This window comes from Ictalurus punctatus, chromosome 25 (genome assembly GCF_001660625.3).
Source record: "Ictalurus punctatus breed USDA103 chromosome 25, Coco_2.0, whole genome shotgun sequence".
Classification (NCBI taxonomy): domain Eukaryota; kingdom Metazoa; phylum Chordata; class Actinopteri; order Siluriformes; family Ictaluridae; genus Ictalurus; species Ictalurus punctatus.
This window is the reverse complement of record NC_030440.2, coordinates 4,262,891-4,407,069: the sequence shown is the minus strand read 5'-3', so window position 1 is coordinate 4,407,069 and position 144,179 is coordinate 4,262,891. Positions and strand designations below refer to the sequence as shown.

Sequence of the window (144,179 nt, the reverse complement as noted above, 5' to 3'; positions counted from 1 at the left end):
GAAATAAATGCTAAAACAATTAAAATCTGAGTTCGCCTAAACACACACTTATGCGTGGAAGTTGACATTTATTGAAAAATTAATTATGGATTTGCTAAATGAGATTTTAAGTGTCTGAGATAGCAGCCTCTGTTTTTAAGCCAATTTGTAAAGGAATGTAATCTTAATAATCCGGTTAATTTAGTCTTTTTGAGTGTGGCCTTTCTGTTACAAAACAAACAACCAAAAAATACACATTTTCTATTCAAAATGGTTATTAACTAAATTTTAATTTTTCAATTAAATATATTCAGCCCAAAACATTTCTTCCAAGATTCCTGTGGTTCCTATCTAAATGCAAAAACAACAACAAACAAACAAACAAACAAAAAACTGAGGAAAAACTGGGGTTGCGTATTAGTATTTAGAAAAAAAAATTCCGAATAAACTAAATGACCCTACTGTAAATGATGTAAAAGACGTGATTAAAAATTGGTTGCTATTTTTATTATTATTATTATTATTATTATTTTTTAGCTGTGCAACGGTCCTTTTGTATCGCCAATTCTGAGACAAAAATATTTTCAGAAATTTGAGACCAATATCTATGGCAACATTGCATTAACTGATTAAGCCAGTATTATGTTCTTTTTCAATCAATCGCTCGGTATCTCACTATGGAAGATGCCTCAGACGCCAGTTGCACCACGTCTCTCTGAAGGACGGACCAATCACAGCTCATGACAAGGAGCCCACCCCCTGCCTATATATAAATGACTGTGATCCCCGAAACGGCATTCTCGTTCTCTTCCCCATGAAGACTTTCCTTAAACCTAGGCTGTGCTGCTTCAATTCACAAACGTACCGTCAAGGTTGACGTTGCCGAACGCAGTGCAGTTAAAATCTGTTGTGGATTCTCTGCTAGTTATTGAGCTTCTTGACTTCGCTTTCATTAGCAGTGTCTCCTATCCCAGCTAACGTGTTAAGGCAAGCCAAGTTTACTTGATTGTCTGACTCACCATGTCTGTGTTAAAGGTCACTGTAGAGAAAGGGAAAGATGCCCCTTCATGCTCATATCCGGTGGCATGTGCATTCATGATCTTGGGTAGGGATCCGCATCTGATGTGTATTGAATGCATGGGTGTCAAGCATGCTCAGGCTGCACTGGTGGATGCGGCAAGTTGCGGATTTTGGAAAGAAGGCTTTGGGTGGCTGCATCTTCTAAAGATGATCCATGTGTCTCTACCATCCCTCCTTTGGCTAAGGAGGTTTATGGGACCGCTCCCCCATGGGAACTTTCTTCATGGGGGGATATTATGGATCCAGAGTCCCCTGAGTTTACTTCACTTTTCGACCTGCAGCTACTTGCAGAAGGCAATGAGGTGGAGGGATATGAGGAGGATGAAATTGTTAGCTCGCCTCCTCCAAGATGAGGTGGATGATGAGGAGGATGACACTATCCTGTCTGCAGCCCAAGCGTCCAGTCACGTGAGTGCTTAAAGTGGAAAATTAGCGTTGATGCTGGTGGGTTGTGACCTAGTGGAGGTTTGTAAGCGTGCGGCAGCTAAGCTCTGCATTGCTTGGCCTGTAACTCCTGGGGATCCAGGAGTTATTAAATGGGATATCCACGAAGGGAAAAGCCTCCCTTTTTGCCTTCCCCCAGAGAAACAACTGCTTCCCACTTTGCTGGCGTGTGTAGCAGAAATGAAACAATCATGGGAAAACCCTTTTCTCATCGTGTGCCCGTCAAAGGCTACTAGTCGCTTGATGTGAGCAAGATGGAGGGACTTGGGCTCTATAACCCTCCCATGGTTGAACAATCAGTGGCTCACCACCTGCATCCAAACAAGTGGACGACTCTCTGCCAGTCACTCCCTCCCTGGGTAACTGGAACGCTTCACCGCTTCCATGTACCAGAAAATGTATAAATCATCAGCATTGTCGATGCGGGCACTTAGGCCATCAACAATGAAGTGACATTATCAAGCAGAGTTATTGGAGGAGCTGGGCACTCAGCTGGGCGCTGACAATCCAATCCCGGTGGTCTGGGAGGAGATCTCTAACATAATAGACCTCAATCTACGCACCACACATGGTGCGGTGCAAAGCTGTGACCGTGCTAAGGCTCCGTTACGGGCAAGAGGTTGCTTTGGCTTAATCTCTCGAGCATCAGGGACAGGGAGAAATTAGATTTTCCTGGTGCTCATGTACATTCGAGTGGGTTGTTCGGCCTTCAGAAAAAGGAAGGCGGGGCATTTGACAATTGTAATCTCTGCATGGGGATGGAAGAAAAGAGCTATAAGAGGGATTCCGGTGGGGGAAACTCAGAAGGGCTATTACTCTCATTATTTTCTAATTCCAAAGAAAGATTGGGGTTTGTGCCCAATAATGGACCTACATGCTCTAAACAAGCACTTAAGGAAGTACAAATTCAAGATGTTCACAGTTGGGGCTCTCACTCGTTCGGTCCGCCGGGGCGATTGGTTCGCCGTGGTCGATCTAAAGGATGCTTACTTTAACATAAGCATCTATCCTGCTCACAGGAAATATCTCAGGTTTTTCTTTTGGAGCGACGTGTATGAATTTGTTACTCTTCCATTCAGCCTCAACCTAGCTCCGCACGTTCTGCAGGTGCATAGAGACAGCGTTATCGCCTATGAGACACAAGGGTCTCAGAATATTTGCTCATTGCGGGAAAGTGCGGAATGGAACACAGAGATGCTCACGTCTCATCTCACGAATCTGGGATTCAGAATCAACTATACCAAAAGCCAGCTGATTCCATCTCAGGAGATAGAGTATGCTCTCGGAGAGGAGTATATTGGCATTTTATCAGTGCCTAGCATAAACCTGGTATTGGTCAGGACCTGTCTCCATCTGTCTGTGGTCCCTCTAGGCTTGGTCAAAATGAAAGACTTCCAACTATAGGTAGCTGTGAGACGTCTGTGTCCTTTTCGGCACCTCACGCACAGAGTGAGAATAATCGTGTGTGATGGCTCTTCATCAGTGGAGAAACCTCTGTGTATTCCAGGCAGGGGTTCTGCTGGGGAGCGTGTCTCTGAGAAAAGTAGTGACAACAGATGCATCCCTGACTGGCGGGGGGGCTGTTTGTCAGGGCAGATTGGTAAATGGTCGCTGGATGCCGCAGCTTTGTAAACTTCACATAAATCTTTGAGTTGATTCTGGCCCTGAAACATTTTCTCCCATTCTTGAAATTGTTTTATGTTCTGGTCAAGACAGACAACACAATGGTGGTGGCATATCTCAATTGCCAAGGGGGAATGCATTTTTTTGTAACTGCACAATCTTGCCCACAAACCGATTGTCTGGGGCACTGCACACTTGAGCTCACTGTGTGTGATGCAAATTCCAAGGAGTCCTGAATGTAGGTTTGGATATCCTTTCAAGGGACCCCCACCCCAAGTCAGTCTTTGGGTCTGGCCCGTGAAGGGTTGAATTTAAGTATACTCTGGTTTCCCCAGGAAGTTCTAAACATTGTCCAGAGCACTAGAGCCCCATCAATGCACTCGCTGTATGATCTTAAACGGCGTATGTTTGAGGATTGGTCTACTTGTATAGGAGTTTTTAGTGTGTGGTGAGTGATATACTTTGCTTTTTGCAAAGCTTAATAAACAATGTGAGGGCATTTTCTTCTATTAAAGTTTACTTGGCTGCTATTTCGGCTCGTCACGTAGGTTTCAAAGAAGTTTCAGTGGGACAGAATCGTCTTCTATGCCATTTTATGAAGGGACTGAAGCGTTTGAGACCAGTGTTGAAGTGGCTGGTCCCGTCAAGAACCTCTGCATAGTGTTCATATTAAGCTCCTCTCTCTGCTTTAGTCTCAGCTAAATGAGTGGGTGAGTTACATGTCTTTTCGGTTCATCAAGCATGTCTGAATTTCAGTCCAGATGACAGCAAGGTTATGCTGCTGCCTAACCCAGCTTTCATTCCCAAAGTCAGTGATTCAGCTTATAACTGCTCTGCTTTGGAGTTGCATGACTTTTACCCCCTCCTTTTTCTTCAAAGGAGGAGCAGAAATTGCACTTTGTGTCCTGTAAAAGTGTTACACTATTACATAAACGGGACACGATCGTTCAGGAGGAATGATCAGTTATTTGTTTCATGGGCCACTCAATGTTAGGGTAAGCCGATCTCCTCGCAGCGCCTTTTCCATTGGATGGTGGAGGAAATTCAATTGGTCTATACATCTAGGGGTCTTCATTCCCTGGTGGGTTTAAGGGCTCATTCTACAAGGGGTATGGCTACCTAATGGGCATTGTTCATGGTAATTTTGGTGGGAGATATTTGTGTGGGCAAGCTTAGCTTCCCCTCATACATGTATCAGATTTTACTGTCTCTGTCACTGCACCGTCTATGGCTCATGCAATTCTTAAAGTTGGCTCTTTGGAGAATTGAAAGGTTATCTTACTTTCGTGCCGGCTCTGTTCGGCGGCTTCAGGAAGCGTGCGTTACAGGAATTGGCTATATCATTCCCATAGTGAGATACTGAGTGATTGTTTGAAAGAGAAGGTTGGGTCCAAGAAGCCCTGCTAATAAAGCATTCACAGTGTGTTCTGTAGGAAATTTTTATTAATGTATGTGATACTAGCAAAGCAGTCACTCTGTAAAATGCTAGTGGTGCAAATCACTCAGTTATAATAGTGTATGCGCTTGTGAGTGAACGGAGCTCAATTTTATAAGTTGTGTACTTGTGCTCTTTTTAGATGGCTATGAGATTGGCGGGATTTGAAATCAAGGTATCTTGACAGCAGCACAACTTTTTTGACAGCTGCACCAGTTGGAACTGCCAGTGTTGGATCAGAGTCCTTTATTGCTTCGTTGTTCATGTAGGATCTGTTATTGAGGTGTGTTTGTGTACGTACGTGTGTGTGTTTAGAGGGCTGCATGAACAAGACAAAATGGCTGATCTCATGGCCTCTGCTGCTTCTGCTGTTCTTCACCATCCCAAACTGTGCCAGACCTCGCTGGGAGAAGTACTTCATGCTGTCCTTCATCCTCTCGACTGTCTGGATCGCAGTCTTCTCCTACTTTATGGTGTGGATGGTAAGTGTGGAATAGACGCCTTTTCAATTTCGTCTTTTATCATAGTCCCTTGTTTTGTTGACCTCTTAGCTTACGTGCTGTTTTAGGTGACCATCATCGGGTACACGCTCGGCATTCCAGATGTTATCATGGGCATCACGTTTCTGGCAGCTGGCACTAGTGTTCCGGATTGCATTGCCAGCCTGATTGTTGCTCGCCAAGGTTCGTCTCAGCTATTCAAATATCACGTTTACTGTTTTTTGGAGAGGTTTTTGTTATGATTCCCAACTTGTGAACAAGTTCCCGAGCTCTGGCAAATTATAGGTTTATATGATACATACAATTCTAATACAATATCAGTTCTATAGTAACAAGTCATTCACAGGGACTTGCATGGTGGTACTCTACATAATCTAAGCCTATTATTCAACAGATTAGCCTATATATGAACTCAGACATGCTATTCAAACCTTATTAAGCAGTGCCCAATCCTCAAAATTAAACCCTCTCAGAAATCCTTTCAGATTAGCCCTTGTTACTTAGCTTGAATTGAGCATTCTGTACAGCAGTCTGTATGGCTTAAAATCAGCTGAGGCTTTGTCAATTTAGCTCAGTTTAGTACGTAAATATGACTTAAAAATCCTTGTGTAACCAGACTCCTGTTCGATTAGCTCATGTTAGGGAGATAGTACTAGCCGAAGAGATTGTCAGCATTATTAAACAAAACTCCTTGAATTCTGCCTACTTTGCTCATGCTAGCTGGCTGGCTAGCATTAGCTGTGAAGATTTGTGAATTCCTGAATAGTGCTCGAAATCCTCTCAGAATTGCTGTCAGCTTAGCTCATGTTGGCTAACAAAACATATAAAAATGTACACGGCAATGACTTTCATTCTGCTAACTGAAGACATTTGAGTCGTTGCTTCATTTCTATTTTGTATAAAGCTAGACTTTAAAGGAAGAACTTCTCGCTGCTCTGTCATATGTGGAACTGACTTCCCTGCTGAAATAAAAACAATAGAAATTCTGATGGTTTCTACTACAAATACCATTACAAACCTTCAGCTAACCATTGAAACCATTACCATTATTGGTCCTTAATGGTATCCATTAGACATAACATGCCACCAATAGAAGGCAACAAATTACCAGTAGAGACCTTCAGGGACTATTACAGTTTCCATTAAACCCAATGCAATTCCCATTATAACCAATACAACCATTACAAATTCTGTGAGGGTTTCTATTGATTTTATTCAACAGGGTTGACCAAAAAAACAGCACAACTCGCATTAAATACAATATAAATAAAAAAGGACAAACGTATAGGATTTACTATGTGGGTATCTGTTGTTATTTTTCACTTACCTTTTTTTTTTTTTTTTAATGATTTTGTATGAGTTTCAGTCACATTTATTTATGTAAGCACTATGTCCCTGACTATGGCTGTGCGGACTGGTTGTGTGACGTGTGTGTGTGTGTGTGTGTGTGTGTGTGTGCGCGCTGCAGGTCTGGGCGACATGGCTGTGTCTAACAGCATCGGCAGTAACGTGTTTGACATCCTGGTGGGGCTCGGATTGCCGTGGGCTCTGCAGACGATGGCCATCAACTACGGCTCAGTGGTAAAATCATCCACTTTGTGATCGCTTAAACTGGTCTCGGGTCATTAACTGTAATGTGGCACAGCTTTTGGGCTGATATTGGAATATAGTGTTTTTATAGAGGCTTTATGCTCAATGCTTAGCAATGTTCTGTCCCACTGAGTTAGGATGTGTCTTCACATTTGTTTAAAAGCCCTCAATATATTCATCTCAGTGATCAACATAAACAATGCTGAGCACTGCCTATGCTCTGGGATCTTCCTGATATGGCAGGGATATGAAATGAGATGTGGAGGAAATGGGACATGACTAACATCACTTTTGTTTTTTAAAAACACTGATTTCATCTTGTTTCTTAAATAGTACTGTGGTTCACTAAAAATCTGCAAACCACCAGGAGCCCGTGATTTAATGTTAGTTTTATTTATTTATTTATTTATTTTATTTTATTTTAAATAAGCATAACGATGTTGACCAGTATTAAGTAGAGTCAGAGTTATTGTTTTATTTATAGTTATTATAATAGTGGGGGTGCACGGTGGCTTAGTGGTTAGAATTTTTGCTTGCACCTCTGGGGTTGGGGTTCGAATCCCACCTTCGCCATGGGTGTGAACTTTGCATGTTCTTCAGGGGTTTCCTCCGGGTACTCTGGTTTCCTCCCCCAGTCCAAAGACTTGCGTTGTAGGGATTACCAAATGGTGTGTGAAAAGGTGCGTGTGTAATTGTGCCCTGCGATGGGCTGGCACCTCGTCCATAGTGTCCCCTGGCTTGTCCCTGGGATACGCTCCAGGCTCCATGTGTAGGATAAAAGGTTCAGAAAATGGATGAATGGATAATTATAATCCTACCAGGTTTGAATACTGTCTGTGTGCAGTTTCTGTGCATGTTCTCCGCGTGTATTTCCACTGGGTTCTCCGGTTTCTTCCAACATCTCAAAAAAAGGCGTTAAGTGGACTGGCTAAGATAAATTCCCCCTAGATGTGACTGAGTATATGAGATCCAGTGGGTATTCCTGTGGCGTGTATCCCAATGTTCCTAGGATAGACTCCAAATCCACCATGACCCTGACCAGGATAAAATGCTTACTGACAATGAATGTATAAATGAAGTCTTGGTGTGATTGTTATAAAGTGGGGTTTGATTAAATTTTAAATTTTAAACTGCTAGGAGGTCTTTGGCTGCAAACATTTTGCATAAAATAAACTGAGCTTTTTGCATAAACACCATTTACACTCACATGAGGAATGTTTGGCGTGGTTCCTCTCGGGGAAGTGTCTTAACCTGGTCTTTTCTGCTCTCTCATTCAGGTGATGATAAACAGTCGAGGGTTAGTGTACTCTGTTGTGCTGCTGCTTGGCTCCGTCGCTCTCACTGTGGGTGTGATTTTACACACACACACACACACACACACACACCAAAACAAAGTTGCTTTTGCTGACTTGGTTAAAAAGATGCTTTATTGAAGCTTGAAGTTGTCTTAGTGTCCACAAATGAACATGTAAACAGACTTTATTAGCTCTCATAAGACACTGCTGCAGTTGTCAAGTGCAATCAATCTCTGGCTGAAAGAACAGTATGCTTAGTACTTACTCTTCAAATAGGTGTGTAGCTGCTATTATATGAACACCCCAGGGAATACAGTTTATAGCGCAAACCCGAGTGTTCTATTAAACATTCAGGAAAGCTTGAATGAGGGGGAAAAAAGTTAGAAATATGATCAAATGCAGAGTTTCCAGATCAGAGTTCTGAAGTCTAATCACCATGCTTGATTAACAGTCTGTGATTGATGAGGGCGACACTTACTCTGCTTATGTTAGCTTAGCAATGTCAACCATACAATGTGAACCCTTTAGAATTTTCTATATTTCTGCATAAATATGACCTGTAATATCATTATATTTTCACACAAGTACTAAAAGTAGATAAAGAGAACTCAATTAAACAAATGAGACAAAAATATTATACTTGGTCATTTATTTATTGAGGAAAATGATCCAATATTACACTATTATTGCTCCAATATACTATTAATACTCCAATATTATTGCTGCACAAGGGGGTCACACCAGATACTGAAAGCACTGAGAGGTTCACATACTTTTGCCACTCACATATGTGAACCTCTCAGTGCTTTCAGTATCTGGTGTGACCCCCTTGTGCAGCAATAACTACAACTAAACACGTCCAGTAATTGTTGATCAGTCCTGCACATCGGCTTGGAGGAATTTTAACCCGTTCCTCAGTACAGAACTCTGGGATGTTCATGTGTTTCCTCACATGAACTGCTTGCTTCAGGTCCTTCCACAACATTTCTATTGGTTTACGGAGGTGGCCATTGCAGTCTGATGATCGTTTAGGTTTTATTTATGCAGAAATGTAGAAAATTCTAAAGGGTTCACAAGCATTCAAGCAACACTATACACAGCATATTTCTTTATTGTAAAATATATTTTGCTTGTACTTGTATGGCTTGTATTTTGTATATTATCTCCATTAGCAAAGGCTTATAATCAATGGATAAAAAGCCATGTTGATATTTTACAAAGGAAAACATCATTATTGACAGGGTGACGCTTTAACATTTATGGAAGGAGTCTCCAGTGTCAGAGCTTTGTAACGGCCAGTAAGTTTGCTGCCATGGGAACATCTTCAGGACATAGGAATTTGTGCTTTCCAGATTCTCGATAAACATGATGAGCTGCTTTTTTTTTTTTTTTTTTTTTTTTTTTTTTTTTTTTTTTTTTTTTTTTTTTGGGTCATATTCAAGAGAGAAAGAAAAACAAAGATGTTGATGAGGGATTTACTGTAATCACCTTTGTGGTGGTAACAGTCTTATAATTTGCATCAGGCCTCATCACACCATCTCATCATGTGTTCTTTTTTTGTAACAGCATTTCCAGGAGTGTTTTATTCATTGTTCTTTATATTGACACATTAAAACGACAGTTTTTGTATCTGCACATTGTCCTCAGTGGTTTGTTTATCTATGTATTTATTTATTTATTTATTTATTTATTTATTATCTTGCTTGCCTCCTAGTTTGAGTCCTGATTGGTCCTCGGCTAAAAAAAATAAAACCCTTCTCTAACTCAGTGTTTTTTTTCATTAAAGTGTGAAAGTAGCCTAGACCCATTTTAATTAAGAACGTTGAGTTTAACTATCTGTCTTTTATGTGACTGTTTGTGTTTAGATCTTGGGCATCCACATCAACAAGTGGAAGTTGGACTTTAAGCTGGGTGTGTACGTGCTGGTCCTGTACGCCATCTTCCTCTGCTTCTCCATCATGATAGAGTACAACGTGTTCACCTTCGTCAACCTGCCCATGTGTCAGGAAGACCATTAGAACCCACGCAATCCTCCATATCTTGCTAATGTTCACCTCCATCCTGTTGTCATTCTTGATATTCCTTTCTCAACCCTTATCCAAACACACTCTCTCTCTCGCTCTCTCTCCCTCTCTCCTGCTGGTCTTCCACTGTAGTGTCAAAACCACCATTACCTCAAAGTGGACTCGGATGTCATTCTTTATCTTGCAGTAAGTTAGAGATGTTCTCTCAATGGCAGCAGTCCACAGTGTTTGGTGTTTCTCTGGTGACCAGGAGCTTGTCAAACAATTCCCCAAGCCCTCAATCATGAAAAAATTCTCTCCATGATCCAAGAGGAGGATCTTCTTGTTGGCAGCTCTTCTTTAAAAAGAAAAAAAGAGAGGAAAGGACACTTTTCATGTTGCAGAGTGGATCTGTCAGATACGGATTGTGTGGGCTTTGTCCTACATAAACTCACCTTTTTTCTGCTCTACATTGCTTTTTTTCATGTTATTTATTGTTTATTATTTATTAGTTATTAATTTATTGGCACTATTTAATATTTTTTTAACGAACGTCACTCATTGGACTATGTGCATGTTTTTCTATTTTGCAGCACTATGTGAAAATAGTTTTGTTTAAATTTTTTGTAATACAAATGCAAAATGAGAGAGAGAGAGAGAGAGGAAAATCGGACAGATAAGATCCGGACCACTCTTGGGTTATGTGTTGTCCTTTTTAAAAATGAAAATGCTCCCTATTGAATCTAGGGAACTGCAGGAATGTGGAAATGCTTTCTCAGTTAAGTGTCATCTCATCTAACAGATTTTTTTTTGTCAGTCACAGAAGTTTCTGGACGGTCATATTGTGAGATCTGTGCATAACTGGTGTGAGTATGTGTGTTCAGTTTTGAGTAGGAGGTGGAGGATCCTAGGTTGGATCTTGACCTTTATTTGATCTCCTAGCAGATATGGGCTTGCGCTACTCTGAAGCCCGGAAGTGGCGGATGATTGCGTTCTTTTAACAACTTTCCATGTAGATACTTGCACTTTAAAAGAAGCGTCTAAGCAAGTCCTCTCTCATCAGTGTATCTTGCTTCCTTCTGTGAGTGTTAAAAAGACTGTAGAAAGATTATGCGATGTTTTTAGGAACGATGACTCTCTTTGAGCACAGATGCCGAAAGCACATCCCGTCTCCATCCGCAGTGCATGATGGGACAACTCGGTGACCCTCAACCAAACCCAGACCAGCAGCAGTGAACAAAAACGGATGACTTCCCCCCCCTACCCCTCATATTGCAAAAACACAACACAACACAAAACCGAGCACCACTTTTGAAAAGCATGTCTAATTTTTGTGTGATGGTTGCTGAACAATATGCAATCTCAACATGAGCATCGCTTTCATGTCTTAGCATGAAGGATAAACATGAAACACTTTTCATCAGGATGCTCGATTTAGTAGCTGTTTAGGATTGAGAAGGAAGTGCTGGGTGGAGGCACTATGCAAGGAGGACGGGCATTATAGTTCCCATCTTTCCCATTCGTGAAAGACTTGAATTGTTGTCCCTCCACTTCTCCAACATGAGACATGATGAGACTGTAAGACGTGTTTTTTTTTTTTGTTTGTTTGTTTGTTTTTGTTTTTTTGTAGTTCTGAAGCTGCTATCTATGAATGGGAGGACATGACCTCACTCACACTGTTGTAATACATGTACTCTTCCTTCCCAGAGACTCAGATTCTTTAATGTTTGAATGGCAGCTTGCATGGGGTTTAATTTCATGGGCAGGGAAAAATTTCTCTAGTGCCATTTTCTACGCCTAGATAATGATGATGCTGAATTCTCAGCTGTCTCGGACTTTTCTTTGACTCTTTGTTTTGAATGAAAATCTCTTTTCTCTTAAGAAAACATGTTTGAGAGCAAAGAATTTAGTTGATCTGTTGAGACTGAAAATGGAAATGTACCAGTTTTTTGGTGTGGTTGGATCTGTAAGTGTCCATAATCACATGTCCTTTTGATGTTCTCTTGTACTGTTACACACAAATATACACATGCATACTTATACACAAGGCATACTTAATACATTTTTCAAAAAGTAGATTGTGTTGTGAGTGCATATTAAAGATTGTGTATAAAGAAGCACACAACACATTTCATATGATTCATATGATCATATGGAACATTGAGGGGGATTTAATTGCAGTTCAGAATAACTGAACGTGACCCTATGCACTGTGAGCTCAACATGATGTGGGATTTTGTGTCTCAATTCTGAAAATGATCATTAAAAAGAAATGAATATGTATAAATTTAATGTAGACTTAGACACCATTAACATCTGTTTAACTTCAATGAATGTATTGTCTTGTTATAATTGACATTATGCATTTTACTGTAAAGCAATAACATTAAAAAAAAAATTGAAATGAATAATGTACATTTGTCATATTTCAACGATTTCAAATGGGAAGTTGTTCAGATTAAATTCTGCTGTTTATACCCATGTCAGAGTGATGTGATGTGATGTGATGTTTTAAGCGTCTCAACTTGTGATGTCACTGAGCGCACATCCTGTATCTGTATGCAGTGCATTATGGGACCTCTCTTTTTCTTAAGGTTTAGAGCTGAAACCGTGATTTCTCATTAGAAAGTATTTTTCCTTCATCTCGGATCTGGTGAGTGGTTCCTCCTGAGGACCAAAGCTTTAATCAGCTCCTCTCTCAGTACCCTACTGCTTTTCACTCGGTTGTGAACCTGATTTTTGATTTTTATCCGACCACTGAGGTGTTCAACTTTTTTTGGTCCGCCTTAGGTTTTGTTGATGCAGGGCAATAGTTAAGTCAATATTAATACATTGAGTCTATCCTGAAATGTTTTTATACTGCATCTTAACTATAAAAATAAAATGTGCTTTTAAAAAATTACTGAAATTAATTAGTGTGCAGTAAGGATGTGTGATATGTAAGGAGGAACACATTACAAGAACAATGCATTTTAAGAAAATCATCCAAGATTTTGTTTGTGTGATGCTGACTGACACAAAGCAGTTATGTTACAACATATTACAACATTTACCTATAACAGCACAAATTCAAGTGTTTTATATCTCTAATACCACAGCAGTCAATTTATAGTTTACTCTTAAAGAACATCTGCAAAATGTTAGTCTGTTATCATTTACTTTATAGCAGCTGAGGGAACAACAACTGGGCAGAAGGCTACTTCTTACCATGAGTGACAATGGATTGGCCAATAAAACCAGAGTATTGATGGTACTGATGCATTAAAAAAAACAAAAAAAACAAAACAAAACAAAAAAACAGTTACAGAGTGAAAAAGAATGAAAAATTGACTTACTATTAAATTTATGACAGGAAAAACTTATTTATTGCATCATAAAATCTAAGAGCCAATGAGGTTCCACAAGCCATTTTTCTTGTATAATGACATAATATTTGGGGAACTACTACTTCAATCAATTTATTATTTAATATGACAGTGTTATAATCTTCAAATCAAGTGACTTTTTAGGTGACATTTAGGAAGTCTACTGAATAGCTGGTAAGACTAAGAACGTGAGAATCTAAAATATTTAGTGAGGGAGGATGATAGATATAAATGACTGATTTGTAATATATATATATATATATATATATATATATATGGGCTATACTGAAGTATTTTTATGCTGATTATTAAGAATTTCAATACATACAACAGAAAGTAGATAACAAAACTTGGGAACACGTGAATCTTCATTGCTGCTCATCCTAAGAAAGAAAAACATATGCCTCTTATCCCTTGTAGTGCTTTCTTCAAGCATGTTCACAGTTCAATGATTTATCTCAAAGCCAGGTAAACTCTTATGCTATTTCTTTTCTCACCTTGCAGAAGATTAGCCAGGACAAATGGAGCGATATATAGCTGGGTGTGAAATAACTGGGCCAAATTGTGACAGCAATAAATCAAAAAGAATGTACAGTACAAATCAGGAAAATTCAAGAAACAATCACTAATCTTTCAAAAAAGACAAAAGACAGGGTGCATCTCTAATACGCTAATTTGATCATCATACTGTTAGTATTAGGTGCTTTATGAATGCAGCACATGTGTAATTGGTTTTAATGTACAGTTCAACAGGCAAGTAAACAGCACATAAACTGTGTCTTCTCAGTAATTCATTGTGTTTGTTATATGGGTTGATTTGTTCAGTTTCACTGCTTTTAAAGCATCAACAGTCACAGAGTTGATCTCAAACTGTATTTGAATGCAAATTACAAAGTACATTTTGACCAGCAGGTGGTACTATGTGCTAAATATTTGATGAAACAACTCATCCCCAACGGTCACATCACAAAGGTTATGTCCATTCCATATTTTAGCCGAGATGCCGTGAATAAATGTGTATTAAAGCAAAGAGATTATTATCTGTGAAAATGGGGTTTCCATTCCTTTCCAGGACCAGAGTTATAATAAGCTATATTCCACACACAGAGTTCTACATTCAAATTGGGTAGTGACATATTTATGACAAGCGTCCATATACAACCCCAATTCCGAAAAACATGTATGGAAAATGCAAAAAAAAACCCCAAATAAACAAAAAGAGTCATCTGAAAATTCAGTTCACTCTGTACTATATTGAAAACACATTATTAACACATTATTAGATGTTTTACTTTGTGAATTTCATTTATTTTTGAAAATATTCACTCATTTCAAATCTGATGACTGCAACACACTCCAAAAAAGTTGGGACAGTCGACTGTTTACCGCTGTGTAACATCAACTTTTCTATTAATAACACTTATTAAGCATTTTGGACGCTGAGTGAAGGCACCAGTTTGTTACGTTTAGCAAGCGGAATTTTCCCCCATTCATCCATTATGCATTTCTTCAGCTGGGCAACTGTACAGGGTTTTCGTTGCCTTATTTTGCACTTCATAATGTGCCACACATTCTCAATCAGAGACAGGTCAGGACTGCAGGCAGGCCATGTTATCACCCGCACTCTCTGTTTATGCAACCATGCGCTTATAATCTGGGCAGGATGTGGTTTGGTGATGTCCTGCTCTGGATGGCAGCATATGTTGCTCCACAATGGTTACATATCTTTCTGCATTAATGATGCCCTCACAGATGTGCAAGTTACCCATGCCATGGGCAATGACACACCCCCATACCATAACAGACGCTGGCTTTTGGACCTGATGCTGATAACAGCTTGGATGGTCCTTTTCCTCTTTGGCCCGGAGAACATGACGGCTGTTTTGTCCAAAAACTATTTAAAATGTTGACTCATCTGACCACAAAACACAATTACACTGTCCATCTTAGATGTGATCGAGCTCAGAGAAGTGGGCAGAGCTTCTGGCCAGTGTTGATGTATGACTTCTGCTTTGCATAGTAAAGCGTTAACATGAATGGCGAATGGTGTCGATTGACAAATATTTACCCGTATAAGTATTCCCGAGCCCATTTTAAGAAATCAGGATATTACAGAATAATTACAATTTTTTAAGACAGTGACGTCTGAGGGATTGAAGATCATGAGCATTCAGAAGCAGTTTTCGGCCTTGCCCTGTACACACTGAGATTTGACTGGATTCCTTGAATATTTTAAATTTACTGAGGAAAACGAGGAAATCTGAGGAAAATTTTCATATTCATGAGGATTTTGGCACCTTTCCTCTGTCATTGTACCTATAAAACTGCCCATATAAAATACTTCATGGTTACATGTTAGCTACCTAAAACACTGGCCTTTTCATGTGTTTTCATATTTCCCAGTTGAGGAGCAACAGTTTTCTCAAAGCGTTAACCACTTGAACAGTAAACATATACAGCATGTTTGACTTATGTTGAATGCACACATTCAGAAAGTTTAGAAATATGAACACAACACATGTTCTCAATTATGACATTTTCACCACATTGGTCTACAACTGTACTAAACTTGTGAAATTCTTCAAAAAGAGCTATAATGGTATGTAAAGGTGAAATAATTTCATATATGTACGAGTCATGATGTTCATTTTCCTGATTTTGCCTCAGGTTCCACTAATGAGTTTCACTGAAATATTTATTAAAGGAACATTTTGGCTAAAAAAATACAATTTACACAATGTTCCCATTATACTTCAACACATGACTGATGCATAAATTTACTTCTTTAGTTTTTTTTATTGGCCCTAAAAGGCTAATATAGTTAAGTAAATCAGTTTAGCACTGTGATTGCACAAATGATCATACATTCACTTCAAAGCTACGTTGAGCCGATTAAGCTCAAATGGCTTTGCTTATGTGATATCTGACACTGTATGACATCTATAAAAAAATAAACAAAAGACATCACAGAGATAAAAAGAATTGTAGGTACATCTTGATGCTAGAATCACCTTCTTCATAGTTTGGTATTACTTAGCGACAGCCACCGGAATTATTATTCGGATGATAATAATATATCCATTTATTTATTTTACATTATTTTATATGGACTCACTCTGCCGTTTAATGAAACTGTTCATGTACAAGCAATTCAAACATAATTTTGTTGACAATATAGCTCATAGCTAAATACAAAGCCTCATAGCTAAATAGCATGTTGAATAGAATGCCAATGGTCTGTGAATCCAACTGAGTGAGAGGATAAATAATGCCTAATAAATGTCAGGAATGTCATAAAATTAAATCAGATGTTGTGTATTGAGGTGGTGGAAATAGTGCAAAACATACTGATGAGTAAAAGTAAGACGTCTGGTAAAAAGTAATAACATATACATTTTTTGTGCATGTGGAACTGGTCTATATTTAAGGAATCCAATTTTGAACAAATTAAAAAATCACTTGTGTTGAAGTAAATACTATCTCAAATAAAGTAAATACTATCTCAAATAAAGAAAGTTAACATTACCAGGCTAGCTAGCTCATGTTAATTCATACAAGTTTCCAGCTATATTGTTAGTTATTTAACAAAGATTCTCCTTGCATGTTATCCTGAATGTTACCTGGTTGTAACAGCACTTATATTCTAGATTTAACTCAACATCGAAGTGATATCTTAAGTTTAATACAACGCTTTCATTCTGTAAAGCATTAAAAGATCTAGCTAGCTAGTCTAGCTCACTCAGCTAACTAATGGCTCACCTGTATATGTTCCTTCAGGTTTGGTGTTGGTTGTAAAATGTTGATATCTCCATGGGTTTTGGCTTTTAAGCATTTAAAACTTAAGATAGCTGATAACTTATGTCCCCACTGTCTCCAACATTGCTGCTGCTAAGCATCTGGCATAGGAAGTGTACATGAAGTTCAGTTTCATGATCTGCTTTGCATAGATGCCTAAGGTAGACTACTGCTGCCAATTTTGTGTGAAAAACAGTTTGCAAAAGTCAATCAATGATTCCCCCCCTAATCAGCAGTATTGCTTATTCATATTGTTCAGTCACCATATCCACTGGTGCTGTAGGCTTTGCTGTTATTTGATTTCTATCACCTCCACGATTCGAGTGTTTCTTAATATGGCAGAAGCTAAAAAATGTAGGTTTGTGGTTGACTAACTACAATTACAGCATAATTCTAGGAGTCTTTTTCAGGTAATTTACCAAATAATCTAAGGTAAATGTTCAGATTATTTCTGCTGTCACTGTACCATTAAAACTGCCTGTATAAAATAATTCATACTTACAAGCTAGCTACACAAATTATTAGCCTCAGTCATTAGCTAGCTTGTGCAGTGTGTTCATACAGTATTTCCCATTTATGAGTGACCGGCTTCTTTGTTTCACATGATTTCTGCCACATTCAGGGACTGAATTGTGCAATGTGAGCAGTAGTAAGATCACTTCACATACAGTGTTTGCTAAACAGGTGGCTATAAACTTGCTAGCTAGTGTACATTAGCCTCGTAGCTTCAGAGCCAACCTAAACATGCAAACGGAGGACACCAAAAATGTACTGGTTGACTAAATTTGGAGCCAAGGTAAATTGTGTACATGTCCTTTTAGTTTGAACTGTCCCTATGTGTATTTTAGAAAACATGGTTCAAGGACAATAGTTTTTTTTTCTTCTAATATAAAAGGAAAACAGCTTTATAATGGAATGATTAATGACGGACCATTTTAACCTCAGTGATATGCTGTTGTACAGCAGAGAATGAATTATATGAAATTTCACATTAGCAAGAATGGACATCATTACCATGTGTTCCTAATATTCAGTGTTTTTTTGTTTGGGTTCGACTGGTTTTCTCTAATGAGCTTTGCCTAAGGCTATGGTTCACATATTTCATGGCCTTGTGAATGTGCTGTCCTGCCCTCTGATGAGCCCAAAGCCTCTAATGACATGTATGCACATGCCCTCTGCCTTTTTTCTGCAGTCTTAATTATCAGGAAGTGTCTGATGAGATCTTTACTCTCAGCATGACTTTCTGACAATCCACAGTTGCTCCTAATATCCTAGACAAAAATATCTGATATTCCAATAGATTTAGAAGGGATTCACACTTTTGTTTCATTCAAGTATCAACTTTGTCACAAATGCTTCTCCAAGAAAATTTATAGAACTAGGAGAAATAGACCGGGACACTGGAATTGGATTGTCTGCAAATACAAATGTAAATACTTGATATGTACATTTATTATGGAATATTATGGTGTTCGTAACATCGTTGTATAACATTAAATCTTGCTCTTGTAAAATTTACAGTTATAATTTAGTGAGGACAATTAAACAAAAAGTACACCTGAGAAGTTAGTATACACAAATACTTTTTTATTTTTTATTTTTATGTAACCAGTATTACTTCATCTATAACTTTGAATATAGAATAGTTTAGTTCCCTACTTACACATGCTAGCATATAAAAAAGTACTAAAGTGTACTTTTTAATCCAAGCACTTTATCTAGCATCTAAAAAATACACTAGTATACTTCTCTTTAAACTGGGTAATATATTTGAATGGGCTTGACACATCAAGCAAACAGCTCCCTTTTAATTCAATTTCTCATTGCTAGAAGAAACTATAGAGATAACAAGGAGATCTCTTTTTTAGACTTTTTCCCATTAGATATGCTGATCTGAAGACTTCTTTCTGCACAAGTTTGTTTCCTGCAAACTGGATTAATTCTATTAATTAACCAGTCAACTTATTTTTATAGTTGGAAAAAAAAAAGTATTTATGCTGTAGCAACATTAAAACATAGTGATTTACATGTTGACAGTGGTCCGATGTGTTAGCGATACATAAAAATCCAATTAGCATTTTTGTCATTTGTACCTGCAGAGATGATGGATCACAGCATAGCTAGCCACTCCTACAATACTGCGCAGACTTGTTAAAATGGAAGTCATACTGAGCTTTTCTTGCCTGAAGACCCATAAATATTTTGGGGACAAAATTATGGGATGGTAATGCACCATAAGGCCCTCCCAGCAAAGCCATTTATTTCTATCCTTGGCAGGGAGAGATCTATTTCTCCTGGGCAGACACATTTTTAAATCACTGTCCTGGCAGTCAAGCCCACACACTGATGCCTTTTACTTTCAGGTGTGAAGATGTGGAGAGTTTTTTTTATATTTTATTTAAATAACAGCTTTCATGATGAAGAGCATTGAGGGTTTGTCCTTATCACCATAATTGTGAACTTGATTGTTTGTCTGATCATGAAATGGCAACAAAGATGCTGTTTGCCTCCTATAATAGAACATTAACTGTAATGGCTATAATGGAAGGTTCTAGATAGAAGGACGACATGGATATGGATGGATGAATACTGTACATGTGAATACATATGAGTGATTTATGTACAAGAGGCAAAGATTCAGTGCTGAATTGCAGGGTTTGCGTTGGAAGTGGCCCAAGAAGTACATTTGTGTCACAAAATATAAATTAATGGGAACTGATATGTAGAAACTGATCTTTCATACAGTGAAAACATGACCTGAAATGAACTACACAGAGACTAAATTGTGTTAATTCAACACTCTGTTGTTCTACAATCCATGCTTATTATGCTTGATATTAGCCTTTGCATAAATCTTAAATAAAAACCAAAAACAACAACAACAAAAAAACTTTATTCCAAATCAACCAAGACATGATATTTATGTCTTGGGTTTTTGTACTCATTTATAAGTAATCAGAATGTCATCAAAGACAACCAGAATGATTTTTTTTCCTTCGCACAATTTGGCATCACTCTAGAGTTGTAAACAGAATTTAATCCATCAACTGAAAATCATGCAGATAAAATAGTTCCACTTTAAATTTAATAATACAGACTAAACTGAGACTATACATATATGAACATGTGTTTATAATGTGTTTACATTATGCAAGTGCATTTGACCAAAACAGTCAATAACTGCGTTTACATGGACAACAATAATCCACTCTTAATCCGATTAAGACCATACTCTAATTAAGAAACTAGCATGTAAACAGCAATTTTTACTTACCTTAATCTAATTAAGGTCATAATTGAAGTAAGCAATAATCTAATTAAGACAGGTGGAGTACTCCTGTTTTAGTCGCATTATGCACATGTATTACAGACATGTAAACACCGTAATCAAATTATGAACGTCGTGTGGGAGTTTTCACCGCATTTTGCGACAGGACACGATCACACACGGCAGTTTTACGTTTTACGGCGAACAAGAGAGTTCGGCTGTGTCTCAAATCGCATACTTTCCTACTATAGGCCTGTCATGGGGAAAAATACATCTATCTCGGCTACTATATAGACGGTAACTACGCAGTTTGGGACACACCCACCGCTTCAAGCAGTTGTCTAAATAAAAACACCCAAAACTGAATACGGTTCCATAACGAAGACGAACTGTATGTTGATACGAGAAATTCTGGAGGGACGTCGGACAGCGTGGCGCGGTGGCATAATGACGCGGGCTGTTAATCTAATTATGTTCTAAAACATGTAAAACGGGAACATGACAGGAGTATTCTAAAATCGACTCATGTGAACACCTTAATCACATTATTATCTTACTCAGAGTAAGGTCAATAATTAGATTACTGCTGTCCATGTAAACGTAGTCAATAGTGTGGTGGGTGGGAAAACCTTATACATAGTTATGAAAATTCCAGGTTGTAATATGTTTTTCTTTCACAGATATCTCAAAGGGAGAAAAAACGTACAGCTATTAGAGATTTCATTCCAATTCCACTGAACAATACACCATTTAAGACAACATTAATGCCGAATTGTAAAGAATTATATGGTTCTATTAGGGATGCACCGAAATGAAAATTCTTGGCCGAAGCTGAAACCGAATATAATGAAAAACCTGGCCGAAGGCCAAATACCGAACACGTTTTTTTGTGTTTTTTCCATTTATTTTGCCATTTTTTCACCAATGCATAAATTAAATAGTCAAAATGTGTTTTTTACTATTTTGTCTTGCTTTTCCAAGAAAAAAATCAATTACAAAAACTACAATTTCAAAATATTTATTTAACACTGAACATTTTTTTTTTCATTCCAGCAGGCATAGGCTACCAACAAGGCACAATATTTATTTAAATAAATAAATGAGTAAAATAAAAATATTTTGATGTGGTCATCTTTGAGCCCCCTTGAATAGCCGATGTTAGGCCTATAACTGACTGCTGAAAGAATGTAGACTACAACTAAAAAGTGCATTAAAAATGCACTGACAAGAGTACAATAAATGGTTCTATTCAGTTATATACGGCTGATTATATTTGGGATATATACCGCTCGCGTCCCTGTACACCTCGCAAAGTATTATAGTAGATATAGGATTTGTCTGCCTGCCCTTAAATAAATACGTCTTTACCTGCTTCCATACTCTACTCCCTTACGTCTTGCGACGTGACAGAAATATGCACCGGAACAGAAACAAAACAAATGCACGTGTCCACAGCTCGTGCATGCACGTGTCCCCTCATCGAGGTCATGACATTCGCACGTCTCACTCTGGTTGCATCAAACACGTCACTGTTCGGTCAAATTTATTTGGCCTTTTCACTTATTCAGCCGAACACTGAAAATGTTTTTTTTGCTATTTTCGGCCGAATAATTTCGGTTGCCGAACATTCGGTGCATCCCTAGCATCCATCCATCCATCCATTTTCTGTATGGCTTATCCTACACAGGGTGGTTGGGAACCTGGAGCCTATCCCAGGGAACAAGGGGCACAAGGCAGTGGACACCCTGGATGGGGTCCCAACCTATCGCAGGGCACAATTACACATACATTCACACACTGTGGACAATTTGGGAATGCCAATCAGCCTACAGCACATGTTTTTGGACAGGGGGAGGATACCGGAGTACCTGCAGGAAACCCCCAAAGCATGGGGAGAGCATGCAAACTGACAGAGGGTGGAGGCAAGATTTCAACCTCCAGCCTGAGAGGTGCGAGGAAAATGTGCTAACCACTAAGCCACCATGCCCCCCTGTAAAGAATTATGTTTACAATTAAATTAATTACGATTATTATTTGATAATCAGATTTTTTTTATTCATGCCTGTTTTGCTATGACATACAGTGTACTCAGAAAGTATTCACAGCGCTTCACTTTTTCCACATTTTGTTGTTACAGCCTTATTCCAAAATGAATTAAATTCATTATTTTCCTCAAAACTCTACAAACAATACCCCATAATGACCACATGAAAGAAGTTTGTTTGAAATCTTTGCAAATTTATTAAAAATAAAAGACAAAAAAAGCACATGTACATAAGTATTATGTACATAATATACATGTACATAAGACACTGCTGAGGCCAGGTGTGGCAGGTAGAGGGGGTCAACCAGTTTCTTGACCAACAGCTCCTAGCCTCCTTTTTCCTAGTAGAGAACGGGGTCCTCTAATACCCACCAGAGTGCCGAAGCCAGAGCTATGATCTGCTGGTGATTCCCCACTCCCAAACAAAGCCCCTAATGCACCTGGCCCACACACATCCCTGGACACCTGGAAAAACTTTGATCAGGTTCCTCTGGCCCGGTATTGACTCAGAAGTCCAAGCCTTATGCAGACAGTATCCCCAGTGTCAGGACACCAAACTCCAGCTCCAGCACCCCTCATCCTGTTCCCCATTATCAGCGTCCCTTTCGAGTGCATAGGCATAGATCTGGTAGGGCTGATCCCAAAATCCTCCCGGGATCATGAATACATCCTGGTGATCCTGGACCTGATCCCACCTGTTACATCCCTTAGATGGTAATGACTCTTGTTGGCTAGGGGTAAAACATTAAAAGGCATGTGTGAGACTATCACCATGCATTTAGGCAATAAAAGAAAAGGAAATAGACCACCAAGATCTACTTACAAGATTTATTCTCCACGTGTCAGTGCCAAAAGTGAAAAGGTGAACTCCTACCCTTCACCCCACAATATTTACAGTATATACAAAACAAATAACATATAAAAATACACTCATACTGCACTTAACAATAACGAGGTGGGAAGGCGAGCCACAAGAGGTGCCAAAGAAAAGAATTAAGCAAAACAAAACACAGCTAACTAGAGTTTTATCAGCTATTCTAACTAACAAAACAAAAAGCAGAAAAGTCTTTGTTGTATAAAACGCCCTACCTAAACTACGCTGACTTCTCAGCGTAACAAAACATACAAGGTGTGGCACTCTCCTAAACCTAGTGTGCTTAATACAAAGAATATCCTACATGGTGCACAATGTATGTCGTGTGATTTACTAACCTGCTCCCTCCTTTCCAGCCTCACCCACACGATGGGATTTGAGGAGACAGGACAGTAAGCTAGTACACACTTGACAAACACAACACTAACAAAGAAAGTTTTGACTACTATAGACACACAGTACACAAGGACTGTGCTAAAAGAAGGTGTATTCTAGCAACAGACAACAAAAACAACAAAGTGAGCAAAAGCTGGTTTTTATGTGTGTGCGGTGAACCAATGGGAAGAGATGACCGGCTGTGGATCCAACAAAGTCTGAAATACACACACACAACAGACTACACACACACATATTTATATACAACACGCATTTCTGCGTACAGTGTACGTAATACCAACAGATACCCTGAGGCAGTCCCCCTTCAGAAAGCCATGAAACATCGCGAGGAAAATTGCTGCTGTTCAGCCATGTTGGGATCCCCAAAGACAAGCTCAGTGATCAAGGTACGCCATTTATGTCCAAATTAATGAATGATCTGTGTTTTCTGTTGCAGGTGAAGCATCTCAGGACCTCCATTTACCACCTCCAGACAGACGGCATTGTCAAAAGATTTAACCAGACCCTCAAGCGGATGCTAAAGTGGGTGGTAGATGAGGGGGGCGGAACTGGGACCTACAAATTGCCTACAACTGGCCAGCCCAGCCTAGGGAATTCCAGCCAGGCGACCAAGTGCTCCTCCTGCTCCCAAATGCCTCCTGTAGATTCCTGGCCTGCTGGAAGGGCATGTACAGAGTCCTGGAGAGAGTAGCCCTAGTGAACTACCTCCTGCAATAACCTGGTAAGTGCACAACAACTCAAGTATATCATATCAACTTGTTAAAGAAATGGGTCCTGCCAGCTCCGGTAGTCTCTGCATTTTCCACTGTCTCCCCAGGCCCCCTTGAGCGTATCTTGGTCCAGCGAGGTGAGGATCTGAGCCCAATACAGAAACAGGAGGTAAAGGAACTAGTGGACCAACATGCTGACATCTTCAAAGAATCTGCCAGCCCTTGGTCCAGCCCCATCATAGAGGTGCCAAAGCACAATGGCAGCATTCGGCTGTGTAATGACTACTGGAGGCTGAAAGCAGTCTCAGACTTCGACATCTACCCCCTGCCTAGAGTCGACCATCTGGTGGAGCGCCTGGGAGAGCCCGGTTTATATCCACTCTCGATTTGACAAAGGGATACTGGAAAGTCGTTCTAGCCCAGGAGGCCATGGCCAAAATCGTCTTCAGTTCCGCCAGCAGCCACTGGCAGTACCGGGTTCTCCCATTCGGCCTGCACGGAGCTCACGCAACCTTTCAATGCCTGATGGACATTGTCCTGAGAACACACAGACCATATGAGGTGGCATACCTGGACAATGTCATCATCCACTCCTCCACCTGGGTAGACCACCTCCATCACCTCAGGGAGGTTCTCGAGAGACTACGGACAGCCGGACTGAGTGGCCGGCCAGGTGCCTCCTGAAATCCCAAGAAAAGAAAATAGAAGCCATAAATAACTTCCAAAAAACAGGTACATGCCTTCTTGGGACTGGCAGGGTATTATCATAGGTTTGTTGCTAATTTCTCTTCTCTAGCTTCCCCCATCTCAGATCTCACCAAGCAAGGAAAGCCAGACCAGGTGTGGTGGACCAACAAGATGGAGCAGGTGTTCCAGGCCCTAAAAAAGGCTCTCACCAGCTCCACTGTCCTCAGGAACCATCGACTTTGACCTGTCCTTCACAGTCCACACGGACGCCTCTGAGACAGGGCTGGGGCCATCCTGTCCCAGACGTTCGAGGTAGAGGAGCACTTGGTGATGTGACAACACTGAAGAAATTATACTTTGCTACAGTATAAAGTAGTGAGTGCTTTGCTTCAGTATGTCACAGTACATGTTGGCATACATGGCTCCCTCAATGAACTGTAGCTCCCCAGTGCCGGCAGCACTCATGCAGCCCCAGACCATGACACTCCCACCACCATGCTTGACTGTAGGCAAGACAAACTTGTCTTTGTACTCCTCAGCTGATTGCCGCCACACACGCTTGACACCATCTGAACTAAATAAGTTTATCTTGTTCTCATCAGACCACGGGACATGGTTCCAGTAATCCATGTCCTAAGTCTGCTTGTCTTCAGCAAACTGTTTGCAGGATTTCTTGTGCATCATCTTTAGAAGAGGCTTCCTTCTGGGATGACAGCCATGCAGACCAATTTGATGCAGTGTGCGGCATATGGTCTGAGCACTGATAGGCTGACCTGTCAACCCCTTCAACCTCTGCAGAAATGCTGGCAGCACTGATACGTCTATTTCCCAAAGACAACCTCTGGATATGACGCTGAGCACGTGCACTCAACTTCTTTGGTCGACCATGGCGAGGCCTATTCTGAGTGGAACCTGTCCTGTTAAACCACTGTATGGTCTTGGCCACTGTGCTGTAGCTCAGTGTCAGGGTCTTGGCAATCTTCTTATAGCCTAGGCCATCTTTATGTAGAGCAAAAATTCTTTTTTTCAGATCCTCAGAGAGTTCTTTGCCATGAGGTGTCATGTTGAACTTCCAGTGACCAGTATGAGGGAGTGTGAGAGTGATGACACCAAATTTAACACACCTGCGACCTTGTAACACTAAGAAGTCATATGGCACCGGGGAGGGAAAATGGCTAATTGGGCACAATTTGGACATTTTCACTTAGGGCTGTACTCACTTTTGTTGCCAGCGGTTTAGACATTAATGGCTGTGTGTTGAGTTATTTTGAGGGGACAGCAAATTTACACTGTTACACAAGCTGTACACTCACTACTTTACATTGTAGCAATGTGTCATTTCTTCAGTGTTGTCACATGAAAAGATATCAAATATTTACAAAAATGTGAGGGGTGTACTCACTTTTGTGAGATACTGTATACATGCATATAGTTTTTACTAAACTGATTCAAAGTAAATTTAGTCAGTTTAGTAAAAACTTACATCGACATACACATAAATCCTCCCCCAATCTCCCCCCCCCCCCCCCCCCCCCAAAACATTTTAAGTAGTTAATATTAGAGAAATTGTGCCTGGTGTTGGAATCTCACGGCCAGAGAAGCAATCAGGTTTATAATTATGTTAATGCAGACAGATCCTCATGGGAAATGCACTTTTACATAAAGGCTGGAGGGCTCCAAGTTCAAGCATTGTAAGCACTACTGTTTTGACCTTGAGCAAATTTTTCAAACAAAAGTTGTTCCTAAAGAGTAGGCACTATACTTTAAGTTCATTAACCCATTTCACTTCAGGTAAGGCTGAAAGCTGGCTTTGTAGACACAGATTATGATCCTTTATTTGTTCTTTTATTGCCTTTTAATTAGGCTTAATCCACCCTTGATCTTTTGGTCTGATCCTCCCACCACTGATTAAACACATTCAGTGTATGCTGAAAGACATTTTAGCACTAGGTTGGTTTGAACATTCTGTGTTCTTTCTAGCTTTCCTTATAAATGGTGTTTGTTTCCTCTAAATTGCTCTACAGACACCCTAATGGTGAGTTTATGGAAGAGTTCAAAATATGCTCAATAAATTATTACACCTTTATCTGTTATAGTAACAAAGAGATTAAATTTTATAGCCACTCATGCTGTTATGGAGGTTATCTTATTTCCTCACCAATATAATAAAACTATTTACATGCAATATTCATCTTCACCTCAGAGCTTACATGATGCATGTTCAGATTTATTCAGTTCATGATAATCAGACACTGATTATCAGGCAGCTGATCTTCACCAACATTTCAACATCGTTTAGTGAACGTGACACGTTTTTGAGATGATGATGTCTATAATGTACAGCAATAACTATCATGGATGTTGAAATATAAGGGGATAAAGAATTATAGTCCACACTAGGACATTCAGTGATTTTAGCACAAGATCTTGTCACAATAAACAACATGACTGATTTTCTGACCTTGGATGGAAACCCTTTACCTGTAATAATACCATAATGGCAACAATCTGATATTAAACTGACATTTTTTGCAGCAACATTGCAACATTTTAGTCTAGTTGATCTTGGAGCTCTTCTAAATAACAGTTTTTTTTAGTGTACTACCTAGACTAACATTGGCTAACACGACCCGAAAGAGTGATTTAAAAATCAGACAACTTTATTTCAAAAGTAATGTGTAATTACAACTTTGTAAAAAATGTTACACAATTTTTGGCTAAAAAACTTTAAGCAAATGTTAATGTTAGTCACTGTCTCCAACACAAATGCCTTTCGTTAACTTAACGAAGGTTAGCTACTACAAGTTGGTGTTTTGGTTGATGTTAGCAAGCCAACTATAGCCAAGTTAGCTATATATCAGTTAGCCAGTGTCAGTTAGCTAATGTTGTTAATAGAAAAACAAACATATTGTTAACAGTTAGTTCAGTAATTAGGTATAATGTATGGTAAATACAGTATGTGAATACAATTGATTGTAACTTGTTGATTTGACATGTGGAACTCCTGATACATTGTGTAAATAAATAGATAAATATGGAACTAACCATTTCTGTTTATTAATCAACCCATTGTTTACTGTGTTACTCACCTCTGCCACATCTATCTCCTTCTGGCAAACCCATAAAAGGTGGAAAAACTTTACATTTCAGAAAGCAGAGCATTACACCTTGTTATTGCTAGCAAGTGAGTCTCCACAGTGCTGTTTCGACATGGGTAGGAAGGGCCATGAATAATGAATAAAGCCAGCAGCAGCTATTTTCTTGAATGCATTCACCTGTGAGGAAGTAAATCAGATTGAGCACTAGTTTAAAGAGCTAGCTTTACAAGAAATAAGACACCACTTTACAATATCCATATTTCAGGCTGCTGTGGAAGCTGTGCACCTCAGAACTAAGCATGGTTTTTATTGACAAAACTAAAAATAAAAAACACGGCACAGTAATTAGTGTAGTTCATTTAAACTTAAACTTCAGTTGAACCACCAAGCTGATGTACATGATGTATAAAAAACAAAAACAAAAGAAAAAACTTTGAAGTGTGTACATTTATGAAAGAAAAACCCAAAAAACCCAGTCTCTTTCATTACCAGAAAATGTAGATTGGTCATCCCAAATGTAGACTTAGCCCTACATATTGCCAGTGCTTCTGGGTATTTTTATGGTCCAGTTTTTCTTCCTAATTTGTTCTGCAGTGGTGATGGGTGATGACATTGCAGCTTCTGCTCTTTCTGGCTGAGCACTTCCTGCATGAAAATCCATAAATATATTTGGGACAAAATGATGGCATGCCAAACCACTACAAGGCCCCACTCACAGCAAAATCATTTATCTTTATCCTTGCCAGAGGAAAAAAAAACTATTTCTTGCTCGCACAACTGGTTTTGAAAATCATTGTCCTGATGGTCAAACCCACATACTGATGCCTTCTGCACCTTCGCATGCAAATATGTGGAGCCTCTATATTATAAAAATAACAAGGATTTGTCCTCATTAGGATACATATTAACTTGATTGCTTCTCTAGCCATGATATTTATATTTATGTCATGCCCCCTCTAAAACTATCAAACCAGGCCATGTTGACCAGCTGAGGCAATTGTCCAAATAAAACATATTCTGGCCAAGGTTATTATTTTTTTCAGCATGGGTCACACATAAGAAATATTTCATCTCAGTGCTTTATTTAAAGCAGGGGTGTCCAATCTTATCAGGAAAGGGCCGGTGTGGGTGCAGGTTTTCATTCCAGGAAAGCAGAAGCCACACCTGAGTCTATTGAAATCCAAGATCAACTGAATAAACAGGTGGAATCAGGTGTGTCTCCTGCTTGGTTGAAATGAAAACCTGCACCCACACCAGCCCTTTGTGGATAAGATTGGACACCCCTGATTTAAAGGAAAAGTTTAACCTCCATAATTCCCTTACCCAAAAATGTAGTAAATCAGATAGTTCTATTGCCTCCAATTTATCATCTTGCAAACTGGATGTGTAATTCATCGCACACTTTAAAATGGCAACATTTGGCTTAGTAATGCCATTTTTACACAAAGTTTCACAAAATATCATAAAATGTATCTATGGACATCAAATTGGACCCGGAAACATTGTGCCACACCTCCTTCTTGAGTGTAATGTTTGAGTGGAATGAAACCAAACTCTGGGTTGAGGAAGAAAGGGATTCCAGCTTCATGATGGCCACTATAGCAGTTTTATTTTATTTTTTGTTATAGATAACAATGGCATACTCTGTCAGAACCTGGACTGAACAAGATACTGAACAACTGAACAAATCTATTTGAGTTGAGTTTGTCATAATTATGTGAGTTTACACTGATATATGATTTTTAGCGTGACTTTGCTGTTGCGGACAAAAATGACACATTGTAAAAGATTTCTTTCATCTCGATTTGAAATCTGTGATTTTACAATGCATAAAGTGACATGCTCACTGCAGCCGATTTAGTGGCACTGCGACCATAGACAGCTGGTGACAAAGTTCTGGCAGTGTGAGAATTTTTTTATTAAAATCTCAAAAATGTGGCCATTGCTACAAGGCTTGTCTAAAACGAAGCCACCAATAGGAGGGCGGCATAAGATGATGCAAAACACACAGGGCAGTTACAAATATGGTAGTGGCAATGATGAAACATCCACGAAAAACCTCATGTTACCTCGAGCTTGCTTTAAAGAATGTTTCTGTTTATGCAGATTCATTTTCTGCATGAATCCAGATCATGCTGAATAATGACATAAACAGAATGTAGCAATATTCTGTAACTGCAGGTCTATAGTTAGAAAATCTTCATCATATTATACGATATAGAGAACGTTATTATCGCACAGTCTGTAATACAGTTAGGCTAAGATTTTACTGTTGTCATCTTGTACAGCGTGACAAGTAATAATCTAGCACATTGCATTAAAAAGACTGTATAATGTTAAAGTATTAGCTAAAAAGTTACTTATTAGCCTCATATAAGTACAAAATTAAAAAAAAAAAAATCATGGCATTTCTGATTGACTATTTACAGGGTAAATAAGGTGTACATACTTTATTAACCAAAGTTGCTGGAGAAACATTAAAAATGAGGCAGACGTTAAGGAGGGAGATATGCTGCCCCTCAAAACAATGGCAGGAGTACGAATGCTAATTGTAAGCATGCTAATGACGTTTATAATATATTGTACCGTTGACCAAACTGGTGTTCACTCCTGGTTCAAACTAAGTGGGCATATGTTCAAATGGTTTTGTCCATGGCCCTGGAGAAGCAGCTTATTTACATGTAGATATATGGGCAGCTACTTGGGCTGCGAGAAGGTGATCACTCAGCACAGTGATGGTAAGTGTGGAAGTGCAGGAAAGTAGAGGCAAGCGAAAAAGTATCTACTCAGCATTGCCTGCTAACCACAGAGGGTGTCAACAACTGGCAAGATACGAAACGCTGCCTCACATTATCCACATGCGCTGAATTAATGGTGTTGAGATTGAATATATCAGGAGGTTATGGATGATATATAAATCATTGAGGGCAAGAATGGAGCTTTTACCACCCTGTAGAAGAGGCACAATTTATTTTCGGATGTACAGACCTGATGATTTACGGAAGGCTTCCTTGCTGTGTAAGGCTGGGAAAGGTGAGCTAATAGGGGTATAGATAATTTCTTATTTTTGCAGGTTTGCCATTTGATTTCTTTCTGCTCTTCCTGTTGACAGAATTTATTCAAATGATGGTGACATGTGCTGTATTTAGCCCATACTGACACTGGCAGTCTGCAGTGGGAGGAAGATGACAGGCAAATGTTCTTTTTTGGTCACAATATCCACAATGGGTTTCTTAAAATGAAGGGTTACATCTTTAGCATTTAGCATGTCTTTCTCAGTCTCCCACTCATCCAAACACAGAGATGAAGTATCCTTTTTTTTTTATTAAACCTCCAACATAAAATGTATAAATGACGTACACACTAGTACATAATAATATATAATAATAACAACAACAACAACAACAACAACAACAATAATAATAATAATAACAATAATAATAATAATAATAATAATAATGTTTACTTGTATGCTTTTACCAAATAAGCTCTGTGAGTGCATTCACTGACCTTCAAGGCTTTTTGTGAGGGAATGTACATAGATTATATATCATAATGGTTTTATCAGATCAAGATTTTTTTGTCTCTCTTTCTGTGCTGAGTTTGACAAAGTCCCTCTTTTACTCTATCGTCATTATCCAATCCTCGCACTGGCCCACACAATCCCTGTATGCACAACCACAAGCCTCAACTGCTGCAGCAGTTGAACACTCTCAATTACTAGCCACTTGTCAAAATGATCATCCTAGCAAAAAAACACCCAGACATTTCCAAAGAGCCTCCTCTCAGTTGTAAATCAATTGCTGCTTTCTTTCTTCAATCCTACACCTTTCCAAAGTCATTTTACATTGCAGGAGCCAATTTAGAGAGATGCTGATATCTGGTGAGTACCTGACGCAGCAAGGAATGCAGCATAAGAAAAAATCCCACACTCACATATGTTCTTGAAAGGAAAACAAGTTGAGCTGATGTCACTCAGCCATTACAGAGGGAAATTCTGGCTCAAATATGCCAGCTCAGTCAGTAGAAATCTGTTTTGCTGCACCTTGACATTTCAGCTTGTTTATGTATGTTTTTTTTTCATTTCCTCCATATGTCCCAGTTGAAAAGCTGTCCAAATACTCAGAAATGATACCAATAATACCACAAGTCCCCTCTCTCATGCATTCATCAAGTAGAACTGTGCCAGGTTGGAGCCTTCATGACTCGATTCTAATTGGTTACTTGGTCATGTGTCGATAATCTCCTGCACTGGCGTAGGTTCATGTGGGAGGCTTGTTGCATTCGGCAGAGCCTGTCCGTGTCCCACTGAGTTCTGCTGGATCTCCATTGGAATACCAGTTGCGTTTTCACGTGCCGGGAATTCTCGAGACTGTTTCCGATACTCCAGGAAGGTGCACACCTTGGTGGCTATTGCCACCACATTTTTGCCAACAAAGATGGTGGAGACCCGGCTGTCCTGAAAGAGCACCATGTTAACGCCGCGTATGAGGATGGTGACCACGTTGATTGTAACCAAGCTGAGCATAGGGTATAGCATCATCTTCTGTGGTGACACATTTTCTCCCTGCACACTGATCTCACTTAATGACACACATGGTAGAATCAAAAGAAGGATGTAGCAGTAGAAGAACATCAGCCCTTCTGCCCAAATGGGCAAACCTGTTCGCTGGGGCTCCCAAAGGTTTGCCTGGATATCAAGCAAGTCCAGCAGGTCCAAAGCAACCCAGAAGAGTCTTCCTCTCATATCCTCCTTCTTCCTAAATGTCCGAACATATTCCATGCTGTCAAGAGCCACCAGGACTAAATAAAGGCCTGGTACACACACAGAGAGGAGTAAAGTCAGAGCCTTCCTTGCTACGGTCTCCAGACTTTTGCGGTCAGCCTTGCAGTTTTGGAAAACAAAGTAGAGCTTGATCTCCAAAACAAAGATGTAGAGAAACCAGAGGATCATGGCGTAGCCGCGGCGTGCCGTCCGTACCTCAGCTCCCACCCACACAGCTACATATCGGAGCACAATGAGGAAACACACGTCTCCAACTAGGACGATGATACAGACGCCAATCTTGCGTGGCCCCTGGTTTTGCTCCACCAGGTAGGCATCCATGAAAGCCATGCTGGTCATGATGACAATGGTGGTGAGACAGACATGTCGTTTGTCTGGTGGTGGCAGCACCATGGCGAGGGCCACCACCACTACCGCTGACTCACTGCTATGTTGTCCCTTTTTCACTCTAGCTATGGGTCAAAATGAGTCTCTTTTCAATTACCTGATAACTAGTTACTTTATGTAAAGTGCTCTCTTTCCTTTTGTGCAGAAGCTGCTTTCTGCCAGACGTAATTACGATATTGTAAATTGAAAGGCTTCGTGTCTTCGTAATCCTTGAGAGTGCGATTGGCTTTGCGAGTCTGGGTTTTCCTGCTGCAGTATAATTCTGGTGTGAAACAGTCAGTCCTGGAGATTACAGGGTGTATTCAGGGTTTTTTTTTTTTGTTTCTTGAAGAGATGTAATAATTCCAGTTTGAAAAGGTATACAATTCAAACCAAGGCTGGAGCTGAACTACTTTGCAATGGAAATGTGAGTCTGAAAGAGGAAAGAAAAGCCAAGTTCACAGCTTGGTTTTGGCAGGTGGTTCCTCTCTGGCCCACTAAATGTAAGAGCTATCCGCTCATTACTCACAGAGTGTTCATTGATTCTGCTTGACTTCTGAGACTGCCGGTTAACCACACCTCAGCATTTATTGACAAAATGCAATGATTTTTTCCATGGCCAGAGTGTATGCGCTGAGTGAGGGAAATCCTTAGCATGCAAATACCAGATATAGTGTGTGCGTCTTTTTAGGTTAGTGTGGGTAGAGCGATAAGAAGCGTGTGTGAGAGAAAGATGTTCATTGGGTTCATCGAGTTATCAGACCGCATGCAGAAAATGTAGCGTAGCGCTTCAGAATGTAGATCCACTGAAATGACCCAACAGTCTTTGAATGTCTGCGTATATTAAATCCAGAGACAGCTTGTGACGGATCAAGTAGCACAGAGCAATTGACTCGCTGGAGCAGCCATTCATCACCTAGATAGCAGGGCAGGATTTTCAAGGGCCAACGTTCATCCATGGCTCCCAAAAAGGGAGACTTGCTCACTTGTCTTCATTCTTCCTTTTCGCTTGATGTAGCCTGGAGGAGAAAGAGAGAGAGAGAGAGAGGGGAAAGAACCATGTCAGCACAAATCTGATGATAACGTATAGCTTGCTGCTCCACACTCAGACTGCATTAGAGCCAGTGTGTCAGATTTATTACGAGCTGTGTAATGAATGGAACAGCATGTTGTTGTCTGATTGCTGCTCATCAAATACCGCATGTCAGCTTTTGTATGGCTCATTGAGGCTTTTCTGTGCAGATGGCTTCGTTTAAAAAAAGGAAACCTGGTATTAGCTATCTGATGCTGAATTATTCATTATAAACAATATGACAGGTAGTGAAACGGTACAACAAAACTCTGATTTATACAATTTCCCTGTATTGTAAATTTACTTGATCAGTCAAAGAATTTTTGTGTTTGGTTCGCTTCTTCAGTTTTTAATGGGAGCTAAAATACTAATGTAACTAACATGGAAGCAGGGAGTCTGTCTTTACAATTTGACAACAAAACAAAACAAAACAAAACTATATTATCATTCAAACAGCAGAGGCATCTCAGTGAGCTAGTCATTGGAAGGTCATAAACTCAAATCCCAGAACTACTCAAGAACCACTTCTTGAGCAAAGCTCTTAAGCAAAACCCATGAATTTCAAACTGCTCCTCGCTCAGTTGGGTTAACAGCATCCACTGATGAATAAATATCAATATGTAATTGACATATACATTATATAGCTAAAGGTATGTGGACACCTGGCCTTCATAGACCTGAACCTCAACCCCAATGGGATGAACTGGAATGCTGACTGTCTGCCAGGCCTTCTCACACAACATCAGCAAGTCTTGTCAGAATGATACCAAACTGCACGGAATACATTCCTGTTGTGATTCCTGTTGTTGAAGGTGGCTGTCCTGCTACACTGTGAAGTTTAATTCATGTTTATAGATGACAGTATGTAAGTCACACTGGTCCCAGAAGCACACTGGAAAGTCTGTGTGACATCACTGAAGACCTGGATGTGGATTGAGGCATTATTGCTTTTCAGCCTTGGATAAGCTCACACTAAGTATCTGTTCTTTATCAGTTTAATATCTGATATATTCCCTAAAGGAGGACCAAATATTAAATAGATTTTTGGAACAGGGAGGTGCTATAGGGGATTGCTCCATCCATTCCATGCATCGGCCTGGCATTGCAGTACCTTCTGCACAGTGGAAGAGTGGGTAGCATTGCCATCTCACAGCTCTATGATCCTAGGTTCAATCCTAAACTTGGAGGGCTTTTTGCGTGTTCTCCTTGTGTCCGTATTGGTTTCCTCCAGGTTCTCCAGTTTCCTCCAACCAAAACATGACCGAAGGAAGACTGGCTACTTTAAACTGATTCCAGGTGTGAATGTATGTGCATGGTGCCCTGTGATGGACTGGTATCCCATCCAGAAGTTATTCCCTCTGGAGAAACTTTCTTTACTGGTCAGCTTCATTAGCCTAGTATCTGGTGGTTCAAATCTGAGGACTGCCAGATAGCCTTAAATCACAGCTGCTCTGATCGTTTCTTCTGTCGGATTATTATGCCACACTCGTTTCACTCAAGCCACTCACTTGGCTCATTCAAGTCATTTGAATACACCTCTCATCCTGAAGATCATTGAGATTCAACAAATAAGTTCAACAAAACAGACTTCATGTGAAAACTTCATGAATTTCCTGGTTACACAATTGTGATTGTTGACCATGTAGTACACAGTTATAGAAGAGAATTATTTGTAATCTGTCACCCAGATGAGGATGGGTTCCCTTTTGAGTCTGGTTCCTCTCAAGGTTTCTTCCACATATTGTCTCAGTGAGTTTTTACTTACATTTACATTTATTCATTTAGCAGACACTTTTATCCAAAGCGAAGGAAACACAAGCAAAGCGGAGAACAATACAAATAGTGCTACAATACAAGATTTATAATTGAGTTCTAGAGAAGCAAAGTGCGCAGAGTAGAGGTGTAAGAGCCAGAGTCATTCTTTTTAAAAAATAATGCGGGGTTGGCATTTAAGGGTTAGATAAGTGCTCATGGAAGAGGTAGGTCTTTAGCTGTTTTTTTTAAAATAGTGACTTGGCACCGTTGCCTCGGGCTTGCTGATAAGGGAAACATATAAATTTAAAATGTATATCCTGAATTTATATATATATATATATATATATATATATATATATATATATATATATATATAAATGGACACTATACAATTAAAACTGTATTGAATTTAATTGAAGTGGATTTGCCCATTCAGCCACAAGAGCATTAATGAGGTTGGGGACTGATGTTGGGGAAGAAAGCCTGTTAAACAAACATATTATTTTTTTTTATTAATATAAAAATTGTATTTGCAAATCAAATAAAGTACCCGACTTTTAGTTTTTTCCTTTTTTTGCCTTTAAGATAGAGTACCGCATCTCTGTATAAGTTACATCAAAAGAAAAGGAGGCCTTCCAACTTACACTACCACATGCTTAGAATTAAAGCGAGGTGTGTGCAGAATTAAATCACTAGCAGTCTCTAGAGCACTGATGCATGCCAATATAGTGGCATTAATTATAGCCTACTTTGTAGGTGGATGGGCAAAAGATCATGCATGACAGTACTCTGAGAACCACAGATTAAAATACGCTTCCTGCATATTTTCACCACCAGACATGCCAGCAATTAAATGTTGGAATGGTATGAATTTGAGGTCTTTTTTCATGCTGTCAAGCCAAAATCCAGTCTGAATTACTGAAATATATAATATAAAATATATATCCAAAGCCTCCTCCTTTATAAAAACTTCAAAGGGTCTCAATACAAGTCACAAAACATGTTTCTAATGACCGGTTTGTATTTTATCCCATTATGTTTGGAATTAACTCAATCCTATCAGGTTCTATTTTGTTCTGAAGGCTAATGGAAATATATGTAAATATAAATGCATGTTACAAATTGAGACTTTAACTTGATGTTCTTCCTGATGCACATTTAATAGCCTTGTTGTTTCTTATTTAACAAAGACCACTGGATTCACAAATGACATAGGTCCAGGCAAACAATATTCAACTCACAAAACCAAATTAGTATTGCTAGTGGGCAAACTCTATACATGTTCAGGCAAACACGTGGAAAGATAATCCACAAAAAACTGAGTCTGAGAAGAACATGGTATAACATAGCTAAGAACTTGCACAATCAGTGACAAAGTATTACAGCATGCTTGAGGATTTACTGAGTTTATATAGAGCATAGCTGATAGCAAACACCTGTGACTAATGGCATTCTAACAGGGAGTGTGTATCAGGAGAGTGCTGATCCGCTGTAGAAGCCATGGGCAGCACCAGCCAGTGCAAACTGGCTTGCATGACCTTTCAGCGCTCCATGATCAGAGAGTAGGCGAGGGGGGTCTGAATAATTCAAACGCATGACCTAGATTGCACTGCTAATCACCAGCAGTAGGTATTGAGATTTTTTTGTAATTTGGTCTAAGTGATTTAGGAATCTTCTTAACTAACCTTACTTTTCACAGGTTTGGGAACTTCTTTTAACACTAGAATACTTTGTGAATTACACAGATAATATAGGACCTTTAACACTCACTACTTTTACATGGACAGCAGTAATCTAATTATTGACCTTATTCTGAATAAGACAATATTCTGATTAAGATGTTTACATGAGTTGCTTTTAGCATATTCCTTTCATGTTCCTGTTTTACATGTTATAGAACATAGATGGATTAACATCACACGTCATTACGTCCCCGCGCCACGCTGTCCGACGAAGTAAAGACTGGTGGGAGAGAGTTGTTTTCTTGTTGTTTTTTTTTCTTCTTGCTTGAAGCCATGCTCTCATTTGCCGTCAACCGGTTGACCAGACTACTGCCGTGTGTGTACGTGTCCTGTCGCAAAATGCGGTTAAAACTCCCACATGACATTAATAGTGTGATTAAGGTGTGTACATGTCTGTAACGCACATCGATAATGCGACTAAAACAGGAATACTCCACACGTCTTAATTCGATTTGTGTTTACTTCGAGTATCACTTTAGCCGGATAAAGGTAAATCGCTGTTTACATGCTAGTTTCTTAATCAGAGTATCGTCTTAATCGGGTTAATATCGGAATATTGTTGTACATGTAAACTGACTGACTGTTGCTACAGATTAATATCAGCAGGTAACAATCTGCCCACCTCAGTTCATGTGCCTCATTGCCATCTCACCCTCAGCAAGTAGGATGTCAACAGGCTCTTGTCTTAAGAGTGATTAAAAGGTGAGAAAGGCTCAAGGATTACACTTAGTCTCACCATCCACCCTAAACCACTATTGTGAGCAACTGGCTCTAGTCCTTCCAGATAATTTGAACAAATCCTTGGAACTCTGTTTTGTTTCTACTTGCTTCAAATCCTCAACCATTATACCAGTCCTCAATAAGACAACTATTCCAAGCTCAATACTACTGTAGAGTTCCTGGTTAACACTATATTCAGGGACCGCCGCATATTTAATGTAGAGATGATGTCTGCAAGGGTTGCAGGAAGATGAAACCACCTTCCTGTGTTTACAAGCTTGCATACTCTCTGTGGTTTCATACTGACCATCGAGTATAAATATTCCAGTACTACAGGTGCCACTATTAAAATTTCCACAACTACATTAAATCAATGGTGGGTTGAGAATGGCAAGTTTAGCATTCTAGTGAAACCTATGTGATGCTTGAAATGAATTGGCTTGGGCATGCCTCATTTGTAATGACAGGCTTGGTCGCATAGCATGCTCAGCCGCAGAGTTCGCCCATCTACTATATATGTGACACAGCAAGGGAAGCTTCCAATGGGTCTTATATGTAACCCTTTTAGTAAAGTTGTGTGTAAATGTTAGCAAAATCCAAAAGCAACTAAAAACGTCCACCAAATGCTGATTTTCTTTGTATTCAGATTCTTTGTATTCACTGAATGAGTGGTCTTATTTGTCTTAATGTTCTTTTTTTCATATTTCACATAATTTCACAAAGTTTCATTAAATTTGTGTGTTTAACTAAAACTACACAAGCTATTTAAATTTGACAGCATAATCCGTATATTAAAGTGCACTAACTCATCGCGATTTTTATGATTTGAAGTCGGTCCATCGAGGTTTACATTAGTTACAAGTATAAATTTACACACACTCAAGAGCACGAGTAGGATACATGTAGGATATATTTTAGGATATGTTTTTCCCCGGAAATTAAGCGATTTTCATGAATACCAAATTCCTTGTGTAAATGCTCCTATGAACGAGTTACGAATTAATAAATAAGACCCATTGTCTGTTTGCTCGACAATTACATCATATTGTTCTTGGAAGACAATCAAATATTATGCTGACATGAAGTATGCGAAGGCATAAATTAGTATGCTAAGACTAAGGCTGGAATGGAACACAGCCTCTAATGAGCACAGCAGAGGATTCTCTTTATGAGTCAGCTGAAGAAATTTACCCACAGACTCTGGATCTATACTGTGATCACAGAATCCATCCTCACCCCATCAACAACTGTATGGTTTGGCACCAAATCAGGACAGCAGAAATGGTTATTGAAATGGTTATTGAATGTAATCTGCTATCTCTTCAGGACATCTATGGCAGAAGGGACAGGAAGCATGCTGGCAAGATTAAAGCTGACCCATTTCACCCCAGACATCGCCTTTTTCACATGCTTCCCTCCAGAAGAATTAATAGAGTCATCGCAGCTAGAAAAAGCAGGCATACAAAAAGCATTTTACAAACAGCTTTTTGTTTTCCCCCTCAGTGGTCCTCATTAATCATACTTTAACACTTTAACCTCAAACAGACACTTTAACCTCAAACCCAGTCCTACTCTTCATATTCTGCATAATAGTATTGTCCCTACAGTAATATACACATTACTGTACCATTGCACAACTTCATTGTACTACACATTTTGCACATGTGTGTACTGTATATTCTACAGTTATATACTGGTGCTGCATTAAATGCAGGTTTGCTACATTAGTAATAGTATTAAATATCTGAGTCTAAGCAACCTGGCGTTGAAAAAAACATGAAAAAGTCAAGGCTTTTAACCACTGGCATGGATAAATGAATGCTGCTACATCACTAATGTTAATCACTCAAGCTGTTAATGTATCAAATCATGCTTCCAATGCCGACCTACTTAACATTCAAACAGTCACCTGCTGCTTGTCTGAGAGTCAAGGTCGTCTGACTTTTTTTTAATCAACAAGCTGAACTTACATTTTTCAAACAACTACCAAAAAATTTAACACACAAAGCCTGGGCACAACACATACAGCTGCGCCCAGTCGGCAAGCTACAGATCCCCAATCCACATGCATATAAATTTAACCCTGTTTACAGCCTCTGTTCCTCTCAGGGGAGCTGGAAATAAAAAACACTCCCATTTTAATAGGATTAACTAGTTGATATGTACAATATGCATACTGGAGAAGTTCTTGTTTGTAACCGGTCATCTTATTAGCGCTGTGTGGAGGAAGCAGATGGGAGGCTTAAATCTCATTTCTATGCTTGTCAACTCACTCATGTCAGAGCATGTTCAGAAACAAATTAATGAAACATGGGCTAATAAGGAGTTGTGCATGAATGGAGTGACATGAGTGGAGTCAAAAATGAGTGGAAAAATCAAGCTTGGAAGGAAACATCAGAGATCACTGATGTTGCTGGAGAGTGTATGTAGCTAGTGGAGTTAGCTTGCACTGCTAATCTGCTAATAGCTAATACGAAACCTGGGATCAACCAATTGTGGCACTTCATATAAATATTAGAATTCATTTAAAATACATTTTAAAGTCAAGCAAATTGTATATTCTGTATATATGCCTTTCTGAAAACTGAAAGCAGGGTTAAAAATGACATATGCTCACAGTGCATTATGGGTAATACATATAGAATCTCTACCACTGAGAATAACAGAGATAACAACGATCACTGTTAGAATGTATTGTTAGAATGTATTGTGTTCAGTTTAGTGTTTGGAACATTTCTTAAAATGTACCAAATTCCAAGTTTTGCAACACTACAGTGGTATACTGTTCTTTGGGATTTTTTGGGATTCTTTATATTTATTTTTCATTCTGCTCTTTGATACATTCCTTACACATTTCCCAAAGCTTTGATTTTATACCTCTTCGACTTCTCACTAGAGGTTTTTAAAAAATATATATTTGTTGAGCTATATATATATATATATATATATATATATATATATATATATATATATATATATATATAAACTTATGGCATTTTACTTTCTTTTTTTGTGTCACTGTTATTTAGATTAAAATCTTTCATATTTCACACACCACCTCTGTAGCTGACAGTCTGAGAATAATTCATATTTCTCCTTGTCGAATATTGTTTCTGTTCTCGCTCTGGACATTCAAAGCCGCTTTTGAACTCAACTCTTGGCATCTGAATTCTTGCAGTGTGAGCTTTCAACACTTTTTCAAACAAGTAGAGTCCTGGAGAGAACCTGAATACAAACCCCACATCAACATCCTGCAGCAAACGTCGGCGTTAAAAGAGAAAACGGTCCCTTTGGGTTCTGACACACTCCTACCTTGTGAAATGTGACAAGGTCTTCTTACAATGTAAGTAAATGATTGTATAAGATGCAGGTTTTGCCAACAGAGACTCCTGTCATTTCCACCTGATGGTGTCTTGTCAAAGTGTTAACCCAGATAGCTTGCTTATTATCTACCTATCTGTCTACTTATCTGTTTATCTAGCTAGCTGGCATGTTAACTGGTAGAAGACTCACTTTTGACAGACTGACTTTTTGAAAAAATAACTGTTTGATACATTATGGTATTATTCATCTGTGTAGATCCCAAAGCCCCCAGTACAAGAAGTCCCCACTTTGCTGTAATCTATTTTGCTAAATGAAGCCTTCATCTGGCACAGATTAATTGACTGATTAGCTGATTGCTGTGACTCATTTGCACAGTAACAATGTCCTTCGCATATGCAGCATCTTAATTTGACTCTTATTAATTAATTCCGGTAAGAACTCATCTCCAAATGGAAGCATATTACCGTCTATGGTGGCTGATTATTAATATAAGCTCTTTAAACCATTCTTCAGTGGTAGAATGATATCCCCTGTCGAAATATGCCTCCCAGAGCTGGAATTTAAAGTGGTATCAACTTGGACAATGATGGATAAGTGGTAATCCAGTACAGCTTCAAACTCGTTGGGTTGTCTTAGCCAGCGGGAGTCTGGTACTGCACTGTTTTACATATCAATGATTCTAAAGTGGAAAATGCCGCCTAGCATGCTCTGATGCTCAGTTGGGGGCCATCATTGTACTCAAATGGGTTAGTTCTGAGTACATTGTGACTTTGAGAGTTAGACAGCCAAGCTCTTTACTAGAGGTGTGGTATATAGGATTTTTAAAAATAATAATAATAATAAAAAAACATTTGACTTGCAGTATGCACTTTGAACAGACTCAGGCCTCTTGTAGTCCTTCAGCCATTTTTGTTGGTGGTTGTAACAGCAGAACATCTACACAAACTGGTAAAAATCGCTAGAAACAGACACAAAGCAGGGCTTTGAAATGCATTACAGAGTGCCTGCAACATAATGAAATTCAGCTCAGGCACATAATGATACACTTAAAGTGCACCTATTATGCTTTTTCAAATATTCCCTTTCATGTAGTGTGTTATAGAGCTGTTTGTGAATGTAATAAAGTTTATAATAATCAAAGCGTATGACAAATGGAGTTATCGACTCCCAAAAGAAGGAACCGTTTCTGAACAACGAGTCGTTCATAATTCCAGACTTTACTTCCTGTACTAACCTACGTAGGTTTGTAACAAAAAAACAATCAGAGCAGAGTATGCTCTCTGAAAGGAGGAGTTTAGAGTGAATCATTCAGAATGGATCATTGAACGAGTCGTTTGTGAATCTGGGGTGAAAAAAGGTAATGCTGCAATTTATGTTATGAGCACGACGTTAAAGTGTTTTTTGACCTTGGATGCAGGTACACCTATTGTATGAGACCTTTAAAACAAGATTAGGCACGTTTCAAAACCATAATAAGTGCGTTTTATGTTAAACGTGACATCACAGCAGTTTTCTTGCAATACACTTTACACAATAAGTGACCAGTGAGTAATAATATAACCTACTGCAGTGCATGTTTCGAAGTGAGAAGCTAGTTATTGTAGTCCCTGAATAATTCATGGTGGTTAAGTAATTCATTCATCTTCAGTAACTGCTTTATCAGGGTCAGGAATGAGGCATGCCTCAGTTACAGTATGCATGATTCTAAACTTGAAGTTAAATAGATTTGTCCTGTGTGAAATGGGCTCAAGTGAGGAGCAGTATTCGGACAATTTGTTGTAACCACAAAATGTCAGCCTACAGTTAATGCTTTGGGCAGTAAATACAGTGCTCTGAAAAAGTATTTGCCTGATTTCTTCTGTTTTTGTGTATATCTCATACTAAATACTTAGATCTACAAACAAAATGCAATAAAAAAAAACAAAAGGCAACCTGGGGAAACACACAGTATATTTTTTTATTGAAGCAAAAAAAAGTTATTCAACCCCCATCACCCATGTGAAAAACTAATTTCCCCCTTAAACTTAAAATCTGGTTGTGCCACCTTTAGCAGAAATAACTGCAACCAAACACTTCCAATAACCAGAGATCAGTCTTTCACAGCACTGTGGTGGAATTTTGGTGCACTGTTCTTTGCAGAACTGAAACTGGAGGGTTTTTGAGCATGAACTGCCCGTTTAAGGTTCTCCCACAGAATCTCAATTGGTTCAAGTCAGGTCTTTGACTAGGCCACTCGAAAACTGTAATATCGCTTTTATGAGTCATTCAGAGGTGGACTTACTCCTAATTGTGATAACTGCGCTTGAGTTTCAACTTACGGACTGAAGACCGGACATTCTACTTTAGGATTTTCTGGTAGAGAGCAGAATTCATGTTTTCCCTCAATTATTGCAAGTTGCCCAGGTCCTGAAGCAGCAAAGCATCCCCACACCATCACACTTCCACCACCATGCTTGACCGTAGGTATGATGTTCTTTTTGTGGAATTCGGTGATTGGTTTAGAGCAGATGTAACGCAACCCCTGTCTTCCAAACAGTTCCACTTTCAACTCATCAATCCACAGAACATTCTCCTAAAAGGTTTGAGGATCATCAAGGTGTGTTTTGGCAAAATTCAAATGAGCCTTAACGTTTTTCTGGGTTAGCAGTGGTTTTCACCTCACCACTCTTCCATGGATGCCATTTTTGCCCAGTGTCTTTCTGATAGTGGAGTCATGAACAATGACCTATTGATGTAAGAGAGGCCTGTAGGTCCTTTGATATTGTCCTTGGCTCTTTTGTGACTTGCTGGATGAGTAGTTGCTGTGCTCTTGGAGGAAGTATGAAAAATATGACCAAGAGGTAAAATATAAATAATAAATAACAACGGTCCCAACACTGACCCCTGTGGGACACCATGAGTAACTGAGTCAGGTTCTGATTGAGCAGTCTTAATCTGTACAAGCTGTTTTCTATCAACAAAGTGCATTATCAGCTATCCCGATAGAAGCTAATCAATCTATTAATATCGAGTGACTAATGGTGAATAAAAATACTCAAAAGACCAGAGTCATCTGCAAAGAGAAGATCGTTTGCAATTTTAACCAGAGCTGTTTCAGTACTATAGTTAGATCTAAAGCCAGACTGAAAGTGCTCATAGAGCTCATTACTTTGCAGATGAGATTCAAGTTGAGTTGCTACTGTTCTTTCAAGAATTTTTGAAATATAGGGAAGATTTGAAATGGGTCGATAATTATTTAGATCATTAAGATCCGTACCAATATTTTTGAGAATTGAAGTGATTCATCATTTTAATGATGAAGGAACAGTAGCAGTAGATAATGAAGAATTTATTATAGCTGTAATAATAGGACAAATTGAGTGGATGCAGGATTTAACTAAAACAGTGGGTAAAGGATCAAGTGAACAAATAGAGGGCTGAGACGTTGCAATTATCCAAGTAATATAATCTACTCAAAGTAGCTCAAAATTTAAGAATACTTGCCTACCAACAACTATGATCATATCCATTTAGATAATCACTGGTCACAGAAACAGATTTAAGTAGAATTTGTTTTAATTTCTGAAACAATTTATCATGAGATATACATAAAAAGAGAAGAAAATCAGGAATATTTGTTCACAGCACTGTGTATGTGTGTGTGTGTGTGTGTGTGTGTGTGTGTGTGTGTGTGTGTGTGTGTGTCTGTTGGGGGGGGGGGGGGGGGGGGTTCAATCTGCCTTGCAAGTCCACATGTTCCATCTTCAGATATTTTCAGCAGTAAAGGAAAGTGCTGTACACAACTGAAAAACACTTATCTTAGATATGTGAACTACATGCAAATAATTTCAAGAATCTAATCTAATCTAAATCTAAATAAAATGCAATAATCTGTAAATGCGTAATCTGAGTCTGAATATGGGTTCCAGCATACACATACACAAGTTAGTGACATAACTTTTTAACTTAAGTTGCCAACTGTACATACAGCTTTAAAGTATGCTTTAAGATGAATAACTGATTTTATGTTAAATATGTTAATGATTAGGAAAAGCTGCATACAGTGCCTGTTTAACTGTTTAACCTTTTGATCTTTTGTTAAAAAAATCACAAAAATACTATGCTTTCATGGATATCAAACAACTGCAAACAAAACAAGTTTCTTAAAAAAATGATCTTTGTTAAATATAGGTGTGCCACAATTATTGGCACCCTTTTAGTCAATACTTTGTGCTGCTTCGCTTTGCCAAGATAACAGCTCTGAGTCTTCTCCTATAACGCCTGATGAGGTTGGAGAATACATGGCGAGGGATCTGAGACCGTTCCTCCGTACAGAATCTCTCCAGATCCTTCACATTTCGAGGTCCATGCTGGAGGACTCTCCTCTTCAGTTCACCCCACATGGGTGTTCTATGGGGTTCAGGTCAGGGGACTGGGATGGCCATGGCAGGACCTTGATTTTGTGGTCAGTAAACCATTTTTGTGTTGATTTTGATGTATGTTTTGGATCACTGTCCTGCTGGAAGATCCAACCACGGCCCGTTTGAAGCTTTCTGTCAGAGGCAGTCAGGTTTTCATTTAATATCTGTTGATATTTGATAGAGTCCATGATTCCATGTATCCTAACAAAATGTCCAGGTCCTCTGGCAGAAAAACAGCCCCAAAACATTAAAGAGCCACCACCATATTTAGCCGTGGCCATGAGGTACTTTTCCATATGGCTACCTCTCTGTGTGCTCCAAAACCACCTCTGGTGTTTATTACCAAAAAGCTCTATTTTGGTTTCATCTATTTTGGACCATAGAACCCGATCCCATTTGAAGTTCCAGTAGTGTCTGGCAAACTGAAGACGCTCGAGTTTGTTTTTGGATGAGAGTAGAGGCTTTTTTCTTTTTTCCAAACAACTTGTGGTGATGTAGATGACTTCGGATTGTAGTTTTGGAGACTTTCTGACCCCAAGACACAACTAACTTCTGCAATTCTCCAGCTGTGATCCTTGGAGATTTTTTGGCCACTCAAACCGTCCTCTTCACAGTGCGTTGAGACGATATAGATACACGTCCAATTCCAGGTTGATTCATAACATTTCCAGTTGACTGGAACGTCTTAATTATTGCCCTGATGGTGGAAATGGGTATTTTCAATGCTTGTGCTATTTTCTTATAGACACTTCCCATTTTGTGAAACTCAACAACCTTTTGCTGCACATCACATCCTTGGTCTTACCTATTGTTATGAATGACTAAGGGAATTTGGCCTATGTGTTACTTCATATTTATACCCCTGTAAAACAGGAGGTCATGGTTGAACAATTTCCTGTTCCTAGTCACCCAGGTGTACTAAAAATTGCAAAATATAAATGAGAATAATTGTTGCACACCTATATTTACATATTTATATAACAAAGATTTTTTTTTGGATAAACCTGTGTTGTTTGCATTTGTTTGATATCCATAAGAGCAGAGTATTTTTGTGAATTTTTAAAATAAAAGATCAAAAGGTTAAACAATAAAGACAAATTTTCACAGCGTTCTTTGCTAAAATTTACCAAGGGTGCCTATATTAGTACCGGAACTGTATGCATCATCTAATCTGAACACAACTGCAAGCTAATGATAGCTAACATTACTTTGCAACCCAAGTGGCGAGGTGGAATAAAGGAACGTTCTTCCATTCTCTCACATGATTTTCTCAAATGACATGAATGCAGCACTACAGCGGGGAGCTGTCTGCTTCACTTGTATCATCTTCATTACCTAAAAATGGCCTCCATATGTGACTCTGGCATGGGTCCATGTCTGTTAGTGCACCAGGTGCTCTCTCTGTCCTTTTACATTTGAAAGAACAATCAACACCTCGCCCCACTGACTCTCTTAATTGAGTCATTCTTGAATACACTCTGATTCTGGGGTGTGTGCATGGCCACAGTTAGATTTAACAGTTGAAGAGATACAGTGAATGGAAGCATAATGACATTCTGTGACCTCAAGGCCCATTGAGCTCAGGTTTAGATTTCCCAAAGTTTTACCCACTGAGATATTTTTGTATAATATTTACAAATATATAAATATAAGCAGGCTGATCTATAAACTCAATCATTTTTGAAAGTGTGCAACAGATTACATTTCTTAGACCAAGGGGTCATCAAATATTTCTGACCTGGGGTTAATTACTGTTTGGGCCAGCTCTGACAGTAGTTCCAACTGCTAGGCTCATATTTTGCTCATAATGCTGTGCTCGTTCTAAGAGATTATTGTTTCTATAGTAACAACCTGTACAGTGACTTGCACAGAAGACACTTTCTATGAATGGATCCATCTTTTCACACTGAGGACAACTGAGGGACTCGTACACAACTATTTGTTTAAAGATCTTATTTTTTTCATTTAGTACCACCCTTCAGAAGCTACATAAGATATTTACATGTTTCCCAGAAGACAAAATAATAACAGTTTACACCGATCATCCTGTTCAAAAGTGTACACCCCCCTGGCTCTTAATGTAGCGTCTTGCCTTCTTGAGAATCAGTGAATGTTTGCACCTTTTGTAATAGTCATGTACGAGTGCCTCAGTCATCCTCAGTGTGAAAAGATGGATCTGAACATCATATAGTCTCTGTTGGAAAGGGGTCAAATATGCAGAAAATGCTGGAAAAGTAAAGAATGTGCAGGACCTGGAAGATTTTTCTGAAGAACAGTGGGCAGTTTAACTGCTCAGGACAAACAAGGGACTCATGAACAACTCTCACAAAACATAAACACAGTCGCTGATCATCCAGGTAACGACACACAGGATTAACAATCAAGGGTGTGTAAACTTTTGAACTGGGTTATTTGTGTAAATTCAGTTATTATTGTGTCTTGTGGACTAGATGTAAACATCTGTTATGTGAAATAGCTTATTCAGGGCAGAACTAAATAATAAAAAAAACTTTTTATGATCCCTCTTATTAAAAAAAACACATTATTAACATTTTGCAAGTCATAACAGTTATGACCTTAACTGCTGAACTATGTCATGTGTGATGATGGATTTCCGATTAATTTAAGAACTCAGCACATTCTGCAACCTCTTATGAAATCACAACATCCTGGTGTCAGATCTCATTACTGCATTGGAATGAAAAAGCAGCATGTTTTGAGTTTCCTCATGTCAAAATGTCATTATTTGCATTTTTTTTTGACAGACACTTTATCCAAAGTGGTTTACAAGCACAGTCGGATTTAATCCAAACACTGGGTGTTAAAAATAATAGTGTTGGGTTATTAATAATGGAATAAAAATTTCTCCTGAGAGTTTGAGGACCCAGATGTGTCCCTTCTTTCAGTGTCATATATAAATGACTCTTGGCTAAATGTTGCTTTCTTTCATTGCTTCTCTTTTAGTTTTGCAAAAGCGATTCTCCCTAGAGTTTTAAAAGTCATTTCAAATGCGTACTAATGCGAGGCCTGTAGGAAAAAAGGTCCTGAAATTGCCTCTAGACCCGTTCATTTATTCCACTGCTTTATATTTCAGTGCACACTCTCATTCAGTTCTTTCAAGGGGCCACTGTATGACCATGAAATTAAATTACAAAAAACAGTCTCATTGTTGTGCTGCTATTTCAAGTGTTTAGTTGAGACTCATGGTGAAAAGACCTTCTGCTCTCGACACTGACCCACTGTCATTTGGGAAGCCGAAAGATAATTTGGTTAAACAGGAAGTGGGCTGCCATTAGCAGCAGAATGTGTAATTGGGTCATTAGTATGGACTAAGCAGAATGCTGGTACATGTTCGGCAGTGTGCAGGGTATTTTTCGTGGCACGTTACTCAGGCATTCAAGTGTAAATAAAGTATAGATTACTACAAAGTCTAGTTATTGTATGTTAATGTTGGAAGCTTGATCTAATGTCATATTTCATCTAAACACATTCATTTTTTAATTTAACGATCGATGTCTGAATTAGATTAACATGTAATTTATATTCAGTTTTTCCATCCCTGTGGGAGCTTGCTTATTAGAGGTGTGTGTATCTCTTTTTCCAAGACAGTATGATGCAGCTCTTAGTATGCAAACAGCAATCCAATACACTAATGATACAGGTGAAGAAGTTAATGCAATGCAATATGCTCTTTTATTTTAGCAAAAACTTTCATAAATAAAAAAAAGTTTCAGAGGCCACTCCTGCTTCTATTGGGACTGAGGGTTGGAAAATTACAAAGATGGCTCCTTCCTTCCACGTCTCCTTCACTGGGATTGAAAAGCAGAGAAGCCACGCCTTCTTTGCTAGGACTTATGGCCATGTCCTCTCACTGCCTGGCACAGAGGACACACAATTAACTGAGACTGTCAGGCACAGAGGACACGACTTCTACTGAGACTGCCAGGCACAGAAGACACACCTTTTACTGAGACTGTCAGGCACAGAGGACACGCCTTTTACTGAGACTGATATGCACAGAGGACACGCCTTTTACTGAGACTGTCAGGCACAGAGGACACGACTTCTACTGAGACTGCCAGGCACAGAAGACACACCTTTTACTGAGACTGTCAGGCACAGAGGACACGCCTTTTACTGAGACTGATATGCACAGAGGACACGACTTCTACTGAGACTGCCAGGCACAGAAGACACACCTTTTACTGAGACTGTCAGGCACAGAGGACACGCCTTTTACTGAGACTGTCAGGCACAGAGGACACACCTTTTACTGAGACTGTCAGGCACAGAGGACACACCTTTTACTGAGACTGTCAGGCACAGAGGACACACCTTTTACTGAGACTGATATGCACAGAGGACACACCTTTTACTGAGACTGTCAGGCACAGAGGACACACCTTTTACTGAGACTGTCAGGCACAGAGGACACAACTTTTACTGAGACTGTCAGGCACAGAGGACACAACTTTTACTGAGACTGTCAGGCACAGAGGACACGCCTTTTACTGAGACTGTCAGGCACAGAGGACACGCCTTTTACTGAGACTGATATGCACAGAGGACACGCCTTTTACTGAGACTGTCAGGCACAGAGGACACACCTTTTACTGAGACTGTCAGGCACAGAGGACACACCTTTTACTGAGACTGTCAGGCACAGAGGACACACCTTTTACTGAGACTGATATGCACAGAGGACACGCCTTTTACTGAGACTGTCAGGCACAGAGGACACGCCTTTTACTGAGACTGTCAGGCACAGAGGACACACCTTTTACTGAGACTGTCAGGAACAGAGGACACGCCTTTTACTGAGACTGTCAGGCAAAGAGGACACACCTTTTACTGAGACTGTCAGGCACAGAGGACACACCTTTTACTGAGACTGTCAGGCACAGAGGACACACCTTTTACTGAGACTGTCAGGCACAGAGGACACGACTTTTACTGAGACTGTATGGCACAGAGGACACACCATTAACTGAGACTGTCAGGCACAGAGGACTCACCATTAACTGAGACTGTATGGCACAGAGGACACACCTTTTACTGAGACTGACATGCACAGAGGACACACCATTAACTGAGACTGTCAGGCACAGAGGACTCACCATTAACTGAGACTGTATGGCACAGAGGACACACCTTTTACTGAGACTGACATGCACAGAGGACACACCATTAACTGAGACTGTCAGGCACAGAGGACTCACCATTAACTGAGACTGTATGGCACAGAGGACACACCTTTTACTGAGACTGACAGGCACAGAAGACACACGATTTACTGAGACCGACAGGCACAGAGGACACAGCTTTTACTGAGACTGTCAGGCACAGAGGACACGCCTTTTACTGAGACTGCCAGGCAGAGAGGACACGCCTTTTACTGAGACTGACAGGCACAGAAGACACACCATTAACTGTGACTGACATGCACAGAGGACACACCATTAACTGAGACTGTCAGCCACAGAGGACACACCTTTTACTGAGACTGCCAGGCAGAGAGGACACGCATTTTACTGAAACTGACAGGCATAGAAGACACGACATTTACTGAGACTGACAGGCACAGAAGCCACACCTTGTCGTGACTGAATGGTCTGCCACATTTTTGACACTCCTCACTTCAGAAAATGCATTTTTATCGGCGAAACACATTTTTTATGCATAAAGCCGAATAGGAGGTCAAAACAAACATGCATGATTAAGTAGTCCGTGGAGGGGAGGGGAGTGGGAAAGACTGTGCATGCTTGTCAATCAAAGCCAAAGCGAGAAATAAGCAGGTCACACTGAGTCACATACGTAGGAGTTCTGCTTCAGCAAGTCACACAGAGATGCCATAGCTAGAAAAATAATTCACTGTCTGCCTTGGACTCTTAATAATGATCCATAGCGTGTCAAACATTTACTGACACTGAAACTGAAACGGCTAACTTCTACATATTTACTTGTCTGGAAAGGTAGAGCTGGAAAAATCCATAGTGCAGTCTTTCTTCAGATAAACAAACTGTCATATGCAGTGTCAAGGTCTTGCTCGAATTACCTGCCAACCTGTAAGCAAAATATTCCAGATGATCGCTTGACGTTTTGCTCGTATGTAGTTGCTCTCTGAGAATTAGCTTGCTAGGTGTAAACATGAGGTATAAATTATTTAGTGCAGTGTGAGAGTTTTTTTATATATATATATATATATATATATATATATATATATATATATATATATATATATATATATATATATATATATATATTTTTACTTTGAATTCAGAATTAAATTCAGTGTGAAGTATATTTAAAAGTCCAAACGCTGATGGAGCATGCTGTGAAGATTAAATTTCACAGCTACCTTTTTTCCAGAGGTGTCTTTTAACGTGTTAATAATGTCCAAGATGTTAAATATGTTCTTTATAAATTAATTTTTGAAATGTCTTTAAGCATAGAGAAATTCCTGCTTTAAAAGACGACAAGGGGAAATTAGCACCACTGTGTAGCATTTTAGATTGGACACGGCTTTGATGACAATAATAACGCATTGTACAGTACTTTAAAAAAAAAAATCAGTTTCTAGTTACATTAAAAACAACTGCAGATTGTCATGTCATCAAGGAAGCGCAAAGTAACCAAGAAACTGTGTTGACACTGGAGACCATAGAGAACTATATAACAGCATTTGTTGTAAACGGATCTACAATTTCATGTTTTGTTAAATCTTGTTTATGTAGAGAGTCTATCATACAAGTAACTGTGTAAACTGTTACTAGAGAAATAATAACGTATGAGCGCACTGAATCTAAACATAAACCTGTGATTTAAATTCAATCTGAACTATGCTGTTATAGAAAATAATCAACACCTTCTGACCAATCAGATTTGAGAATTCAACCCTATATCTCATATATTCATTTAATATGACATACATTTAATAGTATTAATTTATTCACCAATCTTGTTCTAATGTTTTTACTTCATTTTTCCATTTTTAATTCATTTTATTTTGAATGGAACTATAATACAAACTACCTTTGTTTAAATGAAAATGAAACTTACATTTCTACACAGCATGTACTGTATTGTATGTGCTTTGCCTAAGAGTATTTTTATTTTGGTTTGACAGGAAGAACTCTGAGTATAGCGAAGGCAGCTGTATAAATCTCAGATACAGACGAGTGGTAAGAGGGATATCACATAATAACCTTAATCTAAAGGGGGTGGAACAGAGGGGTGGTATTTCAACAAAAAGGTATATTAAAAAAAAAACAAGGTCATGGTCTCTCACTGGAGACGATCCAGAAATCAGCATCGCATCTGGCCTTGGGTCAATTGAAACATGCACCTCATTCCCCTCTTCAGCTTCCTCCACTGGCTCCCTGCAGCTGCTGATATCAAGCTGAAGTCCTAGATTCTTGGAATTACATCCACATGCATGGTGTCCCACATCAGGGGTCTCATTTATCAAAGGTGTATAGAACAAATTGGCTGTAAACAAAAATACACAGTGAATGATGATAAACACACGGTATACTGCTCTTCTCATACATAGCCAGGCACATTTCCATAAAAAGTCAGCTGAATTGCTTTAGACAAACCTGTAAAAAAAACAAAACAAACCAACAGACCAATCTGGACACCTATTCTGCTGCCAACTGAAAAATGTGAAAAGGTCAGAGAAAATGAAACTTATCTGACAATGAGTTCCCTTGCAGACAAATTATACACATTTTATTTGTGATCAAATGCTTTTCACATGTGATTATGTGAGTACTATGTGATTGAATGTGACAAAAGAAAACATCTGAAGGTGAATTTCAGCATGTTATGGCCTGAAATTGCACATATTGCACAGTGAACTAAAGTAAATATGGCATCGTGTGAATAATGTAACAATGTAAATGAAAGAACATTCGCATGTGAATATGAATCCTGTGAAACAAAAGCACACGTGGAAATAATCATGTGAAAAAATACACCTGAAAGTAAATAAATAATCTGAAAAGGAAATATGAAAACAAACGAATTGTGTGAAAAAAAAGCTAATTGTGTGTAAAAAAAAAAAAGTAATGTGAAAGAAAACTAATCACGTGAAAGGTTTATGTGAAAATAAATGAATAATGAAAAAAAAGGCAGGTTAAAATGAATGAATCAGTTGGAAGAAATCATGTGAAAATTAAATGAATCATTACATGAATCATGTGGAAATTAAATGAATCATTACATGAATCATGTGGAATGAAATGAATTGTCAAATCAGGAACAAAACACAGCCGCTGTGACAATGTGTAGAACATAACATTTGAACTGTATGTATAAATTTCACATGCAAATCATGTGCGTATTAAGATATGAAGGGTAGAGAACAATCAAATAGAAAAATCAAATGGAGTGCTTGGTACTTTTATGAGTGGTTTGACTAAGATATTGAATTGAATTAAAATATTGAAATGATGTACAGGCAAGTGACCAAATGCTATTAATGCTGTAGATACAAACGTGGTATTATTTGTAGGCGGCAGCTGAAAAAAAAATATCTTAAAAAAAACCCCCCCAAAAACCTGCAGTGCACAAAATAATATAATAGAATACAGAGCTGAGAAAACTTTGGCTGAAATTAAAATGTCAACGTAATGTAGGCGTATGTGTCAGACATTGTATCACAAATGAAATACCACCTCCGTTTATAACATGACATTTTTCTCTTGTGGCTCAGTAAAGGTGTATCGAGTCTCCCAGCTTCATTTACTTTGCACATTCAGCCTTAAAGAAACACCTCGAGACTCGTCTCTTCTGATTGCACCTGAACAAAGATGCAGAAACCCCCTCAGCCCTCTCCATCTCTGTGTGCTCTGTTTTGGCATGCAGGTTCCTGTTCAGCTTGGCAGATTGTATCACTTGAATCGATTGAATTATCATTTTCTTTCCTCTCCTCTTCCTCTGGGTCTTCTTTACTCTACACTATGAAGCTAGTTGTCAGTAAGACACTCTTCATTTTATATTATCTGAAGCCACTCTTAACATGCCATGTTGAAGCAACTACATTCAAAATTAAAAACCGTGAAAACTGTATAAATTAGACAAAGTCAAAAACTAGTGTGTGTGGTCCTGAGTCCTGAGTGCCACTGAATCCAGTGACTTTAATAGATCTCTAGTCTGGCCCCCGAGCGAGGCAACAGAACACAATTCACCCTATAGAAATCGCAAGTTTGAATCTCAATGATGCAGAGGACATCCGTGGCCGCTATAGGCTGCTAACATGCTTGACATGACATGAACCAGTGCTCTAGGGTGCCGTGTAGTAGGGAGAACGGATTCATTAATTAAAGAAATGGATGTGATATAAAGTTGTTCACCATGTGTAACGGGTGTAGAAATTATACTGATAAATATATACGTTAAGAAGAATTAACACAAAATTTCTCATATCTGTACCTGATATAGCTGACTACGTGTGTGAGTACTTTCCCCTTTAATTGTCATGATGACATTGGTCTAGGTAACTTCCTGTTTTGGCTCCTCCTCTTCCCTTTCGCAGTGTAACTGAATGGGAGAGGTAGGTTTAATTTTGAGTTCTTGAAAATCTTATTTCATCTTTATTTAAATCATCATTTATATACATATACTCATTTTAATTTGTGTGTATAATTTTATTTTACTTGCAAGTGTGATTATTTTTGTTGTTTTACACTCCTTTTTGCATTTTTGAATGGAAATGAGAGCACGTGGTGACCATCGTACATCATGTTTATTTTATAGAGCACACTGAAAACAATTGATTCACTAAAAGAGGCTGCTAATTTGTATCATCAGGTATGTTTTTTTGTTTTATATCATTTTAATTTGTTACTTGGATGTATTCTTGTGTTGCCTTTTTGGAGTGTAATTGAATGGGAGAGAGCACATTGTGAGGGCGATTCACATAAAGAGGCTGCTTATTTCTATTTTCAGGTGCGAATAAAAGACCGAGACGATCCGATGCCTGTTGTGTCGCGTTTGAATGACTCCCCGCCGAAACTGCTTCACGTCTACACAACACAGAAGTGGCAGTTTTATAATTGGTGTCTAAGCGTCAGTTACGCACCTAGCGCTGAGATACACCGGTTACACATGTACTTGAGGATCATTTTGTGTAAACATTACACTGAAATATGTCTCGTTTTGCCTTATTTCAGAGAGAAGTGTGGCCCAAAATAGACGACAGAGTGAGACAACATGATCGCTACTCTACCGTTAGGTAGAGATCTTAGATCTTGTTCGTTTCTACCATCTCACATTTCCGATGCTGCCTTTCTGCTGTAGTAATCACTTGTGCAAGTTCACTGCACTTTTTTTTCCGCCAGGCAAATCATTCACGTTCTGTCTGCGCTCTCCTCCTACATGAGAGTAGCATGCTGGAAGCTATTGGCATATTTTTTGAATTCAGCAAAAGGAAAGAAAAACTCTCTGAGAGAGCAACATAAATACCACCAAAAACATGTTAAACTGTACTAGACCTTATTGTGAACATCCATCCATCCATCCATCCATTGTCTATACTGCTTATCCTACTGGGTCGTGGGGAACCTGGAGTCTATCCCAGGGAACATGGGGCAAAGCGGGGTACACTCTGGACAGGGTGCCAATCCAATCACACACACATTCATACACTATGGACACTTTAGACATGCCAATCAGCCTACCATGCATGTCTTTGGACTGGGGGAGGAAACCGGAGTACCCGGAGGAAACCCCCGCAGCACGGGGAGAACATGCAAACTCCACACACACAAGGCAGCAACGGGAATCGAACCCCCAACCCTGGAGGTGTGAGCTACCGTGCGCCCTTATTGTGAACATTTCAGAATTTAAACAAAAGTAATGTTCCATCACCAGCATATTTTACAAAAAAATTTAGTGGTTGGGACTGTGACATTTACTTGTTTTGTGAGCGGGGCTTGTTTTATTACTGTTATGTCAAAGCACATCTTTTTGCTGGTCTGATTCAGTTATGAATCTTATAAAGGTTATATCATAAATGAGAATCAAGTGTAATGACCATATATATCTTATTTTACTGTGGCTAGTGAAACCCTAAAAATGAAACTGATTTCATTTGTCTATTTATATAACTTGTCGCCTGCTTTTTGAACTCCTTTTAATTTTCCATACTCATTTAGTTTTCCTGTATGCAGTAGGCAGAACACACAGCTAGTCTGCTTCATCATTGAGCTTCAAATAAAACTCCTTCATACACTTCAGAGCTCCAGCACCAAACAACTAAATCTCATCATTACAGAAATGGAGCCACAATCTTTATTTATTGTATAGGCTTTTGAATTGACACTGTCTGCACACTGACATTCATTTTGTGGAGTGTACAGCTTCATTTCAGTGCTTTCTTAATACAAATAAGCAAATATATTCAATTGTACTGCATAATGTCAGTATTGGTCTATCAAATTACTCAAAATATGAATAATCCTACCATTGTATATGATCAAATACAGCGTTTTAGCTCAAACTATTAACTGATTTAGTGCATCAGGTTTAAAAGATGTGTGTTGCCTGTTATAACTCTTCGGTGAGCTTTTAATGACACTACTACAGTGCACATTTAATCTACATCGCCTCACATTTAAATGCACACAGTGCAAAAATGAAGACGCGTGAGAGACAACAAAGGCAGTATTATGCAGGACATCCAAACACTTTCTGCCAATACATTTTGTGACTTATGCAAACACAACTTGCTTTATCTATTAACGGACCCATTTATTTTGTCTGTCAAGTATTTGAGCAATGAAAATGACCAAAATGTCTATATTCTCATGGTATATAAAAATGTTTGTGGCTTATTCCACAAAAACCCAGAGATTATGTCACAGTATTCAGCAGCCCGTGGCACAGATGGTGTTTTAACACAGGGTTGTGATAACAGGAAAATGCCACTGAATTTGCTCTTTAACAGAGTTTAAATTATGTATTTGTGTATATTTTTGTTGAAATTTGGCCAACTGAGTGGGTAGTAACTGAAATAACTGCTGCAGTAGAAAAAAAAGGTCCCAACCACAGTGCTACTGGATGCACTTCCCTCCTCAACCAATTAGAGTAATACCCCCAGAGAGGATACTATCTATCTACATTTACATTTATGGCATTTTGGCAGATGTCCTTTTCCAGAGCAACTTACATTTATCTCATTTATACAACTAATCAGTTGAGGGTTCAGGGCCTTGCTCAAGGGCCCAGCAGTGCTGCAGTACTTGCCAGTACTGGGATTTGAACTCATGACCTTTCAATCAGTAGTCCAACATCTTAACCACTGAGTATGTGGACACCGGATCATCTGACCATATGTGTTTTTTAAACATCCCATTCCAGATTTAATCCATCTTTGCTGTTATAATATCCTCCACTAGTGTTTTCCACTAGATTTTGGAGCATGGCTATGAGGATTTGCTCATTCAGCCTCAAGAGCATTACTGAGGTCAGGCACTGATGTTTGGGGCACAATCAGCGTTCAGTGAGGTTGATGTCAGGGCTTTGTACAGGCCACTCAAGTTCTTCCACTCCAACCTTGCCAAATCATGTCTTCATGGAACTTACTTTGTGTACAGGGGTATTGTCATGCTGGAACAGGCTTGGGCCTCTTCATTCCAGTGAAGAGAAACTGTAAATCTACAGCATACAAAGACATCCTATACAATTGTGCTTCCAATTTTGTGGCAACAGTTTGGACATGAACTGAAGAAGAGAATCCACCAGCGTGGACCTCGAAATGTGAAGGATCTGGAGAGATTCTGAATGGAGGAACGGTCTCAGATCCATTGCCATGTATTCTCCAACCTCATCAGGCATTATAGGAAAAGACTCAGAGCAGTTATCTTGGCAAAGGGTACCAATAACTGTTGCACAAACGTGTGTTGTGTTTGCAATTGTGTGATATCCATGACAGTAGAGTATTTTTCTAAATTATTTTGAACAAAAGATCAAAAGGTTAAACAATAAAGACAATTTTTCATAGCCTTCTTTGCTCATATTTACCAAGGGTGCCAATATTAGAGAAGGACACTGTATGTGGCAGCAACATAATGCAATAAAACGTGAAGATACATGTCAAGAGCTTCAGTTAAGAATGAAGAAAAAGCCATGTAGCCAATATTAGCATTAACAGCTAATGTAACTAGACAGCCAAATTACATCATATAAAGTGCTCATTAAAGAGAAAGGAGTGTTTTGTCTCATTTAGTGATGTCATGAGAACCGATACTTCGGTACCAAGTCGGTACCAACATTCTTAAAACGTGACGGTACTTGTTTTTCTGCGGTAACGTTGAAACCGATTGTTATGAAGGTACCAATTTTGCAATTCTTCCGGACCTGAAGGGGGCAGCAAATACACTCAAGTGTTTTAGTCAGTCCACAAGTGCTAAAGAAGAAAAACAACAACCACAAGCACATGGGAAAAACTACAGAAGTTTAGCTCCGCCCCGACTCGTTGAGAAGAAATGTGGTATGGAATATGGAAATACTTTTTCCACAATCGAGGCGGATGACAACAAACATGTAATTGATGCTGTAAAGCCGGTGTGCAACCGATGCTATCGTTCATATCAAACAAAGCGAGGAAACACCTTGAATTTGGTGAAGCATCTGAAAGACGGTCCCTATATTATATTTGTTTGAGGCAGCCGGCGTGAAACTAGCTAACATTATGCTCCATGTAATGTTTGCGATAGCCATTTATTTGTGCATGACGCTAACTCATTTCAGTGTTATAAACTACCTCCTAATGGGCCACCATGCATCGCCATTCAGCCCGTGTCATGTCAGCTAAATGTAGCCTAATGTCACTAATAATTATTCACATGTTCATGCTTTTAATAAATCTTTTTTGCCTGCCACCATATCAGTGAATTTAAACTAATGCTTGCATTCAGAGTATAAGGGTGTGTGTGTGTGTGTGTGCGCGCGCGCGCAAACACGTTTAGGAGTGTACCTCCACTGTAGCCTCCACTCACTGTCAGACAGTGTTCGATAACTAAAATCTATCTATCTATCTCTCTCTCTCTCTCTCTCTCTCTCTCTCTCTCTCTCTCTCTCTCTCTCGCCAGTATCAGCCAGAGGACGATGTCCTCAAGGAAATTTTCTTTTATTTTTATACAACACCGTGGTATTGACTTTGGTATCGAGTATCGTGTACTTTTGGTGGTGTCAGTACCGACTACTAGATTTTTGGTATCATGACATCCCTAGTCTCATTTTTACTGCTTGACTGCTGCTAAACATCATATTCAATGACCATGATGTTTAGGAATGGCGTAACATTATATCTATATCTATATTTTTAAGGAAGTCAGTAACTCCAGAATCTTTCAGTCATAAATATAGCAGCATGGTCATACAGTGACATCACATGAAGCAGATAAATACATGTGTGAAGGATTTCTAAAATAGTCTTTCTATATAACACTTATTAAGCACTAACATAATTAGGTTACTTATAAGTTCATTAAGACGAGTCGTATATGATACGTACAGATTTTGTTTTCACAGATATAGCCTTTATAAATAGCACAATAGCACAGAATTCCTAACACTCAGAAAGAAATCTGCTTTTAAGTTACATACCAAGGTGAATATGACTAATGTGAATATGGCGTTTTCATCTCCAGATGAAAGGCCATATTAATACATTTCTCACACCACTACAGGAAATGGAATTGGGGACAAAATGTGCTGCGTCTCCAAGTAACTTAAGAGCTCCTCTACTCCATGAAGATGATACCTGCAAGAGTAGATAACGAGACAGAGCCTAAAAGGTAAAAGGTGTGTCAGGATAACACACACATATGGCACAATGAGTGATGGGTAACTGATATCTGTCACATGTATCACTTGTTTATTTTAAAGCCAACAAGCATGTATTCAAATTCGACTTTTACTGACTCTGGACTTTTCCCAACAAATTATCTAATGATGTTTGAATATTCTATTATAGCAGTGCTATAAAAATCCCCAAATTATGTTTATAATACGTTTTAGTGTGAAGAATATCAGTTGAATGACGAGGGTTACACAAAAAATATGTATTAATTCAAGGCACTGACAAAATGAGGACACAGTGTGATAGATGTGAAACTCCGCATCAGCCTTGTTATGTACCACAGCCAGCTTAAAGCCATTGATATTGTTCTGAAAACTGAACATTTCTAATGTGAAAACTAGCCATTTTCTTTCTTTTTCATTATTTTATTCACATAATTCAATGCAGTCTACAATATTGAGACTCTACAGTCTGTATCTATAATTTATAGATAATGTTTTCATCCATCCATGTACACATGTACAGTGGGTGAAAATATTGTTTCTTCAGGACTGTGATACAACACAACACAACAGGATGCTTACAAGAGTACAGAATATGTCATGGTATTCAACAAACATCTGGGATGCAATAAATACACAACATGTGCATCATTATGATGAGATCTGTGGCATAATGTCTTAAAGCTATCCAAAATGTGCAAAATGATTTGTATTTAGATAAAGTTGTTTAATAAAAAAAATGCATATCGAAACATCTTATAATTAATAAGAACATGTTGAATAGATGTTATTAAACAAGTGCTAGCAAATGAAAACGTATGGACCTTTTGAAAATATTTGAAAAACTGCGTCTTGAGAACGTTATCATAGACAGCTTATTTTAATATCACGTAATAAGCAACGTGTTGACTTCACATTGTTAATTGCAAGTTGTCCCAGGTTTTGAGTACCAACAGACAATATCAATAATCTTAATTAAAAGTGCATAAGTCATGATATTAATTAACATAATGAGTAAACAAGATGTTAATACTTAACTATTACCATTATTAATGGATATGTATATATGACTCATTTGGCTGCCAATGTATCTGGTTTTATTATTTCCCGTTGAGCTAAGAATTAGTGCATATGTTAATGAATCTATATAAGCATTAGCTAAGTATTAATATATTGCTTATGTGTGTACCTTACAGTAAAGTGTTACCAGTTATTCATATAATGATTTACTTCTACAGGCTCCATTAATTGTTCATTTAGCAGGTTCTTCTTCGTAGCAAACTGATTCTAGAAACAATTCTAGAGGTGTCTCACGCATTCGCAAATTCTGTGGTCTTAAAGATAAAACCTTATAGTTTCACCACTCTTATGAATCACAAACAGGAGGAATTTAGCTAAGAGATAAATTCCAGATGATCTAACCAGATAATACAGCCATGCCATCTAGCTAATCTAAACTGTTTAGCTACCAGTTCTGATAAACTCTTTAAGTTCACTTACATCTACCCAGAACAGGAAGCAGAGACAAGAACATTCATCAAAAGGTGTTAGATCATGTACATCTTACTATTTCACAAGCTAAGCTTAGAACCACCTGCTAGCTTGAATGAAAGTGAAATATGAGAGGATATAGAAGACGGTGGTGGTTACGTAGGAGAGTATGAAGCTATTCAACACTTTCGAATGGCCTGCCAGCCTGCCACCAGTTATAATAAATAAGTAATATTAAAATAATATCAAACTTCAAACATTCAATATATGAAAGTCATAACGTATTCTGTTGTAGGGTTCCCTGAGGTGCTGTGTGCAAGCAAATGGTTTTGGATGAGGCGGATGGATAAAAAAAAACGTCACTGAAATTAGGCAAGCGCAGCAGCTACTGAAGATAAATGTATGGATGATTGTGAGTTGTTTGAGGTTCGGTGTTACACAGCCAGTAAGAATAACGCAACAGAATTAAATGCTTTTTAAGCTGTTTGTCTTTCTGTTCTGTTGCACTGCAGTGAGTGTGTAGTAAATGTAAGACAGAGAGACAGACAAGTGAAGCCAAACCTTATGTACACCTTCACGCTGTCAATTAACCATCTCCTGTCGAGCTCCCTCATGTCAGACAGCCAAGTTCTGCTTGATATTTGAGTGCTGCATGGGTGTGTGAGTGTAACAGTTGTTTGGTGGGTTTAGTAAAAGACTGAGGTTAGTGAAAGGTTTTTGCCTCAGCGCTGGCGGAGATTTAACGTAATGATAACGTATTTGAGTCGGAATAGGATACTTATCTTGTTTGATTATATTACGGGCGGGCGGGGGGGGGGGGGGGGGGCATTTAAACTGTAAATAAATGGCGCACTTATATAGCGCTTTACACTGTGTCTCATTCACCCATTCACACACACACCAATGGTAGCAGAGCTGCCATGCAAGGCGCTAACTTGCCATCGGGAGCAACTTGGGGTTCAGCGTCTCGCCCAAGGACACTTCGGCATGTGGAGTCACCTGGGCTGGTGACCAACCCAACGATTAGTGGATAACCCACTCTACCACCTGAGCCACAGCTGCCCCTAAATACGTATAACGTGATCCACCTTTTAACGACACTGAATAGTACAGAGGCTATTGTGAGATTATGATGTTCAGGGCTAAGCCCTCGCTCTTTTCAAGAAAAATGAAGCCCATAAAAATAAAGCTTAAATTTTATCACCCATGTCATTTTATATGCTGTTATTAAATAGCTAAAAATAGTTTATTTATATTTATTATTTTATATTTAAAAGAACAATAGCACCACCAGCAATCTTATGTAAACATACAGAAAATGGTATAAAGTAGAGGCTGGGGCTGATTTCGTTCTAGTCCAGACTGTAGATTCATGCAGCCCATCAGTGACACTCATATCAGTTGAGTACACTTGGTGAAAAGCCCCGAGATTTTGTGTCCATTGTGGCTGATTTAATGAAACCTTCTTCGCTGGCCTGTGAACTTACAGAATTAAATTTGTGCCAAAAGTATTGAGCGTAACTTTCACAAACGAACACAAATATACAATGAGAAAGAATAAAGACACTCTGAAACTGAAAACAGTGACCTCAGTGGCAAAAATTTAACAAGGTCTTCAAATAAACATCGTTCTTCGTTAACAGTTTTCTAAGCTTCGTTTTTGCTAATCATGGTTTATGAATGCGCTGCCAGAGTTTTCGTCTTACGCTCCGCAAGTTTACGTTTGCCATTCTGGCACAAACCTCACATGTGGGTGGGCTTAATAGCGATTTACTCTCATTGGTTAGTGAGCTTTGGTTCGACAGCTCTATGAAAAGGAATTAGAGACTTCGGTGGCATGGATTTCCTAGAGTTCTGTATGTAGTTCTCTGTATAGTTATAGTGTTTGTACTTTGTAATGGTAATTACTTACTTACTTAATCAGTATATTAGTTCATAATTAATATTTGAGGTTTGGGTAGTCTCATGCGACTGTTTTTTCCAGGTGAGCTCTCAGGAGCGGCACGGAGAGTTTACCTCATTATCATGATCATCATCATCCTCCTCCTCCTCAGCTTGATACTTGAGCCGTCAATCCAAACAAAGAATGCTGTTTATTTGAAGACCATGTTACATTTTTGCCACTGAGTTCACTGTTCCAGAGTGTTTTTATTCTCTCATTGTATATTTTCATTCATTTCTAGAAAGGTTACGTTCAATACTTTTAGCACAAATTTCATTCTATATGAACTACAGTAGCAGGTGTAATAAACATGAATGTGGTGGATTACTTAGATTTTTCAAAATGCCTTCGGATAAACTAGGAGTAAACAGGATAAGGTCAAAGACTGACCAATCGACCATAATGGATTCATAGTATTAAAAGTGAGTTACAGTGCTTATAGTTAGTTTAATATTTTAACTCACCCATTCAATATTGTGACCAACCATCATTGATGGTGCTGGTACAGAAAGTAGTTTAACCAAGGACTGGAGTCATCATGCACAAATATGCAAAAGGATTTTCTTTTTACCTCCAATAATAAAAGCAGATGAGCCAATCAGTATTTTAGACTGGAATGACTGACAGGTGTTTTGGATTCTACGATATTAACAAATACTGCTGGAAGTCCCGCCTCTTTCCCCAATCTCACATTAATAAGATGCAGCCATGCTTTCTGTTAAGGTAAATGGAGGATGTTTTGAGGTTATTCATGTAAATTAAAATATGTCTGAATTACCTAATATTAGACGATTATATAGTTAACTATGCATTAGAGATGCCACCTAAAAAAATTTGTCCCAAATTGATTTGGCTGAAAGAAAAAAAAAAAAACCCCAATAACTTATTATTAATTTTTGCACAATTTTTTTCCTAGAATAGGACAAAATAAAGTAAACCTTTTTACTGTAAACGTTTCTATTTTCCCGCATGTAAACTTTTCTAATGTCTATATCTACCTCTGCCGGCTGGTTCCTATAAAACCGGTATGTAAAGGCACAATAGTTTCTACTTTAGATGAATGACTTGCTAAAAGACTGCACTGAAAACATACTCTGGTTTTACATGCCCCCAACCTCCGCATGGCGTGATTACACACTATTCTTCTTTTGGGCTTTCAAGTCTAGGATTGTGAAAAATGTTTGAAGTCAATAAACAGCATATATCTTTAGCATATCATTTTTCAACTAACAACAACTACACACCATTACCCTGTGCTGCTAAAAACACACACTGAATTTATGAAATGCACACAAATCCGCTTTAGAAAATGTCTGAAGTGTTCCTGAACCTGTAACCTTGAAGTTACATTTCAAGGGCCCTTATAAACACACACACACACACACACACACACACACACACACACACACACACACAGACACAAATATAGCACAAGGCTCTTAAATCACATAGAGAACAGTCAATGTGAGTGTGGCGTAAACAGCAGCTGAGTTTAATGCCATCTCAGTCTGAATGATGCTTTCAGTGATTCTCGTTTCACCAGCCGCCTACGCCGCAGTGCTGCTTTTATTTTTGATAATTACCAAAAGCGCCAGTCGTGAATTAGCCTGTTCGTTTCCGTTCACACTTCTACGCCAGTGGCACACAAAACAAGCTGTCAACGTCTCCGTCACTGTCAAGGCTAGTGCCGATCGCTGCTATACTGAACATCAATCCAAGGTCACTGATAAACCTTGACAGTTGGCATGTCCTTTCATCACTTTGATTCGTCTGAATGTATTCAGCGTTTGGATTTAACATTAGTCCTTGAAGGACCCATGATGAAAGGGTTTTTAAAATTTTTGTTCTTAACAAAGAATGCATCTATACAGTTTTATCAAGCCTCTACAAAAAGTGCACCAAGAGTCACTTTCATTTGGTCAAATGCTTGTAAAATGGTCAGGTTATTTCTCTAAAGTTGCTTTTTCACAAATTTAGGGCCCAGCTGTAAAGTGCAAATCAAACAACTTAGAGCCCCTGATTTGCTCTTAACTCCTTGTTGCTTCTTAAAGAAGTCTTCTGATGTTTTACAGAACAATTAATCTACACCCTACACTTATCTTGCATTAGTGCCCATCACTGGCTCCCACACACAGCTGAACGTGTACAAAATCTTCTCACAAGCACAGGAATGCGTCAAAACAACATGAGGTCTTTTTCAAGTTTACATGATTTGAGCAGTAAAAGTAGATTTCAGCTTTACGTCTTCATCCATACTTCATAAATCACTCCTAATCCTCACTGAACATTTCTGAACAGCTTGTGCCACTATTCAAAAGATATGTTATATAGTAAACGGACTTGTAAATGGAAATTGGGAAATAAGAATAATTCCTCATGGGCCAACGCTAAATGGGTCCAATAATTACGGCCTCCGCTATATATTTTAATGCATTTCCCCATATAGCATTTTTCTCTTCATGATGCTTTTTATCTCCATGATCATGTTATGGTACTGGTTGTTACAGACAAACAGGATTATAACCCTATCCAGACAGGACACACACCCCACAAAGCAGGGAGACGCCCTGTACAGGGTACTGTGTCATCGCAGGGTACTATCACACACCCATTCGCACACTACGGAAAAGTTGGAAATGCTAATCAGCCTACAGCACATGTCTTTGGACTGGGGAGGAAACTGGAGTACCCGGAGGAAACCCCCGAAGCACAGGAGAATGGGTGTGAGGCAGATTTTCTAACCACTAAGCCACTGTGCGATGACATAAATGATAACAGGAAATAAAGCATGTTCCAGAACATTACAGGTAACTATGAACTGTAAAAAGTATGACATGTCATTTAAAAATGTAATCATTGGGCAAATCCTGCGGAATAAAACACTTTGTGGCATGATTTTGTATGAAATATAATCAGATAACAAAGACCTGTGTTTTGTACTGTGTTAGCATAATGTTAAGTAGCTAGCAGACAACTAGCTGGCTACTTTTCTAACTGGCTATGTTGCATATTCAATCTATTTTCAATTCAATTCAATTTTATTTGTATAGCGCTTTTGGCAATAGACATTGTCTCAAAGCAGCTTTACAGAAATATCAACACGGTATACAGATATTAAAGGTGCAAATTTGTCCCAACTGAGCAAGACACTGAGTGGCGACCGTGGCAAGGAAAAACTCCCTAAGATGTTTTAAGAGGAAGAAACCTTGAGAGGAACCAGACTCAGAAGTTGTTACCCATCCTCATCTGGGTAACAACAGATAGTGTGAAAAAGTTCATTATTGACTTATACGAAGTCTGTATGGCGTTAGGAGCAGCCGTAGTCCCAGCAGTCTGGAACTGGAGTAGATTAGAGCTCCATCCAGAGGCAGGACATCCGAAACGGATCAGGCAGGTCCGGAGATCAGAAAGGATCAGGATCTCTAGTATCTCCATAAAATCGTATGTGGCTCGGCAGAAGGAGAGAGGAGAGAAAAGATTATTAGGACTGGGAATTAGCATAATAGAGAGACTAGTCAGGGTAGGCGTGAGTAAACAAATACGTTTTAAGCCTAGACTTAAACACTGAGACTGTGTCTGAGTCCCGAACACTAATAGGAAGACTGTTCCATAACAGTGGGGCTCCATAAGCGAAAGCTCTCCCCCCTGCTGTAGCCTTCACTATTCGAGGTACCGTCAAATAGCCTGCATCTTTTGATCTAAGTAGGTGTGGCGGATCATAGAAAACCAAAAGGTCGATTATATACCGTGGTGCGAGAGCGTTTAGTGCTTTATAAGTTAATAAAAGTATTTTATAATCAATGCGAGATGCAGTGTGGATAAGTGTGGGGTGATGTGGTCGTATCTTCTGGTTCTAGTTAGGACTCTAGCAGCTGCATTCTGGACGAACTGGAGTTTGTTTATGTTCCTACTGGAACATCCAGACAGTAAAGCATTACAGTAATCTAATCTAGAGGTGACGAACGCATGAACTAGTATTTCTGCATCATGTAGTGACATTATATTTCTTATCTTAGAAATATTTCTGAGATGAAAGAAGACTATCTTTGTAATATTATCTAACATGAGCATCAAATGATAAGCTGGAGTCAATCACTCCAAGGTCTTTAACTGCTGCACATGTTGAAACAGAAAGTCCACCAAGAGTAACCATGTGATCAGAAAGATTAGTTCTACCTACACCTGATCCTAATAATAGTATTTCTGTTTTATCAGAATTAAGTAAAAGGAAGTTAGTTAACATCCAACATCTAATGTCCTTTACACAATCCTCAACTTTACGAAGCTTCTGTCTGTCCTCTGGCTTCGCTGAAACATACAACTGTGTATCATCAGCATAACAGTGGAAGCTAATTCCATGCTTAAGAATAATTTGACCCAGAGGTAGCATATACAAAGTAAAAAGCAGTGGGCCTAAAACCGAACCCTGTGGAACTCCAAAGGTAACCTCGGTATGCGTGGAGACGTCTTCATTTACATCTACGAACTGATAACGATCGGTCAGATAAGACCTGAGCCAGGAGAGGACTGTTCCCTTAATGCCAACAACATTTTCTAATCTGTCAAGGAGAATAGTGTGATCTATAGTATCAAAAGCTGCACTAAGGTCGAGTAACACAAGCAGCGAGACACAACCCTGATCAGAGGCTAGTAGTAGGTCATTTACTACTTTAACTAACACTGTCTCTGTGCTATGATGAGGTCTAAATCCTGACTGATACATTTCATAAATGTTATTCCTATGTAAGTACGAGCATAACTGCTTTGCTACAACCTTTTCTAAGATCTTAGAGATGAAGGGGAGATTTGATATAGGTCTATAGCTGGACAGTTGAGAGGGGTCAAGGTCAGGTTTTTTTTTTATCAGGGGTTTAATAACTGCTAATTTAAGTGATCTTAAATCTGAATCTGTTAAATGGTATTTTATTATTGTACAAAAAGTGAGTCCTTTAGAATATTGCTTAACTATTATAGCTAACAATGTGGCTAGTTTTCACACTTCAGCTTAATTTTTTAACAAGAAACAAATAATCAGGGCATCGCAGATCCAGCCTGATCTCTTTTTAATTGGATGCCACAAATTCAATCATAATCTTCTCTGTCCTAATAAGGGGGTTGGGAAAGTAACACTACCACAAACTGAGTTCACACACTCACACACACACAAATAATGAGATGCCTCTGAGGAGTGTCAGAGATTTTAAAGCAAGTGGAGGGTGGAAGATGAAGGGAGTTTCCAAGCAGCCACTTAATTGAAGTTGTAAATAGAGCAACAATAAACCACACACACACACACACACACATACTTGCATTCCGCTAAATTAATGCTTGCCTTGCCTTTGTGGTCAACTGGTTTTCAATTATCATCTGGTTTATTCATAATTCATAGCTACACTGTTTGCTTTGTATGGGCATTTAGCAAAGTCACAGCAATCAGTGATGCTAACAGTTAAACTGCATTTTCATACAGCAAAATAGGAGTGCTGCTGTATTATAAATCAACTTCAGATGTATCGGTACCCTGTTCCTCGTCCTATTCACTGGAGACAATTTAAAACGAAACACTGAAAACTTTTTATTCCATTTAAAACTGGAAATAAACAGGAAGTTTTAGAATTTTGAAAAATGTACAACAAATCAACGAAACATCCGATATATGGAATATATAATATTCAAGATTCTAAGTGACTAATCCAATTTGTCACTATTTAAATTTAAGCAAACTGGTGATATTGAACATGTTATCTACTTTGTATAAAAGGTCAGATTTTCCTTCAGCCCTTCTGAAGGATTTGATCTAACATGGATCACCAGGTTTTATACAAACTTGTGAAGTCCATGCCTGCTCGAGAGCACGCTATCATTAAAGCTAAAGGGAGTCGTACCAAATACTAAGAAATTCTGAAAGTCATGTAAATATATCAAAGATTCCATCCATCCATCCCTTTTCCATACCACGGATCATACTGGAGCCTGGATCCCAGGGAACTCGGGGTATGAGGCAGGGGACACCCTGGACGGGGTGTCAACACATCATAGGGCAGAATCACACACTACAAACAATTTAGACATGCCAATCTGCCTACAATGCATGTCTATGGACTGGGGGAGAAAACCGGAGTACCTGGAGGAAACCCTGGAAGCTCGGGGAGAACATGCACAACTCCACACACAGGGATTCAAACCCCCAACCCCGGACGTGTCAGGAAAATGTGCTAACTACTAAGCCACTACTGATCTCAGATATATGGACCCCACTGTATGACAATTTGCAGTATTCTTTAGATCCATCAAAAAGTTATTATTTTGAGTAGACAGAATTATTATTTTTTTTAAAAAGGCTTTCTATTAGACTTTTTATTAGAGGAAAGATAAGTCGTTTTTTCATAATGTTTTAGTGGAAAGTGTGAATTTCAAGGCCAACCTTAAAGGAATAGTTTGATTAAATTTACACAATTTTCTGCTTACTGTGAAAAAGTAAACCCCAGAAAACCTGGACTGTTTCTGTGAAAAGAATCATTGCCATTAAATAACACTGCATTACGGGCCAGAAAATAATAATAATAATACCTTTTTTTTAAAGGCACCATTCAAGGCACTCAAGGACACCTTACAGCATAAAAACACATGAAATACAAAACAATACAAAAGCACAAACATACGATACAAATCAAACATACAGCTCAAGGAATAAAATCAGTAAAAGCTATTCTAAACAGATAAGCTTTAATCTGAGTTTTAAACTGGGAAAGAGAATCCAACTGGCACATATACAATGGTAAGGACTTCCATCATTTTGGCGCTGCACAACTAACTAAAAGCCCTGGCACCAAAAGAACTTACTTTCAAATTAGGAGCAGACGAGTGCGCAGAAGATGATCTTAAAGAACGTGGGGGAATGTAAAGGTGAAGAAGGTCTGATAAATAAAGAGGAGCCAAATTATGAAGAGCTATATTAAGTAAGCAACAAAATTTTATAATGGACACGATAATGAACAGGAAGCCAATGTACTTGAATACGAATAGGTGTTATATGGTCATAAATACGTGAATGTGTAACAATCCTAGTGGCTGAGTACTGAATGAACTATAGTCGGTGGAGTTGTATTTCAGGAACACCAAATAAGAGAGAATTACAATAATCAATCCTTGATGTTACCAGAGCATGGATAAGGATTTAAGTGCTATGCTGAGAAAGTGATGAACGTAATCTAGCAATGGAACGTAATATTTTTAATATGAGAACCAAAAGAAAGAAAGCCATCAATTATAATACCGAGACTTTTTACTTGGGTGGAGATACTAACTGGACTAACTAACACACACACACACACACACACACACACACACACACACACACACACACACACACACACACACACACACACACACAGCAACTCAGGTTCTGATGAAGCTTTAGTTCTGTCGCAGTGCCAGAATCCTCGTTTCTGTCGAAGTGTCTCACTTTGAACAGACAACAACAAAATATGTGCTTCCACCTGTCATTACTTCCTGTTTACTTCCCTGCTACTGTGTGATGGACAGTCTAAAAATCACAAAATACCTCCTGCTGCTCTAAATAACAAGGACAGTGTGACCACAGGTAAGTTAAAATGGATACTGCGTATGATTTTATGATTTTTTTAATGCTTTAAATGAAACTTTAATGATATATCATATAAAACCACTCTTCAAAATAACTCATATGTAAGAAATTCAAAAGTTTTTTTACAGCTTCATCTCTCAGTTTAACACACACACACGCGCACACACACACACACACACACACACACACACACACGCACAAACACACCCCTGCCTTATGCTATTGACTCTATATTTTGCTGTGTGTGTGTGTGTGTGTGTGTGTGTGTGTGTGTGTGTGTGTGTGTGTGAAATGTTATGGTTTTAAAAATATCAAACAATATCAGATTAAGAATGCATTAAAAATTGCATCCTAAAATATTAAGACCATTTTAAATTCAAACTCAAGAAAATGTAATACTTATTAAAGCTTTTAACTTGGATAATTTTTTGGACAGATGACGTCTGTGTAAGGACCCATGGACACCCTGCAGAGTTCTGGGCTTTCAGAAGTTCAAAGAGCTTCTCTGAAGCACTTCTGCCTAAGCATAAATCAGCGTTTGTTGTATTTATTTATGATTTGTGGCAGTTTCAGCCAAGAAGATTAAAGTCAAAAAGGCAACGGATGAAGCACCATCTGGCGGGGACATTTCACCAATCCACCAATTTTGATCTCTTTTATACACTGTAAGTCTGCCCCTGCTATGGACTATAGACACCAAAGCACTTTACATTTCAAATGCACTTTAGAGATGTATGAATAAAACATGTTATCAAGCATCTGGACAGAAAAAATTCACAAGGACATGTCTTCACCTGCATGATTTCTAACTACACGCTATCAAACACAACATTCATGCTATACTGTTAAGTGTATATTTATAATCGGAGTAGTGCATGGCTATATTTCAGCCTATAGTCGTACTGCAGTGGCGTGTTTATTTATTCATATACACCGTTAACACGCTCATAATTATCTTACAGTTAGTATGAACATTTGAGTGTTATATTTACTAACCGAGTGCATGAAAGCACAGAATTGAGTCTTTTTACTTAAAGAAGTAAAAACTTTACTTTACTCAACTTCCTTCTATGCTGCAATACCTAACTGATTTGTACTGCATTTTATTGGCAAGAAAACATGCCAGCAGGTGGTACTTTGGATGGCTGTGCAATGATATATAATAAATATCTTTGGGGAAAAAGGCTGCCAAATGAATGCCAAAGTAGTGAAATGGATCTCTTTAAACACTGGTGCAATATACATATATATATATATATATATATATATATATATATATATATATATATATATATATATATATAATGTGTAATCATTTATAGCATTAGACACCGATATGTAATGAGATGAGATGTGGATGGTGTTGGGTTCGTTGGGGGTCACATATGTACCATGTATATATATTAAGTAACTGTAACTAGCCTAGCCCTGCGATGGACTGGCACCCTGCCCAGGGTGTACCCCACCTTGTGCCCGATGCTCCCTGGGATAGGCACCACGTTCTCCCGCGACCCTGAAGAAGGAGTAAGCGGTAGAAGATGGATGGATGGATGTAACTAGCCTACATGATTTTAAGTTTTTATGCTATAAATTATTTTGAACCATTTAAAATGGTATTTTGTACTTAAAAAGAACAATTAGTGACTGCAGTGAATGTAAATATTAGGTGCTGGCAATCAGACATCTACCCAATTTTCCAACTAATATACTGTAAGAGATTACAGGCTGCCTCTAAGCACATTCCAGTCCAAGGTCGGTATTACAACAAGCTAATTCGCAGAAAAGGCTTAATTATCATATGGACAATATGGATAATACCACCTGAAGTGACATTTAGTTCAAGTTCAAGTTCAAGTGGATTTATTGTCATTTCAAACATGTACAGCTGGTACAGTACACAGTGAAACGAAACAGTGTTCCTACAGGACCACGGAGCTACATAAAACAACACATTAACCACATGAGACACAGAACTAAATGAGATCCACAAACATTCTACATAAAGTGCACTTGCAGACGTGTGCTAACAACACAGGACAGTATAGTAACTATTAAAACGGGACAGTAGGTACAGTAAGTGACAGTGTAGCGCCAAATAGTACACAGTTTTAGTGTGGAAGTGTCTGATATACAGGTGGTGCAGAAGATAGGTGCCAAGGAGTAACAATATAATTTAAAAATCGTATAAATGTAAACATTACATGCTATGACTGAGTATTCAGAACATTAGCTTATACCAGACATGGACAGAGCACTTATTGCGGTAGCAGCCAGGTAAAGTATATAATAGTGACAAATTAAATACTAGATTTTTATAATACAGTAGCAGCAAAAATGCAACAGAGTCAATGCAGGAATGTGCAAATATCAGTTCATTATGAGTGAGTGTGTGTGTGTGTGTGTGTGTGTGTCAGTCCAGTCTCTGAGTATGAGGAGTCTGATGGCTTGGGGGAAGAAGCTGTTACACAGTCTAGCCGTGAGTGCCCGAATGCTTCGGTACCTTTTTCCAGACGACAGGAGGGTATAGTGTGTGTGTGTGTGAGGGGTGTGTGGGGTCCTCCAGAATGCTGGTGGCTTTGCGGATGCAGCGTGTGGTGTAAATGTCTGTGATGGAGGGGCGAGAGACCCAGATGATCTTCTCAGCTCTCTTCACTATCCGCTGCAGAGTCTTGGGATCTGATGAGGTGCAATTTCCGAACCAGTCAGTGATGCAGCTGCTCAAGGCGCTCTCAATATTTCGAATTTAAACAATTAGAACATGGGAGCGACAGTGGGACATGAAGAACCACCCCTGAACATAGGTGTACGTGACCATAATTATCATTCAGAAAGACTGTCTAGACAATCGTATCACCCAACCATTTGGTTGGTCACACCTGTTACGACATCAGTAATGTGAGATTGGAAAGTGAACACTTCAATATTTATCCTTCATTTACGTTTAGAGTGAAACTTACAGGCGGGAAAAGCTGGTTTGAAAAACAGTATAAAATATCTCAGCTGATATTGTTCGAGGTTCACTTTGACCCAGCTCAGCCCGAAGTGCTTCATGTACTTTGTCACTGCTACGCTGCAATAAAGTTATTCTTCATTGTGATCTCTGGTGTCCTCATCATTTTTTTTTCTTACAATATCCATAACCAAATCTTATGCATTAAATCCTAAAAATATATTATATACACTTAGGGGTATTTTCATGGTATAATGGTATTAATCAATGATAAGATAACAGTCTGTTCATATAACATTAATTACTCCTCAGACAGAGGCCACCTAGGCTACATGTAGCTATCAGTTACCTCAGTTTGAGTTTCATTAATAATATATAGATAAAGACAGTTAGTTAACCATGTTGGTATTCCAAAAATGTGTGTGTTCTGGGAATTGCAGTCCATGGCGGCCATGTTTGTAGGCCACCGTGCCTTATGGGAAAGGTCACCAGTTTGCTGTGATATGACACCTACAATACGTGAATATACAATGTGTTAAAATAATGAGTCCTTCATCTTCAGTAAGTTCTTTATTTTGGTCAGGGTTGTGGTGGATCCATAGCCTATACAGAGAGGATAGGCAGCACACACACAAACACTCATTCAAGCCTGGGGCAATTTTAGAGTAACCATTCCACCTACTGGCATGTTTTTTTGCACAGTGGGACAACCGGAGAACCTGGAGAAAACCTACACGGAGAGGTGGAGAACATCAAACTCCACACAGGCAGTAACCTGAGCTCAGGATTGATCCAGAGATCTCAGAGCTGTAAGCCAGCAACACTAGCCACTACACCACGGACAGCCGGTCATGTTTAATAAATAAATAATCTGACTGCAGCGATTTCAACTGCGTGAACTTGCATGTGAGCTTTTATCTATTTCAAGCTTTTAAACACAGCAGAAGCTCGGCTACCTTTCAGCTCAGCCCCATACAGCACCCTCCTTATGCTGAATCCTGTTAAACCACTGCTATAGTGGCGTTTTTTTCCTGGACACGGAGATACAAGGTGGACTGAAAGACATTGTTGCATTTTTTTTTTTACCCCAAATATAACATATAGTCTTCATTCTGGAGCTTTTAATTACCAGGATGTTCTCTCATCATTCTGCAAGCACTGCACAAAGACAGAGTGAGGGAGAGAAGAGAAAGTGAGAGAGAGAACCTGATTGCGAACGAGTGCGATTGAAATGAGAGAAATTAGAGCACAGCATATTTAGCACACCATTATATTCTCAGTTTATCATCAGATCCCATTTACTTGCTAATGTTTTATGAAACTGAATACTGAGAGAATTTTTCACGATTTCTTGTAGTGAACAGCACAGTGCCCCAAATCTGTTACCTTTATTACAGTCACACAGGTTTGTCTGCTTATTTTGTTATTGTGCAACAGTTGTACTTTAATGGAAAGGGAGCAACTTTCCAATTGCTTCTCCAATGAAAAGTGATTTATCATCAAATAAAGCCATCACCAGTCTTTCAGCTAGCAGAAACACGTGCTATGGTGTAGCTCAGTGGCTATGGGTTGTGAGTGCCAGCCAGTCACGGTAGGGCCTTTGAGAAAGATTGTTTGTGCAAACATGAACTATATACGACATTCACAAATATCACAATATCACAAAATGTAGTCAGTCTTTTGTAAAGTTTGCTTCTTTAGTTTTGCACAGCAGTTGTCAGGCTAATATAGCCAACACCTACACAGTTTATTAGAACCATTCTCTATGGCATGGATTCTGCAAGGTGTTAGAAACATTCCTTTGAGATTTTGGTCCTTGTTGGAATGATTGCATCACATACAGTGCATCCGGAAAGTATTCAAAGCGCTTCACTTTTTCCACATTTTATGTTACAGCCTTATTTCAAAATGGATTAAATTAATTATTTTCCTCAAAATTCTACAAACAATACCCCATAATGACAATGTGAAACAAGTTTGTTTGAAATCTTTTTCCATCCATCCATCTTCTATACCGCTTATCTTTTTCAGGGTCACGGGGAACCTGGAGCCTATCCCAGGGAGCATCGGGCATGAGGCGGGGTACACCCTGGACAGGCTGCCAATCCATCGCAGGGCACAATCACATACACACTCACACACACACACTACGGACACTTTAGACATGCCAATCAGCCTACCATGCATGTCTTTGGACTGGGGGAGGAAACCGGAATACCTGGAGGAAACCCCCAAAACACGGGGAGAACATCCGCAAACTCCGCATGCACAGGGCCACGGTGGGAATCAAACCCCCAACCCTGGAGGTGTGAGGCGAACGTGCTAACCACTAAGCCTTTGCAAATTAATTAAAAAACAAACAAACAAAAAAACTACACATGTACATAAGTATTCACTGCCTTTGCCATGACATGCAAAATTGAGCTCAGGTGCATCCTGTTTCCACTGATCATCCTTGAGATGTTTCTACAACTTGATTGGAGTCCACCTGTGGTAAATTCAGTTGATTGGACATGATTTGGAACATACCTGTCTATATAAGGTCCCACAGTTAACAATGCATGTCAGAGCACAAACCAAGCTATGAAGTCCAAGCAATTGTCTGGAGATCTCCGAGACAGGATTGTATTGAGGCATAGATCTGGGGAAGGGTACAGAAACATTTCTGCAGCATTGAAGATCCCAATGAGCACAGTGGCCTCCATCATCCGTAAATAGAAGAAGATTGGAACCACCAGGACTCTTCCTAGAGCTGGCCGCCCGACCAAACTGAGTAATCGGGGAGAAGGACCTTAATCGGGGACGTGACCAAAAACCCGATGGTTACTCTGGCAGACCTCCAGCGTGTCTCTGTGGAGAGAGGAGAAACTTCCAGAAGAACAACTATCTCTGCAGCACTTCAGCTATCAGGCCTATATGGTAGACTGACCAGACGGAAGCCACTCCTCAGTAAAAGGCACATGACGGCCCGCCTGGAGTTTGCCAAAAGGCACCTGAAGAACTCTCAGACCAAGACCAAGACAAAGATTGAACTCTTTGACCTGAATGGCAAGCGTTATGAAATCAGGCACCAGTCATCACTTGGTCAATACCATCCCTATAGTGAAGCATGGTGGTGGAAGCATCATGCTGTGGGGATGTTTTTCAGTGGCAGGAACTGGGAAACTAGTCAGGATCGAGGGAAAGATGATTGCGGCAATGTACAGAGACATCCTTGATGAAAACCTGCTCCAGAGCGCTCTGGACCTCAGACTGGGGCGAAGGTTCATCTTCCAACAGGACAACGACCCTAAGCACACAGCCAAGATTACAAAGGAGTGGCTACAGGACAACTCTGTGAATGTCCTTGAGTGGTCCAGCCAGAGCCCAGACTTGAACCGGATTGAACATCTCTGGAGAGATCTGAAAATGGCTGTGCAGCGACGCTCCCCATCCAACCTGATGGAGCTTGAGAGGTCCTGCAAAGAAGAATGGGAGAAACTGCCCGGTGTGCCAAGCTTGTTGCATCATACTCAAAAAGACTTAAAGCTGTAATTGGTGCCGAAGGTGCTTCAATAAAGTATTGAGCAAAGGCTGTGAATACTTCTGTACATGTGCTTTTTTGTTTTTTATTTTTAATAAATTTGCAAAGATTTAAAACAAACTTCTTCCACATTGTCATTATGGGGTATTGATTGTAGAATTTTGAAGAAAATAATGAATTTAATCCATTTTGGAATAACGCTGTAACATAACAAAATGTGGAAAAAGTGAAGCGCTGTGAATACTTTCCGGATGCACTATAATTGCTGCAGATTTGTCAACTGCATATTCATTCTGCACATCTCCCGTTTTACCACATACCAAAGGTGATCTATTGGATTCAGATCTGATGACTGAGGACAGTAAAGTACACTGAACACATTGTCATGTTCATGGAACCAGATGACTTTGGATGACTTGTGCTTTGTGGAATGGTGCATTATCATGCAGCCACTAGCACATGTGTAAATTGTGGCCATAAAGGGTTGCATGTGGTCAGCAACATTACTCAAATAGGCCTTGGCATTCAAACAGTGGTATTAAGGAGAAAACGTTCCTCACACCAGTACACTACCTCCACCAGCCTGAGCTGCTCACACTAGGCAGACTGGGTCCATGGATTCATGCTGTTGATGCCAAATTCTGACCCAACCATCTACAGCAGAGATCAAGTTTCATCAGACCAGATGACAGGTCCGATAGACATCAGCCTGTGCCCACTGTGCCCATGTCAAATTCCTGTTTTTCACTGACAGAAGTGAAACCTGATGTGGTCTTCTGCTGTTGTAGCCCATCTGCCTCAAGGTTTGCTGTGTTGTGCATTTGGAGATGCTTTTCTGCTCACCACAGTTGTACAGTAGTTAATTGAGTTACTGTAGCCTTCCTGTCAGCTCAAAACAGTCCTGTAATTCTCTTGCGACCGCTTTCAGCAACAAGGAGCTTCTGTCCGCAGAACTGCTGATCATAACTCAAAATTCACTGAAGAACTGAATAATGTACAGTATCTACATGTTTTATGCAGGTGCATATCACGCTCATTGTCATCGTCCAGTGTCTGCAGCTATAATGGAACACAACAGTGACTACTTGATGATTTACTTAATACTTAGGGAAATGAAGCGATTACTACTGAAACTGAGTAGTGTTTGAAACAGTGGCCGAAGATACGGCGAAGTATAGGCAAATAAACGAACGTGGCTACTATGCCAAAGAAATACTCTCCTGTAGAAATACTTGGCGAATCCCTACACACAGGGCTCCCAACATTGCTGGCTCCTTTCCCATACCCACACATCACTCTGCACAGCAGTGCCAGCAATAGCTGCAGTAACAGCAAAAGCTAGCCATCTGGCCTAGTTTTCACCTTCTCAACTTGATCATGTACACCTGACGAGTGGTTTGCTGGCATCTCGAGCAAACTGTGAAGCAGGCTTGAGCTACTAGTGCATTCTTTTGTTGCTACTGTTATGATGGATTGTTGTTGTTGTTGTTGTTGTTGTTGTTGTTGTTAGTAACACATGTAAATAATGCAAAATCAATCTGGATGGGCACATGTAGAGCATAGATGTTTTCTCAGGTATATTCTCACAGATATGGGTCACTTACAGTTGTGAACCTCAACATAGACATATCCAGAAGAAAAAAACACGCAAAAAAAACTGTGCAAAGAAGATCGTAATATGAATATAAACTAAAAGCGATCAAGTGATTGAAACATGGCTTCATAGTTCAACATTGCGTGCATCTAAATCATCACACACTCACCTCAGAAGATAATGTTTGCCTCAGTAATACCATTTCAAATCAAGTTAGATCTATATTATGATCCAAATCCAAGAATGGATTTTACTGTAGCTTCAAAATGGCTGCTACAACTGTTTTCCACTCAGTGATGCTATTTCGTTTATTTTTATTGCTAACAGTATGTTATACTCTGTCTGAAATCATGCAAGCAAGTTGGTTTGATACATCGAACAACTGCGAGGCAAATGTGTGATGATTCAGTAGCTAAGTAAGCTACAGTATATTAGAGAGACTAAAGAAGCAAACTTTAGACAGTGAACATCGATTACATTTGTAAGTGAAACATTGTGCACATTTTATTTCTGGATAAACTGTCACTGTAGCCCACTGTTTGGATAATACTCTGATATATTTGTAAGTCATTTTGTATTAAAACATCTGGCAAAATGAATAAATGTTTTAGAAATGGTGATAGCTATGCTAATAAATGCTGGCAGTTGCTCTTACATGATGAATTGCTATAACTTTATGATGCCTTTTGAATGTAAAAGTTCTCTGAAAGAGTGAGAGAGAGAGAGAGAGAGAGAGAGAGAGAGAGAGAGAGAGAGAGAGAGAGAGAGAGAAAGAGATGAAAATTCTACATTACACACTCCATGCTGTGTCTGGGCATCTCCTCAAAATCGATCTCCACTATTAACATGCAGCTGCAGTTTCATTATTACTGTAGCCTAATTCCATCCAACTCTCATCCTGCTTCCCACATATACAGTCTAGCGTGCAAAATATATATATTTTTTGTTACCTTGGCATCATAAATCTCTCAGTTCAAACTCTTCGAAAGCTTCGAAATTGTACTCAGGCACACACACACCACCTTTGTCTCTCTTTCCTAACACCCATGTACACATCTACACTAGAGATCGTTCCTCCTGGGATAATGCAGCACATCTCACACGTGATCATCCACTGTCTACCTTGTATGGAAGATACATTCCCAGCAGACATTTAAATATGATTTAGAGTTGTTTCTATGAAAGATAATATTGTGCAGTTGGTACAGTTTAAAAAAAGTGTTGGCATTGTGGAGGCCACACTGCCTTCACTGGGACTGACAGACATAGAGGCCATGCCACCTTCACTAAGACTGATTGGGACAGTGGGAAGCGCCTCCTGCACTGAGATTGAAAGGCAGAGGTCACTGGGATTGAGGGGGAGAGAGAGCATGACTACTTCGTTAGGACTTAGCTGCACAGAGACCACGCCTCCTTCATTGACACTGACACACACTGAGGCCACGACTCCTTCACTAAAACTGACATATAGTGAGGCCACTCCTTCTTCACTAAAACTGACACACTGAGGCCACGCCTTCTTCACTTAAACTAATGCACTGAGGCCACACCTCCTTCACTAAAACTGACACAATGAGGCCACGCCCCTTCACTAAAACTGACATAAAGTGAAGCTACCCCTCCTTCACTGGGACTGACAGGTACAGGAGCCAAGCTTTCTTTATTGGGACTGATAGACACAGAGAACCCACTTATCAGTGATGGCTTGGTGCCACACACACACACACACACACACACACACACACACACACACACACACACACACAGAGCCATCTCACAGCCATTTTTGAATGTAAAAACACTGGCAACTCTCTTGTCCTTCCTCTCCCAGATTCTTTTTATTCCCTAAGGGCTTTTACAGAAGATCACAGCTGAAACCGAAGGGTGATGAACATCTTAGATTTCAGACATGTCCCTGTGATCCCTTGATCCCAGTGTGCTGCAAATGCCCATCTGCTTTGAAATCCACACCCTCCGACTTTTCTTGGTACTGATCCGCATCTAGTGAATGTGATCTGTGTACTAATCACTGCTCAGACTTAGAATTCATGAGCGTGCCTGAGGGAAACATCCTTAAATCTGGGTTCTTAAACTGTTCCTGATAGGCTTGTGAAAAAGTCTTTTCCTTTGCTAAATGGTTCTCACATCCGTAGGGACGATTTTCATTCCAGTGCACAATGCACCTGAGCCGAGTAATTACCAGTAGGAGAGTCATGACTACCAGCCTCAGGTGTGGTCACAAAAGAAAAACTGATACAATTCTATTTTTCAAACACATTTCCATTCTTTTTCAGTCCCGTAAGTCAGTGGTTTTCAAAGTGGAGGACGCAGGGGGGCTCCTGGGGGGCCTCAACAATTTGGTGTGAAAAATAAATTCTCACTCTCAGACGACCACACACACACACACACACACAATCAATTCCTAATGTAATGTAATGTAAAGATGTAAGATGTAATTATTAATAAAAAAAGGGGGATATATTCAGAAGTCTGTATTTTTAATGTGTTTTAAAGACATCTTGGGGGGCCTGGGTCAAATGTTAATGCCATTTGGGGGGCCTTGCCCTGGAAAAATTTGGGAACGCCTGCTGTAAGTAAACAAGTGTGAATTCTTAATGAACAAAAAGCAGTAGGTACAAAAACACTGACTGAGTCAACATCAGATGTTAGTTATTGTACTGTCTTCAGAGAAGAGATGTGTCTCAGTTATGTGCAAATCTGTTCTTGAATTTAAGTCGTTTTGCATTTAAGTCGTGTGACATTTGTGCGAGCAGCAGTAATAAGTCCAGAGCCACTGTCTGACACTTTCTTCTAACCACTTTAGTTCACTCTGAAATTGGGCTGTTAATAGACTATTAACATTTCATTCATTAACTCTTTTGACCAAAAGCCAAAATAGGTATTTCTCTCTGTTCTGAACTGCATGTGTTCACACTGCATTTATTTGTGATGTCATACTCCACAGTATTGGTTAATGGCTTTATGAACTTGCAGTTTTCATAAATATTTCTTCTTCTTCTTTTTTTTTAACTTAGCCTACTTGCTTTTAACATTATATGTCTACTGTGGCAGTTATATACTGTGTTTTACTATCAAAAAAGCTTTAGTTGTGCTGCCCGTTTTATCTCCGTGGAGAGGTGTGAATTGTTTCCCTATCAAGGGGCTCATTCCCCTCCCCGTTCCCCATCGTCCTGCTCACCAGCAGCTACAGTGAGGGAAAAAAGTATTTGATCCCCTGCTGATTTTGTACGTTTGCCCACTGACAAAGAAATGATCAGTCTATAATTTTAATGGTAGATTTATTTGAACAGTGAGAGATAGAATAACAACAAGAAAATCCAGAAAAACGCATGTCAAAAATGTTATAAATTGATTTGCATTTTAATGAGGGAAATAAGTATTTGACCCCCTCTCAAACAGAAAGATTTCTGGCTCACAGGTGTCTTTTATACAGGTAACGAGCTGAGATTAGGAGCACACTCTTAAAGGGAGTTCTCCTAATCTCAGCTTGTTACCTGTATAAAAGACACCTGTCCACAGAAGCAATCAATCAATCACATTCCAAAATCTCCACCATGGCCAAGACCAAAGAGCTCTCCAAGGATGTCAGGGACAAGATTGTAGACCTACACAAGTCTGGAATGGGCTACTAGACCATTGCCAAGCAGCTTGGTGAGAAGGTGACAACAGTTGGTGCGATTATTCGCAAATGGAAGAAACACAAAAGAACTGTCGATCTCCCTCGGCCTGGGGCTCCATGCAAGATCTCACCTCGTGGAGTTGCAGTGATCATGAGAACAGTGAGGAATCAGCCCAGAACTACACGGGAGGATCTTGTCAATGATCTCAAGGCAGCTGGGACCATAGTCACCAAGAGAACAACTGGTAACACACTACGCCGTGAAGGACTGAAATCCTGCAGCGCCCGCAAAGTCCCCCTGCTCAAGAAAGCACATATACATGCCCGTCAGGTGAGACCAAAATGGAGCTCTTTGGCATCAACTCAACTCGCCATGTTTGGAGGAGGAGGAATGCTGCCTATGACCCCAAGAACACCATCCCCACCGTCAAACATGGAGGTGGAAACATTATGCTTTGGGGGTGTTTTTCTGCTAAGGGGACAGGACAACTTCACCGCATCAAAGAGACGATGGACGGGGCCATGTATCGTCAAATCTTGGGTGAGAACCTCCTTCTCTCAGCCAGGGCATTGAAAATGGGTCGTGGATGGGTATTCCAGCATGACAATGACCCAAAACACACGGCCAAGGCAAGAAAGGAGTGGCTCAAGAAGAAGCACATTAAGGTCCTGGAGTGGCCTAGCCAGTCTCCAGACCTTAATCCCATAGAAAATCTGTGGAGGGAGCTGAAGGTTCGAGTTGCCAAACGTCAGCCTCGAAACCTTAATAACTTGGAGAAGATCTGCAAAGAGGAGTGGGACAAAATCCCTCCTGAGATGTGTGCAAACCTGGTGGCCAACTACAAGAAACGTCTGACCTCTGTGATTGCCAACAAGGGTTTTGCCACTAAGTACTAAGTCATGTTTTGCAGAGGGGTCAAATACTTATTTCCCTCATTAAAATGCAAATCAATTTATAACATTTTTGACATGTGTTTTTCTGGATTTTCTTGTTGTTATTCTGTCTCTCACTGTTCAAATAAATCTACCATTAAAATTATAAATTGATCACTTCTTTGTCAGTGGGCAAACGTACAAAATCAGCAGGGGATCAAATACTTTTTTCCCCTCACTGTAAACACAGAGTCACGATACTCTACACACAGAAACCCATCAGTGTCCTGACTAATCTTATAACAGACTTGCAGTGATAAAATAATTGCATTTGTTTATACTGATTGAAAATATCCGATACGTCGATTTCCATTCAACGCTAGTGTGTGATGAGAAAGTGTTAAACATATCATCTCTGTAAAGTCTACATAATAAAAAAGTAATGGAAACGTTGTTTTATTCCCAAAGGTTTTATGCGATATTCTAATATTCCGCATGAGTTGAATTCGCAACTTGGATGGAAACATAGCCATGGTCAAGCTTTTGTCTGTGTTGTGTGTATGTGTCATTGTGTGTGCCACGGCCTCATTCATAGTCTGCCTGTTTTTGCCCAGTATCCATTGTTTACATTTATGATTCTTAGTTTCACCGTTTTTTTTTTTTTGTTTGGGTTGCACATACGATATATATAATAAAATCTGCACTTGCTTCCACAGCCTCTACAAATCCCTGACATATGGGATGTTTTGCTTTCTTTATTATCTTGCACCAGCTATCTTGCTGCAAAACTCCTGTTGGGTAAACAAAGAGTCCTTTTAATAAATATGGTGGTAAAAAACAGGCTGCCTAAAGATGTCTAACACGTATTTGTAGTTGAGAAATGTGCAAAGCATTATCCCAATTTTCAATGACTAGTCGCTCATCACCATTGTTTGTCCCATCGACGCTCTTCTTTCTTCTTCATTTTAATGCTCTTCCTGACTATTTACAAGTAATAAAAGTGAGTTATTCCATCAATAACCATTTATTTCATGTCTACTTCCCAAATAAACACAGAGTCACGATACTCTACACACAGAAACCCAACAGTGTCCTGACTAATCTTATAACAGACTTGTAGGCAATAAAATAATTAATTTGTTTATACTGATTGAAAATATCCGTAACAGTGGATTTCCATTCAACGCTAGTGTACGGTGAGAAAGTGTTAAACATACCATCCTGTTAAAGTCTACATAATAAAATGTACTACACACTTAATGTCTGCTGTAACCATAGCAGATGAATGCTTTTCAGCAAATCCTTAAAACCATGGACAGGTTTTCCTTACAGATCAGCACATCATTTAAACAATAACATAATCTGAATGGGCTGAATCAACTTAAGTACCTGCATATGTCAATTATGGATATGGAGAGACCATTTATAGTGCAATCTTCTGAGTATGAACATTGCACTTTGATAATAGGACAATTTGATAATAACCAATTATAAGTTATGTGAGGGATGAAGAGTCAGTTATGAGTCGGTTATGTTCTGATATCAGGACAAATATGTGGCTTTACAGCCCATAAATGTATTAAAATTCCATCAGCCAATCAGAAACATGGCCAGAGAAGCTAGCCATCATATTTAGTAGAGGTAATGTTAATGTTACTGCTCTAGCTAATATATAATGCGAGGTAAAATATCATAAACAGACTAAAAGCACTACCCAAATTTGTGAAGGCAATGAGAAGCCATACATTCTGATGGTGTTGAGACTGTCTGGGTACAGGAAAACAAGTTTTTGTTCGTACAGGAATAAAAAAAAAAAAAAAGCACAAACATGCATTTATGCATATCATCATTTATCTAAAAAGAGTTTCAACACAACCAAAACATTGTGCATGAATTGTGCAAGTGCACTGAGACACCCGGTGGCTACATAACGAATTTATGATTTGTCCACCATCGTAATTTTATTTTAGCACATGTCTAACTGAAGCTCAAAAATGAGTCAGGGTTTTTGTAAAATTTTAGATATTTTAGTTTTACCAAGCAGATCAGATGGTGACATTAATCACAGACTGGCACGTTGGAACTGCCGCAGAGTTGCGGACGCCACAGGCAGAGCCGCAAATTAAAAATGGTCGCATGGCTATGTCATGAATTATGCACATTACGCCAGGAACTGACTAATTGAAACCATTACAACCCTGACAACGGTTGTTAATATGTTTCCTGTGTATTTATAGGAATCATTTTCTGCCGCCGAAGCGAGCCGATGAAACATGGGCTGATTAGAGACGCCGGAGCAGCGTGTTCAACAAGCCGCAAAAAAAAGACAGCACACTGCAAAGGCTGATTCACACTGAGGGGAAGAGGGGAAGACTTTGTCTCCTGCATGCAGCCACACACATTGCTTCTGGATTAATAACAAAACAGTTGATTATTAAAGCAACACGACCTTGTGAAGGTGCAGCACAAAGGAAGACACACATGAAGACAAGCTGAGTGAAAAAGAAAGCCTTGACCTTTCAATAATGCAGCAGAATATGAATATAATGCTGTAATCTGCACCATCCTGGACTCAGACAATTGCTCAAGCTGAATCAGAGACCCAGACTTCCTTTATGTGTGCTGGCCAATGGTGTTGGTCTACAGATCACACATAGCAGAAGGTTACTGGTGCTGAAGAAGAATGGAAGTCTGTTATTTTGTGTGCATATACAGAACTAGACAAAAGTGTCTGGCACATCTAAAGAAATTCTGTAAAGCAAAATTTTTGTAATTGCTGAAATAACTGTGTTCTGAATTCTGGTCAACAGCCAAAAAATTTCAATCAGGTTTTGGCCAAAATTGTTTTTCTGCCTATAACATACTTCAATACCTCTAAAACCTACTTATATATTTCACCAAATCATTGTTGTCATGATTGCACCAAAGGGGCATTGAACTACATCACCCATCAGCCCCAGCATGTCACATGACCATGTCACATGTTTTACTGGCTATCTTGCTGCAAAAATCGTGTTGGGTAAATGAAGAGTCGGTTTAATAAATATGGTGGTAAAGAGCAGGCGTAACACGTATTTGTGGTTGAGAAATGAGCAAGCCATTATCCCCAATGACCAATCGCTCATCGCCACTGTTTGTCCCATCGACACACTTCTTTCTTCTTTATTTTAACGCTCTTCCTGGCTATGTACAAGTAATAAAAGTGAGATATTTCATACATAACCATTTCTTTCCTGTCTATTTCTTGAATAACACTACTTCTTTTTGTCTGTGTTCTTGATAGAAATGATTATCTCATAAGTAGGTAAATAGTTTTTGGTGCCATGACCAAAGACCACTTCTTTCTATACATGAAAAAAGAATCCATCCATCCATCTTCTATAACGCTTATCCTTCCTTCAGGGTCACGGGGAACCTGGAGCCTATCCAAGGGAGCATGGGGCACAAGGCAGGGTACACCCTGGACAGGGTGCCAATCCATCGCAGGGCACAATCACATACACATTCACACACCCATTCATACACTACGGACACTTTGGACACGCCAATCAGCCTACCATGCATGTCTTTGGACTGGGGGAGGAAACCGGAGTACCCGGAGGAAACCCCCGCAGCACGGGGAGAACTCCGCACACACAGGGCGGGAATCGAACCCCCGACCCTGCACATGCTAACCACTAAGCCACCGTGCGCCCTGAAAAAATTATCTGTTAATATAAACATGCTCTATTACTAAACAAAAATTAGATATAAAAAATTGGCCCCAACATAAAACAAATGAAAAGAGTAAAAGAGCACTTAGAGCAAAGTTTCTGTCAAACACTGATGATATACAAGCAACCTTTAGAACAGTGGTAGTACCTTTATCACAATAACACACCATACAAAAAGATTGAGATTTAAAGTAGTAAGTTAGAGTTCATTCATATTCTTACTACAGTGTCATCCATGTTAGGAAACACGCAGAAGGATTGGAGACTTCTTGATCGTTGTAAATCGAAGTCTTTTAGTGGCATAGTCTTGGTGTTTTCTTGCTGAGCATGTCCATTTTAACACTGAGAAATTAATTTGAGTGAAAATTAGTGTACAAATGTAACATTATAATGACTGGATAATGACGTAAAGTATGAAGTTGTGAAGCGGTGAGATCCTTAACAACACGTCTACCGGTCGTATCTGTTTATGGTTGCTGTAGCTTTTAGTTCTATGTTGCTTTGTGTTGTGGTTTATGTAGAGAGACATTTTTATGTTATACAGTGTCTATATATTATATGAAGTCTAGAAAATTTGTTTAAATGGCTGAAGTTCCTGTAAGATTGAACTCTACATGAATTCTAGCATTTCAGATACAGCATCAGATAAAACCTAGTATAGCTCCAGGTTAGAATTTGATTGTTTTCATCTACATTTCTTGTATTTTTGCTATATAAACTTTGTAAGACTTCACTTTTCACAAAAAAAAAAAAAAAGTCCTCCGAATGTTAAATCCAGAATCCTTGAGGGTTGATTTCCCACCAGAGAGAGTTCCATGCAAAAAAAAGCTTTAAAATGTGAAGTGTAGTTTAAACATGTTCTATATAAAGAAAGTGTACTCTTATTATTATGCAGTGGCTCAACTGCAACACAAATGAGAAATGACGTGCTAGCTTTCGGCCTGTGTCCGTGCATTCCGCTGTCCCAGCTGTGCGGACGTGTTTAACAGCCGTGCACGTCTGCAGGAACGCCAATGTGCTACGGCCATCTGTTTATCTGTCAGCGTTTCTCCGCCTGCAGCTGTTTGGAACCAGACTCACCCCAGCTGTCCATCTGGTGTACAGGGATACGATACTAAACCAAAATGTATCAACTGTTTAAGAGACAGGATGTTTGCAGGAGACATTTGGTTGCTTGATTTACTGTAGAAGCAGGACCTAAGATAAATGTTTAGCATGTGGACAGATTGCACAGATTAACCCTTTAATTACAAATGTTGTCTCATTGAACCATTTCTTTAGACTTTCACACAGTCTATGAAACGTTCCTGTTAAAGATGAGCTATGTATATTCATTGCCTGGTCCAAACAAAGTTGCACACTCTAATATTTCATAGCACCACCTTTAGCTTTGATTATGGCGCACATTCGTCGTGGCATTGTTTCACCAGCCTTATGCAACGTCAAAACATTTATTTCCGTCAGTGGGGTTAAGGTCAGATCTCTGTGGTGGCCAGTTCGTGTGTGAAAATGATTCCTCATACTCCCTGAGCCACTCTTCCACAGTTTGAGCCAGAGGAATCTTGGCAATGTCATCCTGGAATATGGCTGTGCCGTCAGGGAAGAAAAAACCCATTGATGGGATAACCTGGTCATTCAGTACATTCAGGTACTCAGCGTTTTTATAGCCGCATAATGTTGCGGGGCATAGACCTGACCAACTGAAGCAACCCAGATCATAACACTGCCTCCAGAGGCTTGTGCATTAGGGACTTTGCATGATGGGTGCATCACTTCCGTTCCCTTCTTACCCTGACACACCCATCGCTTTGGAATAGGATAAATCTGGACTCATCAGACCACATAATCTTTTTCCACTGCTCCACAGTCCAATCTTTATGCACCCTAACAAACTGAAGTCGTGGTTTCTGAGTAACTTTTAGTTAAAAGAATTGTTGCCATCTGAAGTATATTAATCACTGCAATCATAGGCTCTTGAGTATTTGCTTATTTAAATCCAAACAGCAACCTTTTTTTGGGTCAGGCAGTGTATAAAGAATATTAAGAGTAAACTGAGCACCAGAAGTTTCTTCCAAGTTTGGGGAGCCTCCTGATGGCACGTAAGTGTGGAAATACAAGATAAAGGGAATAGGGTGCTGCTATTTCATGTTGGAAGTCTAATAATTTTCCCATTTAATCAAATTGTGTTCATGAGGCATAACATAAGACAAAATGGCAAGGTGGTGTAAGCTCCTCGCAGCTCCAGGGTCTCTGGTTCGATGCCGAGCTCGGATAACTGTCTGTGTGGAGATTAGCATGTTCTTCCTGTTGGCATGCATTTCCTCTGTGTTCTCCTGGTTTCCTCCCACATCCTAAACCATGATGTAGCTGAACTGGCTACGCTAAACTGCCCCTAGGCTTTCAGTATTGCTGGAATAGGCTTCAAATCCACGAGACCTTTTTGGCCCACAATTTCCTACTGACTGATTAAAGCAAACCAACAAACTCAAACAAGCCTCTAACACAGTGTGTATTATTATTAGTGGTGCTTGCTATGCAAGCATTATTATTGTTCTCCTGCATACTTATTATCTATTTATTATTTATTCTTCTTCTTCCACACAGCACATCGGCGTGTAACTCATCCCGCACTGTTTGTCATAGACCCATGAATGAGGTGTCAAATCGACCGGCTTATTGAGGAGAGGTGTGCTGTGTGCACTTTTCTAAGTGATTGGTATTTTGGAATTCCTGGTACGGAAGCTCAAAATGGCCCAAAATTCCCATTGACTTGCATTAAAAATTTCTGACTGGTATGACTCCTTGAGCTTTCAATCTACTTCCTAGAAATTTAGTGCAGTCCTCCAGGCCGAGCACACTGGCCAGGCTCCATGTTCCCAAACTGACCGGACTCCTGGTATTCCCATTGACGATGATGAAATTTCCCAAAAACTCCCATATACTCCATGCTAAAAGTACTGGCACCCTACATGTCTAGCTCTAAAATTATTGACACCCTATTTGTCCAGCTCTAAAAGTATTGGTACCCTATCTGTCAAACTCCCATTCACTTATATTGAGAGAGTGTTCAGAGCCTGGCTCCAACTGTCAAAACTCACACACACCCACACACACACACACACACACACACACACACACACACATATTGGCACCCTATGTGTACAGCTCTAAATGTATTGGCACCCTATCAGTCAAACTCCCATTCACTTACATTGAGGGAATGTTCAGAACCTGGCTCCAACTGTCAAAACTCACACACACCTGAATGCACAGAGCTGGAAGCCTTAAAGTATTGGAACGCGGTCTAGCTCCAAAAGTATTGGGACGCTGCTTAGCTCCAAAACAACCGCGATGCTAATTAGCTCGAAATGTATTGATAAGTATTGGTACGCTATGCAGACTTATGGTTTGGCTTTATTTCAGTCACTTACGGTAGGTCTCTGACAAAACACTTTATGACATATTCAGGGTTGGGAGGGTTACTTTAAAAATGTTTGATATTTTACATTATTTTAAATGTCCATGGAATAAAATAAAATATCAGATGCCATGATGCCCCTTCTGCAAATTTGAATGACCATGTAATACGAAGCAAAGTGATAACATGAAATTAAAAATGACCTTATATGGCCATGGGCATTGTTTAGACTCAGGACAGCTGTCATCTGCTGCTATTGTCAAGTAACTGTTTGAAGCCTTACACAACATCGCTTCACCTTCTTGCGTTCGCTGAGAGTAGGCTAATGATTGAAAGGCAGGAATTTGGCCTGTAGTTGCTGCAAGCCTTTTAGAATCGATCAATTGGTGTGCGAGAAGGCGGGAATTACAGAGAGGGGTTAAAGCAATGCAAACATGCAAACACATGTTGCAGTATTAGACCATAAGCACATCATAATCAAAATAATAGATATGTTTTGAAATATATCTGTATACATTTGGACAATTGCCTGCTTAGGTTCATAATAATGGTTGTGTGTAAATAATTTCAAATCCCCAAATATGACCAAAATTCAGATTTCAGTGCAACACCTTACTAGTGCTGCTGCTGTACTGAGAATGGTCCCAAAATATTCAGTTACAACTGTCATAACAGCAGATGCTATGCCATACACACGCGTACGCGCGCACACACCCGCGCACACACCTGCGCACACACCCGCGCACACACCCGCGCACACACACGCACACACACACGCACACACCCGCGCACACACACGCAAACACAAAAACCCCCCAAAAGACACAAACTCCTTTGTTCCTAATCCTAACTCTTGGGCATGCTTCACCAGTGACCCATTCGAAACATCATGTATTAAAAGTGGATACAAACATTTAGTGGGAGATGTAAGTCACCTAAATAATAACGTTAAAAGCATGTGTATTGAACGGTAAAGAAAACGAAATGCAACCATAACAACCTCTAACTTGAAACTGTCCAATCAGCTGCTAGTTCACTCGGGTCTTTTATAGGTCCTAGAGTATAACATAATTAGATTGTACACACTATGTAGTGCATTACATATAGTGTACACAATTTGATATTCAGAGAAAAATTGCGCAGAAAACCGTGCCAAAGTTAATAGTACATCACTTTCTTTAAATATGTACAAGTAAAATGAAAAAGTAAGCCCATTAAAAATAAGTACAGTTTATTTAAAGCCACTGCTGATCCAGATGTTTTACACACATCCTTGGACTTGTTTAAAACTGAAGCACCAATAAAGATCGTTGCAATATATTTGCATTATAAATTGTGACCTCCTCGTTGCCTCTAACGATAAATTTTGCAGATTTTCCAGGACACATGAGAAGCTTTTTCCCCCCATTATTGTTCCACTTTTACTAAAAATGTAAAATGGGTCATACTGACCTGAGCAGGTCTGCAGTGAAAAGTGAAAACATTGCTGGTATTTGAACATGCTGATTTCCCTGTATGCACTGGCCCAAAATATTTCCCCATGTTCTGTTTTAGACTGGGGATGAATAAAAAGCTAATTTCCCTGTAGGCATAGTGAAGAAACATTCCCACAAAGCTCTCTGCTTCATTGATCAGGAAAATAATTTCATATTAAAAAAATATATATATATATCACAGAACGTCTATAGTTTTAGTCTAGGAAAAACAGTGGGTCTGTGTATTTACCTCAAATGAACGATTGAAAAGTACAATCAACTGAGTACGATCTGAGAACAGTACAAGTGCTATCACCAAAAAGAACCGTTTTATCGAAAACGTTTTTGTCATAATATTATTTCTAGAAAGACTCCACCATTATTAATTATTAAGTATAAATAAGTATTAATTAGCTCAGTTCTGACTACATGAAACAATTAACATTTTAAAAGCCTGACAATAACAATAACCATCATCATCATCATCATCACATTTATTAAATTATAAGGATCATTTATTCAGCAATTAGTATGAACTAGTAAATGTAATTAACTTAAACTGGGCTGGTTGTTCATTTTAACCATGGAAAGTAACTCATTTGAATTTTTCTGAAGACAATTCATTTCAGCTTGGCACAACAACTGGTTCAAGCCTGGGATAGTAATCAATTTTAACAATGTAGCAGTAATTGATTTTAATAATAAACTAATTAATTTTAATGTGAAACAGTAATTTTAACATATGGGGCAGTAACGACCTGGCATAGGATTAACTAATTACAATGAATTTTCCACTGCCTCATTTGTCATTAGGAGAATCCGTGATCATTTGGTGCTTTACTTCCATCGGGACAGTTTATACTGATCACCACTGAGAACAACATGATACATAATTGGTATTATGAGATAAATGGTAAAACTGCATTGTTATAGAATCCCTAGTGATTTGGAAACAAAACTCTTGTGTTTGTAGAAACATTACTCACATTTCATGAGCTCTCTGCATTATACAATAGTAGTATTCAGTATGAGATTACACCCAATGTCATCATTCTGCCATATCGTATATTTAATAAGACAGTGTCAGATAGTAGTCGTACTCCTGAGGATCTATTATTATAAGGACCAGCTGACACGTTATTGTAGTTATTTATTGTAATCTACGCCTGCTGTAAAGATGAGAGTCACACAGGGAGAAAAGTGATGGTAAAAATACACAGGTTTTTGGCAGTGCCCCAGCTTTCAGAAGCTTTGCTCACACACTGGACAAAGGACTTGTGTCCAAAAAGTCCTTCATGTAACTTCTATGTACACAAAAGAAAGAGAACGAGAGAGACAGAGACAACAGTCCAGAGAGTAACTGTACAGTACTGCACTTCAGTAATAAGTGTAACGGTACTAAAAATGCAGTATAAACTGATGATAAAGCAGTTACTGAAGATGAAGGAATTAACGCAGTTTCAGGATGAAGGACAATTTGAATAAAAAATCCTTTATCAGCTTTGCAAGCAAAACAAGCTTCTATAGCTACAGACGTGATCCTAACCTTAACCCTTTTCATAGGAAAATGAGTCCTGTGAATTGTCACAATTTTGACAGCATTGTGCCTTTTGAAAATGTTTGTGAATTTACTTAGAGGGAATAAAGCTTCATGTGTTGCTCTTGTGATTAATGAGAGCACATTACAACTGCAGAAATGAAAGCCTCATGAAAGCAAATGTTAGGCCACACCCTGTCAACATCAGTGAAGAGTCAGCGGATGTTTTCACTTCACAACAAGATGAACTGGTCCCTCAACAATCAAAATAGCTCATCAGTTACTTACTCTACCATCTGATGGGAAATATGAGTCCTCAACAACTTCTACACATGCACAACTATAAAGAATTCTCACCAACAGCATATCTCTTACTGCTTCTGACCAGAAAGGCCTCTAGAGAGTAATGACGATTGCCCAGATCATTACTTGCAGCAAACGCCTCTCTATCCAGGACATTTTCAACAAACGCTGCTTGACTGAAGAACACAGAATTATGAATGACTCCAGTAATCATGCCAACTCTCGCAGCATCTCAGTCACTCAGCATAGTTTCCTTCGACAAGCTATGTGGGTGAATGACAAACAACACTTTCAAAATAGTCATTAAAAAATGTTATTAAAAAGGATATGATGTGCATTTTTGAGTCTTGTATACATTTTGTATAAATTATTTTTTTTTATATAGCACCATCAGTTTCACCAAGAAAATGTCAGGTGGCTCAACCACACAATAACGGAACAAATATTACATAAAGTTATTTATCACTACTGGAAGATGTTTGAACTAGTCTTTGTTGTGCTTGCAATTATTTTTTTTTATTTGAACACAATTTTATAGTATTTCATATACATGGCTTCATTTGACATGTTTTACACGTAACACCCAATTTCTAATTAAAAGACAGAAACTATATAAAACCACAATAAACATGAATGTATTTCATAAGCGACTAAAATGATGGTTCTTCCCTAATTTTGCAGTTTCACATATAATATATTTGCTTAGTTAAATATTTTCTGTGGTTTCACCGTGAAATCGATGACTACTTGTGCTAAAGTTTTGTTAAGGGACATTTATTTGTAACACTTAAGATATAGCTACAGACACATAGATATATTTACTCTGCCAAATGCTGTAAATGTATTTAGAGATATAACTATAATGTAAGTGGTAACAGGAACTAACTTGTTTTGTACAGTACATGCTCCACAACATTACATATAAATATAAACCATTATTATGTGTGGCATGTTATCCATTAATAAATTAAACACTGCACTCAGTGGAAAATGGTTGTGGTATGAATCTAATAAGTCTAATAATAGACTCCAGACTGTGAAGGTATACAAAAATTGTGCACTTTGGGGTGTAACATCACTCCGCTTTGCATGGTGTCACATCATACCACCCTGGCCTGGATTATTTTTGTATAACTGCACTGTCTGTCATGTGTTATTCCTTACTTAACTGCATTTGCTATTACCTGTTGTGATGAAGCAACAGTTTCTTTAATGCAAGTAAGCACTTCATTATGACAATGTATTCTGTGTACTGTCTAGACATGAAGCGGAACTGAAGGTTCCTCAGGACAACACGCCATCTATGGGAACTATGGGAAAAGGGACATCCCAAAAGCTTGATGACCACTCCGCTACCCAGCACAAGCATGCAGCACAGAACAATTAACTGTGTGAAGCAGTAGACTGCACATTGCAGACTAATTACCTGTGCCGCATGGCATGACTAGTCACTTCACTAGTCACTATTAATATCCCGTGTGTGTAAAACTATGTTGTCCTGTATACTGACAGCAAAACCGTTTAGCCCAGATCATATACTGTAATATGGAGATCATGTATACTGGACCTTTTAACGCTGAAAATCCGAATAATAAACTGGTGAACTGACTTCAAATCATTCACGTTTCTGCTTCAAAAAGCCGCATATGTGGCAACTAAACATGTACGTAGCTCTTTCCAGTAAAGTTGAATTAGTATAGAAGGAAAATGGTAGTAAGAAGAAAAATTCCCTCAGCCACCCCAACCATAAACTCCATAGTCTATTTCTCTTGCCGAGTTTCTTATTTATTCTCTTGTGCTCTGACCTGTTTTATCAGTGTAATACTTTGTTCTAAATTTACCTTATCCTCTACTAACCTGTGCATTGACCATAGACCATACACAGCGAGCCTGAGTCATTTTTCACACTTTGGACAATGCATCAAACTCAAGGACGTCTTGATTCACACACTGATTGGTTGACAGAGGAAGTCCAGCCATCTTTAGCACTGACATCACACTGTATTGATTTTAAACATGTATATTTACATAAAGTAAATGGAAGGAGCTTGTATTTTAAGCTGTAGGACACCAGCAAGTGTAAGGTTTTTAATACAAGTAAAGGGGAAAACAAGTATCGAATGCTGTCCTAACATAATGAGCGCCTGCAATGTATATACAGTGAGGGAAAGAAGTATTTGATCCCCTGCTGATTTTGTACATTTGCCCACTGACAAAGAAATGATCAGTCTATAATTTTAATGGTAGATTTATTTGAACAGTGAGAGACAGAATAACAACAAGAAAATCCAGAAAAACGCATGTCAAAAATGTTATAAATTGATTTGCATTTTAAGGAGGGAAATAAGTGTGTGCGTGTGTGCGTGTGTGTGTGTGCGCGTAGGTGACATTGTTGAGGGAAGCCCTTAACAGTGTTTGCTCTGAGAAAATTTGGTAATTACTTCTGACATTTGTCAAATGATTGTTGTGGTTTTGTTTGGTGATAAATATATTATTGGTACATGCTCAGTAAATGCTCTCTCTCAGAGAAACCCAAGAAAAAAACAACAACAAGAAGACAGGCTGCTGATTATGGGTTGTAAACCACAGAAGAGACAGTCTGTGATATCATGCCAAATGAATGTTTATTGCTCTTTATGGCCTGATAAGTTACTGTGAGAAAAACAATGCTAGCAGTTCTTACAGCCCCCTCAATGCAGTGCAGTTTAAATAAGAATCAGTTTTACTGAGTAGCTTCTTAAAAGAAATTGGACTTTCCTTCTTCTTAAAAGAAATTGGACTTTCCTTCTTCTTAGAAAAAATTGGTCATTCCTATACACTGCCACAGGCATAAAACAAGAAGATAGGTATAGAATTAAGTGTACTCCTTTTATCCCAAATGTAGTCAAATTAGCCGAGACATGCCTGTCTTCAGTGTCTTTAGTTCTGGACTGGAACTATGAGGATAGTACCAGAGACGGTGGCAGAGCCTCTGGGACTTTCAGTCCCAAAAAGGCGAAAAAGGTGTGGCTTCGGTGTCTATCAGTCATAATGAAGGAGGAGTGGCCTCTGTGTATGTCAGTCTGAGTGAAAAAGGCATGGCCTCTCTGTCTATCAGTACCAAATAAAGAAAGCGTAGCCTCAGTGCCTGTCAGTCTCTCTGAAGGAGGCGTGGCCTTTCTGCCTGAAGTCCAAATGAAGGATTAAGAGCAAGAAAACTTTATTTGTCACATACACGTATCAATTTGACATTAACTATACGCTCCAGAAAGGGGTTAGCCTTTGAGGTCTTTAAACCCTTTAAATTCCTGTGATGACTTTTTGACAGCACATTTGATGTTGCATTGACGGTAATTACTGCCTAAAGTGATCTACCTGCATACCGAGGCAGCCTCATTCCGAATGGGTTAGTGATCGTATTTTTTGTTGTTCAGTCACATTATCATGCATCTTGAATACAGTGAATTTCCCATTCATTAATTACTAGAATGGTACACATCACAGACTGCCAACTCAATGCACACTGTGCATGATATCAGTGTATCAAAGAATACGTATCAAAGAACAAGAATATCGTATTGTAACAGATTATAAGTACATCCGAACAGGAATGTTCCCATCATATTGCTTTTCTGAAGAGATCTATCTTCTGAGGAGTAACCCCAATACTTTTCATTACTCGAAAAGTTTACAGCCCCTTAATATAACCTGAACTGTCAGGGTGTCATTCCTTCAGCATAACTGTAGTGGTGTTCATTATCCCAGGCATCGATTAAATGTGCCAATACGCTATTGACTGGACTGAAAGCCATTATTGCAGCCATGCTTTCCTGCTCTAGACACTATTTTAAGCAGATGTCAGAGATTGTGAAGGGGAAAAGAGTGAGAGATTGAAAGCTGAGGAGAAAACTGAATGAAATGATTGGTCTAACAAGTATGGTGAAATTAATATAACCATACAAAGGGTGCGTGTGTGTGTGTGTGTGTGTGTGTGTGTGTGTGTGTGAAAGAGAAAGAGAGAGAGAGAAAGAGAGAGAGAGATGCATATGACATTATTACATTTTCACACTGAGATCAGTTTATCATGGACTACAATATTAGCAAATTGTTGTGTTAAAAATGAGTACAGAAGTCAGTACTAGACTTCCTGTCTGTCATGTTTTTGACTGTAATGTTAATTCTCTTGCAGCCATTTTGGAGTAGCTCTGGAGTATACTATATGCATAAAATTCTAATTACTTAAAATGTTTAGTATTTAAATGCGTTGGACTATTCATGAGGCTGAAATGTTATATTCTCACAGACAGCATTTGAATTTTATCTTCATTATGCGTTCATATCTCAAAAACCACAAAAGATGAAGGTGTTGTGAAAATCACAGAGGCACGATCATAACTTTATCATAAGCGAAATCACGCCATTCCAGGATCAGCTCCATGCAGGATTTTCATTAAAAAAAAACTATGCACAGTTGGATTGAATTTACAGTGGATTCACTACACACAGTAACATAATGGCTGCAGGTTATAGAACCTAAATAGAGCCCCTTTGAGATTCAGCTACAAAAAACAGTGAATCCAGTTTCAGTGCCTGTTGGAAACTGTTACTTATTTACATTCAATATCACTTTTAGGATGCTTTCTTTTTTTTTTTTTTTTAATAAAATTACTCAGAAAATTAGAAACACATTTATTTGGTGCACTTTTCCTATATTGACCAACACAATGCCCATTTAGCCAAAAGTTACTGCTTAGTTTAAATATTGTATATATTCTGCATATACAAAACTTAAAATAGTATACAGAAGCTGATTATACCCTGACAGACCTGATGTACGTGTGTGTTAGGAATTGTATACATTCTTTTACACACACACACACAGTAATTAAACACATTCAATATGGCCCACCATATGACCCTGATTAGAGCGAGTGGTCTGAGTGTAATATCCTGTCTGGCAGCCTCTATATCTGCACAGGGTCGATAACCAGTGTGTGTGTGTGTGTGTGTGTGTGTGTGTGTGTGTGTGTGTGTGTGTGTGTGTGTGTGTGTGTATAGGGGGTTAGAGAGAGGAAGTGCTCTCAGTGAGCCTATTAAAGACAATGGCTGCTTAGGGCTATACTGTGTGTGGAAGGTTAGGGAGAAATTTGTGACTACACTAAGATAGATTGATTTAAAAAATATGCCAAATGTCTCGAGTGTTTAATCTTCCTAATGCAGTTGAAAGCAACAGAAAATAAAATATAGAAAATGTCTCCCCTTACCCTAAATGTAGTTGATTAGCCAATCCAAGGTGTCCAACTGGCCTCAAAAGACCTTGTTTGTCTCACTAACACCATTTACACAGTCACATTTTTTTAATCCATTTTCAACAAAAGATAATTATGTCCTTGTTTCAAACATGACAAGCAGTTCTGTTGAAGATATTTTTAAGATATTAAACAACTCAACAAAAACATCTGAGGTGAGTATACTGTATGATGATTTAAGACTGCAGTTTGAACAATACTAAAATTCTAAGCTTGCTTTACCACTATCTACATTAGCCCTCTAGCAACATATTAAAGAACTCAACTTCAGACACCAAAGAGGTTTTTTGTTGTTGATTGGCTACATTTGGGATAAGGAGGAAAGTGTGGACATTTTAGCATTTCGTGTGTTTCTGCTTACTTCTCTAATATAACCGTTTTTTTAATCATCCAGCACCTGTGGTATTACCTCAGTCTCGACGTGGTATGTGACATTTAACTTTGTAATGTCAGCGAGTTTGAGACAGTATGGTACAAGTGTAGCATAGCTTTATTAACTCATAATAATACCTTATTCCAGAGCGATATTTCAGTTAATTCACGGTGAAGAATCACAGGCAAACCACTGGCAGAGTGGCCATACCACATACACACACAGCTTTTAATGTAAGAATATGATGAAGTTGACGTATTATATAATGTCTAACTTTACCAAAATGGTAATTGGGTCTTTTTGAAATGAAGAACCGGACTTAGTGCAACCGTCATGTTAAATATTATCCGCTGTGCCATTCATTTTTCATATAGTGAACTATCTTTTCCCTTGAAAGTGTCTCTTGCTGGAAGGAGTAGCTATGTTTCATCCGTACTAAGGACCAAAGAGGGCCATTTACTGTAGCCAGAATGAGCCTAAAAGTAATTGCAATGTGATTTTATTAATTAAATCCCTACCACACTGCCTAGATTCTGCATGAAAGTGTACTTTGAAAGCGCATTATCAGCGACTACAGAGGTCGCATGTTGATTGAATTTCTATCAAATTCCTTAAACTCAATCAGAGCAGTTAAATACAGAAGTAATTTGGCAAAGTATTTTAATCCTGTGCTTACAACCTGATTGTCCCATGATAAAAATGACATCTGCTTTTAGTAACAATTAACATAATGTGTATGAATGGACCATTATTGTCTATGACACCTTCAAGTAAGGCATATAATTATAAATGGAGGATTGTGACTGTTTAATGTTTTGATGGTTTGCCATTTGATCACAAGACATCAGATCACCGGCTCTCAGGCCATGACTTGACTTCCTCACTCCAGAGATGGAAACTCTGCGACTTGGACTAGAGTCGCACTTAATTGCAAAAAAATGACTTGCCACTTGACTTGGACTCGTGAACATCTGACTCGAGACTTGACTTGGAGTTGAAGACCGAGACTCGTGATAAACACAAGTCATTTTGGTTTCGCGTTCCCGATTACGTTCTCTCTTTACTACCCCACACGACAGCATCAAACACCACATTTTTCCATTCTTTCTTCATTCATCCATTCCCTATTAGTAAATATCCCAACAGTTCATCTCTAAACACACCAAGCCAGCATTATTATATACACACGTGTCACATCTGAAGGGGCATGTTCATCACCCTTTGGAAAAGTGCTGTTATTTATGCAGTTATACAGAATGAACAGGCAAAGCATGCATCAGGTTTTCAGCTAAAGCAGTTGTCTTGGAATTAGTAAGATATGAGTATTTTCCAGGACAACAACCCTATCATTTACTATGCCCTATATGTGTCAGGCTGATGAACCGCCATCGAAATGAATAACAGTAGAACAGTTTGCTCTGTAACAGTCTCTAATGTCCTTAATTCACTACTCAGAGGTGTTTTGTAGACACAAAGCACCTGACTCGGCTTGTAACTCATTCACTGACTCTCTCTCTCAGGCTCAAGTACATTAGATGTAAGATATACAGTATTTTTGTTTTATCTTTAGTGTTCACATTGCAAATCAACCACATGCAACTGTTTGTTCAAACTGTATTTGATTGGATGTTCACATTGGCTGTTAAAGTAATGCTGCAGCTAAGTGGACACTAAGTAGTGTTGGGCAGGTGAAAGTTAGTTACCTAACAACCAATAACAAGATTTCTCTAACAATTCTTTTTTAACACAATGTGGGTGGAATGGGGGCTCTGCAGGAATCTTTCCTGCCTCACAGGTCCAGGGTGCTCGTTTCACTCTTGAGCTTGTGTTATAATCTGTGTCGTGTTTCGCAGGTTCTCTCCATGTCTGGGGTTTTCCTTATGGTCTACTCTATGGGCAGTATACAATCTGGGTACGGAACATAGAGGATATGGCGCAGGAAATGCCAAAAACTGAAAGGCACTGCATGTGCCATGATTATTGGTCTAGCCTAAGCTGACCCCCCCCCCCCTCCCCCCCTTCTTTTAAGCACTGGAAAAAAATGACAACAACTGAAAATACATTATATAGTATTATATATAGAATATAGTCAAATATATCTAGTAGTTTCTATTATAAGGTTACAATAAACCAAATATAAGATATAGAATTGTTATTTAAAGCCATTTTTACTCATTTCAAGCTTGAAATTATTTTGTTCTAATGGCAGATCATTTTGAGCATTTATTTGTAGAAGGAAGCAAAATTATCTGCCAGTAGAATAAAAAAAAACTACAAGCCTGAAACGAGTAATAATTATATTCAATATATGTTCACTTGCGCCTTGTGCCCGATGCTCCCTGGGATAGACTCCAGGTTCCCCGTGACCCTGAAGGAAAGGATAAGCGAAGATGGATGGATGGATATTTTCACTTGCTAAGATGACTTTTTTTCAGTGCACAGACATTTTTCTACCAACAACGTTTTCTATAGAACTACATTTCTAAAGAAATATTTTACAAAGTTACTGTGAACAGAACAACGTATACAGACCGCTGTTAATAACTGACAAACCTTGATAGTCCAGAATGTTCTCAAAAATTTCTGCCATCATTATAAGCTGTTACAGTCCACTGAAACCTTTCTTGTGATCCTCTCATGAATCGTGTTCCCAGCGTGGTTATTCTGAACATTCTGCATCTTTTCAAGACATTTAATAGTTTATTTCTGTAAAGCTATTGTACTGTAATGATTAAAATCCGACTGACTGATGTTGGCCAGACTGGCTTCTCTCAACACTGCAACAAAATGACATCTTGGCAAGTGAAAATATCTTGAATATGTATTGTATTTCCTATTATAAGATTTCAGTAAACCAAATATATAATTATTAAACATATTTCTAGAGGTTTCTACCTATTTAAAGCTTTATATATTTTTTTTAAATGCTAGATATTCTCCTTGCTAAGCAAACTGATCTGCAAAAACAAGACTATTTCATGCTGAAAATTAGTAGAAATGTTTAGAAATAGTTTTAACAATTATATATGTTGTTTATTATAATTTTATAAGAAATACTAGATAAATCTGACTCTATTCAAGACATTTTCACACGCATTTTTGCAGTGAAGCTTTCTTCTTCAGTGGAAGATTTTCTTTGTCATTGTTGCCTCTGGTTTGCTCATTAGGCTTTTTTTTGTTGTTGCTACACTGGTATAACTTTGTTTTTAGGATAAAAAAAACTTTTCCATGATCAATTAGGAACCAGTGCAATTCTTACCGGAAGTATTTATGCAGCATTTTTAGTCTGTAATAAGCATATCGCATGCTTCCGTTTTAAGCAGATGAAACCTACACCAGCTTTTGAAAACTGTCCCATGATCACAGAATGGTGGATATGTTGGGAGATTTAAAAATTTAGTTGCTATGGTTTACATCACTCATGTTGCGTCCTCACTGGGCCCATTAGGAGAGAACAGAAAGTTAATCAAGTGCAATCCCACAAGCTAATTAAGTTGGCCTTTATAATAACAGCTGCAGCCAGCACAAAGCCTCATGTTATAATCCCATTTGCTTAATATAATGATGGTATTTTTATGTAAGTAAATTCATTCTATCGAAATATGATCATACTGCCTTGTGTAATGCAAACATCAAACAATGCTCGAAGGAAAATAAACCTTGCCTGTGCCAGATTAATTAATTTATAGACGTCTGAATGTGAGAGTTTTATCATATAGGAGACATTTTATTACAGACCTCACCCCTGAGGAACTCGTACTGTGAACAGCCTAAACTCATCTTTATAAAATGCATTTGGTCACTTTTAGCCTTGAGCTATTTTATTATACATTATATATATATATATATATATATATATATATATATATATATATATATATATGTTTATGTACATATACACACAGGGCCTTTTGCACCCTACATGTGTCAGAGTCATGAACTGTATTTGAACTTAACTGCAATTCTTCAGCATCACCTCCATGTAGCTGCAAGTCTATGATTTGCTTCTTACATGCTGTGAACAACACTTTTACATTTTCTGACTAAAACACTTCACATTTGTTAAATTAGAGGAAAACAGGGCTTGGTAGAGGACAGAAAAATAGATCTAGTGAAAAACCCATCACTAGACACATTAAAGATAAGATCATGGTTATATTTTCTATCCCAGTTCTGAAATAGAAGCTTAAAGAGCAAATTTGTGTGCAGTTTATTCCGTCTCAATTTGAGCAAGAAAATTACATAATATCGCCTTAGGAACATTATGCATTGTTTTATAGGCAAAGCAGTCGTTTTATTAGCATAATGTTTTCATAAATAAATCAGTTCCTCAGCTTGAGAGCAAACTAGCGCTGTTCTCACTAGAATGTTTAGGCTGTTGCTGCAAGTAAAGGCATTTCCTGAGGGTTAGCTCGTTCCTTATCCCTGACATTCACATCTTTTTTTCTTATTGGCGAGAATGAAGAAAAGTGGTGCAAAGCTAGAAACATAACAAGGACAGAAGTTGCAGTAATGACTCCCTATGGTCTTGTTTTAAAAAAAAAAAAAATCATCCCTTAGTCAGTAATTCAGTACTGAGGATTGGATTTATGGAGATTTCACACTAGGTTACACTCTTACCAACTTAGCTTTCACTTTCTAGGTTGCTTAGGCTATGATCGTACACACTGTTTTAATTAAATGTATAACAGGTGACACAAGCCTTGTTATTGGTGAAACCAAGATTAGCTCCCTGCCCATATACATATAATGTATTTACATATAAATGGGAAAAAAGCTAGGTAAACTGGAAAATAATCAATCATTCAGACTACTACATACTGTATATAATATAGCCCACAACTGCAATGTTTAGATTCCCTGGGGCTTTAATGTCTATGACATTTTCATGTTGCTAGGGTGGAAGTGGTTTATTAGTGATTGAAATGCAGTGACACTAACATTATCCCCACAACACCTTTAAATGTCAGCGCTGGTGTGGTATTGGAGCCGTAGTGGCTCTATTGGTGTTATGTTGTGTTGTGTTGAAAATAAAAAAAACAGTCAATATCTGTATGAATTGAACTCAACCCTAAGAAGTTTCTTAGCATTGCTAGCACATGAATACAGAAGGAACGAAAAAGGGTGGAGTAAAACAGAGCATAGGGAAATGACACTGATTTCCCCTTTGAGCAGCTTTATGGCAGATTTGTGACACAATTTGATGATGTTTTTACCCACACTTGATCACTCTATGACACTGGTTACCTGAATCAGGTATGGTAGGACAGTTGAGTCACCAAAACTGTGCTACTGGTTCTTATATTCATGGGAACCCAAATTGTCTCTGTTCTTCTTATCCATTTTAAGAATAAGGTAACGCCATGCGTAAAGCATCTCATCCCATCCCATCCCATCCCACACGCTCTCCATCACAGCCACTGCCACCCTCTGTCTGCTAAGCCATAATAATAATAATGAATGGCTCTATAAATGCACAGTTATAAATCCAATAATCTGCATCATCATTTCCTAGTATAAATGGGAGCAGGAACATATCTTGAGATATATCACATCTTTAAAGTGCTGCTGAAGAAATGAAATGCAATACAGAGCAACTTGAATTCTGTGAGCAGCAATTATAAAATATATCATTAGAAATAAATAATAATAATAATAATAAAACTACTTTACAGTAAATGCAATAGAGCACCAGTAGACCAATGCACGTGTTTCATCAATCAGTTCTGTTAGCTGTACTCTTTAGACAGCAACAAATTATCAGCATGCGAGACGGTAGAAAAAGTGGCACGCGCTCACCGAGAGGAAGCCGCCGCTTTAATCCACACGCGCGAAAGAGATGATGATGATGATGATGAAGATGGTGATGATGTTGTTTTAGTCCGCGAGCGTCATCGCGCTTAAAATCCGTCCAATGTTGTGACGTCTTAAATCTGAAACTAAGACATTAAAATCGTTTTTAAAAAAAACCCGGAGTTTAAAAAGATCCGGATTCTGGAGCGGAGGCAGAAACCAAAACGCTGTCGCGAGCCGGTGCTTTCTGCTTAGTTGTGCGCGCGCGCGCCTCTCTCTCTCCCTCTCTCTCTCTCTCTCTCTCTGAGAGCGCGCGTGCGTGTGTGTGCAGGCGTGTGTGCGTGTGTCCCTCCCTTTTTCCCTCTCAGTCCTCATTCCAACTCAGTTTCTCTTCCTCCTCCTTTCCTTATCAGTCTCTCCTCTCTCCCTTTCACCCTTTATCCCTCTGCTGCATTCTGTCTTTCCCTCCATTTCTCCTTCTCGCCGTCTGTCTTTCAGCTTCTGTCTGCTGTACTGGCAACATACAAAAAAAAAAATAAAAAAAAAATGCAAGTATAAAGTATATTAATGTGTATATATGTATATAAACACAGTAGACAGTATAAGGAACCTTTCAAAGTCCAAAGAATAACAAGCCTTTAATATGCAAAGAACCCCTGAAGAACCCTTGAGGGTCTTTTCTTCTTCTTCTTAGAGTGTGTGTATATAAAGGCAGCGTGTTTGTCAAAGAGAATAAAAGGCAAGGACAGGCCACCAAGGTCTCACATTTATTTTATGACAGGCCTCTCTTGCCAGATAGATCACTATTTATAAAAACAAATAGGGTTTTAGTGAGGAATAAAACATGACAAGGTATGCTCTTATAGGAAAATAATGGCGTTGTTGTCGTCACCACAGCGAAGCTGATTATTATTTCTTCGGGCTGTCATGTTTCTGAGAAAGTTCTCCATCCATTTTCTGTGTCAGAAAACTTCAGTGTTTTGTCCGAGTCCACCTTTGTCGAGTTCGACTCGAGACCAAGTCCTTAACCAACCGAGTCCGAGTCCAAAAGGGGCCGAGGTGGACTTAAGTCCAAGTCCTTAATGGCCGAGTCCGAGTCGAGTCCAGAAAGTAATTAAACTGAAAAAAGATTTGAAGTTGCAATTGTAAACTCAACACTGAGCTGTTAAATTAATATTTTAACCTTCACAAACCAATAGCAACATAAATGTAACAAAAACCTTTATTACACCTTGCGATTGCCATGTAATATTTTTATTTCATGTCATCAGCACCTCAATTAGTTTCCTCTCAAAGATAAAAACGGATATAGCGGTATATGTAGAACTTTTATTATATTACAAGTGCATGAACATACAAATGAAGCTGTTTTTTTTATTGTATCACACTATATTGTGTCCTCCAGTTCGAGCTGACATTTCAAAAATTTGATGCCTCTCCCCCACAGTTATATAGTCTGAGAGAAAGTGTACAGAGTAGAGTTACAGTTAGCAGCATGTCATAACAACAAGCTTCATGCTTTATTACTGCTTTTAATCTGTCTATGAATGACAACAAACTCATTTCTGAACACAGCCCTGTTCTACTAACTTTCATTTTAATTCCTAAAATAAAAAAAATAAATATCCCCACACTAAAAAAGTGCTGGGTTATTTTTTCTACTAAAACGCTGCGTTGAGCCTTCTGTGTCATTTAAATGGGTTATTTTCTGTCTTGGGTAGTTTTTGGGTAGTTTTGTGTAATTTGAACTGACATTTTTGGGTCATTTTCACTGATAGTTGATTCAATGCACCCGTCCTCGACGCCTCAGCTCAGCTCAGCTCCTTGGGTCAAGTCAATTCACCACAGACTGTTTGAATTCTCCTCAGGTGGAGGTAGCGGTTTTCACACAGACAGACTGTTAGATTTATTTGGAGAAACAAACTGTGTATCAATATATTTATCCATAAAACCATTTCTGTACACTAGAAGAAGCAAAAATGTGTGATAACTCCAGAACTCTAGCATACTTAGAACTCTACAGTAGCACATGTGCATACACACAGTTCTGTTTTATTGTTTCTATTATTTCTATTGTATAGGTATTTATGGAAATTCTATTCTATTCTATTCTATTCTTTTCTTTCTTTCTTTCTTTCTTTCTTTCTTTCTCTCTTTCTTTCTTTCTTTCTTTCTTTCTTTCTTTGATGTTACTCATCCTACTTGTGCTGCTGTGTCAATCTGAATTTACCCTACAGGGGGATCAATAAAGGTACATCTTATCTTAACTCTCCTATCTTATCAGTCCAGTTTACATGACACTAAATGCACCGCTCTCTTCGTTAGCTTTGGTTTACTTGTTTGTAACGCCCACTGGATCGTAAGTTGGTTACTCAGGTTTTTTTTTGTTTGTTTGTTTGTTTTTTGGATGTTTATGATTTTTAAACGTCTCCTTTGATCAAAATCTGATGTTTTTGTCTTAAATATATGTGTATATAAACACCAATTTAGCAGCTCTAGCAATACATTTCTCAACAACTTCTTGTGTATAAATAAAGGAGATACCATAATGACATATTTGTTTATAATGTGGTGTATTTGACATTTTCAAAGGCTAAAAATAACCCTGAAAATTTTAACCTATTGAAAAACAACCCAATTGCTTCTCTCTTGGGCTGAAAAACAATCCAACTTGATGGGTTAGTTTAGCCCAAAATGTGTTCTGTCCTATATTTACCCAGCCATTGGGCTAAAATTAACCCAGTTTGGGTTGTTTTTAAGCCAGTGTTTTTTTTAGAGTGTATCAGCAGAGTTTATAATATTTACTACATTAAGAAGTACATTTCACATTTTACGTGAAATTCAAGACTGGAATCACCAATTGTTAATGTTTAGGGGCAGGTGATATGACTACAATCTTATTTCACGATAACAATATGTTTTCTCAGGTAGATCTATCAGTAGTATTCAAGTAAGAAATAATATGGAGATGGAATAAAGCACTTAAAAGTAAAATAAAATAGACTTCATTGTATGACACATGCAGTGATTCTTATTAAATTTACTGAAGTTATTCAGTCAAAGGAGTGAGTGAGTAATTTTCTCTTTGTCTTTTGTTGATTGATGAACATTAATGACACAGACAGCAGCAGGTTTATTAGACTGCTGTCACTTTAAGACCTCATGCACAAATTCAATATACTGTATTAACACACCTCCAATTTTTTCCCAAATGTTTACATACACTTAAGACATGACCAACTGTGTTTGCATGAATCCTCAGCCAGACCTGCATTTTGACATGATGTGTGTGTATTTATCTGACCGTCCAAGCACAATAAGCTGCTAAAGAGAACGCAATTCAGTACTGGCACGATGAGGCGGTTTCTAAGCCCCTGGTCAGGCAGCGAGACATTCATTAATTACTTGTTATCTTAATTTAATGTTGTTATTTATTTTTTTATCTTTCTTTTCATGTTACACATGACACGGACTCGACTGTAAATTTCCGAGTCTGTGTCAAGTTCGAGTACAAATTTACCCAAGTGCATGACAAATCCGAGTTCAATCATAATTGGACTTGAGTCCGAGTCCGGGATTGAGTAACCCAGCACTATAAAACTTACAGCTTTACCTTAGACAGGTTACAAAGCACTAACACTGGAGACTTCTTCCAAAAAACTTAATAAATTCCTCCTCACAGAAAACATCATTTCGACACAGTGTTTCATCAGTTTATCTGAAGCGTCTATGTGCAATTTGCTACTATAGAAACAAAATATTAGAACAAGGGCATTAATATAAACATTTTGCTCACTACTGACTACTGACTATTTCTGACTACTTCAGAGCTGCCAGTTTAATTTTAGCACATTGCTTAACATAACTGGAGCGTGAAATACTACAGGAATAAGCACATAAGCTGTTCAGACAAACATTACTGGATATTAATTAAGGAAAAAAATTTAAAATCTTCAGTGCATTCAGTAAAAAAAGTAAGCAAGCTCAGGCTCATGCTGCTTATTACCCCAAGCCATTTTTTTTGTTTCTAATGGGGAGTCCCTTGTGCCTTATGAAGAGTCTTGACCTTCATGCCCTCAAATTGTGCCTTAGGCAGATAGATACAATCACTGATCACTGTATCAGGTGATTACTTATAGGTCCATAATAACCATATACTGTAGGTCGCTTTGTGGGTCTTGTAGGTTTCAGTTATTGACTGTGAGCCATCTGTGACAATGCATTTCATAGTTCTTAAACGCTCTACTCCAAAAGAAAAGGATAATCACCACTGACCAAATATTAATGGGACCATTCTCTTACTTGCTTTCTTGCTTACCCTGGACAACACATGCACACATTAAATGATAGGGACTTGCACAATTTTTAATGCATTTTAAAGCAACACTGATAGAAAAACTTTTCATGGATAATTATACATTAAATGTCTCAGTAGAACACTTTAACTGGGCTTTATTGATGATAAATACAGCAAGCATCAGCATTTTTTATGCAAAAAATACTATTTGGGAAAATGTTCACAGAACATCTATAGACAACTTCTCATTTTACAGAGTGGAGGGGAAGCAGCAGTGTGGTGTGCTGCAAAAAACAACAACATATTAGCAAGTGAAAACTTCTCGAATATAGTCACATTTATTTAGTATTTCATATTATAAGATTGCAATAAATCAAAATTATGAAAACTATTTCTAGACTAATTTGAAGCTTTAAAAATGTCTTACTCCATTGGAAGATCACTTGGCTTCTTTCTAGAAATAAATGTCAAGACATTGGTTTAATAATTTTATATATGACATCTTGTAATCTGATAACAGGAAATAGTCAATTGATTTGACTAAATCCAAGACATTTTGGTAACATGTCAATGATATACTTGGTTATTGCATATCAAGGTCTCTGAAATGGATGTCTGCACTTTGTGTGAGCATGGATAATAATGATGCTGGATCTGACAAAGAGTTTGTTTTCTGGTAATAATCTGCCATTTGACTTGATAAGAATGACCTCAGAGGGGGGTGAAGTGTGTGAGGAGGGTGGCTTCTCTGCTATATATGAATTCCGGCAGACTGACCAAAGCACCCCCCCCCCCCCCCCTCCCTCTCTCTGTCCAGTATAATTTATGGGCAATTTGCTTATGCAGCCTGAGAGCGTTCACTTCCAGTCCTCTCTGGAGTGGCTGTACCTCACAGCTTTAGTGGAAATTGCAGAATCGCTGCATTGCATAATGTGAGTGTCTGACAGATTTTTTCCGAGATGTGTAGATCGGAATTCTCCTCTGCATGAGACGAGAAAAGTTTATGTGTCAGCTTGCAGGACACTGACTGCATTAAGCAGACTCATTACAGCAGTAGAGGTGCAAACACTGCTAACAAGAAAATCCTAACAGGCTGAGAGAAAAACAGCAGCATTTTGCCACAAAAACCCTGAGTGGATGGATTACTAACAGCCTAAATGTTAAAACATAAAGAAATGAACTGAAATTTAAATGTTTCAGAATTTTAGATTTATAAGCAGCCTGCTGAGTACATTCCCATTCTCCTTCAGTGTCTTGGCTTTTCCACTGGGCAAATTTTTTATACCCAAGAAAGCAGAAAAGAAAATTAGTTACCAAGATACCACAATCACATCAAGAGTAGAACCGAATTTTTTTAATGCAAGAAAATGAATTCTCTTTTCAGAAGAGAAGGAAAGATCATGCTATAATCAATCAACCCTGTTTTCAGGGAAAAAAAATTGTATGGATTTGAATAAGTGAAGTGAATTTATTTGAATTTAAATATGAATTAAGTCATAAGATACAAACAATAAGCCCACCCAGCCGTGTAACTGTTATGAATTGGCAAGTGTGAGACCATATCGAATAAAGATCATATTTTCATAAAAAAATGATACGCACCTGTCAGACAAACTATGTAACACGTCAGATATAACAGAATGCTGTGGATCCATGTGCAGAGATGTACTCAAAACACAATGCAAACAAAAATCCATATCACAATCCAGGTTGACATCATAACACAGGCAAAAATCCATACACAAAAATCATTACAACAAGAGGTCAAAATGTCAACACAGTAACAAGGCTTGGATTTGTGGTCTGTTTACACCCGGTCACTTCATGCATTTTCTCTGATCGGATAGCTATCTGATTTGTTAAAACGGTTCCATTTACACTTGACCACATAATGCATTTCAGCTAAACGGATATGAATCTGATCTTCTATTCCCGTGCAAAATGCTAATACACATTTCGCTGAACTGAAATGGCAGCCACGGTTATTTTGCTCTATTTGGGTTTGCGAATGCAGGCGAAAAGAAAAAGAAAATGCTTGCTACAACGCTTACGCAAAAAAAGGCAGCACTTATTACGTTCAGCATTTTCGCTGATGGTACTACTTAACTTTAAAACCCAGAAAGATACCTGGATGAAAGTATATAAAATATAGTGCTGGCTACTATCCAGTTTCCGATTATCTTTGCGTCAGCCTGCAAAGCAATTCAATGTGGAGGCACACTCACCTCCGTCAGGCTATACCGGTCAATAAGTTGTTTTTGCTACTGGTGCGACTAAAGCGAGTGATGTACTACTTATGTGGTTTCAACAACCAGATGCATTCTGACTTGTCCAATTTCATCTGGATTGCGTCTCAGACTACCTCCTGATGTGGTTTGAGCGATCGTCTCGAATGCATTTCAGAAGGCATTTACACCTGGTCTTTTCACAATCGGATAGCAATCCGATCAGAGTAAATGCACGAAGTGACCAGATGTAAACAGGCCCTTACAGATAAACATGCAACACTGTGCAGTGTAAGTGTGAATGCTTAATAAACCAACTAAAGGAGCTGCAGATGTTTGTGTTTGGAGAGGAAAAGTGGCTAGAACTCATGTGGAGGTGACCTCTGGTGGCCTGGAGGTGCACTGATCTGATTTCCTGGGAAATAATTTCATTTTTCTTTACTGTTTGCATTTTCTAATTAAAGATGGGATCCAAGGCATTCCATCAGTTATTTGGTTAACCACTGATAAAGATGCAGTGCATTCTTTTGAGTCATTTCTAGAGATATTAAATCCTTTCAGTGGTAAACACTGCGGTGTTAGATGTAAACACATCTAATACTCAGTGTCAGTGATTGCTGACTCTGCAGATGAAGTAAGGCAAAGTAGACAAGCTGTGCAAATGTGTGACTTCCCATCATGACTTTGGCAATGTGGATGTATTATCTATATAAATAAGATATTCTGTATGGATATATTAGTAGCACAGTATGGAAAGGGGACTCTTTTTACTGGTGGAGCTTCATTTCCTTTGCAGAATTATTTACAACTCTGAAAAACCAGCTAAAGATTCGAGAACATTGTCTCAGAAACCTGCTTGTATTATGTGTGTGTGTATTGTGCATAGTGTTACAGTCTCACAGCTCAAGGGTTCCTGTTTTGATTCTGAGCTCAAGTTACTGTCTGTGTGAAGTCTCGCATATTCTCCCGATGTCTGTGTGGGTATCATTCAGGATCCACCATGTTAATTTTTCCCCTAGGTGTGAAAAAATGCATGGAGGTGTGTGTGCATGGTGCCCTGTAATAGAGTGGCATCCCATCCGGGGTGTATTCCCACCTCATGCCCCAATGTTCCCGCAGTAGGCTCCAGGTTAAAGCATTTACTGAAAATGAATGAATAAATGCATAAATGAATGGATGACACAACACTTTTTTGAGTTCTGAGCATAAGTGAATGCAGCATTGATTGGAGCCTTCTCTATTACACAACTATTTTTCACGCTTGTTTCTGATAATTTGGTGGAACCTTACTCTTAAAGCACTTGTATCACTGTTGACCACTTTGACAGCTGTATAGCAGGATTGAGCTTCTTCAAAGTCCCTTTGAATTAAAGTGGAGATGGAGATGGAGACACTAAGAGAGGGACACACTGGAGATGGACACACTCCTATAGCCAGTTTAGGAGTTCAGAAATGAAGTTTATCAGATGTGAAAAATACCCTGAGGCATCAGATGCATGTGAAATAAAGAATAGAGTATGAAAAGTAAGCATTTACATTCAATCGCTGCAGGCATGATATGATCGTGTTTATGCATTTGTTTGTCTGGCAGGTCTGAGGCTGCACCCCAAGCAAGGCTAACTCAAATCAAAAGATGTGAAAAGTAACGGACATGTGTTGGGTCTAAGACCTTACACTAGACAACATGGATACAAGTACACACCAATTATCATGTGATAACTGGGATTTAGTATGATCTGTAACAATGAAAAATATTCATTACATGTGAAAAAAGGGTGGTGGTGGGGGGGGTGGGGGGTGGATTGGGGGTTGGGGGTTGGACCCATACGTTTGAAGAGAGGCAAGGGTCACTCTAAATCTATACAGAAATATTCTGCTATATCTGTCTGCTGCAGCGCAGTGCATAAAATCATGCAAATACAGATCAAGAGTATCAGTTAATGTTCACATCAAATATCACACAATGGGGAAAATGTGATCTCAGTGACTTTGACTCTGGCATGCTGATCTCTTGTAATTTTCACACACACACAACAGTTACTAGGATTTATACAGGATGGTATAAAAACAGTAAGCATCAGTTCCTCATTGCCTTGTTGATGAGATAGGTCAGAGGAGAATGGCTAGACTGGTTCAAGCTGACAGGAAGGCTATGTTAACTCAATTAATCATTCTTTACAACTGTGATGAGCAGAAAAGCATCTCAGAACACACAACTCATTGAACCTTGAGGAGGATGTGTTACAACAGCTGAAGACCACATCGGGTTTCACTCCTGTCAGCCAAGAACAGAAAGCTGAGGGTACAGTGGGTGCTGGCCCACAGAAACTACAATTGATGATTGGTAAAAAAATGATCTGAAGATTTTTCTGATGAATCTTGGTTTCAGCTACAACATCCAGATGGTTGGGGTCAAAATTCGGCACCAACAGCATGAATCCATGGACCCAACCTGCCTTGTGTAAGAGTTCAAGGTGCTGGTGGTGTAATGGTGTTGGGAATGTTTTCTTGGCACACATTTTGCTCTGTAATACCACTGCCACGGCTGATCTGTGTGCTGTTGCTGACCACGTGCATCCCTTCATGGCTACAATTTACCCATCTACTAATGGCTACTTCCAGTATGATAATGAATCATGTCACAAAACAAAAGTGGTCTCAAACTGGTTCCATGAGCATGGCAATGTGTTCAGTGTACTTTTGGCAATCAACAGATCTGAATCCATATATCCATTTTCTGTACCACTTATTCTACACAGGGTCACAGGGAGCCTGGAGCCTATCCCAGGGGACTCAGGGCATGAGGCGGGGGACATTCCGTATGGGGTGTCAATCCATCGCAGGGCAGATCTGAATCCAATAGAGCACATGTGGTATAATGAGAGTTTCATAATATGGATGTGCAGATCAAAAACTGCAGCAATTATGTGATGCAATCATGTCAATATGGACCAGAATCTCAAAGGGATATTTCACACACACACACGCACACACACACACACACACACACACACATATTCTGCATTTATTTATTTATTTATTAAATAATATACTGCCAACATATTACAATATTCCAGTGCCATATGGGTATGAAACTTTCATATAAGCATATCAGAACATGAACAGGCAGGCGAGCAGGCACACACACACACACACACACACACACACACACACACAGCTGAAAAATCAGTTATGATATAATGATTTTGTTCAGCAAAGTCATTATTCTTGCTCTGCTGCCTTTCTTGTCATCTGTCTGCCCTTCTGCTCAAGAACAAACACATTCAGCTCATTAATGTCACTTATGCCAAATGCATTTAATCACTCAGTCTTGTGTGTGTGTGTGTGGGGTGGATGTATGGATGGATGGTTGATAGTGTTCTTTGTGTCTTTAACTGTGTCTCTATGTATCTGTCTATATATCTGGGTACCTTTCATACCGAAACGGCACTGGAATATCATAATATGTTGCAAATGTATTCAATCTATTCAAGCAAGCAAACAGACAAACAAACAAACACCTTCTGCAACTGATCCTTCTGCAAATAACTGCAGGAAGTAGTGTCACAGGAAGCAGTGTCGCAGGTCCCTCGAGCCAACGCTATTTCTTCTAAATCTCTATACTTTAAAAATATAATTTTTTACTTTTATAACATTTACAAATATCACCTATACTATTTTAGATAAAAACAATCGTAACGTTGCGCTGTTGCTAAGTTTCATCGGATCTTACAAACATCCTTGACTAGCTTGTAGCCCGCTAGTACACCTTACCGCTAGCCTTGTTTACATTTCACATTTATCGCATGTACTGCTGTTTTAAAAGCGAATATGTCCGTTGTTTCTCCACTTTTGAGTGCAAATGAGGGCTCGCTCGAGGTGCACATGGTGCTGGAGACCGTGGAGAAACAGATCTGCAGCCTACTCTACAAGCAGGCCCAACTTCAGGAGTGAAGAACCGCGCTGGAAACAGCTTGTGCTTCCACCTACAAATCCAAGGTAAGCACGCAGCATGGTATTACCACTCACAGTCTCTCTACACCGTGTGTTTCTCTGTGCAGGGACCGTGACCAAAGACCTCTCCAAAGGAGGTCTCCGTCATGCCGGCGCCGACACACCATGGACCTTGGGTGCACCAGCGGCAGAAGGCGGGGGCCATACCCCGGGTGAGGACCTCTCCCGCTACACCACCCCCGGTGTTCCAGATCCCAACCAGGAACCTCTTCGCCCCTGTCCGTCAGACCAGACCAAATGCTGTGATCGTCAGGGACTTTATTGTGTGGAACGTCTGCGTCGCTTCATCTAAGGGTAAGGTGTGCACACATTGTTTTTCTTGTGCACAATATCAGTGGTGAACAATATCAGGCTGTAGCAGACAGAGGTTCTGAAGAGGTATTTCACCATCCTGATCGAGATGGTACGAGGCAGATCGCCCACCACGAAGATCATCGTCTCTGGACCTCTTCCCACATACAGATGTGGAGCTGAAAGGCTCAGTAGACTTCTCACTTTGAATGACTGATTAATTTCTTGGTGTAATGAACAGAGTCTGCTGTTTGTTAATAACTGGAATCTGTTCTGGGAGCGTCCTAGGTTGTTACGTGCTGATGGCCTGCACCCCAGCAGCCTCGGAGCGGAACTGCTGTCAGACAACATCTCCAAGACGTTACACACCAAGTGACTACCTACTGTGAGTACATCTTTCTACAATAACAACATTCATCATAATCAATGTTCAATCAATAATTCAGCACATGTAATACATTCTATAGAGACTGTGTCTGTTCCCCAAGCTATAAAAATACATATAAAATTTTGGAAAGTTTGTTTCAGTAACCTAATTAACATAAAGTGAGATCATACCAAATACACATCCAGCACCTTTGATCTGACGCTAGGACTATTAAACATTAGATCTCTTGCGTCTAAGGCTCTTATTGTTAACGAAATCATTACTGATCAGGAATTTAATATAAGGTCTTTAACTGAAACTTGGATTAAACCAAACGAGTACACAGCATTAAATGAAGCCAGTTTTCCTGGATACAGTTATATACATCAGCCTCATCTGACTGGTAGAGGAGGAGGTGTTGCACTCATCCATAGTCAAAATCTAGGTGTCACACAAAAACCTAGTCATAAATTCAACTCTTTTGAAGTTCTTTATACCAGTATAACTTAGGTAGCCATAAAAAAATGTCAATTGCTATAATTATTATTTACAGACCCCCAAGGACATATACTGAATTCCTTAGCGAATTAACAGACTTTATCTTTAACCTGGTAGTTTCTCTAGACATAGCATTAATCGTTGGTGATTTTAATATTCATTTTGAGAAACCGGAAGACCCTCTGAGAACAGCAGTTGTGTCCATATTAGATTCAGTAGGGGTTAATCAGAGTGTAATAGGACCCACTCATAATGGTGGTCACACTCTTGACCTGATACTAACATACAGATTAAATATAGAAAATATTGTAATTTTTCCACAGTCTGAAGTTGTCTCAGACCATTATCTTATCTCGTTCATAATACGTATTGATCATAATATTTGCACCTCGCATCGCTACCGCGTAAAATGTACTTTCACGTCAACTACTGCACCGAGCTTCATCAAAAACCTCCTAGAGACATCAATTAGATTTGGATCACTGTCTGATCCCATAGAACTTGATCAGGCGACTGAATGGTTAGAGTCAACACTCCGCTACATGCTAGATAGAGTGACTCCACTCAAAAGAAAATTAATTAGAGAGAAAAAACTAGCACCCTGGTATAATGATCATACGCGTACCTTAAAACAGACAACTCGACAATTAGAACGTAAATGGCGTCAAACCAAATTGGTAGTATTTCAAACAGCATAGAAGGAGAGCCCAATTTGAGATTTCTATTCAACACGGTAGCAAAATTAACTAGAAATAAAACCACTACAAAAACAGGCACACAATTACAATTATTACATAGCAGCGACAATTTCATTAAATTTTTCATTGGTAAAGTTGAAAATATTATATGTGAAATTCAGATTATTAAATTAAAACCAGGCAATATTATAACTAGATGATAATATAGCAATATCAGATCAACGTTTAGAATATTTTACTCCCCTTAGAGAGACCGAACTAGCTTCATTAATCTCTTCAGCGAATTCATCAACTTGCATACTAGATCCTGTACCTACATGTTTCTTTAAACAGATTTATCCTGGAGTAATTGAACCGCTTTTAAATAAAATCAGTTCTTCCCTTAGCACTGGCCATGTACCTAAATCATTTAAATTAGCAGTTATTAAAACCCTGATTAAAAAACCTGACCTTGACCACTCTCAACTGTCCAGCTATAGACCAATATCAAATCTCCCCTTCATCTCTAAGATCTTAGAAAAGGTTGTAGCACAGCAGCTATGCTCGTACATACATAGGAATAACATTTATGAAATGTATCAGTCGGGATTTAGACCCCATCATAGCACAGAGAAAGCGTTAGTTTAAATAGTAAACAACCTACTACTGGCCTCTAATCAGGGTTGTGTCTCGTTGCTGTTTTACTTGACCTTAGTGCAGCTTAGGGTTTTCTATGATCTGCCACGCCTACTTAGATCAAAAGATGCAGGCTATTTGTCTGTACCTCAAATAGCGAAGGCTACAGCACGGGGAAGAGCTTTCTCTTATAAAGCTCCACAGTAATGGAACAGCCTTCCAGTTAGTGTTCGGGACTCAGACACAGTCTCAGTGTTTAAGTCTAGGCTTAAAATGTTTTTGTTTATATAACAATAACTCTATAACTTTCTGTTATGCAAAGCACAGTCCTAACAATCTCTTTGCTCCCTTTCTCCTTCTGTCGAGCCACACATGATTTTATGGACATACTAGAAATCCTGATCCTTTCTGCTCTCCGGACCTGCCTGATCCATTCTGATGCCCTACCTCTGCAGTTTTGCACTCGGGTCTCCTTTGAACAGTGGACTAGTTCAACATACAGACTTCATATAAAACCATAATGAACTTTCCTTTACTTTCACACTATCCGTTGTTACCCAGATGACGACGGGTTCCCTTCTGAGTCTGGTTCCTCTCAAGGTTTCTTCCTCTTAACATCTTAGAGAGTTTTTTCCTCACCACCGTTACCACCGCTCAATTGGGATAAATTCACACATTTAAAATCTGTATCCCGTGTTTATATATTTCTGTAAAGCTGCTTTGAGACAATGTCCGTTGTAAAAAGCACTATACAAATAAAATTGTATTGAAGTGAAATGATCCAGAATGCAGCTTCATAACTTGTTTTCAACCTTCCCAAGTTCTCCCACACCACCCCATTGCTATGCTCCCTCCACTGGCTTTCTGCATCAGAATAAACACTGCTGCTTGCCTACAAAGCCAAAAACAGACCACCTTCCTTAAAGCACTTATCACACCGCGCTCTCCACCACGCTCCCTCCGAACTCTGACTGGTGCTCCCATTTCTACGAGGAAGACATGCATCAAGACTCTTCTCTGATCTGGCACCTAGGTGGTGGAATGTACTTCCCCTAGATGTTCAAACACCTGAGTCTCTGGCAGTCTTCAAACAATGTCTAAAGACCTCCCTGAAGTACTTAAATTAGCACTTTAATTAGCACTTTAATAAAAAAAAAAATGGTGTGTGCCTTTCTTACTACATTACCTCCCCAACAGAGGTTTTAGACTAGGTTTTAGACTTTAGGTTTTAGTATTCTTAGTCCGTGACCTAGTGAACCAGTATTAGGATGTAGTTATTGATAGACACATCAAAGAACTTCTCTAAGTAACTATGGATTAGGGCGTCAAATGCAATAAATATAAATTTTTATATACAGTATGTGTGGCAGACTGGGAAAACCAAAACACTTCACATGACGAATTAATTTTTCCTGAAAAGAAATCTGTTCTCATTTTGCATGTATCCCAACCACAAGCAAAGTTTGTCTTACCCTAAAAAATGTACAGGGAGAACATTGCTGTGACAGTCACTTGCTACTTGCTCATCATGCATGACTTCATCTCTCCTTCACAGCCAGCGCTTGATCACACCTACGACTGCATTTAAGACTTAATACCTTCTTCACTGAAAGACATCACCATACTGATTCTATAAAAACAACTCAAATTGATTGATTTAAGATGTCAGTCTTCATACTCGCTTTTATTCATAGCTTACAGACCCACATGCCCCACCCATCCCGAGGTCATTCTATATTTAATAATGATGACCTGATGTTTACATAAGAATGACAAAAATATTTATAATGCCATTATATTTACATCATAAACTATTTTAAGAGTTCAATATACACTGTAAACCTGGATAAGTTCATTTAACTAAAAAAATTTGAGGAAACTAATTACCTCAAAATTTTTAAGTTGATAAATCAATTTCTTTAAGCCAAATCCACTTAAATATAACAAAAAATTAACTGAAACTTGTTATATTTAAGTGTATTTGGCTTAATGAAATGGATTTATCAACTTAAAAATTTTGAGTTAATTAGTTTCATCAAATTGTTTGAGTTAAATGAACTTATCCGGTTTTACAGTGTACTACTTCACACTATTTGCTGTAAAGTATTACACAGTCTCATGGTTTTACAGTTTCATGCGAACAATTTCCATGTGCTTATGTTGTTTTGGTTTCTGTTTTGGTCCTGTCTCTGCCCTTGTCGTGCCATTGGTTTGTTCCCCTCATTATGTGTGCCTTTTTCTTGTTATCCCTTGAATAGTTTGGGCATTTAAACCCTGTGTATACTTCTGCTTTGTGTATCTTGGTTTTGACCCTTGGTTGTTTACTTTAATGATTACGAACGGGCCTTGTGTACCTCTGCTGTGCTTTAACAACGGCAGTGGACTCTGAATAAGGAACAAATAACTACAAAAACAGTTTTTCTAAACATCTGTATGACAGTGTGTGGGAGGGTGACTAAGGGTGTGGACATGTTTGTTGACATACACCGATCAGCCATAGTGTTAAAATGACTGACAGGTGAAGTGAATAACATTGACCATTGCATTATAATTGCACCTTGTAAAGGGTTGGGATATATAAGGCAGCAAGTGAACAGTCAGATCTTGAAGTTGATGTGTTGGAAGCAGGACAAATTGGCAAGTGTAAGGATTTGAGTGATTTAGACAAGGGCCAATTTGTGATGGCTAGACAACTGGGCCAGAGCATCTCCAAAAAGGCAGGTCTTGTGGGGTGTTCCCAGTATGCAGAGGTTAGCACCTACCAAATGTGGTCCAAGGAAGGACAACCAGTGAACTGGTGACACAGTCCCACAGAAGAGCTGCTGTAGCACATATTGCTGAAACAGTTAATGCTAGTTATGATAGAAAGGTGTCAGAACACACAATGCATCGCAGCTTGCTGAGTATGGGGCTGTGTAGCTGCAGACCGGTCAGAGTGCCAGAGAGTCTGATGGGTCACATTTTCTTTTACATCATGTGGATGGCCGGGTGCATGTGCATCGCTTTCCTGGGGTAGTGTGATGCTCTGGGTAATGTTCTGCTGGGGAATCCTGGGTTCTGGCATTCATCTGGATGCTACTTTGACATGTAGCTAAATATTGTTGCAGACCAAGTACACTCCTTCATGGCAACAGTATTCCCTAATGCCATTGGACTCTTTCAGCAGGTTAATGTGCCTGCTACACAGTAAAAATTGTTCAGGAATGGTTTAAGGAACATGACAAAGAGTTCAAGATGTTGACATGGTCTCCAAATTCCCCAGATCTCAATCCGATCGAGCGTCTGTGGGATGTTCTGGACAAACAAGTCTGATCCATAGAGGCCCCACCTCACAACTTAGAGGACTTACAAGATCTGCTGCTAACATCTTGGTGCCAGATACCACAGCACACCTTCTGAGGCCTTGTGGAGTCCATGCTTTGACAGGTCAGAGTTGTTTTGGTGGCACAAGGAGGACCCACACAATATTAGGCAGGTGGTTTTAATGTTATGGCTGATCAGCGTATATCCAAAAATGTGTGTGTCTTTGTGTGCGCGCCATAGTACACAAGTACAGCCAATGTTTAGTGGATGTGTATTTGTGTATCTACGTGTCTACTCAGTCTCGGTTGTGTCTCATTTGTTGGTTATGATCAAATATGATATTATGTCTCGCACATCTCTACTTGCATGTGGATCATGGGTGTGTGTGAGGACGTGGCTCCTTGCCAAGCTATCACAAAGAGACTGTTCTTCGCTGTCTGTGTTTGTATGTGTGTGTCTATCAGAGAGTTTGTGTGTTTAGTTGGCTTTTCACTCAGCTCAGTCTGGATTCGGTGATAAGGTCAGATTTTGAGTTTCAGCTGACCACCTTTGCTTTTATTTAAAGCAGTAAACGTTAAAGCTGATAACGTATCAGAATGTGTTCACACTTCAGAGGACATGACACAATAACAAGGGAAAACAAACAGCATCCACACGACTGGTTTCCTGTGAAGCAGAACTTACATAATTACACACAAATAGCACCTTGTCCAGTTATGCCCAGTGAGCAGGTAACAAAAAGTGGACTAGAGACAGTGTAAGTGAAGACAGGACATACATGAGAATGTATCTCGTGCATTCAGTTCTTTCAGTGCTCACCTGCAGGTTTCTTTCTGTCTCTGGATTTGAACTGACAACCTTTTGTCTTTTTTCCTGTAAACATCCTGAATCATGAAAGCAGCAAAGCAACAGTAGTAAAATTATTCTATAATATTTATGCAAATTTTAAATCTACTGCTAAATAAACAGTCTTTAGAGGCAAAAAAAGAGAAACATATTGAGTTCTGTTCAATTAAATTTTATTTGTGACTAGTGTCAAAAGCGACAGGTTATCCTTCCTCCAAAAGCTGCTGATCGTCTCATTTAATGTCTTCTGCCACAGTGAGTTCTTTCATCTTCACATTAAGTAAAGAATGGCTTTTCTGAAGAAACTGTACAGAACTATGCCACCTGTCAGCTTCAGGTTGTTGGCATCACCAGCTTTATTAGCCATCATTCACCACACCGTTTGCTAGTTAACATATTTAAACTGGTCAGTGTTGTTGCTCTGTAGCAGCAGTTGATTCTCATTTACCCCACCACGCACACTGTTGTGGGTATCCATGCTCACCATGCCATGTGTCTTTTGGATTACGCTAGTTCACAAAACCAAGACTGGAGTCTGTTTTCTCTCCATTCAAACCTCATTCTCCCTGCTGCTGGGTCAGGTTTTCCCTCGGCATTATTTGCCTAGAGTATTCCAAATTCAGCTCCATCTGCTAGTGTGCTTGAGTGGTTTTCCCATGCTGTACCATGCACTGCGCATTGCTGAGCCTGGTACTTTATTTGGATTCCACTCACATGCAACACTGGGGCTGGAGTTGAGTTTTCTATGATGCACCACTTAGCACTATCTGCTCATAGTATACCATATCTTCTGTAATCTGACCCACTAGTCCGCATGTATGGTATGGTATCGTACCTGGTAACAGGTATAGTACTATTAGTATGCTTAAATGGTTCTCCCACGACAGATCATGTACTGTTCTCAGTTTAGTCTTAGGTGGATTTCTCCTAACACCCAGATCTAGAGCTAGAGTTGGTTTTCCCTCCACATCGTATTTTAACAACGCAGAGTGGTTTTAATAATCAGTGCTGCAAGAGTCATGCTCATGTAGCCAATGTCTGAAATGTCTGGAAGCTGAAGAAAGGCCCCAAGCTATTTGCTCACTGCTTTGGCACGGACCATTTTAAGGATGCAGTGTTTACTATTTTAGATGCCAATAGCATGGCAATGCCAATGCAGACACTGAGTCAAATCAGCGTCCAGTCTGTGGAGTCACCTGCTCATGTTGAGCGATAACTGATTACATAAAAAGAAGACCAGAAAGCAATCTGAGTCACTTTCTAGGTGAATTCCTCAGCCGAAATCCATACTTCAGGAGCCCTTCTTACAGTCCTATGACTGTATTTAACGAGAAGGTGAACTAAGTGAGAAGGCTCCATGGAAAGATGGCAGTATGATAGCTGTATTTACTGCAAATACATCACATCCTGACTTTGTTGGATGGCCACGTTATAGAACCACGGTTATACACAAAACAATTTTGTTTTCCCATGGGGATCCATGATGTGTTGTGCCAGTCTTGTATGAAATTTACACAAAAGTAGAAAAAGCAAATGTAGAAAAAATTAGATAAAAACAAACACCAGCAATATGTAAGAGCTGGGTCTCTTTATTTGTGCACATTCGAGAAATCTGGACCCAAATCCACAGGGCCAAAATACGGGCAGCCAGGCTCAGGAGAGGTAAATCCTTAATCTAAATCCAAAAAACACAGGAAGTCAGGTCTTGCAAAAGTAAATCTGTAATCCAAATCCAGAAAAATGGGGAGTCGGGTTCAGGAGAGCGAGACCCATAATCTGAATCCAATCCAAATGCAACAATCAAAAGCAAAAGGTACTGGGCACAAGGAAACTGCAGGAACTGACAAAACTAGGGCTTTTTATTATGCATTCAAATACAAGTAAACATGACACAATGGCTCTTGAGGTTATAGCTCATCAACTTGAGAGAGGACAGAAAAGGTCGCTTTGATACTTCAGGATGCATCATTTATACTATTATTAACTCCAAGTGCATCCATTAGCATGAATCCTTCTTCAGGTCAGTTATTTATTTAACAGCTGAGGTACGAAGTTTCTGGTGAATGAAATAAAGGCTCAGAACAGCAAAACAAATATCGGTGTTATTTGTCCGTGTACATTGTGCTGCTAATTGTGCAAGGTATTAATTTAGATTTAAAGCTACACTATGTAACGTTTTTGTTCAAAATAAACAAAATTTAAATAATGAGTAAGTACATCATAAATTCCAAACCATATTTTTGTCTGACTCTGATTCACTAAGGTAAGCCCGTCTTTTGCTCGTGTGTGTCTCGTCATATCCATAAACAGAGAAGAGTAGCTCCGGCTACTTTGTCGCATGAAATGTGTGGGAGTGGCTTTTTTCTTACTCAACAGGTAAGATATTTTATTAAAACAATAGATAGCCATGTAGCTCTCTAACAGAGTTCACTGTAAAGCATTATCTATTGCAAAGGGTGAGCTCTGTATACGTTGTTATTGCGCAGTGCTGGATTTTATTTTCAAGGACTGTGCAAATTATAAACCTAATGGGTAGCTAGATTAACGATTTCAGCTGTCTGAAATGCCAATCAGCCTACAGCACACGTACAGGCGTTCCAAATAAAGTGAACAGTTAGTTTATACATATGAATATAGGCTATATTATATTGGCAGACCTACAGAGACTTACAAGGCAAAAGAAATAGTCTTGATATGGCTGATTTTCCTGCCTCAAATCCTACATTATTTCATCCAAATAGCACCTTTTTCCATCATGCTCAGTGAACAGTTAGCAGAAAGTGTATGAGGGAAATCATAAGAGATGACAGTGCTGTGCATGAAATTGCTGTGTGTCTAGTGTTTAGGCATCCTGCAGAAATTAAGCTGTATTTTAAATGTAGAATGTAGCCAATGCTGGGGAAATGATGATGTTTTGAAACTTTTCAGACTTGTATGTTGAATATCAGTTTGGTAGAACAGGTGATGAGATTTAAGCATGCAGTGACAATAGCAGATGAAAACATACCTTTACATTAAACTTTAATATACGACCGCAGATAAATAATGCTCGTTTCATTTCTGTTCGGAAAAGTCACACAAATGTCACGTTTCACACTCGGACATGTGTTTATTCATTTCATGTGTAGGGCATGTGTTTATATATAAATATATCATGTGATCATAGATTATTCACTTTAATTTATTTTTTTAAATTATTTTTTAATTTGCAAATGCATGTCATAACGTGTTAAAATGCACTTTCTTGTGTTTTTTGTTTTTCTCCACATGGTCACATATTACTCATATAATCAAATGTGCAAAAAATATTCAGGTGAGATCTGGGACTGAAAGAATTATGGAACTGAGGACTGTAAGATCGTAAAATAGCACCTCTTTTTTTGTAGTTACAGTGTAATTACACTGTTACTACTGTATACTGTAATAATGGCTCTATAAAATAAAGTGAATAAAATGCTACAGAATTTTAGCATCAGTTTCTTCAAAATGCAACTTTACCCGCAAATGATTTCTCTTTTCTCCCAAATGTAGTGAGTAAATTCATGTCAAACATTTTCTTCTTCACTTTTGTACTGGAACACCAAGGCTAATGTAGCTAACAAATAAAGGAAGCGTATATATGTAGGTAACAATTTTGCATTGTTTATGCTGTATGTCTTAATCATCAGACACTCAGACTGCTGAGCAATTTCTTCAGTATCTCAAACAGATTTATAGTACAGCTGATACACACATTACAACTACCAGTGTGATGTCAGACTAATTTTATTGCTTGTCATTTTGCTTTTCTGATTTTGCTTATCTGCTAAAAGAGATGAGTTTATTACACTGTGTTTTATATATATAAAATTATATATATATATATATATATATATATATATATATATATATATATATATATATATATATATATATATATATATACACACACACACACACACACATATTATATATATATATATATATATATATATATATATATATATATATATATATATATATATATATATATAAATAATTGTTTGAATGCAACTATTGCCATTGTTTGGCTGCCACAATGATGAAGGTACACTATACTCTGCACTATACAGCCTTATGCAGGTTAGATTAGATCATCAGTTTCAGCGACGTGTAATATCAGTGATTCTTATTCATGCCAATCCACAAAATAAACATCTGAAAAAGAATATCGAATTCTTATTTAAATAAGAAGGTTTGCAAAAACCTTATTATTCAGTCTGATGCAAGGGAACCAGCATGCAAAACTGTTAGAGCTACCAGCTCTGTTTAGGTTAGGTTAGTTTACAGTGCAATGTCTGAACGGTTTCACTCACTCTCAGTACAATAGTACTGTGCACAATGAGTGAATGGTGCCCATGATCTTGGTCTTAGTGGACTAATTCCTGGTATTAATAAAGAAATGAACATAACTAATATAATATCCATTATTGTGATTTCTCTGTTCCAACATTATTATTTCACCAATAAGGTTTTAATAATGCGCACGCGGAAGCTTTTAAGGGTTGACACGGTGATACATAACATAATGAAAAGCTTCTCATGAGCATTAAAGGTAGACTTATTCACAACACATATGACAAAATAAAATGCAGACAGAAACAAGGAGACAAATAAAAAATGTTCTTTAACAATATATGCATGCTTATACAACAGTTATTCACAGCCATGCTGATATTCAGTATAACTGCACTCTTGCTTGTGTGATACTGGCCTGTTTTTTTTTTAAGACTTTGTAAATCTTAGCTAATGGCTGTCATTATCCCCTATTACATCATTATATACACTCATGTGCACTTTATTACTCACTTACACATTATCTACACATGTAGATAATGAGTGAAGAAATTATCTATGAAGAAAAAGTCTGATCTCTGTTACTTTAACTGTGGCATGGTTGTTGGTACCAGACAGCCTGGTGTGAGTATTTCAGAAACCGCTGATCACCTGGGATTTTCTCACACACCTGTTTCTAGAGTTTACACAGAATGGCGCAAAACAAAACAAAACAAAATACATCCTGTGAGAGGAGGATCTGCAGGCTGAAACAGCTTGTTGATGAGAGAAATAAGAGGAGAATGACTAGCCTGGTTTGAACCAACAGGAAATCTATAGTAACTTAAAGGAGACCCATTTTAATCCTTTTTATAAGATGTAATATAAATCTCAATTGTCCCCAGAATGTGTCTGTGATGTTTCAAAAATACCCCACAGATTATTTATTATACCATGCTGAAAATGCCCCTTTTTGGGTGGAAGCAAAAACACGTTGTTTTGGTATGTGTCTCTTTAAATGCAAATGTGCTGTTTCTCCCCGCCCCCTTTGCGTAAGAGAACAGCTCATGCTTTGGATACTACATTAGCCAATCTGCTAACAAGCTCATTCACAAAGCAGCCTGGTGTAAAATGATTGGCATACAGTGAGGGAAAGAAGTATTTGATCCCCTGCTGATTTTGTACGTTTGCCCACTGACAAAGAAATCATCAGTCTATAATTTTAATGGTAGATTTATTTGAACAGTGAGAGACAGAATAACAACAAGAAAATCCAGAAAAACGCATGTCAAAAATATTATAAATTGATTTGCATTTTAATGAGGGAAATAAGTATTTGACCCCTCTGAAAAACATGAATTAGAAAACTCATGAAAACTCTCAATCAGAAAGATTTCTGGCTCCCAGGTATCTTTTATACAGGTAACAAGCTGAGATTAGGAGCACACTCTTAAAGGGAGTGCTCCTAATGTCAGCTTGTTACCTGTACAAAAGACACCTGTCCACAGAAGCAATCAATCAATCAGATTCCAAACTCTCCACCATGGCCAAGACCAAAGAGCTCTACAAGGATGTCAGGGACAAGATTGTAGACCTACACAAATCTGGACTGGGCTACAAGACCATTGCCAAGCAGCTTGGTGAGAAGGTGACAACAGTTGGTGCGATTATTCGCAAATGGAAGAAACACAAAAGAACTGTCGATCTCCCTCGGCCTGGGGCTCCATGCAAGATCTCACCTCATGGAGTTGCAACGATCATGAGAACAGTGAGGAATCAGCCCAGAACTACACGGGAGGATCTTGTCAATGATCTCAAGGTAGCTGGGACCATAGTCACCAAGAAAACAATTGGTAACACACTACGCCGTGAAGGACTGAAATCCTGCGGCGCCCGCAAGGTCCCTCTGCTCAAGAAAGCACATATACGTGCCCATCTGAAGTTTGCCAATGGACATCTGAATGATTCAGAGGACAACTGGGTGAAAGTGTTGTGGTCAGATGAGACGAAAATGGAGCTCTTTGGCATCAACTCAACTCGCCGTGTTTGGAGGAGGAGGAATGGTGCCTATGACCCCACGAACACCATCCGCATCGTCAAACATGGAGGTGGAAACATTATGCTTTGGGGGTGTTTTTCTGCTAAGGGGACAGGACAACTTCACTGCATCAAAGGGACGATGGACGGGGCCATGTACCGTCAAATCTTGGGTGAGAACCTCCTTCCCTCAGCCAGGCATTGAAAATGGGTCGTGGATGGGTATTCCAGCATGAAAATGACCCAAAACACACGGCCAAGGCAACAAAGGAGTGGCTCAAGAAGAAGTACATTAAAGTCCTGGAGACTGGCTAGGCCACTCCAGACCTTTAATCCCATAGAAAATCTGTGGAGGGAGATGAAGGTTCGAGTTGCCAAACATCAGCCTCGAAACCTTAATGACTTGGAGAAGATCTGCAAAGAGGAGTGGGACAAACTCCCTCCTGAGATGTGTGCAAACCTGTTGGCCAACTACAAGAAACGTCTGACCTCTGTGATTGCCAACAAGGGTTTTGCCACCAAGTACTAAGTCATGTTTTGCAGAGGGGTCAAATACTTATTTCCCCTCATTAAAATGCAAATCAATTTATAACATTTTTGACATGCGTTTTTCTGGATTTTTTTGTTGTTATTCTGTCTCTCACTGTTCAAATAAATCTACCATTAAAATGATAGAATGATCATTTCTTTGTCAGTGGGCAAATGTACAAAATCAGCAGGGGATCAAATACTTCTTTCCCTCACTGTAAAACGTACACAGTTTTCAAAAAGACAATCACCTTACTGTATTGTGCATAATAAAAGCGTTTTTGGATTCAAAATAAAAATGACGACATAGATCTGGTCTCCGTGAATACAACTAGCTGCACTAGCCGTGGAATCTGACATGACAATTTGCAAACATTCACAAAATATAAAGTGAGATGCTGACGTCTTCTGGATACAAATTCTGCTTTGTATTGACCGCCCATTCTGGTGTGAGATGATTTAAGGTATTTTTGGGGCACATTTCCTTCAAAAATAAAACTTCTCCACTGTGTCTTCAGTAGCTCTGACGCCAGGAGTGCATGAAGACTCTTATGTCCATTCTTACAGCCAACAACAGAACACTTACAAAACTTACGATGCATTCTTTTTATCACTGTAGCTGCTCCAGCGTGAAGAACCTGGCGGACTGTGTGCAGCTCACTCAGGGGAGGATCTATGCTAATTGGGCAGAGTCCCTGGGCGGGGCTTGTTCCAGCGTGACGTCATGTTAGACACCACATATTAAACACCATTTAAAAGTGAATTTTGCATAATAGGTCCCCTTTAAATAATCACTCTGTACAAACGTGGTGAGTCAAAAAACATCTCAGAATGCACAACATATCAAACTCTGAGGTGGATGGGCACATGATTGGCTGATTGGATAACTTTATGAATGTGCAGGTGTTCCTAATAAAAAAGATGGTGAGTGTATCTCAGTGGTATAGACATCAACCTGCAGCTATGATATACAGGTATGTGACTAAAAGTCTTCTTGACATGTGAAAACATTACTGTGAGTTCTGTTGCAGATCAGTTTATAAGAAATGCTCTGTAGGCAGTATGGTAGCCTGATATACTGCTTAACCACATGGGTGAAAAGAAATAAACACAAAAAAGCATAAAAGCTAGTTGTCATGGAAACCGTAAATATTTGTTAATGAGATATTGAATGCCCAACACATTTTCCTTGTTTCAGGCATTTGTCAGTGGTGTCCTCTGGGACATTAGACAGTATCAGATATTCTGAGATGGTCCAGTTCCCTAGAATAATACATCCAGCATGTCGAGAAAGACCAATAGAGATTAATGACCAATGAATTTATTTGCTAAAGCAGAAAAGTGTGACTTTCACATGCCTTGAGTTGCATTTCTGGGGTAGATCATTAGTACGGAGGACCGCACTGTACGTCTGGCCACAGCTGCTGACCAGTAAATTAAAAACTACTGCTTTCTTCATCACTGATTCATTTCCTGTCTTCTAGCAACTTCCTGCAGCTGTAAACATTTCAGGAAAATGAGTGTTGAATCTTTCTCTGTGCCAAAGAGGTGAAATCTGCATTTAGCTTCCTTTTGGGAATTGAAACTTAAGTGCTGTGATTAAGTGAGCTCATTTCGATTAAAAAAAGTGGAAGCCACTTACACAGACAGAGAAAGACTCGCAGACTATAAAAGACACCGTGTGACAGATGATTACATTTTAGTTCACATCTGTTCTTGATTGACGGTTTGATGTAGGGCCTTGACGTCTGTGTCGTTCTCATTCTTTCTGTCTTTCTCTGTCACTCTTCATGTCTTTCAATCCATCTCAGTTTAGTTTAACCTGCTTTACACTGTACCACAGCACTTTGAATGCTTGATTCTGATTGGTCAGAAGGTATTGATGGATTTTCTGTATTGTGGTAGATTTCACTGTCATGGCTGCTGTAAATGTAATGTTGCCAAAGCAAGTGAATTCTATTAATATTAATGATAAAACAATAACGTCTATAACTCATTGTTACACTATTCCTAATACACATTAGCATTACATCAACAATACTATGTCCCTAACTGAACACAGACCCAAAGATATGTTTACATCTGCATGAAATGTTAGATGTTCCACAACACCAGAAATATTTCATGACGTTCACATAGTGTATTGGCGAAGTGTTATCTGATTAACATATAAATAACACCACTACAGCAAAATCCCCAGTGTTGATTTAACACAGAGTGTTTATATAAGTCAACTGGACACTAGGGATTTTACTGTGATACAAGCTACAGTTCATATAAAATAATTCAGATGATATAAGGGTGTAGTTTATGATCTACAGCCTGTATATTCCATGCAGAGTGTGCACGTGCGCACGCGGGGGAGAGAGCGAGCGAGAGAGAGAGAGAGAGAGAGACAGTGCCTCCATATTTTTACCCTCGGGTGAGTCTAATGATAGATTTACACAGCTCCCGAACGCTGACCTGGCATTCTCAGCAGAGTTTCAGGAGACGCCTACGGAGCTCCTGTAACCCACGAATAACTTTATAGAAAACCCCTTGCTGTCCTGCCTTCCTCGTAGCAACGTTATTCATGATTGTGTGAACATTTGATACGATTTACAGGGCACGCACTTACTGAAGCAACAAAGAAAAGCTGAACGTGTGTTTTTCCTCGTGAGAATCAGTTTTCATCCAAACAGGAGCAATTGTTTGCTTTCTTGGTTGTATTGCATTGATGCTACAGGGGGCTTTTATATCATTTAGATAAAAGCTCTCAGAACTACATGCAAGTTAGCTACAGTGAGGGAAAGAAGTATTTGATCCCCTGCTGATTTTGTACATTTGCCCACTGACAAAGAAATGATCAGTCTATAATTTTAATGGTAGATTTATTTGAACAGTGAGAGACAGAATAACAACAAAAAAATCCAGAAAAACGCATGTCAAAAATGTTATAAATTGATTTGCATTTTAATGAGGGAAATAAGTATTTGACCCCTCTGCAAAACATGAATTAGTACTTGGTGGCAAAACCCTTGTTGGCAATCACAGAGGTCAAACGTTTCTTGTAGTTGGCCAACAGCTTTGCACACATCTCAGGAGGGATTTTGTCCCACTCCTCTTTGCAGATCTTCTCCAAGTCATTAAGGTTTCGAGGCTGATGTTTGGCAACTCGAACCTTCATCTCCCTCCACAGATTTTCTATGGGATTAGTCTGGAGTGGACTAGCCAGTCTCCAGGACTTTAATGTACTTCTTCTTGAGCCACTCCTTTGTTGCCTTGGCCGTGTGTTTTGGGTCATTTTCATGCTGGAATACCCATCCACGACCCATTTTCAATGCCTGGCTGAGGGAAGGAGGTTCTCACCCAAGATTTGACGGTACATGGCCCCGTCCATCGTCCCTTTGATGCGGTGAAGTTGTCCTGTCCCCTTAGCAGAAAAACACCCCCAAAGCATAATGTTTCCACCTCCATGTTTGACGGTGGGGATGGTGATCTTGGGGTCATAGGCACCATTCCTCCTCCTCCAAACACGGCGAGTTGAGTTGATGCCAAAGAGCTCCATTTCATCTCATCTGACCACAACACTTTCACCCAGTTGTCCTCTGAATCATTCAGATGTCCATTGGCAAACTTCAGATAGGCACGTATATGTGCTTTCTTGAGCAGAGGGACCTTGCGGGCGCCGCAGGATTTCAGTCCTTCACGGCGTAGTGTGTTACCAATTGTTTTCTTGGTGACTATGGTCCCAGCTGCCTTGAGATCATTGACAAGATCCTCCCGTGTAGTTCTGGGCTGATTCCTCACTGTTCTCATGATCGTTGTAACTCCATGATGTGAGATCTTGTATGGAGCCCCAGGCCGAGGGAGATCGACAGTTCTTTTGTGTTTCTTCCATTTGCGAATAATCGCACCAACTGTTGTCACCTTCTCACCAAGCTGCTTGGCAATGGTCTTGTAGCCCAGTCCAGACTTGTGTAGGTCTACAATCTTGTCCCTGACATCCTTGGAGAGCTCTTTGGTCTTGGCCATGGTGGAGAGTTTGGAATCTGATTGATTGATTGCTTCTGTGGACAGGTGTCTTTTATACAGGTAACAAGCTGACATTAGGAGCACTCCCTTTAAGAGTGTGCTCCTAATCTCAGCTTGTTACCTGTATAAAAGATACCTGGGAGCCAGAAATCTTTCTGATTGAGAGGGGGTCAAATACTTATTTCCCTCATTAAAATGCAAATCAATTTATAATATTTTTGACATGCGTTTTTCTGGATTTTGTTGTTGTTATTCTGTCTCTCACTGTTCAAATAAATCTACCATTAAAATTATAGACTGATGACTTCTTTGTCAGTGGGCAAACGTACAAAATCAGCAGGGGATCAAATACTTCTTTCCCTCACTGTGGCCAGCAGAGGGCACTGCGGTACGGCCGCTGACTGGTCACGTGACTCTTTTGTTTTCGTTCACTTCCCGCTTGGACACTGAGTTAAGTTTATGTCTCTGATTTGCCACAGGTGCACATGTTTTGAGTCAATTAGGTTTGTTAGTTAATGTTCCGACGAGGACGTCGCCCTGCTTCCCTGCTCCGCTGAGTACAGTGCTCCGTTTCCCTGCTCCGCCGAGTACAGTGCTCCGTTTCCCTGCACGGCCGAGGACGTCGCTCTGCCTTCATGCTCGGCCGAGGACGTCGCTCTGCCTTCATGCTCGGCCGAGGACGTCGCTCTGCCTTCATGCTCGGCCGAGGACGTCGCTCTGCCTTCCCGTTCGGCCGAGGTCGTCGCTCTGCCTTCCCGTTCGGCCGAGGTCGTCGCTCAGCCTCCCCGTTTGGCCGAGGTCGTCGCTCAGCCTCCCCCAGGGGCACTACTCCCGGAGCGCCCAAAATTATACGTCCTCCATCTGGTGGTCCTGGCCCCCGGGAGAAAATGTCCCCCGCAAAACCAGGAGGCCGGGCGGCTTCTACAATGGCACAGGGGCCCGGGACCCCCGTTGGACGGGGGTTCTTGGTGCTCCGGGAGGAGCACCCTTTGGAGGGGGGTTCTGTTACGCCACGGCCAGCAGAGGGCACTGCGGTACGGCCGCTGACTGGTCACGTGACTCTTTTGTTTTCGTTCACTTCCCGCTTGGACACTGAGTTAAGTTTATGTCTCTGATTTGCCACAGGTGCACATGTTTTGATTTAATTAGGTTTGTTAGTTAAACCGCCCGTGTGACTGTGCACATCGCGCAGTATTATAGTTGGTTTGGTTCATCAAGGAAGTGTAACGGTATATGCTAAGGTATAGCATGCTAGCGGTCGTAGCTAGGGGACCAGAATGTGTATAGTCAGTAGAGACAGCGCTCCCTGTGTTTGTTTATCTGTTTATTTGTTTCTCGTTTAAATAATAAAGACAGTGACCTGCACCTGCATCCGCCTCCAGTCTCGTTCTGTGACACACTGTAAATTATTAGCCAGAATTATTAGCTAGCTTGGGCATGTAGTATATATTTCCCAGTGCCCCTATATATATTTTTATTTATATATATAACATTTTTAATTAACAGCTACATGATAGCTACATGACGTCTCAACGATGTTCAGTCATTAGCTAGCTAAACATACATTTTCACTACTGTACCTGCTTGAACATTACCTGCTTGAACAAAAGCATCTCAAAATGCACATGTCAAACCTTGAGGTACATAGGCCAAGTATAGGAACCTGATGCTACAGTGCGCATGGGATCACTGAATCTGGAGAGATGGAAGATTGGAAAAAAAACAGGTTTTTCTGCTCACAGGATGTTTTTTTTTTGTATACATGGCTCTGTAAGTATAAGGTGCAAGTTTAATGTAAATGTGCTTGTGCTATAGCCAATAATTTACAGCTTTAAATGTGTTGCTATTTATAAAAGAAAACATTTTAATAGTTGCTGTAGTGATACTTTCTTAAAGGAGCCGTTTCTTTTAAATGAATAGAAGCAGTCTTGGGTGTTAGTACTTTATATTGGACAGTATGATTACCTCCATGGAGAGTCTTTATGAACTATAGACAGTAACTATATTAACTGTAACTATAAATAGTTAAAAATGTATGATGTGTAAAAGCTTGTTAGTACAGATAAAATTACCTTATGTTATATTTTGATCTGAACAACATTTTGTGATATTAAGTGCGTTCTTTTGGTCAAAGTTACGCAAGAGTTTTGTTTGGTGCAGTTAATGGAAAATTAGTGCAGGAAAAAACTTTGACACTGAAATTACAACCTGTCAGATCAACATTGGTATACTGGCACAATAATGTAGTAGAATGGTAAGGTCTCATTCTCTTGGTAACATTTTACAAGAACCATACTGCAAAGTGTTACCATTTTATTTATTTTCTGATGCAGTAGATCCCTAATGACTGAGTTAGGGGTGACAGTGACAAGGAAAAAGTCCTTGAGACATGAGGAGGAAACCTTGAAATCACCCAAATTCAACCGGGAACCAGTTATCTTCTTAGTGACAATCATTACAGTATACAGATATAAAGGAGTAAAGGCAGAAATTACTGATTGTATTGAAAGGATGTTCAGTGAGAGCAGATTGTGAAGAAGAGTCCTGGACTGAGCAGCACAGGACAGTCTTTATGATGACACTAGAAGGTATTAGAAGCTGCAACAGAAGGTGAGTCACAAGTTCAGAGCAGAAGTAAAGAATCAGGATGAATGAGGCAGATCTGGATGGCAAGAGGAGCCACAGCAGTAGAAGTGTGCCAGGATGTGCTATCGACATCACATCAGCCAGCAGGAGTGCCATACATAAAGTCTGCTCTTATCAGCAACAAAAGTTTAGTGCTGAATAGTACTAGACACTCTATCTATCTTGCTTACTGGACTAGACTGTCTGTTTCAATCATCTGTCTACATAAAGCAGAGGTATTCAAACTGCAGGTGAGATGAAACATTTCTGATAGAAAAAGTTCTCAAAAACTGTGAAAAAGTTTGAAAATGTTTGACATAAACAGATCACTGTAAGAATATCATTGTCATTGTCAGGATATTATTCGGTTGATTGACAGCACAGCAGTGATGCTGACATAATGGTGACACAGTAGTGTGTGTGTGTGTGTGTGTGTGTGTGTGTGTGTGTGTGTGCACTTCTGTAATAAATCAGCAACTCAATTCACATGAATTGCTAATAAGCCGCGGGTGACAATAACAATTAAAGAGGCTGAAAGGCAAAGAAAGTATGAAGTTTATATTAATGCGCACACCAAAGCATGGTAATTAAGGAAACAGATGCAAAATGACTAGATGTAAATGATACAACACATTCAGTGGGTGTACTGTATGTTAGAGGGACCATCCCTCTATTGGTGGGGTTTTATTCAGAAAGAACAGGGAACACAACAGCAGGAACTGAGTTATGTAAAGTAGATTTAACTAAGCATATTTTAAGTAAAGTTTACATGGAAACACAGATTATTTGCATAAAAAATATAAGTGAATTAACCAAGCAGTTTTCTTATATATATATATATATATATATATATATATATATATATATATATATATATATATATATATATATATAAAATAAATTTAACGCAAAGTGTTTTAAAATGCTTACCAGGAGATTTTTTTATTATTATCATTAATTTCTGACCTTTCATTCTTCATCTGTTCTACATCATCTAAACATTATCATTACTACATAATGGCCACTAATGCCCCAAATTTTCAAACCAGAAGTCGCACTCTAATGAGAAAATGCATTTACTGTCCATCAGCTTTCATAAAGATTGAACTGGCAGAATCCAAGACAATTACTTAACTGACTTATGCACGCATACAAAAATCATACACCTGACTGAGAAACACAAAGAGGGTGAATCAAGATAACTTTACTGAAACACTTGATCTTCTTAAAACATTTCATAATACAATAGCTTTAGGCCTTATACCATGCCAATCCAGTACAAAAACCACACCCCCACTTTAGTGTGCAATTGGTTCAAGTAAACGTTACTTCTTTTTTCTAGTTTTGTGAGAACTTGCAAAATAATATTAAATTGAACCCAGTAAAGTAAGTAAAATATACACTTTTTGTTTTAGCTGCATATTTACATTAATTAATTAAGTACATAATTGAAAGCAGTTAAAGTACAGGCATCTCGTTTGCAGTGGGTCATAACAGTAAAAGTGTGTTCTACTAAGTATTAAAGATGCTTGCCATGAAGGGGTTGAATAATTTTGAGAACGGAGAAGTTGCATTTTCAGTTGAATTTGGGGAAATCACTTGAAGCATTCATTGTGTTGAATTATTTCAATTGCTTTTGTTTGATTTGTTCATTGCAAACAGCTGAAAGTCTTCATTGCAACTGTAATTCTAATAATTTTTTTTCTATCAAAATCACAGATTTATTTTTGTCATATTTACTGAACCCCTGAATATTTTTTTCAGTGTATCTACATGGCAAAATCATTGTATTAGTAGTAAGGTGAAAAATCTTTTCAGGCAAAGGAAGAAGGAGAAGACCACTGATTCTGTCTTTTGAAGAGACATCTGGCTCATGTCATTACCCATCTGTTCAACCCATCTTTTTCAGAAGGCAAGATACCAGCTACTTGAAAGTCTGGTAATGTTCCTATTCCTAGGTGAAGACCAATTTCCTTAGCAAGCATTGTTGGCAAATTAATAGAAATGCATGTTTGAAGGGTAAGGCCATTTTTTAGTACTACGAAATTTAGCTAAGAGGGTATTTAAGATCTGTATCAGCAAAATTTCTGAAATTTCACTATACATAGAACTATTGACAGCTCGTCATGATATTAGATGGGAGGCTAAAATATAATAATGATCAGTAGCTTAATACAATTAGGGTTGAACAATACATTATATTATATATACACCAGATCAAATGGATTTTAGGAACACTTAACCCATTTAAGGTGGCATGTCATTGTGTTTAGTCAGCTGACACACTGTCATGGATTCTGTATATTCTGTATATTCTGCAGGCGGTGAGGAAACCAGGAAGGATACAGGATGCTTCTGTGACCAACTGATGAGGAACAAAGGTCATACAACAAAGGCTAGTGTTTATCCATGTAGATTTCCCTGTGCCATTTGTGTTTCATTAAGTGGAAAAACTGGTGACAATTTTTACTGTAATGTGTGAAAAGCCTAGAGCATTGGTGCTAGGAAATTTACAATTCTAATTCAGTTATAACCAATAAACAGTTTACTGTATGACCTCCTTTACAGTATGCACTGTATTATCATAAAGTTCCCCGCCATATTTTCTGTTTTAACAAGATTCATTACAATTTATAGCAGTCAGCTGGAAAAATAAATAAATAAATAAATGCATAAAAAACTGTGTAGCTCTGCAGCTTTTGTGTTTTTCCCCCCGATAACAAGCGTCTTTTATCTTTACAGAAACAAGGCTTTCTTTTCTTCTACCCCTTCATCCTTGAAAAAAACATGTTTGAAAGTAGAACAGATCAATAGTACACAGTTTTATTATACATGCAGTAGTAGTAATAGTGTGTGTGTGTGTGTGTGTGTGTGTGTGTGTGTGTGTGTGTGTGTGTGTGTGTGTGTGTGCGTTAAAACACCTTCAACCTGGTCTCAGCAGGTAGAAATTTATAACTGATTATATAATGTACTTGACTTTCTCTGCACATCATCAAAACCTAAAAAAAATAACAGTTGAACATTATTGCTTGGAAAGTGTTAGTGTCCTTGATCAAGGCGAAAGCCCTGAAATATTGGGACTGTTTTATTTAATTTTTCTGCTTGAGCTGTTGAGAGTGTGCCAAAACACCCCATTGGAGAAATAAAGTAAGCCCTGAAGCTCTGTCAATGTCTGTGTCATGTCACAGCAAACCAGTGACTACCTTTCCCATCCTGCACTGTGGCCTACAAACATGGCTGCCATGGATTGCAATTCTCAGAACACTCACATTCATGCTAATCACATACACCTGCATCAAATTCACAGCACTCACAACCACAGTATAAAAGGACTGTTTGAACACAATGACTTTGCATAGTATTGCGTTTATCTCACTTCCAAGCGGTTGTTCTTTGTTCTCGTCTCGTCTCGTTTCGTTTCATGGTCTTTCACCTCGTTTCTAATTTCTTGACTCTGATTATTACCTTGCCCTATTTATGCCTGTTTGCCGATCACCTGACTTTTTGCATGTTTTTGGACCACGCTTTGGATTACTGATTTGAATTTGTCTGCCTATATCTCCTTTAATAAAACTGTTTAACTGCACTTGCATCCGTCCTAGTCTCCATTACGTGAGAAAAGTTACAGAATACTATGCCTCAACATGGATCTAGCAGGAAGACGGAGAAGATGTAACACAAGAAATACCAAGCAAACCATCCAGCTGTGGATTCGATCCAATTTCCGCAGTGGAGAAGAACCAAGCTCCAGGAGCTGTTTGATGGTTTGTCAGAGCTCCAGCTCAAGACATACAAGGTGGTCTCACCTGCAGAGCTCCAGCCAGAGGTCAACGTGGTGACCTCATAGCCCCAGCATGAGACCCACGAGGCGGTCTCATCTCCAGAGCTCCATCCCGAGTTCCACGAGGTGGTCTCATCCCCAGAACTTGAACCTGAGACCCATGAGGCGGTCTCACCTGCCGAGCTCCAGCTGGAGGTCAACGTAGTGACCTCAGCACCAGAGCTCGAACCTGAGACCCATGAGGTGGTCTCGCCTACCGAGATCCAGCCGGGGGTCAATGTGGCGATCTCATCTCCAGAGCTCAAACCTGAGCCCCATGAGGTGGTCTCATCTGCCGAGCTCCAGCCAGAGGTCAATGTAGTGAACTCGGCACCAGAGCTCCAGCTTGAGACATACGAGGTGGTCTCACCTGCCGAGCTCCAGCTGGAGGTCAATGTGGGGGTGGGGGGGTTGGTTCTGTCATGTCACAGCAAACCAGTGACTACCTTTCCCATCCTGCACTGTGGCCTACAAACATGGCCGCCATGCACTGCAATTCCCAGAACACTCACATTCATGCTAATCACGCACACCTGCATCATATTCACAGCACTCACGACCACATTATAAAAGGACTGTTTGAACACAATGACTTTGTGTAGCATTGAGTTTAACTCACTTACCAAGCGGTTGTTCTTTGTTCTCGTTTTGTTTCATGGTCTCTGACCTCATTTGTCATTTCTTGACTCTAATTATTGCCTCGCCCTATTTATGCCAGTTTGCCAACCACCTGACCTTTTGCATGTTTTTGGACCACGCTTTGTATTACTGATTTGGATTTGTCTGCCTTTATCTGCTTTAATAAAACTGTTTAACTGCACTTGCATCTGTCCTCAACTCCATTACATGAGAAATGTGTGACTCTGCCTGTCTCCCAAGTCCTCCGGGATCTAAAAATATACAGTATCTCACAAAAGTGAGTACACCCCTCACATTTTTGTAAATATTTGATCATATATTTTCATGTGACAACACGGAAGAAATGACACTTTGCTACAGTGTAAAGTAGTGAGTGTATAGCTTGTGTAACAGTGTAAATTTGCTGTCCCCTCAAAATAACTCAACACACAGCCATTAATGTCTAAACCACTGGCAGCAAAATTGAGTACACCCCTAAGTGAAAATGTCCAAATTGGGCCCAAAGTGTCAATATTTTGTGTGGCCACCATTATTTTCCAGCACTGCCTTAACCCTCTTTGGCATGGAGTTCACCAGAGCTTCACAGGTTGCCACTGGAGTCTTCTTCCACTCCTCCATGACGACATCATGCTGGTGTGAGCTGCGAGCTGGTGGATGTTAATGACCTTGTGCTCCTCCACCTTCCGTTTGAGGATGCCCCACAGATGCTCAATAATAATCAAATATTTACAAAAATGTGAGGGTGTACTTACTTTTGTGAGATACTGTAAATATATGTAAATACACTGATCAGCCATAACATTAAAAACACTCAGAGGTGAAGTGATACCTGTCAAGGGGTGGGATATATTAGGCAGCAAGTAAACAGTCAGTGCTCCTGTGTTGTAAGCAGGAAAAATGTGCAAGTGTAAGGGCCAAATTGTGATGGCTGGAGGACTGGGTCAGAGCATGTCCAAAACAGCAGGTCTTGTGGGTCTTTTGGTCCTGGTATGCAGTGGTTTGTACCTACCAAAAGCAGTCCATGGAAAGACAATTAATGAAATGGCGACAGGGTCATGGGTGCCCAAGGTGCATTGTTGCTCTTGGGGATTGAAGGCTAGTCCATCTGGTCCTATCCAACTGAAAAGTTACTGTAGCACAAATTGCTGAAAAAGTTAATACTGGCTTTGATAGAAAGGTGTTAGAACACACAGTGTGTGGGGCTGCATAACTACAGATCAGTCAGAGTGCCCATGCTGACCCCTGACCACCACCAAAAGCAACTTCAATGGGCATATGTACATCCGAATTGGACCATAGAGCAATGGAAGAAGGCCATCTGGTCTGATGAATTACATTTTTCTTTTATGTCATGAGGATGGCTGGGTTTGTGTGTGTCACTTACCGGGAAAAGAGATGGCATCAGGATGTACTATGAGAAGAAGGCAGTGTGATGCTCTGGGCAATGGGCAATTGAAGGTGTTGACTTGGCCTCCAAATTCCCCAGATCTCAAACCGATCAAGCATCTGTGCGAGGTGCTGGACAAAGAGGTCCTCTCAACTTACCGAAGTTAAAGGACCTGCTGCTTGTATCCATGAAAATCCAATTAGTTTGGAAAACCTTTGTATCTTATACTAGCTTCTGATTTAAATAGTTTATATATTTCAATTGAGCACACACATTTAATGCACATTTTGTGAAACTCATTTTATTTGAATGGTAAGCAGTCCAAAGTGAATCCATACATTAAGCAAAATAAGCATAGCTATTCTATTAGAACAAAAGTGATTAGTTGCCAAACTAGGGGTTGCAACTACACATATGGTATACTCACTTGATTTACAAATGGGGAGGCGAGAGAAAGTCGCACTCTCCTCTTTTGTTTCATCCATTTTTTTTTTTACAAACTATTATTAGAATCATTAAGATGGATTTTGCGTGCCGATATTTGAAATATTGAAATATTCTATTAGAGCTCTTAAATGAGCTCTATGATTAAAACACAGTGTTAAGGAAGAAGAGCGATAAGAGACACTTGTGTTAATGATCATTGATCTATTTGGTAAGTCACAGCTTGATTGATATTTCTCAATGCTGTTATGTTAATGATCCTCCCTCTCTCTTACATTCTTCTTGGGAATGATATTTGTTAAATCAGTCTGGTAACAAAGTGCAAGTTTTAAATGAAGCAATTGGAAGGAACTGATTAATTTAGATTACAGTTTGGGTCTGTGCTGACTAAAATCTTGAAGAAGTTTATCCTGTCATCAGTGGATCAGTGGAGAAATAATACCGACGCCAGTGACATTTGCACACTACTAACAGATATTTCATTATAACCTGGAGGTCTGAAAAGCTCCATAGAGAGTGGGGAAACTCATTTAATCAATTGTTTGGTTTCAATCAAA

The 144,179-nt window shown here is 39.1% G+C and overlaps 2 protein-coding genes and 1 non-coding gene across 3 annotated transcripts in view; 2 read left to right on the top strand and 1 right to left on the bottom strand.

Moving 5' to 3' along the window:
- slc24a4b (solute carrier family 24 member 4b) overlaps positions 1-12,341 on the top strand; it is a 61,783-nt gene extending 49,442 nt beyond the window's left edge. Inside the window, exons 13-17 of the mRNA XM_017455444.3 lie at positions 4,877-5,043; positions 5,130-5,244; positions 6,530-6,642; positions 7,929-7,994; positions 9,812-12,341. Of these exons, the coding sequence (XP_017310933.1) occupies positions 4,877-5,043; positions 5,130-5,244; positions 6,530-6,642; positions 7,929-7,994; positions 9,812-9,964 (614 nt within the window). The 3' untranslated portion in view covers positions 9,965-12,341. The remainder of the gene's footprint in view (positions 1-4,876; positions 5,044-5,129; positions 5,245-6,529; positions 6,643-7,928; positions 7,995-9,811) is intronic.
- A 19,182-nt stretch (positions 12,342-31,523) lies between these two features.
- Positions 31,524-107,158, bottom strand: tmem121ab (transmembrane protein 121Ab). The gene is made up of 2 exons (XM_017455529.3): positions 106,688-107,158; positions 31,524-34,357 (listed from the first exon to the last, which is right to left on the bottom strand). The coding sequence occupies exon 2, from the start codon at positions 33,363-33,365 to the stop codon at positions 32,415-32,417; it is 951 nt and encodes a 316-aa protein (XP_017311018.1). The 5' UTR covers positions 33,366-34,357; positions 106,688-107,158; the 3' UTR covers positions 31,524-32,414.
- On the top strand, positions 35,354-35,542 carry LOC124626325 (U2 spliceosomal RNA). The gene has a single exon (XR_006981085.1). It is a non-coding gene; the product is annotated as a U2 spliceosomal RNA (small nuclear RNA).
- Positions 107,159-144,179: the final 37,021 nt, after the last annotated feature.

Bases quoted from the DNA above. Each gene is read 5' to 3' on its own strand.
- tmem121ab (XM_017455529.3), bottom strand. From the start codon at position 33,365: ATGGTGCTGCCACCACCAGACAAACGACATGTCTGTCTCACCACCATT.